The following is a 117,944-nucleotide window of genomic DNA, read 5'->3' as shown; positions in this document are numbered from 1 at the left end:
AAACTTCACAAAGAGAGAATCCAACTCCTCACACTAAACTTCAATCTGAATTTTCCCAAAAAAAATAGAGGGGAAAAAGATAAAATTAGGCACATAATGCAATAAAAAATTCTCGGAAAAAATTTAGGGGAAAAAAGGGATAAAATCAGGCACATGATGCACTTGAAATTCCAGAAAATCCAGTTTGCAACATTTACCAGAGACATCGTTTGATGTTGAAGGGAAGACGGCCTTGAAGATAACCGGTGAGTCAACCATCAGCGGTGAGGATGGGGGCGGCAAGTTAGCGAGGGAGCACTTCAGGCACTAGAGATCACAACCGGAGTGAGGCAATCGATGGAGGATCCTGTCTCATGCAGCCCTGGTCGATCGCGTTTGGGCCGAAGTGGCACCAAGCGGCTGCGCGTGGGCGAGGGCACGATGGTGCGGCGGCGGTGGCGATGGGCGAGGGCAGGAGGGTGCGGTGATGTTTGTTGGGTATAGGAGGGGAAAAAGGAGAAAGGTGAGGGGGTGGGCCTGGGATTCAAGGTGGGCGTGAAACTTATGGGATTTAGGTGGACGTAGGACTTATTAGAGACTTTTTAAGTAGTAGAGATAGAGATTTTTCTCTAAAATTAAGAGTTTGTTTTGAAAACTGTTTTTACATTGGTGTTCCTCATAATTAATACAACAAAACAAGTTCAAATATAAATATACTTTAAATTTTTCAAAAAATCAACAATTTGAATTTACTATTTCAAAAATTCAATAAACTATTTCAACAATTCACATGAAAAATGTTGTACACATCATCACAAATTGTTGAAATGGGTCTCGTTAAATGTTGAAATATGTCTCACAAATTGCTGAACCAAACTTTTAAACATGTTGAGGTCTTCATATTTGTTGAATTATGTTAAAAAAATTATTGAATTTTATTTTTAGAATTACTTAATGGTTGTGAAATATCAATATTATAAAATAAACCATAGATTTAAACTATACATGTAATAGAAAAATAAAAAATAAAAAAGACAACAACAAAACCAGAAAACCGTTTTGTGGGACTTACTAGGCTGACCAGCCTTATACATAGACTCGATCAACCGGCCTATAGGAGAACCCTAGAACTAGGCTTGGATGTCGAGCCACCTAGGTTTGTGAGCCAACTTTTTCATCAATTACAGACTTACAACCAATTCATGATGGGACAGGCAATCGATTTGCAATGGCGGCGACCAGCGAGGTGGCATGTGAGGAAAGGGCGTGGGTGCGAGTGTGATTTGGGGAGCTGTGGTGGTGACGACCGACCCGTAGCTAATTTGGGCAAGCTACAGTGGCAACGGCGGACGAGAAAGCGGGTGTAGTGAAGTGACGTTGCGATATCCCTAGTCGGCCAATCGCGAATGGGAGGAGGAACACACTTTCATTGGTCCTCCTATGGCTTGCTAGGCTGCGAGCAGCTTGCTACAAAAATGAACGAATCCAACAAGTCTTGCATCCATATTAAAGACAACGGTACCAATGACCCGCTGCCTATGTTCAGAATACAGTTTCTTTGAAGCTTCAGTAAAATACGCTTTCCTCCAAAATGGAGATGGAAGACAAATTGTTTATCAAACCCGGTCATTTCCTTTCCATTTGCATTGATGCATCTGCAAGAAGGGAAACTGCCAATAACAAATGTACAATTAATAACCGTTTTAAATCGAACTTGAAGAGGTAGAATAAAGTAAAGTGGCATACATTATTTTACTGGCAAATGAGAAACGTTTTTTGTATTGTGTCACAAGAGTAAATGCAGTCTCATTATTGTTGGGAATCGGGGTGGTCCTAATACCCACTAGGTTGAGGACCTAAGCTAGCCTAACTCATACGAGTCAGTTAGCCCCTTTTAATTTCTAATAACTTAGTGCACTGGGTCCTTTTGATGGCAGAACCATCTTCTCACTTTTGAGTGGCCGAGCCTATCTTTAGATGAAGCTGGCTTTCGGGTGGCACTGCCAGCCTTCAAATGAAGCCTAGACCCTTATGATCCCAGGTGGCAGAGCCATCCTTCAGATGGATCAGTGATCCCGGGTGACAGAGTCAACCTTCAGATAGATCACAACTTAATATGCACTATGTACTTAGAAACTAAGGGCCTAACTAGGAGGCTACTACTTACAAGAAGATACTCTTTATTACATGACCAAAAATATTGAATAGAGTACACAATACTCTTTGATTGATGGCTAACCTAGCACTCACCCTTCTCTCTTACTCTCCTAGCTCTCATTTACCATGCTCATACTTATGTGTATATCATGAAGTAGTGACACCCTCTGTATATAGGCATTCAAAGCCGTTGGATGACTGACACTTGGCAAGATTATAGCCATACCATGCTACAAATATCTAGTTTCTAGAAAGTTCATATAAAATATCCCCATCTAGATAATTCTAATTTTACCATGGAAAAAATAGTTCTAGAAGCTTCATAAAATATCTTGGATCATGAATACGTGAGAGAACTTTAGAATTTGCATACCTTGCTCTTTTTCAACAATTATCTTCAGTGATTTGACCGTATTCAGCCTTCAGCCAATCGCCATGTGGAACCTTAGCCACCATGAGGCTCATCACCCCGCTAACTTTAATCATGGTAGTATCATCTGTCTCAGTACCATTCGAGAAAAGAACTGATACCTTCTCATATTCGAACCGAGCAAAGAACGAATGCATAGATACAATGGTAAAATGATCATAGACGTGGACCACAAATACATTGCTATGCACGATCTGCTCTTCCTTGACTTGGGTGTTATCCTGGCATTCCTCCTTTTTCACCAAAGTTATCAATACTATAGAGCAAGAAACCTTCGCAAAGAGAGAATCCAACTCCTCACGCTAAACTTCAATCTGAATTTACGACAAAATTTAGAGGGGAAAAAGGATAAAATTAGGCACACAATGAAATCGAAAATTCTTAGAAAAGTTTTAGGGGAAAAAAGGGATAAAATCAGGCACATGATGCACTTGAAATTCCGGAAAATTCGGTTTGTGAGCCAACATTTTCATCAATTACAGACTTACAGCCAATTCATGATGGGACAGGCAATCGATTTGCAATGGCGGCGACCAGCGAGGTGGCATGTGAGGAAAGGGCGTGGGTGCGAGTGTGATTTGGGGAGCTGTGGTGGTGACGACCGACCCGTAGCTAATTTGGGCAAGCTACAGTGGCAACGGCGGACGAGAAAGCGGGTGTAGTGAAGTGACGTTGCAATATCCCTAGTCGGCCAATGGCGAATGGGAGGAGGAACACACTCTCATTGGTCCTCCTATGGCTTGCTAGGCTGCGAGCAGCTTGCTACCTAGCCGGTGCACTACACGAGTTCCATGGGTGTATGTCTGCCCGCTTGGCCACAAAGGAATGCGGATCGATCAGGATAGGAGTGCTCATCTTCGTTACTGGTTATGAAGTGCCATGGAGCTAATTAAATGGTTTGGTTGGTCCGTATTTTGGTCTTTGATTGGGTCAGTACCGTTCGCAATCAACAGTGCGGACTGTCAGTGGGTAAGTAATGGAATCATGCTCAACAGTGCGGACTGTAGATGTTGATTTGATAAATTTTACAGACCCACCAATACACATAAATTCTAACTTGCATGGGGTAACTACTCATCACAGTTTTGCTAGCTACAGGGAGCACAATGTAATAAGGACACGTCCTGGTGCATGTACGTACTCGCTGCTCGCCAAAAAAGTATTCGGCAGGTGTACATCACTGAAAGTTGGCGGAACAAAATGTCTTCGTGAACAAACACGATGAGAGCATATTCACACGAATGGCTTAAGACTAAAGAAGCAGTAGAGAGGAAGGAACATAAAATATATGGTTTGGTAGCCAGGGGCCTGTATTTATAGTATTATTCGGGGTATAAACATATAAGTATGCCCTTAAAGAGATAACGGTACAAGTTAGCACCATACTGCAGGGATTCAGGACCGATCGAACTTACACAGTCTGATCTCTAATAAAAATACTTTTACACCTACCTAGAATATATTATCTATTATGACAAATACAGTAGTGCAAGCAACCGTAAGGGTGCAATGTTGAGCCGGTCGTCAATTACGGCACGACGCCACACTGTCCCGGATATCAGGTGGCCTCCACTTGCACTAGAATATCAAGGTGACCCTCACTTGCATCAGCATTAACTGCCGGTCACTTCGTGTCAAATAACTATGTCTTTATTTGGTTTGATGATCTTCAATTTTGCATGAGCTTTATGTGATTTGAATTGATTTGGAATTTCATTTGAGCATATTGATTATGGACTAACTAGAATTGGAGTTAGAGATATGTGTTTGCTTCTACAGAACTAGAAGTAACACCCCAAAAATCTAGTCGATGAGGATGGAACCAAGGCATGTCTATAACCATGAACATGGCTATATATGTAGATTAAGACTCTGCGGAACATGTACATCTAGACCCACACGAAATGGCCCCAACGTCACCCAAGGGATCCTGGCAACTGGGAACCATAACAGAGAGACTCTCCGGCTAGAGGGAATTACTATACTGCCTAACAGGTCTGGACCATTCCGCCTGAATTCAGCTCTGGGACCCTATAGTAGTATTGGGTGACCACCCGACCCCCTCGCAAGGCAAAGGCTAGTGGATTCCCCTCCCAAAAGAACAATAACTCATCCTCTGTCACATCCCCGATCTCCAACAATATTCATACCCCCCCCCCGCCCTAATCAGTCAGATATGTAAGCCTCGCCATAGAGGGCGTGTCGTTAGTATGATAAGGCAAGGGAACATATACGACACAGACTTGGTCCTTAAGCGGCTGGAGCAAGCACCTTCAACCACCTCCACCCAAAACACACTCTATCTACCATAGATACTCCACTTGGGGATTTCCAGATCATCCCTTGGCATAGTACGCAAGGTACCTCCCGTCTCACCCCTGCCAACAGCTTTACCATTTTTCCCCACCCAACGCACACAACCAAGAGATACAAAACCATCACAGATACAAAGCATAAATGAAATGTGATGGTACATAAATGGAAGCAGTATCTCATGCAAGAAAGCTAAGCAGTTCTATAAGCATAAATAAATCCTAAGCATGAATATATACTAGGATCATATGCTAACAATGGTATAAACAGGGATTCAATCAATCAAGGCAGTGGCTCAATCAACAGGTCATGCAATCAAGGGCTTAATCAATCAACAACAGTAAATTAAAGTAAAGCAGGTGTGAATACTATTCATCTACGCAGAAATATTAGGATAAATATGGTCAAGGGATTAAAAGGGCATGCTTGATACTCTTCCTCACCTTCCTCAAACTTTGGCTGGTACTCCAGGTCTTCCTGATCTTCTTCAACCTAGTCTTGGTCTATGCATTACGATTTACGACAGAAATAAATAAACATATACTAAAGAGGAATTTAAATTCAAATACAAATTCAAATGGAAGACCAAAAAGAACTCCAAATGCAATTTAACATATTTTTATTGGTTAGAGTACAATTTTAGAAAATTAATGAAGTTGGTTTCACATTTTTAGAATTTAAATTTGAATTAGTTATGAATTTTCAAAGGTGTAAATGTTTTCTGAAATTATCAGGGAATATTCCCTGTCTTTTCTTTTTCTCTGATTGTTCTCGGGATTTTCTGGAATTAACCGGCTGACATGTGGGCCATGGCTGTCATTGACTATGCGACTGGATAAAGTTGTCACGTGGTGGACCTGGTCTACGATGCATGGACCAAAGGTGAGATGTCTCTGTGGTCCACCATAGACCGGCTTGCTGTGGACTAAAGGAAGAGATGAGACCGGGCAACTTGGTCAAAACAGAGGATGGCAGGTGGGGTCTGTGGGACCCACTCGGCCTCGACTCAGGCAGGGGCGGCAACTGTATCAACGGATCGGGTCCGAATCCACAGCTAGGACGATCTACATGAGTGGGAGATCCTCAGTCCAAGCCATCATGGCGGTGCGGTGGTTAACCGTCGCCAGGGTTGAGCAAAGCGGCGGCGCACGGTGAAGTCTAAACTTTAGGACACCAATCACACTGAGAGGTAACCCTTACGCGAGATGGATTGGTTGCTTCCAGAAGATTCTCGCACTAGGTGGCTCGACGTTGCTCTTAGGTCGTACGGAGGAGGCGCGGGTGTGGCAAAAGCAAGAGAGAAGAGAGACACAGGAACGGCTTGTCAGAGCGGGACACGAGCACGGCGTTGAGTGATGCCGTGCGCGCTGCGTTAGCTCCTGGCGGGAGGTGAGGGATGACGCAATAGTCCCCAGGCCAGCTCGTCAGCTAAAGAAGGAGAGAGAGAGAGTGATAGTGATTGGGCCGAAAAAGAAAGAACCAGAGAGAGGGACGAAAACATGGATGTCGGGCTCGGCATCGGGCTTTAGGTATGATTAGGTTTTGGTCCATAGCTTTAAGATTTAAACATTGTTTTGCTATTTATTTAAAAGAGCAAATTTGAATATGAACTTTAGGGTCAATTCAAATCAAAGGAAAAATTCAAATGACAAAACCAATTAAAAATCCAATAAAATCAAAATATGATATGTTACAAAATGGAATTTAAATCATGATTTTAATTTAAACATTAATCAAATTAACTTGAAATGGACGTTAGGTTTTTTTTAATTTAACCAAAATTCATAAAAGCTTTTTAAATTCATGATTTTCATTACATGATCAAGGATTTAACATGGAATGTTACAAGGATGGCTCACACGCACCTACAAATAAAGCATTAGCGTGTGTGGGCACCGATTTAAGCCCACACCTTCACCCCGGGCCACAGTGAATTGTGGTCCCCATGTGGCTCGATCGTCCGCATACATGTATGAGAAGTAGAAGTTCTCATACAACAACAGCTACCAATCCAATATTAAAATGTCACATTTCAATGCTCTCTATGGAAGGAGATGTCGAACACCATTGAATTGGTCTGAGTCTGCCAAAAGAGCTTTTCTGGGCCCAGATTTGATCAAAGAGGCAGAAGAACATGTCCTAACCATTCGCAAGTATCTTCTCACAGTTCAATCTCGTCAGAAGAGCTATGCCGATCGTCGTCGGCATGAGCTTGTATTCAAAATTAGAGACTTCATCTATCTCAAGATCTCTCCTCTCAGAGGAACGTAACGTTTTCAAATAAAAGGAAAGTTGACACCACGTTATGTTGGTCCTTTCTGAATTATTGCCCAGACGCGGCAAGGTTGCCTATTAATTGGGTTTACCTCCATCCCTCTCTATCGTGCATAATGTGTTACATGTCTCGCAATTGAAGAAATATCTTCGAGTCCCAACCGAAGCCATTGAAGTTGCAACTTAAGGCTTGTGATCGAATCTATCTTATTACGAGTGACCAATTCAGATTTTGGACGATACAGAACGTAAGACCAGATGCCAATCCATAAAATTTGTCAAAGTGCAATAGAGTAACCACACAGAAGATGAAACTACTTGAGAGTGTGAGGATCAAATCCGCTCCAATTACCCTAACCTATTTGGAACATTGTGAGTACCATCCTAAATCCCTCTTTACCTTCCCCTTGAAATAGTCGAATCTTGGGACGAGATTTTTTTTTTTAGGGAGGGAGGGTTGTTACATCCCAAAATCCTAATCTAGGTTAAGAGAGCATAATCACCTTAGTATTATGTTTTGTGCAAATTTCGTCGCATGTATAGTTGTACTTGTGAGCGAAAATGGTCTAGAGCTAGTTAGAAGTACCCCCTAGGCTTTGGAAAAGAAGAATAGAATGAGAAAGGGAAAAAAGCAAAAAAGGAGACTAGGTGTTCAGCACCAAACCACCCCTCGCGGTCTAAATGAGACCACCTGCGATCTGACCGCTAGGGCGCAAAAGGTTTTGAGCACAAGACCGCCCCTCGCAGTCTAACCGCCAGAGCGCAAAGGGTTTTCTACTTAAGTCATCAACCGACATTCTCTCTCTCTCTCTCTCTCTCTCTCTCTCTCTCTCTCGTGTTTATTTCTCTCTCACTCTCTTCCTCACTCAACCTTAGAGAGAGAAGGAGAGAATCATCCCTAACGTCCCTAACGACTGGAGATCGACGGAGAGGACTTCCCTGAGCTTCCCGAAGGCTTCCCCAAGCTCTTCCCCCTCTTCTCCCTCGCCAGAGATGTTTTCACGCGAGTTCTTCCACCTCGGGCTCAATCACCTCCCTGGAGCCCGACCTACAAATCGGAGCTTCCCTGGAGTTGTCTAATCCAATAGAAATCTTCCCAACGCCGAGGTGAGCCTTCCCCTACCTTTTTTTTGTTGATTCCGAGCTCTAGCCAATCGCCGTTTTGGTTTGAACCGAGAAACCCAAACTAAACCCGAGTTCTAGATATCATTCATGGAGTTTTTCGAGTTTGGCCCGTTGCATGTTGTCCAAACCACCCTAGAAACACTCATCTAGTCTCATGGAGAGTTTTGGTACCCTTCGTGGTCGAAGGCAATGTCAAAGCCTTCGCAGGCGACTTTGCCGAGTGGCGTCGGTAGGGTCCAGTGGTGAGTGGTCTGACCGCCATTAGGGCTGGTTGGGTTCATAATATCAGTCAAACTCCACAGTCAGGAGTCAGACCACCATTAGGGCTGGTCTGACCGCCAGCCACGGTCTGATCGCCAGACATTCGGTCTAACCGCCAGGCCTACTCAGTACCAAATTCTTCTCTACTCGATTCCTACGGTCTGACTGCCAGATCCCTGTTCTGACCGCTAGCCGTCTAGTACCTAGTGAACTTAGGATGAGGTTCAAACTTTTCATAGCTTGTGTCGTTGGTTTTCGTTTATGAATGCTTTCGAGACGTGACGCCTTCCATGTCGCTCACAATCATGCATCATAAACATTTTCCTCTTCCATCATTTGTTGGTTTATTTGGTGCATTCTTGATTGTTTAGAGAGTGACGCGCTGCAGTTCATGTGGTCGAAGCTGACACCAAACCAGAATTCATGAGCGAAGCACCGGAGCAATAAGGCAAGCATCTAAACATATTTTACCTTATACTTTGGATCATGTGGAATGTAAATTGATAAATTATCGCCTATGTATGTTATGCATGCTAGCGAGCCTATGTCGGGTATGTGGGTAGAACCTATGTTCACGCATTACTTCTACCTTGAATTGTTGCTGATCCCTATCCTTGTAGCCTTGCCATAACATTGTGGATGTCTAAATTAAAAGTATTCGAGTTGCTTAGCAATGCATAGGTTCTCGGTAGAAGTCGAGCGGTGGTTCAACCATCGTTCGCGAGCCTAGGGCTTATTGATGTTCACAAAGATAATGATGTTGCTGGAAGATATGAGATCGTGAGAATAAGGCGAGATTTGGACAGGCAATAGGTATGGCTCGAGAACGGAGTCTTGGATGCTATAGGTCCGCCTGAGTTGTTTAAGCAACGACCGTTGTTGTAGTTGGCCTTAGCACTTAAAGTACTACCACATATTCATATAATAGACAGATGAGTCGAGTATCGTACACCATGCTGATGCTTGCCTTGCGGCCTTATGACGCGTAAGGGAAAAATAATGGGAGAAGCAAGGTGGCAGGGAGCCGGAGGTGTCTGGGACACGCTCACAGTAACCCCGATGCTATAGAGGCACGTGCAAGTGGATAGTTCTGGGTACGAGAAAGGTTGTTTCGAAGGCCAAGAGGATGGACCCAAGTCGTGTGGGTAAAGATGTACCCCCTGGAGAGTGTTAGAACAATTCGAATTGCCGCGCTCTCAGTCATGAGCATGCTTATCCATTTGCAGCAGTCGTAGAGTCCGAAATGGGATGATGTATGGTATGTTGGGAATTGATTTGTGATGACTATTGATAAGATAAGATGGTTCTGTTATAGATATATTTATGTTATGAATTTTAGGATAGAAGGGTATATGTGGTTAAGTGTAGATGCTCACACTTTTGTGTCAAAATTGCTTTTGCATATGAATCTACTTAACCTTGTGGTCGATTCCTTGGTAACTCATCCAGATGCATAATCCTTGGAGTCAGGTTATTATATGTACTCATTATGAATTAAGTATTGCGAGTACATTCGTACCCACGCTGCTTTTACATGTACTATAGGTGAGGAGGAGCTTGTGTTTGGTTACTTCACGCCCGCCGATGTAGGTGACGGGTAGTAGTGCAAACTACTCAAGTGGTGAGGTTTTAGGGTGATACCTCAGGGCAAATGGCTTCACCCATCTTTTGTTATTCATAGACTTTTTATTACATTGCTTAGTATCTCTAAGCAGTTAGGAGGTTAAGTTGTGCTTTTGTCATCCTAGCATACATTTCTGTAAATGGACGAAAATCTGTAATAACCTAAAGACTTGTAATGCAATCTCATTACTCGCTCTTGTGATAGATCATGTTGTAAAGGCTTTTGTTTCGATCTTAAATATAAAACACTTGCCAAAACTACCAAGATGGAATTCTGGTTAATCATTGTGGTTGTGATTGTGTAAATGATCGCCCTAATGATTAATTAGAATACAATTTAGACAGTTACTCATAGGAAGGGTCCCCTCCTCCTCATCGGATGACAACGTAAGTGTGAGAGGCATGGCCGGAGAAGACGACAGTGGAGGCGGTGGTGGAGTCGACAGCGACGTTGGAGGGAGAGAGGGTGAGAGCGATCGATTGTGAGAGCTTGGGATCGAATGTGAAATATTTAAAAGTGCTCGAGAGAAGCCGAGGAGGTGAGCGTTTGAAAACGTATAGATTTTTTTATATCAGTACCGGTTATTAGAGACACGTTTATTTATGAACTAATATCACTGCCGGTTTTGGTTCGTGTAATAAACCAGCATGATAACTACTATCATTGTCGGTTCTTGTTGGCTCGGCTTTTTATATACACCTGAAACTTATGAATCGGTAGTAATATATTATCACTACCGGTTATTACTGAACTGGAAGTGAAAGAAGGACAGAGATGGCTCTTTCTATGGTAATGAATATTAATTGAACAGCAAGTAATGGAGCGATGCTTTGAAAAGGCAAGATACACCCATGCCCATGAGAAAAGATATCTTAGCTAAGGATGCTTCCAAATTCCGGTTTGACGTTTCAGGTTGGAGGGAATGCCACACACTTGGTAACTCCGTCTGAAATTATATCAGGCACTCCCTCTTTTGCTGAAAACAAACGATGTCTCTAAATCTGATTGGAAACATTCAAGATGCTTCTGGTAGCAGCTCTTGGATTGTAGAAGTGAAACGAAAACATATTGATGAGAGTAAACCAGATCAAAATTCAGAACTTGAAGCTATCAAGGAAACTCAGTTCGTTGGAGCAAACTGTTGAAATGATCAGTGAGCGCTCAGTAACAACTGATGCGTACAGCGTGGAAGAATCACAGTCACCATTTGATAGACTGGCGTCTGAGCAAATTGCTGCTGATTATTAAAATGTCCTGAAAAAGTTTGTGGAAATGCCTGAGAAAAGAGGCCATTCCTCTGCTTCCAGGGAGCAATCATCTTCGTATATGAAGGAGAAAGTTTTGCATCCTCAAACTTTTTGTCAGTCATCTCCTTCTGCGAGTGTTTTCAACTCAACTGAGTCATATGAGCCTTTGAGCTGCGCATACCCTCCTATGCACTCCTTTCCAGCAGTTGCTGCCACACAAGAGATGGTGAAACACATTTTACGTCTCAGACATTGTTACACACAGTTTAGTGCAACATGGTTACATTTGCTCGTGTACCAATCATTCTCTAATTGCATCTTTTGAGCTGTGAAGATTGAGGACTACTTTGCTTTTCAAATGTCAAACTCTTTTTTTACTGAGATGATAGCATTTATAAATGTTTTGACACGTCAATAATCCAGTGTTTCACTTTACGAAATAACTTGACAGCTCAAACTCTTCGGTCTTACAAAGTGCTTCCCCAACCTACTGCTCTAAACAAATGTTGCCTGATCAATGCATGAGCAATTTACACAATGTTTACGTCAAATTTATTTCGAATCAGAGAATTGCTTGGAATATAGCTAATTTGATTATAGTACTGTAGGACAAAAGTGTACCTGATTTCAATTATACTCTTGCCAGAAGTGGTGGTAATAAGTTAACATTCAGATTACCGTTCAGATCTGAGTTTCATAAGCCTAATAAAATTGAATTTTTTTCTCATGAAGAGGAAGCAACAAACATTCAATTTTTCTTTATCTTCATTTTTCAATAGTTAACTTCCTGTTTTTTTTTTATCTAGACCTTTGTAATAAACACACTACTTTGCAAGTATAAGACAATGGATATACTGTTATATTGTTCTCAAATTATCCAGATTGCCTTTCTCCATCAGAGGATGCTTACAGTTAGCTGCGATTGGAGTTCCATTTGACCAAGTTGATGTCCCAGTTGTCGAGCACGTTGTAGGGGTCCTGCAGCTCCGTCTTGATGGCCATCAGAGCCACCACTGCGGTACAACCACAGGCAAGCAGGGTTTAGCTCCAGCAAATTCTAATACTAGGAAACAGCCAAAACTCAACAAGCATGATACTTGGTAAGGAAACACAAGCACATCAACTGCATTTTCGTGTTCTTATCCAAAGTGAGATCTTTTACATGAACTTTAAACCTGCGATTGCAAAGAAAAGGGAGTCTTTTAATAATTTTCACAAAGTACTCTTGTGCCGGATTGATGAGGAGACAATTGAAAAGATTGGTCCTTTGTATAGATTTTGGAGAAAAAGATTAGGAGAGCACAGTATATACCTTCATAGTTGATGCCGGCCAGGGAGAGCGTCGCGGTAGACGATGGCAGGATCATGGCGAGCAGGCCAACAACCAGCACCGCATCCACATCACCCACATCGCCACAACCAGCAGATTGATTCGGCGAACAAGCACAGAAGAGGAACGGACTAGTCCATAGCTCCAAAGCACAATTCCGCCTCTGCAGCAGAGAAGAAGCGGAGCTCACGAACCTCCATTGGTCAAGAGTGAGAGGAAGAGTGTGGGGGTGGGTAGTGGGGGTAGGGTAGGGTAGGTTTTGGCCATCGACTGTCACTGTGACCAACCCTACTGCTATGCCACCCTGTCATATGTGCTACCCATCACTGACCATCTCCGCGCCACCTGTGCGGCACCTCAGTGCGGGAGCTGCCGCTTGCGCCGGCGAAGGGTTGATGCTCGCCATTACCCACGTCAGCTTGACCGTAGGCATCCCGCGTGGGAAAGCCACGGTTGGGGAAAGGGTGTGCGGTGGTGGAGTGGAGGGGACCTGTGCGGCAGCTCACAGAGACCAGAGGTCACAAGATCTTGTATCTCTGTCGGTTTAAACATGATTTTATCAAGTTCTCCCCTTTCGCTGGGAGACGAGGCATGGGTGGCTGACCGGACAGTGAGGAGGAAGTGCAGATGGTGGTAGCGCAAGGCAACGCTGCGGCCACGCGATTCGGGGACACAGGGGCGATGGGGGGAGCACGCTGCGGAGGAAGCAGTAGCGGTGCCGAGAGGGAGCTTTGGCGCAGCACACAAAGGAAGAGACGGCGGCACAGAGGTAGGTCGCGAGCCGGGGTTTGGATCGACGCAGATGGCGTTGGAGGTGGAGAGGGCCACGGGCGCGAGACACATGAAGGAGCAAGGGAGAGACGGGGAAGGGGAGAGGCAGAGTAGCAGCGAAGCCTTCGGGCGCAGGGATGAGAAGTCATTGTCGCGATGGGGGCTTCAGGCTCGAGGGAGAAGCCCAACGTCGGGGGGAGGATGACGACGAGAAGGAAGCTCCAAATTGTAATACCAGGAAACAGCTAAAACTCGACAAGCATGATGCTTGGTAAGGAAACACAAGCACAACAACTGCATTTTCGTGTTCTTATCCAAAGTGTGATCTTTTACATGAACTTTAAACCTATGATTGCAAAGAAAAGGGAGTCTTTTAATAATTTTCACAAAGTACTCTTGTGCCGGATTGATGAGGAGACAATTGAAAAGATTGGAACTTTGTATAGATTTTGGAGAAAAAGATTAGGAGAGCACAGTAGATACCTTCATAATTGATGTCGGCCGGGGAGAGCGTCGCGGTGGACAACAGCAGGATCATAGCGAGCAGGCCAACAACCAGCACCGCATCCACATCGCCACAACCAACAGATTAGATTTGGAGAACAAGCAAAGATGAGGAACGAACTAGTCCATAGCTCCAAAATACAATTCTACCACCGCAGTAGAGAAGAAGCAGAGCTCACGAACCTTTACCGGCCAAGAGAGCAAGAGGAAGAGTGTGAGGGTGGGTAGTGAGGGCAGGGCAGGGTAGGTTTCGGCCATTGACTGTCACTACAGCCGACCCTACTGCTATGCCATTGGCACCACCACGAAATCAGGAAGATTTGACGCACTATCATATGTGCTACCCATCGTTGGCCATCTCCGCGCCACCTGTGCGGCACCTCAGTGCTGGAGCTACCGCTTGCGTCGACAGAGGGTCAATACCCGCCATTACCCATGTTGGCTTGACCGTAGGCGTCCCACGTGAGCAAGCCACGGTTGGGGAAAGGGCGGTGCGGCGGTGGAGAGGAGGGGACGTAAAGTCTGGCGCGTAGGGCATCTGGGCTAGGCAGCGATCCAGAGTGAGGCCATGATGGAGGAGTACGCGGGACCTGTGCAGGCTTGCAGAGACTAGAGGTCACATGATCTTGTATATCTGTCAGTTTAAACGTGATTTTATCAAGTTCACCCCTTTTGCTGGGAGGTGAGGCATGGTGGGTTGATCGGATAGTGAGGAGAGGAGTTCGCGGAGTGGGGCAGCACCAGGTGGAGGAAGGGCGGATGGTTGTAGCGCAAGGCGACGCTGCGGCCGCGCAATTCGGGGACACAGAGGCGACGGGCGACGCACACTGGGGAGGAAGCGGCGATAGTGCCGAGAGGGAGCTTTGGCACAGCACACAAAGGAACAAACGGCGAGCCGGGGGTTGGATCGACGTAGACGGCGCTGGAGGTGGAGGGTGGCGCGACACATGAGGGAGCAAGGGAGAGATGGGGACAAGGAGAGGCGGCGTGGCAGCGGGGCTTTTGGGAGTGGGGAGAAGTCAGTATCGCGACGGGCGCTTCAGGCACGGGGGAGAAGGCAACGTCGGGAGGAGGACGACGACGAGGAAAAAAATCCAAATAAAATCCAGGAAAAAGGAATGCTGAAAAATCCAATTTTTTAGGCTGCTAGAGCAGCAGCAACTATTATGAAAAATTCAGAGATCATGATGGAGACATCATATATAGGCATTTTCAACAACTACATTCAGTCACATTGTATTACTTTGTAATTAACTGCTGAAGCAGTTGATTGACATCTCTAAAAAAGGACATTGAGGAATCAAATTGAACTGATCTAATCTATTTAAACCATATGACTTCAGCGACTGGCGGAACCCCAATATTTTCAGCACTGAAGGCAGTAAGAAAACACATAAATATATAATGAAATATTTCAAATAGGTGGAAGTTTGATTGTTTCGTTTGGAGCAAAGTTATACATACAGGAAAGCTAATAAAATCCCATATAAATTATTCATTGGGATCAAGTAGGACACAGTATACAGGTAAGAGATCATATCAAGAATAAAGTGACAATGCAACAAAGGGATATACCTGTATTGAACCATCTCCTATGGCACCCACAATTCGCATTGGTCTTGCTAGCTTAGGTTTGATGACCTATTTATAAAGTATAAACACCAAGCTTCAACTATCCAGAGTTCAAATGATAGAAGCTTTGTTTATTCCAATAGGAAAATGATGAACTCCAAGCAATCGCATACTAAAAGAAAGCAATTACAGTGCATTCTAGGGCCGCCTGATATTACTTCATAGAAACAACGCATTAATGTCTGACAAATAGACATAATAGATTAAACTACCTACTTTTGACTTTTAAACTCCGACACATCCCACCCACCACCTGTAAGCCCGCAAATGTGACCCTTTGTATTCTTCAGATCACGAATATACATATCACCCTTAACAAACTCGCCTAGTGTAAGCCCTTCCTGGTCATATATTTGATTTGAAGCTTAAATGTCAATAACAATTTTTGAAGCTTATTGGAAATTCTGTAAGATTACAAAAGTAGAATACCTTGGCCTGAGCTAAACCTGTAACACATAAGAATCGATCTGACGTTGGACTCGAACTTAGGCTATGAACTTGATGGCCCTCAAAGGGTTCTAATTGCCTGAATGATTGCAGCTTTGAATTCATACCTTGGAAATCATACATATGCACTGTATAGTCATAGCTACCAGAGAGCACTCTGGATCCTGCATGGTCAACAGCAAGGGCTGAGACAACCTGCAAAGAAAATAGCATGGTTATTAACCAGCAAAAATACATGTACTGTGGAGAGACTCAGATATTAATGCTAAGAAGCAATCACTTGCAGCTTGGAAAATGGTTTGTAGACCTAAGAATGAAGCTGCACTTGGTGTAATCAAGCTCAGTGTACAAAATGATGTCTTCTGCTTAAGATTTGGACAAATTTTTTAATAAGCATAAACTTCGTTGGATCAAACTCATTTGGGAAACTTATTATGCCAATGGCCAGCTTCCTGGAATGGGACAAAGGGGATCATTCTGGTGGAGAAGTATAATTCATCTATTAGATACTTTCAAAGGAATTGCAATAGTTCAAATAGGCAATGGAGAAACAATCCACAAACAATGTGGATTCCACATTATAATTTTGGATATTCTAGGATCCCGGCTTTTTTTCCAGCGAGGGAGCCCACGCGGAAACAATTCACGGGCCAGTTTCAGGACGTGTTTGCAAACCTATTGGATGGGTATCTGTGGCCCGACCCATGCCGTCCCCATGCGGATTTTTCGCCCCACCTCTGTAGGTCGGGGACTCCTCCCCGCAAGACGGGTCTCGCGGCGCTCACGACTCAGTCCGTCTCCACCTTAGCAACTTCCTGAAAAGACAATTCATTTTTGTTCACCAACTTTTGTCTACCTTATGAAGCCTACTGTTTTATTACCCTCTCCAGCCCAAGTTTTTCTTTGACCAGTTGGGTTTTGGCATGTAGGAGATAAGGCTCACGAGACTTTTACGAAAACTTTGCTGTTGACATCATTCGGCTGAGCAAAGCACTCAAACCGTACAACTATAACTTCCGGGTAGTATGTTATGAGCCATATTATACTCTACTATTCTCAGATGGAGTTTATAAGTAGACACTAATTTGTAAGTTGGAATTGATGAATCTTGTTTTTTAAATAAGATAGATACTGTATTGAGACAATGAGACTCAACTATATCGTTCTATACCTTCCAGATAGTTCACCAAACGGTCTATTTGCTATGAAACATGATGTTGTATCTTATCCTTCATATGAATCATTGTCTGTTCAATAGCTCACTGATTGATAATTAGGAATTATGCTATCACATTAAGACAATTGTCTGTTCAACTGTCTGTTTCAAATTTCTGCATCCTCAGACAATTGCTCTTGTCCTGTATTTTGTTTTCGGATTCATATTATCTATTTTGGCTAGAGTTTCCTCACTTGGAAGTTGAATATATAGGATGTTTTCTTCTAAATTGTCAGAGTACTAGCATAAGACCTTGTCCTCTAATGAACGTATTCAACTATTGACTTTTGTGAAAAGATTATTCTTGTTAGTACTTATTCGATCAAGAGCAATGGAATAAAGGAGAACAACTATATATTAGGATGATGTACGAGTTTCTTCCTAGCTGTTGCAAACAGGATGGAATAAAGGCTTTTGTTTTCCTTTTGCCTTTTCTGTTGAGCTATGAGTGTCAGGTTTCACAGATCGAACTAAACATGCTTCAGGCCAAATCCATTTCTGTCTTGATGACACAGATCGAACTAAACATGCTTCAGGCCAAATCCATTTCTGTCTTGATGTATAGCTGTGTTTGCCTTTAAAAATTATTAGGTTGCTTTGCTGGCTTCAGCTCATTATTCTGCTATTTTGTTTCGTCTGATTGCTTGAGGCAAAGCTTATTATTTCATATGAGAAAGTGTCAGTAGATTTAGCAATTAGCAAACTTTTTTCTTTTTAGAGTAATCGCCTATTTCAAATATTGTCCTTACTTAGTTTCAATCCTAGTCACAAATGATTCGATTTCAGATATTAAAACCTCTTATGCAGTTTCATGACAATGTTGGTCCAATTATTTGAATATTTATTAGGAATAGAAATAGCTTCACCATTATAATTCCATTCCAGCACTAGCAATTATTGTAATTTTCTTCGGATATATACCTTGCATGCCGAAAGAAAGAACTAGTTTGTCTACTTCAATAATTATTGGATCTGATAATGATGATAGTTTTTGTACATTTTCTCCTCATGATGCAGATCCAGCCCAGCTGTTCGGTGACGACACGCTAGATGATGGTTCTTAACTCATCAGTGTGTTCTCCATTCTGAAAAAGATGCAGTTTCCTATGCACAAGACACTAATCTGACTTGATGAATCTGGGGACTGGATGAATTGCCTCTGATCTTATATCTTGTGATGAATATGTATCATCACAACAATGTTTTCTGTATCTTGTGATGAATCTGAGGACTGGAATTATGTGCTTTTGAGGATCACCTGAGCCTTTTGAGGATTATGTGCTTTTGTGGTATACAACATTATGTGATTTTGTGGAATATAACCTTTGTGCTTGTTTTCACGATCTTGTGATGTCTGAGATAGATGCATAATGAGTTTCTCATATTATTGATTTTTTTTGAATTTTTTCTGATTTTTTAGATCATTTTTGTTCCCCGGGATTTCCATCCCCTTGGTTCCCAAACAGCCGCATGGGAAAAAAAGGAGAGCACCGGAGAGGCAGTCGGGCGAGCGGAGAAACGAGTGAGCGGGGGATTTTCTCAGTGGCCGGGCGAGCGGAGAAGTTTGTCGAAACCTCCGAAAGCCTGTGACATGGTGCGGGGTGAACAGACCATATCAGACGATCCTGATCTGCTGATGAAGTAATCCGACGGTTCACAATCAAAAACCGATATGGACATCACCAGGAGCGGCGAACGCGCCCGCGTTTAGATTGTTAGAGATAGGCACGCACATTTTATGTCTAGATGCTTGCCTCAACATGATGCAGCCTCCCCATTCAGAATGACAGCCTTATTACTTTGGTCAAATATGTGCTTTTCTTAAACAAAAGACATATATAACAGCAATATGAGATGTGAACATCACAAAATAGTAGGTCGATCTGCATGACTGAAATTCGAGACAACTCTTTCACAAAATATTTCATACACACCAAACATACTCGGTAGCTCAAATCACAATCATGTGCACAGATCAACTGATAAGTATGGCTTCGACTCTCATCGACAATCATGTGCGCAGAACAGTCAGAACCTCAGGGGTACCATATATATTTCATATATATATATATATATATATATTATATATATATATATGTGTGTGTGTGTGTGTGTGTGTGTGTGTGTGTGTGTGTGTGGTATTGCATGTACTAGAAGACCTCAAAATGCTCCACAAACAAAGAGAGGATGGTATCCCTGAGGTTCTGACTGTTCGAGAAATTGTCGTCCAAGTTGTAGAAGAACTCCATTGTTCTTGTGAGGTTGAATATCCTCTCCAGGAGCTGCTTTGGCGGTGCATTATCAGGATTCAGCCACTCGCCATTAAAATCTTTCCACGACTCCTCTTTCAATTCCTCTATCTTCTTGCGTGCCACTTCAATCGTGACATTGTGCTCTGTCATGTAGCTTTGGATGGTTGAAGCAACATGTGGCGTGAGTTGCTCTCGCTGCATGTACAAATTAGTTATGTAATTGAAAATTTATAATTATGCTAAAAACAAAGGTAGATGATAATGTATATGTCAAGCAATAATTGAACATTATTGCTAGAGCACAGAGCTATGTTTTTTGTTCGATGCAAAATTCGTGATTGAACGTGAAATTACATTTTGCGCTAATTTTTAGGCTTCAAAGATCAGAGGTTTCCTGAGGGATGAGAAATATTACCTCATATGATTGGAGATCATCCAGTAGTCTCAAAATTATGCAAAGTGCCTTTACCATTTTAGGCATGGTAGAAACCCAATCAAAAGAATCCTTTGTTGCTATATCGTCCATTCCAACGAAGGTTGTACATGAGACCACGTGACATCCGCTAGTCCATATTGAAAACTGTAGGTGCTCTTCAACTGATCTTGGAGTATAGCCTTCTTCACGCATTTTTACCTCCATGTTGAATGCTCTAACCATATCTACTGTCTGCAGATCTATGTCAATCAGTACACGGAGGAACTACACATATATATAAACATGCTTTTGCCACTACTATAGAAATATATTTATATATCGGTCTATCACTACCGGTTTTTTACAAGACGACAATGATATAATATAATATCGGTTTGTATTAAGGACTGGCACTAAACTATCATTCGAAAACAATCGGCAGTGAAAATCCACTATCACTGCTAGCTCTAGCCACGAACCGGTAATGATGCTCGATAGTGGATGATAATTTATTTTAAAAAATTCATATTTTTTCCATACGAAGTCGGATAGGAACAAACTTTATATCAAAACTGTAGCCCTCGACAAGATCTACAACTTTGTAGTTGAAAACTTTTTCATTTGATATCATTTAAATATTCAAATAATTATTTGAAATTTCAGACATAAGATATCGAAAAGGTTGCCTATGCTAGTGATATCACTAGTAATTCTATGATGAGATAGTAAGGACGTATCGTACGAGCTAAGAGGTTCCAGGTTTGAGTGCCATGAACTGCACGTGTGAAAAATTACGTGACTTGTGACTTGTGACTTACGATGGTGTGGCGGTTCCTCGAGTGCAAAAAATATGTTTTTTCAATTTTTCTAGCCACAAAAAGATTGATTCGACGTTCGACTATCATTGCCGGCTGAAACCTTCAACCGGCAGTGATAGTCGACTATCACTGCTGACTGAAGCCTTCAGTCGGCAGTGATAACCCCTTCACTGCCGGTCCCCAGGTCGACAGTAATAATCGAGGATTATCACTGTCTGTTGCTCACTGCCGGTTCCAAAACCGGCAGTGAAACTCCTTTATGGACCGACAGTGAAGGGTTATTTTTTTTATAGTGTCCGGATAGCATCAGCTTAACTACATGCAAGCACTACTACAAAAATTATTTTTAGAGGCGGGTGATAACTTGTTTTTACAGACGTTTAGTGCATTTGCCTGTGATCGAAGGCCTGTAGAAAGAAATGATTTTCACAGACGCAAAAGTGACCGCCTGTGGAAATTGATTTCCACAGGCGGTTCCTTAAGCGGACCACCTGTGATAGTCGCTCACTCAATCGATATTTTTTCTCACTCAATCGATATTTTTTGAACCGAAAAAAGCAAAAAAAAAATTTGGACCGACCAGGAACCCCACGCGGTCGCAACGTTTTTTCACGTGAAAAATGCACGCTACGCGGTTTTTGGCACTCGAACTCGAAACCTGTCGGGTCGCGCGATCCCTCCCCGCCATCACACCAGAGAACGACAACTGAGCATTGAGCATATGTAATTCTTTTGATATCTGCAATCCGAAACTTTAAATGATTCTTTGGGCGTCTAAATGACCTCAAATTAAAAACTTTTCAACTACAAAGTTGTAGATCTCGTCGAGGACTACAATTTTCATATAAACTTTATCCTCATCCGATTTCGTATGAAAAAGTTATGAATTTTTTAAAATAAGTTATTACCCATTTCCATAGGCGGTTCCTTAAACGGACCGCATGTGAAAATATATGACAGTTTATCTTCAAAAATTCATAATTTTTTCATACGAGGTTGGATAAAGATAACGTTTATATAAAAATTATAACCCTTGATGAGATCTACAACTTTGTAGTTGAAAAGTTTTTCATTTGAAGTCATTTAGATACCCAAATAATTATTTGAAACTTCTTCAAATAATTATTTAGATATCTAAATGACTTCAAATAAACAAACTTTCAACTACAAAGTTGTAGATCTCATCGAGAGCCACAATTTTCATATAGATTTTTTCCTCATCCGACTTCATGTACAAAAGTTATGAATTTTTTAATGGATGGTCATTTCCACAGGCGGTTCACATTTCCAGAGGCGGTTCACATAAGGAACCGCCTGTGGAAATGACCATTTTTACAGGTGGTTTCTTATGTGAACCGCATGTGATAATAGATTATTATCACAGGCGGTTCACATAAGGAATCGGCTGTGAAAATAGGTGGTCCGTAACTGCAGGAGGCCCTCGCCAATTGTTCAGGCGGTTTTTCAAATAAACCGCCTGTAGAAAATTATTTTAAGTGTTTTGAAAAATAGTTTTTGTAGTAGTGAAGTATACAGCTAACTAAATATACGTTATGGACAGTAACTACATAGTTTTCGATAATCAAAGATAAATTGATGAAATATGAAGATGGGAAAGGTAACTTACAAAGGCTTTTAGATAGGACATGCGATATTTCTCCTCATGTGCCAGCTCTTGTTCAATGGTTTGATAGCTATCCAAGATTTTCCCGAGCGCAAATTTCATGCACTCCGGGAGATCATGGGCTGCTTTTTTATCCCATCTGGACATTATTAATCATCAATAAACATATGAATTTATATTCCCATAACAATAGGAAAGTGTTATTAACTATGTAGATTTTTATATGATTTGAATCGTGTCTAGGAGTAATTATACATTCCACTGTCAATTTTTTTGATGAATATATAGACACTCAAAATTCATGTTCAAAGACTTTCTTTAGTACATACCATATAGAACATAGAATATTTTATAGTTTCATATACGAAATGGTCTATTATATATTCAACTAGATATAAATAAGTTTATATATATTCTAGTGGCACATATAAGATCTACATATATATATATATATATATATATATTTAATAACAGCATACCATCAGTTTTAATTTAGTGATTCATTTCGTAGTTTGTAGTAAAGATTAACATGATTTTTTGTTAAGTCGGGATATAAATAATCTTTCTTGTCATGTGGCAAGCCTGCACAAACCTTTCTAGACACTTGGTAAGTAACTCGCACTCTTCTAAAGTTCCATAGGAATCATACATATCATCAAGTATGGTAATAATGGCAATCACCATTGTCAACATTATTCGGCCTCGTGAATGACATGGTTCAAAGTATACTCCTAACATCCATAAATAGCACTCTACAATTCTATCTCGGACAAATGGGAACCTTGATTCAATCTCTAGATCCTTCCACCAGCTGTAAATTTAAGAAAAAAAAAATCTTTGGTAAAGTGTATCAAACCCAATGTGAAAACTCAATTAAAGAATACAAAATTAAATTATGGAAATCTATATTTGCCTCCCCATTAATTTTTCTTTTCTTTTATCATTAAGAGGTCCACATCCACACAGCAACAGAGGTGCTGAGCAAGCGCCTCCGGAGGCAACCGCTAGGGCTCGAACCCAGATCGGTTGCCTGAGGGCTGGCATAGGAACCATCAGGTTCACCAGTCCTCCATATTAATTAGTACTGATCATTCGTTCTTTGGAAAGGTTAATATGGAATGCAATTTCAAAAAACAATAGTACTTCACCTTGTAACGATTCTAAGCTCTTTCTGATGATGAAGTTGCATAATATTAGAGTTCAACTTTGCAAGTTGCAGTACTGATTCGTGCACCGTAGCCTCTTTCTCATATGTAGAGATATAATACTTTGACTCATAAATTCTAACCCTTCTAGGTAGGGGGATCTCCAGTGCACATTTTATTTCACGTGCTAATGATCCTTCCAGAGAGGGCAACAATGTTGTTTCTAAACACCTTCTGGTAAATAATATGGCTTCATCAAGTATCGTCTCTCCATGGGTCCTGAGATGCGCAGCATTGTAAAGACTCAATAGGTCCATCGGGTTGTTCGTGAAAAAACATCCCTCTTCATCTTTGAACCTCAGAAACACGTCTGAAATATGACATCAAAGTTATGAAAATATTTTTAAAAATATATATATAAATATAGGTACTCAAAAGATTATCTTCATGATAGAAAAGCTATTTAAGAAGTACCATTGCTAGAAAACATATATTGGTACTGGAATATTATAATTGATTAATATGAAAATATTGAAGAAAAAAGGAACACAAACACATGCCCAAGTTACCGTGCTTTTATCATTTCAGCATCTTCAGTTTGCAACTAGTAGCTGTGGGAACAACTCCCTCTTGTAAAAAAGAACTATTGTTCATTAACACAATTAATGCAACTTTACCAGTAATTTTGTTGCAATATATTGTGAAACATAAATAATTATAATATAATAAAAAATTGAGACAACTCTATCATGCCATTTTGAAATGGTGAATCACAATAAACAAAAATATACTTGTGGCAAAAGTTGTCATAGTTCAACTGCATGCAACCTAAAATTAGACTTCACTTTTTTGTGATGGGAGTCATAATTTTTTTCATCCATTCTACCCTCTAAGTTATTCTACAAAGGTTTATTGATTCGGGTGGCTTTTTGTCTCAGTTGACGATGGTTTTCTTCTACTTCGCTGTATTTACCTCGGCTGCACCAGTCTAATATCGACTTAGTATAGCATGAACCGTGGATAATGTTTGAAATTTTTGAAAGATCACAGTCATTTGAAATTCCATCTATCTTACCTGGTATAACTCTGTAGCCATATTTACGAAGCAGATAAAACCACATAGCTACCGTGTGAAGATCACAATCGCTGACATCGGCAGTCTTAATTTGAATCAATGCATCATTAATCTCTTCTTCGAACAGGTGATCCAAGCACAAACGTTCCAACACATGGATGAGTTGTAGCCTCTGATGAAGGCTACAAGTAACTGAACTTGCTATCATTTTTGCCACTTCTTCCTTCAGTTTATCAGCTCGTTCTGCCATCCATGTCTGCTGAAAACAGTACTTAAGCTGAGCATATTAACAAGTACGGAGTGATCTTAAACCTTGCTATGATTAGTGAATCATATGAAAATTATAGAACACTAGCAATTCCATCATTATTATCAATCAAAATCCTTAGCTTAATTACAAATCGGAAGAACAGCTGTTGGTAGGCGGAAATAACTCAACCTGCTGTTCCGAGGAAGCTGCTGGGTTGGAGTAGTGAAGGAAGAAATCTCCCCATATAGAAGGGTGAAAATTGCAAGGGTTTTTGCCTAAGCGATCATCAACCTTCTCATCACGATTATCATAATGTAATGTTTGTGCTGACTGTTGCTCCACTTGCGAGTACTTCAACATGGTGCACTGCTGCTGCTGCCGCCACCTCCAGAAAATACTTGGTCGTGGTGATGCAGCAGTTGCAAGAAGACCACTCCCATAGCACTGCCGTGGTTGCAGGGAGAAGGCTGTCATCATACTACTTTGTATCTTAAAACTTGCTAGGTACTATACAGATGTGCACTTACGCTTTCCTTATTATCATAATGCCATGGTTAATTTATATAGAGCACCCAGAGCACCATTTTTCGCATACGAGAAAAGCTTTATTAAATTATAAAATCCTTGTTAGTATTTTTATGAAATATTCTAGAGGGGCCCTTTACCACGTGAACCACGTGACTCTGTATCCAACAGAAATTGGACCCATCCAGGCCAACCTGTCCTCGCTTCCACGTACAGCTCCTGCTGGCCATAAAATCTCTGAGATATAACTATAATTTTTAAATTATGCGAACATCTTTTATACTACTATGTTTCCAAAACTTAATAATATCATTTTTACCAACGTATTTATATCTCAGAGATTTTATGATACCTAAACGAAATAAGATTTCTTTTTATACCGGAAATGTGGTGAATATTTGTAAAGGTTCTAACAGTACCATCATGAGTTTTAATTTGAACATAACTAATTTCAGCAATTTTAAGTGGAGGCTCATCACCAATCATAAGTTCACCACTACCAATAGGATCGTAACTAAAAACCACTCTTTATATTGACATATATAAAAGAGTGAAAGTCGAATCAATAATCAAGCAATTCGATTCCTCAAACTAGTAGTGCTGATCAGAGCCTCACCATTAGATTTATTTTTAACAAAACTAACTTTTTATTCAATTCCTCTCATGTGTCGTCTACTATACCTGATAGTTTTGCACACAATGCCTTACAAATACTAACTTCTCTGAGAACAGCATCCATCTGAACCTAGCATATGAGGAAACTGATATTATCATCAAACTTCTTGATATTAAATTTAAGGTATAACATATTGAAGAAAAAATTACAAATAAAAAATATGATAGATTCCGAAGGAAATAAGACTACTGGTAGGCTGTGGGTGCACACAAAAATTTCAGCTCAAAAACTATATGCGCTAACTTCTTCATACGCTAGCTAGGTGCATGTAGCAATAAAAGGGTGAAAGTTCAGAAAATAAATGACGTCATTGCCGACGTCAGCGATGAAGAAATCCCGTGAATAGTACGGAGAACAGTACCATTGATGACGTCAGCCATACGTATGAACAGTTGCCACTGATGTTGTCTGCCGTGACATCAGCAGGTCAAGGGGTCTTCTGTGGCCCGTCTCGATGTGGTCCATCTGTGGTTCTAGATCGGATCTGACCGACGGGTCAACTGTGGCGAGCGGCCAGGCAGCGGATCGCGAGGGTGCCGACGGCGCGCTGGGGCAGATCCGAGCGGCAGCGCGAGCGGCTTGCGGCGGCGAGTGGCAACACACGGATCTGCAGCGAGAAAGAATGTCAATGGCGAGTCGACGGCACACAACAGAGTGTTCAAACTGGAATAGAATATGTCGTACCTGGCGAAACTTTGTACCCATGGTTGGGAAGGAGATAGAACCATAGAGCCGCTGTATGAATGTCGGAGCCACTGACATCAGCATGGTTAATCCGAGTTAGCAAACCATCGTTCTCCTCTTCGAAAAGATGATCCAGGCAAAGACGCTGCAGCACATGGATGAGATGAAGCCTCTGAAGCAGGCTGCGAGTACTTGCGGCGTGTTCCATTGCCTGATCGAGCGCTCAGGCCAGGTCTCAATCGTGCAAAATCGTTTTGTGAGACTGGCTTAGGAAACGGATTTCCATCGCGTTTCTCGCGAGCCAAGCCGAGCGAGTGTAAGAGCTTGTGTACCATTTAACTCTCGATCTTATTAAATCATTTCACACAGGGAAATGCTTAGGACTAGGCTTTAAATAGGCAATATATTTATTTTTAATGTACTTTTTTCTCCACAATTTACTGCCGCAGCTTATTTTCATTTTCAAGTTTTCACCACCATTCACATAACAACTGATATTTAGCTTGCTGAGATTCTGGATTCCAAGATCACTTTTTTCTAGGACTACAAACTTTAGTCCACTTGACAAAATAATATCTTTTTTTTAATTGCCTTCTTGCCAAAAGAATTTCTTCCTAGTTTTGTCAAACTTAACATGAATAGTTTTGGGCAAGAGATACATGGACATGTGATAAATAAGAATGCTGCTCAGGCTGTAGTTGACCAGAGTTGTCTTGCCCCAAGGGTAAGGCAGCAGCTGCCTTGCCCATCATCCAGTCTCTTTGTAAGGGGCAACTACCTTGCCAGTCATTCAGTCTCTTTATAAGCTTCTCATCCAAAGATAACCAGTGTATCACCTGAAGTCTATTGCAAGTCATTGAAACTCCAATGTATTTAATAGGCCACTCACCAATGGCACAGTTGAACATTTCGACTTAAAAAAGTTTATTTTCCTCCTCTTGACCTATCATGAGAACTTCACTTTTTTGAAAGTTAATTTTGAGACCAGACATGGCTTCATAATTGTAAAGAAGCAATTTTAGGTTGATTACCATTTCTACATTGTCTTTCAAGAGCACAATTGTGTCATCTGCATATTGAAGAATGGCAATACCACTTTCAATATAATCAGGTATCAACCCTATAATAAGCTGATTTTGTTTTGCCATCGAAAACATTTTAGCAAGAGTATTAGTAGCAATATTAAACAGGAAGGAAGACAAAAGATCACCTTGTCTAACACCTTTTTTCTTTGAAAATAAGATCCAATTTTACCATTTATTTTGATACTGAGGGTACCTTGGATAACTACTTCTTTCACTCAATGACACTTTTTCTCATTGAACCCTCTTTGATCAAGACATGTGAAAAGAAACTCCCAATTGCTCAAGCTACTCGAGAAACTAGTCAGCAGCACTACTCGAGAAGTAAACCCTTTCTCAAGCTTCCTGCGAGATGATGCACCAATGTTTGTACCTATCGTTGCGTTAATCTACTTTTATTGGAGTGATGTGGGCTTATCGCCTTATCCCTGAATGGACGTTCGGCATGTTGATCCACGAGTGGAAAGGTGTGCTTATCGATTGGTTTTCCTAGTGCCACGGTACATACTACTATCAGTAGGCAGAGATTAACATTTTATTGTTCCTTTTAATTCCTCGTTTGAGAGAAGAAAAAATACTATTATATTCATCTGATTAGAAACTATCAAAACTAAACCAAATCAAAAGGATGATAAAAATCGAGGGGAGGGATTTGCTTAGATTTTATAAAAAAAAAAGCTAAAGAAACGAAAATAATCATGGAGCATATGATTTTGCTCCAAGAATCACAGCCCACAGCGCAGATCCACGACAACGACGCTGACATTGTTGGCAGAACTCGGCGCTCCGTCGGGCCAGCGCTAGCTTCACCAACAGCATGGCCGCGTCGGAGCACGCCTTGTCGGACTCCGCCTTGGTGATGCCCTTCACCGCCACGGATCCGTTACCCTTCATCGTGCATCCTGTCCTGGCACATCGTTGCAACCTATAGTAATAACACGAACCTGCGATCAGCATACAGAACTTTGCCCATAAATATAAATCTTGCTACTGTAGATATTAATCCTGACAAGTATGTTTTGGGTACTAAGCCCACGTGACCTTGTGTTGTGTAAGACATGTGTAATAAGAAGTCTGTAGAAAGGGCACGTATGTTTCCTGATCTGACTAAGCTAGTTATTTTATTAGCATTATATATATATATACTAGAGTCTTCTCCTCTAAACTGTAACTGAAGAAGCAAAGTATACAACCAGAAAAAAGTTTCCCCAAGTGTGTGTTAGCTTGCTTGATCGATCCTGAGCTTAGAAGCCAACAAGTGGTATTCAGAGCTTGGTAAAGAGGTGGCGACTAGTGTTGCATGCCCAAGTATCAACCGGCGGCAGGCAATATGTCCAAAGGTTCGGAGGTGAAGGAGAGATCCGTCATGCTTCAGTACCCGATGCTGACCAAGTGCAACTTCTCAGCATGGAGCATCAAGATGGAGGCATTCATGGATGCACTGGGTCTTTGGGATACTATAGAGCCCGCTGATTCGAAATGAGTTGTGTTGATCAGCGGAAGGACAAGATGGTGAGGGCTGCCATTGTTCAAGCTATCCCTGAAGACACCTTTTTCTTGCTGCAGAGAAGAAGACTGCAAAAGAAGTTTGGGAGGCCCTTAAAACCATGTTCCTTGGAGCCGACCGTGTCATGCAAGCTCAAATTCAAACGCTGAAAGATGAACTTGAAGCGCTGCATATGAAGAGTTGGGTGGATGAATTTGCTGGGAAGATGTGTACTCTGGCAGCAAGAATCAGAGAGTTGGGTGAAGCACTGAAGGATGATTATGTGGTGACAAGGATGCTGTGTTCACTACCAAACAAATTTCTCCCCATCGTGACTACAATCAAGCAATTTGCTGATCTGAAGGTCATATCGATGGAAGAATTAATTGGTCGTCTCCACACGTATGAGGAGCACTTGAGGAACGGTGATGATGGGGATGATGAACACCTTTTGCTCACCAAGGCTGAGTGGCAGTCTTGGATGAAGAAAGGTGGTGGTGATTCTTCTTTTGGTTCAAAGTCGCATGACGGCTTTCGTAGCCGTGGTCGCGGCAACTATCGTGGTAGAGGCCGTGGGCGTGGCCAGGGAGGTTGTGGAACCAGCAGTACACTACACCAAGAAAGTAACACCTCGCATGGATTTGGTGTTAACAAAGATAGAAGCAAGGATCAGTGTTATAACTGCGGAAAATTGGGGCACCATGCTAAAGATTGCCGCAGTAAGCATCACTGTGAGCAGTCTAATATCATTCATGCCCAAGAGGATGAACCAGCATTGCCATTGTCTGTGTACGAGGAGCAAGCACCAAAGATGGTAATGTTAAATGAGGAAAAGTTGGTTCCAAAGCTTCGCCTTGAAGAAGAAGATGTTCAGATTCAGCCTGAGGTATGATACCTCAACAATGGCACAATCAATCATATGACAAGACAACGAACCAAGTTCAAGGAGTTTGATGACGGAATTTGCGGCCAAGTGCGTTTTGGTGATGGTTCAGTAGTGCAGATCAAAGGAAAGGGCTCCATCCTGTTCGAATGTAAGAATGGTGAGCATCGCTTACTTCCTGATGAGTATTATATACCAAGCTTGTGCAACAATATTATTAGTCTTGGATAGTTGACTGAACAAGGCAGTAGGATAGTGTTAGAAGGATTGTTTTTGAGAATGTATGATAAAAACAAAAACCTCTTGATGAAAGTCAGACGATCTGCCAACCGGCTGTATAAATTACTGCTGCATACTTGTGATCCTATCTGTTTAATGGCAAGCTTGGATGATCCGGCATGGCTATGGCATGCACGGCTCAAACATCTGAATTTTCATGCACTTAAGTTCATGTCTGAGAAAGGATTGGTCTCTGGCCTACCAAGAATAGATCATCCCACTCAGCTTTGTGAGGGTTGTTTGGTCGCAAAGCATGCTAGAACTCCATTCCCTGCATTTGCAAGTTTCAGATCTCAGAGGAAGCTTGAATTGGTACATGCTGATATTTGTGGTCCGATCACTCCGAGCACATTAGCTGGTAACAAGTATTTCTTACTTCTAGTTGATGACTTTACTCGTATAATATGGGTGTATGTTATCAAGGCAAAAAGTGATGCATTTGAGGCCTTCAAGAAATTTAAAGCTCTAGCTGAAAATGAATGTGACCACAAGATCAAGGTGCTGAGAACTGATCTTGGAGGGGAGTTCTTATCCCATCAGTTCACGAAATTTTGTGAGAAAGAGGGAATTCAGCGACACCTCACAGCTCCATAGACACAACAGCAAAACGGTGTTGTGGAAAGAAGGAATCAGTCTGTATTGGAGATGGCAAGAAGCTTGCTCAAAACTATGAAGATTCCAGGAAAAATGTGGGGTGAGGCAATAAGACATGTTGTGTATATCCTTAACCGTGTGTCAACTAAAGCTCTCACTGGTATGACACCTTTTGAAACATGGACAAAAAGGAAGCCACATGTGGGGCATTTGAGGGTGTTTGGTTGTGTAGCGCATGTTAAAATTCCTAGCATTAGCGTATACACCAAGAAACTTGTTGCCCGGAGTATTGCTATGATATATCTTGGAGTAGAACCAGGGAGCAAGGCTTATCGTCTTTATGATCCTCAAAATCATAAAATCCATATTAGCAGGGATGTGGTATTTTAAGAAGGAAGACAATGGGATTAGAATAAACTGAATGCAGCTAACATTGACTATTATGTAGAATTTTCTATTATTGAAGATGCAAGTGATACAAATGTGGAAAACAACTCAGATGGTGCTGGGGTTCTAGAACCTAAACATATGAATTTCACTGAGGCCTCACCACAATCACAAGGTGTGGTGAGCTCAGTATCTCCAGCAAGTTCAGCAACTACATCGACAACAGTATCTACTCCCTCATCAAGTTATCCTGAAGATGAAGAATCAACAAAATTTGGCTCCCTTACTGAAATTTATGCAAGAACTCAAGAAGTAGAAACTAATGATGAATTATCTCTATTGGCAACTGAGGAACAAATATCATATCAAGAAGCTGCACGTGAAGAAAAGTGGCAAGATGCCATGAAACAAGAATTTGACGCTATAGAAAAGAACAAGACCTGGAAGTTGACTGAATTACCACCTGGACATAAACCCATTAATGTAAAGTGGGTCTACAGATTGAAGAAGGATCCTGATGGTAAAGTAATTAAACATAAAGAAAGGCTCGTGGCAAAGGGTTATGTGCAGCAAAAAGGGATTGATTATGAGGAGGTATTCGCTCCAATAACAAGGATTGAAATAGTGAGACTCTTCAATGGTCTCTTGGCATAACACGGATGGAAATTGCGTCATCTTGATGTCAAATTGGCTTTCTTGAATGGCAACCTGCAAGAAGAAGTATATGTCCAACAACCAGAAGGGTTTGTGAAAAAAGGACAAGAGGACAAGGTATACAAACTGTCGAAGGCACTCTATTGATTGCATCAGGCACCTAGGGCATGGAATGTTCGCCTTGACAAGAGTTTGACAAATATGGGTTTTGTGAAGTGTCCTCAAGAGCAAGCCATGTATAAGAGAAGCCATAGTGTAGAAACTCTTATTGTTGGTGTTTATGTAGATGATCTGCTAGTCACTAGAACAAGCAACAAAGAAATCAAAGAATTTAAGCTGCAGATGATGAAAGAGTTCGAAATGAGTGACTTAGGTCTGCTCTCTTACTATCTTGGCATTGAGGTGGAGCAATCAAAACATGGGATCAAACTCAAGCAGTCATCATATGCTAGAAAGATTTTGCAGCAAACAAGCATGGAGGAGTGCAATCCCACTAGTTACCCCATGGATGCAAATCTGAAACTCGGCAAGGATGAAGAAGGCAAACCAGTGAATGCAACAGGATATAGGTGCATAGTTGGATGCGTAAGATACTTGACAAATACACGACCAGATCTCGCTTATTCGGTTGGAGTGGTAAGCAGATTTATGCAAAGACCAAGAAGTTTACATCTACAAGTTGTAAGACAAATCCTTAGGTTTGTGAAAGGCACAATTGACTTTGGTTTGATGTATGCAAAAGTAGCAGCAAAAGAGGTGTTAACTGGGTATAAGTATAGTGATAGCTTTCTTGCTGGTGATATAGTTGACAGGAAGAACACTAGTGGGTAAGTGTTTTACTTCCTTGGAAATATAGTAGCATGGCCTTCACAGAAGCAAAGAAGTGTTGCTTTGTCATCATGTGAAGCAGAATTCATGGCAGCTACTGGAGCAGCATGTCAAGGCATTTGGCTCAGAAGGTTGTTAACTGAGTTGACTTGAGAAACATCAAAGCCAATCACACTATGCGTCGATAACAAGTCAGCCATTGAATTGATGAAAAATCCCAATATTTCATGGAAGAAGCAAACATATTGATACTCATTTCCATTTCATCTGTGAATGTGTTGAGAAAGGACTGATTATTGTCAAGCATGTTTGTACTGAAGACCAGAGAGCTGACATCCTCACAAAAGCACTTCCAAGAGTTGAGTTCCGCAAGATGTGTGATCTGTTGGGAGTGAAAAATTTCAACTAGACAGTGTTAGGATTAGAGGGGAGAGTGTAGATATTAATCATGACAGGTATGTTTTGTGTACTAAGCATATTGGTCCATGTGACCTTGTGTTGTGTAAGACATGTGTAATAGGAAGAAGTCTGTAGAAGGAGCACGTATGTTTCCTGAGCTGGCTAAACTTGATATTTTATTAGCATTATATATGTATACAAGAGTCTTCTCGTTTGAACTATAACTGAAGAAGCAGAGTATACAATGCGTTAGCTTGCTTGATCAATCGTGAGCATAGAAGCCAATAGCTACATGTCCATATATGAGTGTCACGTTTGCCGTATGTGTGAGCAGCCGTGGCTGTCAAAGACGTCGAAGAAGTGGTGCTTGCTGGTACTAGGCAGGAAGTCCGACCTGATGGAGATGGCGTCCTCCATCTCGCGGCGGCGGCTGCAGACGGAGGCGAACACGAACCTCGGCAACCTCTCCGGCGAGGCCAACTGCTCGGAGTCTGAGCCAGCATCAGGGCACGGACCGAACACCGTGCGTGCTAGCCTCTGCCGCTTGCCCACACGGAATGTCCTCCGCGACCGGTGGCTCGAGGTCACTCCCGATGCGGAATCACCTCATCTCCAACCTACGACGCCTCCTCTCTAGCATCGAGGAGGCGATGGCCACGGCGGCGACGGCCATGGCGGAGACTGCAACCGTGGTCGCGGCGGTGGCCGGCGTGGACTTGGCTTCCTCGCAACAGATCTCGGCCATTGGCAACAAGAGCAAGTAGCTGTCTCCCACGAAGGCATGGACGTAAAGGCGCGTCACGCAAGCCCAAGCCTCCCTAGATATTTTCTCTGGCCGCCCAGCACGTCGCCGTCGTCCACGGAAATTCGTGAGGTCTAAACGGTGAGCTGCGTGATCGACCGCTCTGATAGCATCATGAGGGCGGAGGAGGAGCTGTGTAGTGCGGTGTTCGTCATGATCACTGGCACCAAACCTCCTGTCACCCCCCGCCTGGCTAACAAGGCCATTGCCGCCTATTAGTATGTAATAATTAATCCTTGCATGTTCAATTTTGGGTCCGTTATGGTAGTAATGGGCGTGTCAGTAAAGAAGTTTTTAATTCAGCAATCAAGTAGTTCGGTTAGTGTTAGCATGGCAGGAGAAAACGGCCGTGTGGGATGGCACATGATCTTCCTTCATGCGTAGTTATTTCAGCCTTCATGGCATGTCTTTATTAGTATGTAATTTCCCTATAAATTGCTGTTCAATCAAAGGAAAAGCTGCACTATGTCGTAGCACAAAAATTCCTGGGGTTTTCCTGCTCGTGTGTGTGTTCTTGAGAAGGCTTTCCAACATTTGGTACCAAAGCCTGTGTTGTTGATTCAAGGGCAGCTAGGTTGTCGTGGGCTCCTAGGGGTGCGTAGTCGAGAACTCCTCCATGCTGAGGACGCCGCTTACCATCACCTCCTCCACACCGGCCACGGCACCGTGACGATGGTGGCCGCGAGGTGGTCGTGCAGCGCGTCGTCAAGGAGGCATCGGGTTCGGTGGTCTACCCCATGCTCACACAAACGAACTACATCGAGTGGGCGCTCCTGATGAGGGTGAACCTGCAGGCACAAGGCCTTTGGGAAGCAATCGAACCCGACGACGGTGACTACCGCAACAATAGGCTGGCGCTGTCCACCATTTTCTCTGCACCGTGCCGTCGGAGGTGTTGTCCACTCTTGCCATCAAGGACACCGCCAAGGACGCTTGGGATGCGATCAACACGAAGCTGCGATGCGAGCTTGGCGAGGTCGAGTTCAAGGATGGTGAGTCCATCGACGACTTTGCCATGAGGATCACAAGCCTCGCCAACAACCTTCGAGTACTGGGGGACAGAGTCATTGATGTTGAGGTGGTGAGAAAATTTCTGCAGGTCATTCCAGAATGTCTCCAGCAGGTCGCCATCTTCATCGATACCCTCCTTGATCTGAGCATGATCTCGATCGATGAGGTGACCGGTCGCTTGTGCGCTGTGGAGCAGAGGTACAAGCTCAGCTCTACGGGTGGTAATGGCAGGCAGAAGCTACTCCTCACTGAGGAGGACTAGCTAGCTCGCATGAAGAAGCGTGATGGCAAAGGAGGATCCAGTAGTAGCAGCAATGGAGGCTTCCATTGTCATCATGGCAAGAACCGTGGGAGTGGGCGCGACAATGGGCCACGCGATGGCAACGCCAACACGTCTGGACAAGGAGGTGGCCGGGACCAATGTTGGAACTGCGGCAAATATGGCCATTGAGCCAAGGATTGCCACAACAAGTCGAAGCGGGCCGAGGCCCACCTGACATAGGGCAACGACGATGAGCCCACGCTTTTGATTGCCAAGGCTTGTGTCGCATCACCCGGCACGTCCACTCCGCAGGTGGTCGAGGTGAAGGTATTCGCACAACTAGATCAAGAGGAGGACCACGACGATCGGATGTGGTACCTCGACACCAGTGCCACGAACCACTTGACCGGGTCACGCGCTGCCTTCTCCGAGATCGACTTCAGAATCCGAGGCACTGTCAAGTTCGGTGACGGCTCCATCATCAACATCGAGGGGCGCGGCACGATCTTGTTTGCCTGCAAGACCAGTGAGCACCGGACGCTCACATGGGTGTACTTCATTCCCCGGCTCACCACCAACATCATCAGCATCAGCCAGCTTGATGAGAACGGCTGCAAGGTGCTGGTCGACGGTGGCATCCTACAGATCTGGGACACGGATCGACGATTGCTAGCGAGGGTGAGGCGCTCCCCCAACAGGTTGTACATGCTCAGCCTTGACATTGCGCGACCGGTGTGTTTGTCGGCAAGAGGCTCAGAGGAGGCATGACACTGGCACGCAAAGTACGGGCACCTTAGCTTCCAGTCCCTGCGCATGCTCTCCAAGTAGGCCACGGTGTGAGGGCTGCCACGGATTGATCACATTGATCAAGTCTGCGATTGAAGCAGAGGCGAGCATCCTTCCCCAAGCTGGCGAAGTATTGTGCGGAGCACGTCCTCGACCTTGTGTACGGCGACCTCTGTGGGCCGATCATGCAAACGATACCTAGCGGCAACCGCTACTTCCTGCTGGTGGTGGATGACTTGAGCCGCTATATGTGGCTCAGTCTCCTCGCGAGCAAGGAACGAGATCCAGCGGCAATCAAGCGGTTCCAGGCCATGGTAGAGGTGGAGTCAGGAAGTAAGCTAAAGGTACTCCGCACCGACTGTGGCGGTGAGTTCACTTTGGTGGATTTTGGCGAATACTGCGCCGAGCACGGCGTGCAACGATAGCTCACAACTCCCTATTCTCCGCAACAAAACGGAGTCGTTGAGTGCCGTAATCAGACGGTGGTCGCCATGGCCCGAAGCATGCTGAAGGCAAAGGGTGTTCCAGGAACATTCTGGGGTGAGGCCGTCTCCACCACCATCTTCATCCTCAACTATGCATCAACTTGAAGCATCGATGGCAAGACTCCATACGAGGCATGGCATGGCGTGCGGCCAGCGGTGCACTTCCTTCGCACTTTTGGTTGCATCGCGCATGTCAAGAACATGAAGCCCCACCTGAAGAAACTGGACGACCGCAGTAGCCTGATGGTCTTCGTCGGCTACGAGAGTGGCTCCAAGGCATACCGGGTGTATGACCCCGTCAGCAAGCATGTGCATGTGACACGCGATGTCATCTTTGATGAGGCGGCATAGTGGGACTGGAGCAGCCATGGTGAGGTTGATGCGGTGAGCACAGGAGAGCCATTCACCATGGAGTACACTACGGTGTATGCACCAAGGGAAGCAGACATCGACGACATGCCTAGCCACCAGGAGTCTCCGCAGGCGCCAGGCAACGTGCGTGCAACAACACCAAGTGCGGTGAACACGGCAACACATGTGGCGCTGAGCGTAATGGAGTTTGCATCGCCACCGGCACACCCAGAGGAGTACCTCGACGTCGACCACGACAACGCTCCACTCCGGTTTTGCACCATTGACAACATCCTCGGGCCAGTCTCACCCCGTGGGCTCACGCCGCGTGAACTGCACTTCATCACAGCAGATGAGCCAGCCTCATTCTAGGAGGCTGAACAGGAGGAGTGTTGGCGAAAGGCAATGCTTGAAGAGATGAAATCAATCGAGGACAATGGCACATGGGAGCTTGTCGACCCTCCTGCTGGCCATCAACCGATCGGGCTCAAGTGGGTCTTCAAGGTCAAGCGTGATGAACACGGCGCCATCGTCAAGCACAAGGCACGACTTGTTGCCAAGGGGTACGTGTAGCGAGCTGGCATCGACTTTGCTGAAGTCTTCGCTCCAGTGGCGCGCATGGAGTCGATTCGTGCACTACTTGCTGTGGTGGTGCACAAGGGCTGGCAAGTTCATCACATGGACATAAAGAGAGCGTTCCTGAATGGAATCCTAACCGAGGAGATGTACGTGGCTCTGCCGCTTGGGTTCATCCTCGACAGCAGCGAGAACAAGGTGCTTCAACTCCACAAGGCACTGTACGGCCTGCGCTAGGAACCCAGGGCATGGAATGCCAAGCTCGATGCCACCCTTGTTGCTCTTGGGTTCTCCAGGAGCGCCTCCGAGCATGCGGTGTACACTCGCGGCAACGGCACGCGACGGGTGGTTGTCAGAGTGTACGTCGATGATCTCATCATCACAGGCACCGAGGTCGACAACATTCACGCGTTCAAGGCCGAGATGATGAACAAGTTCAAGATGAGAGACCTCAGGTTGTTGTCCTACTACCTCGACATTGAAGTGAAGCAAGAACCGAGCGGCATCTCACTGTGCCAATCGGCCTATGCACTCAAAGTGCTTGAGAAGAGCAGGATGACCGACTGCAATAGCTGCCTGATGCCCATGGAGGCTCGGTTGAAGCACAGCAAGTCAAGCTCAAGCCCGTTGGTGGACGCCACGTTCTACCAGAGCATCATCGGTAGTGTTCGCTACCTGGTAAACACGCGCTCGGACATTGCTTACACGGTGAGCTACACTAGCCGGTTCATGGAGGAACCGCATGAAGAACACCTGACTGCGGTAAAGCACATACTACAATATGTCACCAGGACACACAACTATGGCGTTCACTATGCAAAGAAGGGAGATGACAAGCTGGTACTGATCGGCTTCAGTGATAGTGACATGGCCGGCGACGTCGACAATAGGAGGAGCACCACAGGAGTGTTCTTCTTCCTTGGAGGCAACCCCATCACCTGGCAATCACAAAAATAGCGGGTGTTGGCACTGTCATCCTGCGAGGCAAAGTACATTGCTGCGGCTACCGTGGCATGTCAGGGTGTTTGGTTGGCGCGACTGCTGAGCAACCTCCTCGGCTCAGAGTCCGATGCCCTGATGCTCAAGGTGCACAGCATGTCTGCGATTACTTTGATCAAGAATCCCGTCTTCCATGACCGGAGCAAGGACATCGACACTCGATTTCACTTCATCCAAGAGTGCGTTGATGGAGGAAAAATCGTCCTCGGGCACACTCATACAGAGGATCAGCTCACGGATGTTCTCACGAAGCCACTCGGCCATGTCAAGTTCTTGGAACAGCGCACGAAGATCGGCGTCGTTGTGATTCCAGGTGAATCGGGCAAGTCTTAGGGGGGCATAATGACAAATAATTAATCCTTGCATGTTCAGTTTTGGGCCCGTTATGGTAGTAATGGGCGCGTCAGTAAAGGAGTTTTTAATTCAGCAATCAAGTAGTTCGGTTAGTGGCAGCATGGCAGAAGAAAACGGCCATGTGGGATGGCACACGATCTTCCTTCATGCATAGTTATTTCAGCCTTCATGGCATGTCTTTATTAGTATGTAATTTCCCTATAAATTGTTGTTCAATCAAAGGAAAAGCTGCACTGTGTCGTAGCACAAAAATTCCTGGGGTTTTCCTGCTCGTGTGTGTGTTCTTGAGCAGGCTTTCCAACACCGCCCACTTCAATGTTGCCAGCGACAGCCTCGCCATCAACCACTCGGCCCCGGAGGACTTCCTCCTCCTACTCCCCGATGAGGCTACGGCGCGCCAAGTCCTCAATGGCGGTCGACCTGTCTACACAGCCTTGTTCAGTGCGCTGATCAAAGCCATGGACGCGCCAAGCGCACGCCTCTGGTCGGTCCTTGCTCTACCACGTCAACATCTCCCTGAATGGAATCCCATTCCACGTGTGGTACTTAGGCATGGACTCTTAGCTGTTGCTCTCCGATCGGACTCAGTCCAGATCGTGCGCTATTGTAGAGAGTTGTTCACTCTTTGCAGTAGCCACTTAATTGCAGAGGATCCCAATCCCCAAGAAATTGGGAAGGAGACGACGAATGATAAGCACGAGCTTCTGTAGCACAGTGACCGTCAGATCCAGGCATCAACGATGGAGATCTTCATTGATGCAAGAACCTCTAGGGCTAGTTTGGATAAAGGAAAATAGGTGGGGGAGATAGTGATTGGGTTAGGAGTGAAAGGAAAATGAAGGATCGAGATATAAGAGGATAGAAGAATAAAAGGTTTAAATTTTCCATCTCGTTTTCCTATCCTGGTCCCTATTTCCCAATTGACAAACACCACCCTAGGGTTTACGTGCGATGGCCAGGAATTACTCCTGCCTGACCCACAGGCCCCGCCTTCACAGAATTTACTCGTTTCATCACTATGTTTATTAGTGAAGGGATTAAAATTTATGATTATCGGTTACATGTATTTACATATTTGTTGGTGGGTCAGTATGTTAATTATTCCATGGGAAACTGGGAGTTAGTAGGAGGAGAAGTCCTTGGTCTTCTCTTTATTCAGGATTTAGGGTCAAGGTGGGCCTGATGGTAAAGAGAGCCCGAGGTGGGTCCCAGGCATGTGCATGTGGGCGACATGTGTCAGGCCCTAGATTCGCTCACGCGGGCGGGGCGGGTTGGGGCCGTGTCGCATCTGGAGCTTCTATTCTTGGTGGAAAATTCTAGATAAGCCCTTGAAGGGACATTTTGCTATCTTTTCTATAAACGGAAGGTGACCGTGCGTGATCGATGTGCTGTTAAACCTTTAGAAAAGATCTGGATTAGATTCTTCAATCATAGTCATCATAGATCTTGGCAATTTTACCTCGATGATAGTATATGATATGTAAAAACTCATCGTGCCATGGTCCTCGTGTCATGGACATCTATGTACAATGTCTAGGCAATGGCCAATGAGCGATATGTCAAGGGAAGTGTTGGGCAGTCGGTAACTTGGACGGCTAGTTGGACTCTACTAACAAATCATGCTCTACCTGTCAGTACCATCTGAATCAAATATAGTCTTATAATAATATACTATAGGGGGACGACTAGACGAGCAACCCTAGTAGCAATGCGTTGCAGGATGGATGTGTCTAAGGAAAGCAGCCTAGATGATGAATCGGATTCGTTCAAGTTGACGTTTATCTGAGCCGAAGGCGAGCAACAACCAATACATGGACCTACATGGACTAGTCCTAGTTGATGTCATGGATGAACGCCGACACCCACGACACCGTGCTGGGCTTGAGGGCATCGTCGACATTGTGGACGCCGGCACGCTTGTTCCTTTACAGCTACCACCGGGAGGTCCGGCTCCTTGCTCGCCCCATCTGTGTCCTGATGCCCGCGCTCAAGGTCCGCGATGTGGGGCGCCACTGCGTGGTGTGCATGGAGGAGCCAGCTGCGTGCAGCTACAAAGCGTTGATCGATCACGGGTGTTTCTTCGCAAAGGAGCCATTCCACATTATCCATCAGCGTCACAGATGTTGGATTGAGGGCATGTTTGGTAGAACTCCCGGAGTGGAATCAGGGGAGCTCTGCCAAACAGCAATTTTTAGTTTTTAGCTCCCAGAGTGATTCTGTGGGAGTGATTTCCTAAAATGAACTAGATGATGAGAGCTAAAAAAATAGATTCCTCTGATTCACTTCCCACACATAATCATTTTCTGGATAGAGTTTACCCTAAAGAGTTACTAGAGAATCACTTTCAGCTACAAAATCATTTTCCTCAAAGAATCACTCCCTCAAGAGAATTTAGATAAGAGGGAGCACTACCAAACAAGCCCTGAACCACGGATGGGTACAAACTGTCCAATCTCACTTTTGTGATGTTTACATCCAAATACTTCAATAAGTATTGGATTACAAGTTCTTGCAATCAAGTCCTTCCCCGTTATATTTCACATCCCGTTCTCTTTTCCTTAGTTGCCCTCATCGATCCCCCGACATCTTGCAGAAGGGGTCACCATCCCATTTATGACGTGCGCCTCCTCCAGCGACCAACCACCACCTCTTTCCCATTAGTCGTCACCTCCTGCTGCCATCGTTTCCTCCCACCACTCTCCCCATCGCGATCTACAGAAGACACTGCACGCCTCCGTAGCAGCCATCGCCACCAGATCAAGGTCCCTCGTCACCGGGTCATTATCCTCTCCGGCTAGATCGAGCCCCAGGTGGCCAATCTTACCCGTGCTCGTGCAACTCCTCTTCCTCGACCTCGTGCAACTCTCGGCAGGGACCCTACTTATGTCGCCTGTGGACGAGGTGAGGTGACTCGACAAGGAGCCACTCGCGATGAGTGTGGTGGTGTCAGCTCACTGCCAACGTGAGCAGAGCAGAAGGAGGTGGCATGGGCCACTATAGCAACACGCTACTTCCTCTCCCCAAGCCGCTACAGAGTGAAGGAAAGGCTATGGCGACACGATGATTCAATGGGATGGAGGTAAAGGCAAGGCCAGTGGGAACGGGATGGATCGGAACGGAACAGTAGGCGCATGCCCGTGCGATCTGCACGCATTCGCCTCCTAGGCCCCTCACCTTCTCCTCCCTCCGCCTAGGTTGCTCGCCTCGGTCTGGCCGGGTGGAGGCCGGGAGGATAATGAAAGGAGGCAAGCGAGGCCCTACTCCGACACCGCCTCTGCACGCTGTCGCCTCTACCTCCCTCCTCACGCGCTGCAATGTCTTTCAACACGACTCCCATGCATGCCGCCTCACCCCCACACTTCCGTTGACATGCCATCTCTTCCAAGGTCCTGGACAGCGTTGCAGGACCATGGCACATTGAATGCTGGGCCTTCAGAACTGGCACAAATGTTCATTGCTCATTGGCGCTTAGCTGTTTAATCTTGTATTTTCAACAACAGTTAGCCGTGCAACATTGTGATCTTGGTGTGGTGGAGTGCTTAATGGCAGCAAGCCATGAATCACGCACATGTGATAGGCTGACAGCTTAAGAAATCATTCTTTTTGACAAACACCCCTCCCTGTTGCTGAAAAAGTTAGTCTTCTTTACCATCACAATCACACACACACACCCACCCCATGATATGTTGGTACAGAGCAATAATGTAGCTGTGGTGCTGCTAGCAAGATCACAAGACCATGCCATGTCATTACTGTAATACTATTGGAACAAAATTATTAAATATGCCATGGAATAATGGAGACAATTCTAATAATTGAACTCCTCACAATAACTACATTGTTTGCGTCCATAAGGGCTGGTCTCTATGATTTGTAGTCTTTGAAAGAAATTCTAATTACTTATGCCATATCCATTGCCTTTCAGTTCTCCAATACATTGTAAACAAAATAATAATGCTCCTCACTTATTAACAGCAATTGCACTACTGAAGTTCCTTTCTTGCAATACATCAGTACTAACGAACTTCCTTTCTTGTAATACAACAGTAGGCCTATGTTAATGATAACAAATCAAAGTAAAATGGTGTTATAAACTAGCGTATTGTTTAGTGATCATCAGAGATAAGCTAAACTATAGTTCAAGAAAAAAGAGTGAATTTACTAAAGGTGTATTTAAATAGAGTCAATTTAGGTTCACTAAAAGATAGTGCTAAATCAAAGCGATCTGCAAATCTGCAGTTATATTATTTTGATTCTACCTAACTTTTCCTTTTATTTATGTGTTTTAATCTTAACAAGTAGAAGATAAAAGTGCTTCAATCTAATCAGGAGCCTTTTAAGGAAATGGCATCATGCTTAACCTCAACTGTACATGTACGATGCAATTATCAACCATATATTAATATGTACTGATGCAACTTTAGACTTCAATTATAACAATTAAATTATCACAATACCTATGACCATGTCGTATGTTTGTATGAAACTTCATATGAGTACGTAGCCTACCGTTATATTTAAATATCAGACTCTGTTCAATTTAAATACTATGCATGATCCATATATGATTATGTCAAAATATTGTACAAAGACATGTAAATGTCTAGAGACGAGAGCTATCAGGTGCGGCAACACCATTTTAGCCCCAGAAATAAATGCAAATGCTGATATAGATAAAAGAAAAGGTAAACGTATATGCGCTTTATTTAAGCATCTCAGGTCAATCAATCTTATAAACTCCTCGAGATTACAACTGGGTTTGAGTGTTTAACAAACAACAGAGATTCCTAGAGTACCAAGACACATAGATTTGCAGCTCAGCCAATTCTTTCCATCAAGCTTTAATAATTGGATTTCAAGGACTGTAATTGCAAACCTCACACAGCTTACTCTAAGTCACTTGATTTACAAAAGCAAGCACATCAGCTACTAGTTTGGTCAAGCTATTTCATAACAAAAGCAATAGAAATGCGGCAATGGTGCGCATAATTTGTAGTTTGTTTTCAATAGGACAGATCAAAATGTGCAGTTTGTATTGCGCATGAGAGAATCCCCGTGAAGGAAAATTAGTGCAGCAAAACTGCTCAATATTCGTCTTAAATGCCCACTACAAGACCCTTGAAACTACCACTCTCTATACTTATGTAAGGAAGCCCTCATGAAAACCCATGCAGGTTTCCTCGGTAGTCAGTGCAATATGCATGACTTGGGTATACATGTCTATCAATCAACAATACAAAGTGGTTCAACCATCAAAGTGACAGATGCATATGGTCCGTCCCCCCTCCCCCCTCCAACAAAGAAAAAACAGGAGGAAGGCACCAAAAGGGACCCATGAAAGCCACCCATGCTTCCTCCTTGCAGTTCATGTTGCGCCCACAACCAAACATCTCAATCATCTAGCACTTCGCTTGCAGAGTAACAAGTCATGCACTGAAATATGCAGATGTATGCATATTGAACAATTCACATAATATGAAATATGTATGCCACAGGAACAACACTAGGACAATAATATGCAAAGAGGAGTTCCAGTTATTCCTCCAACCTTTGATGAGACAAATGTTGTTTTAACTCTTCGAACTGGGCCACCTTTTCTCAATGTAAGGTGCGATGTGGTCCTCCAAATTGAGAAAATAAACAAAAAAACACAAAACACAACAAAATGACTTATTTGGAACCAAACAATAAGAATTTTGTGGAATTGAATATTTTTCTTACTTTCAACTCTTTACCCTTTAGCCATTTATTCAGATTGGAAGACAATGCTTCTGATCTCGCAGCAAGCTTGACATCAAATGTATTCCTACAAAAATGAACGAATCCAACAAGTCTTGCATCCATATTAAAGACAACGGTACCAATGACCCGCTGCCTATGTTCAGAATACAGTTTCTTTGAAGCTTCAGTAAAATACGCTTTCCTCCAAAATGGAGATGGAAGACAAATTGTTTATCAAACCCGGTCATTTCCTTTCCATTTGCATTGATGCATCTGCAAGAAGGGAAACTGCCAATAACAAATGTACAATTAATAACCGTTTTAAATCGAACTTGAAGAGGTAGAATAAAGTAAAGTGGCATACATTATTTTACTGGCAAATGAGAAACGTTTTTTGTATTGTGTCACAAGAGTAAATGCAGTCTCATTATTGTTGGGAATCGGGGTGGTCCTAATACCCACTAGGTTGAGGACCTAAGCTAGCCTAACTCATACGAGTCAGTTAGCCCCTTTTAATTTCTAATAACTTAGTGCACTGGGTCCTTTTGACGGCAGAACCATCTTCTCACTTTTGAGTGGCCGAGCCTATCTTTAGATGAAGCTGGCTTTCGGGTGGCACTGCCAGCCTTCAAATGAAGCCTAGACCCTTATGATCCCAGGTGGCAGAGCCATCCTTCAGATGGATCAGTGATCCCGGGTGACAGAGTCAACCTTCAGATAGATCACAACTTAATATGCACTATGTACTTAGAAACTAAGGGCCTAACTAGGAGGCTACTACTTACAAGAAGATACTCTTTATTACATGACCAAAAATATTGAATAGAGTACACAATACTCTTTGATTGATGGCTAACCTAGCACTCACCCTTCTCTCTTACTCTCCTAGCTCTCATCTACCATGCTCATACTTATGTGTATATCATGAAGTAGTGACACCCTCTATATATAGGCATTCAAAGCCGTTGGATGACTGACACTTGGCAAGATTATAGCCATACCATGCTACAAATATCTAGTTTCTAGAAAGTTCATATAAAATATCCCCATCTAGATAATTCTAATTTTACCATGGAAAAAATAGTTCTAGAAGCTTCATAAAATATCTTGGATCATGAATACGTGAGAGAACTTTAGAATTTGCATACCTTGCTCTTTTTCAACAATTATCTTCAGTGATTTGACCGTATTCAGCCTTCAGCCAATCGCCATGTGGAACCTTAGCCACCATGAGGCTCATCACCCCGCTAACTTTAATCATGGTAGTATCATCTGTCTCAGTACCATTCGAGAAAAGAACTGATACCTTCTCATATTCGAACCGAGCAAAGAACGAATGCATAGATACAATGGTAAAATGATCATAGACATGGACCACAAATACATTGCCATGCACGATCTGCTCTTCCTTGACTTGGGTGTTATCCTGGCATTCCTCCTTTTTCACCAAAGTTATCAATACTATAGAGCGAGAAACCTTCGCAAAGAGAGAATCCAACTCCTCACGCTAAACTTCAATCTGAATTTACGACAAAATTTAGAGGGGAAAAAGGATAAAATTAGGCACACAATGAAATCGAAAATTCTTAGAAAAGTTTTAGGGGAAAAAAGGGATAAAATCAGGCACATGATGCACTTGAAATTCCGGAAAATTCGGTTTGTGAGCCAACATTTTCATCAATTACAGACTTACAGCCAATTCATGATGGGACAGGCAATCGATTTGCAATGGCGGCGACCAGCGAGGTGGCATGTGAGGAAAGGGCGTGGGTGCGAGTGTGATTTGGGGAGCTGTGGTGGTGACGACCGACCCGTAGCTAATTTGGGCAAGCTACAGTGGCAACGGCGGACGAGAAAGCGGGTGTAGTGAAGTGACGTTGCAATATCCCTAGTCGGCCAATGGCGAATGGGAGGAGGAACACACTCTCATTGGTCCTCCTATGGCTTGCTAGGCTGCGAGCAGCTTGCTACCTAGCCGGTGCACTACACGAGTTCCATGGGTGTATGTCTGCCCGCTTGGCCACAAAGGAATGCGGATCGATCAGGATAGGAGTGCTCATCTTCGTTACTGGTTATGAAGTGCCATGGAGCTAATTAAATGGTTTGGTTGGTCCGTATTTTGGTCTTTGATTGGGTCAGTACCGTTCGCAATCAACAGTGCGGACTGTCAGTGGGTAAGTAATGGAATCATGCTCAACAGTGCGGACTGTAGATGTTGATTTGATAAATTTTACAGACCCACCAATACACATAAATTCTAACTTGCATGGGGTAACTACTCATCACAGTTTTGCTAGCTACAGGGAGCACAATGTAATAAGGACACGTCCTGGTGCATGTACGTACTCGCTGCTCGCCAAAAAAGTATTCGGCAGGTGTACATCACTGAAAGTTGGCGGAACAAAATGTCTTCGTGAACAAACACGATGAGAGCATATTCACACGAATGGCTTAAGATTGGAGAAGCAGTAGAGAGGAAGGAACGTAAAATATATGGATCGTCAAAAAATTCATTGTCTGGTTTGGTAGCCAGGGGCCTGTATTTATAGTGTTATTCGGGGTATAAACATATAAGTATGCCCTTAAAGAGATAACGGTACAAGTTAGCACCATACTGCAGGGATTCAGGACCGATCGAACTTACACAGTCTGATCTCTAATAAAAATACTTTTACACCTACCTAGAAGATATTATCTATTATGACAAATACAGTAGTGCAAGCAACCTTAAGGGTGCAATGTTGAGCCGGTCATCAATTGTGGCACGACGCCACACTGTCCCGGATATCAGGTGGCCTCCACTTAGCACCATATTGCAGGGATTCAGGACCGGTCGAACTTACACAATCTGATCTCTAGTAAAAATACTTTTACCCCTACCTAGAAGATATTATCTATTATGATAAATACAGTAGTGCAAGCAACCGTAAGGGTGCGATGTTGAGCCGGTCGTCAATTACGGCACGACGCCACACTGTCCCGGATATCAGGTGGCCTCCACTTGCATGTTGAGCCGGTCGTCAATTACGGCACGACGCCACACTGTCCCGGATATCAGGTGGCCTCCACTTGCACTAGAATATCAGGGTGACCCTCACTTGCATCAGCATTAACTGCCGGTCACTTCGTGTCAAATAACTACAAGGGGTGTCTTTATTTGGTTTGATGATCTTCGGTTTTGCATGAGCTTTATGTGATTTGAATTGATTTGGAATTTCATTTGACCATATTGATTATGGACTAACTAGAATTGGAGTTGGAGATATGTGTTTGCTTCTACAGAACCAGAAGTAACACCCCAAAAATCTAGTCGATGAGGATGGAACCAAGGCATGTCTATAACCGTGGACATGGCTATATATGTAGATTAAGACTCTGCGGAACTTGTACATCTAGACCCACACGAAATGGCCCCAACGTCACCCAAGGGATCCTGGCAACTGGGAACCATAACAGAGAGACTCTCCGGCTAGGGGGGAGTACTATCCTGCCTAACAGGTCTGGACCATTCCGCCAGAATTCTAAGATTTAGCTCTGGGACCCTATAGTAGTATTGGGTGACCACCCGACCCCCTCGCAAGGCAAAGGCTAGTGGATTGCCCTCCCAAAAGAACAATAACTCATCCTTTGTCACTTCCCCGATCTCCAACAATATTCATACCCCCCCCCTAATCAGTCAGATATTTAAGCCTCGCCATAGAGGCTGTGTGCTTAGTACAATAAGGCAAGGGAACATATACGATGCAAACTCAGTCCTTAAGCGGCTGGGGCAAGCACCTTCAACCACCTCCACCCAAAACACACTCTATCTGCCATAGATACTCCACTTGGGGATTTCCAGATCATCCCTTGGCATAGTACGCAAGGTACCTCCCGTCTCACCCCTGCCAACAGCTTTACCATTTTTCCCCGCCCAACGCACACAACCAAGAGATACAAAGCCATCACAGATACAAAGCATAAATGAAATGTGATGGTACATAAATGGAAGCAGTATCTCATGCAAGCAAGCTAAGCAGTTCTATAAGCATAAATAAATCCTAAGCATGAATATATACTAGGATCATATGCTAACAATGGTACAAACAGGGACTCAATCAATCAAGGCAGTGGCTCAATCAACAGGTCATGCAATCAAGGGCTTAATCAATCAACAACAGTAAATTAAAGTAAAGCAGGTGTGAATACTATTCATCTACGCAGAAATATTAGGATAAATATGGTCAAGGGATTAAAAGGGCATGCTTGATACTCTTCCTCACCTTCCTCAAACTTTGGCTGGTACTCCAGGTCTTCCTGATCTTCTTCAACCTAGTCTTGGTCTATGCATTACGATTTACGACAGAAATAAATAAACATATACTAAAGAGGAATTTAAATTCAAATACAAATACAAATGGAAGACCCAAAAGAACTCCAAATGCAATTTAACATATTTTTATTGGTTAGAGTACAATTTTAGAAAATTAATGAAGTTGGTTTCACATTTTTAGAACTTCAATTTGAATTAGTTATGAATTTTCAAAGGTTTAAATGTTTTCTAAAATTATCAGGGAATATTCCCTGTCTTTTCTTTTTCTCTGATTTTTCTCGGGATTTTCTGGAATTAACCGGCTGACATGTGGGCCATGGCTGTCATTGACTATGCGACTGGATAAAGCTGTCACGTGGTGGACCTGGTCTACGGTGCATGGACCAAAGGTGAGATGTCTCTGTGGTCCACCATAGACCGGCTTGCTGTGGACTAAAGGAGGGTGAGACCGGGCGACGGATGGCAGGTGGGGTCTGTGGGACCCACTCAGCCTTGACTCAGGCAGGGGCGGCAGCTGCATCAACGGATCGGGTCTGAATCCACAGCTAGGACGATCTACATGAGTGGGAGATCCTCAGTCCAAGCCATCATGGTGGTGCGGCGGTTAACCGTCGCCAGAGTTGAGCAGAGCGGTGGCGCACGGTGAAGTCTAAACTTTAGGACTGAGAGGTAACCCTTATGCGAGATGGATTGGCTGCTTCCAGAAGATTCTCGCACTAGGTGGCTCGACGTCGCTCTCAGATCGTACGGAGGAGGCGCAGGTGCGGCAAAAGCAAGAGAGAAGAGAGACGCGGGAACGGCTTGTCAGAGCGGGACACGGGCACGGTGCTGAGCAATGCCGTGTGCGCTGCGTTAGCTCCTGGCGGGAGGTGAGGGATGACGCAATAGTCCCCAAGCCAGCTCGTCAGCGAAAGAAGGAGAGAGAGAGAGTGAGTGATTGGGCCGAAAGAGAAAGAACCAGTGAGAGAGAGAGAGAGAGGAAAAGATGGATGCCGGGCTTGGCATCGGGCTTTAGGTATGATTAGGTTTTGGTCCATAGCTTTAAGATTTAAACATTATTTTGCTATTTATTTAAAAGAGCAAATTTGAATATGAACTTTAGGGTCAATTCAAATCAAAGTAAAAATTCAAATGACAAAACCAATTAAAAATCCAATGCTCAGTAATGCAATACTCTAAAAGCCCCACCTATGAAATGACCATGAAACTTAGAACACTTCCGCTACTGCGGTTTGTGGTGTTGAATCCACGTCCTCTGATTTCACTCCGCCGTGAACCTTGGATCTGAGATGGACGGACAAGATTTGATGGTACAGTACTTCTCTTACCAATACTTTCTACATGCATTTGCATTGCTACATTACCGGGTGCAATTACTGTTCACCATCTCGCGGATTATTGTTCCCACTGTGACTTCACAGATGGTGCTATCATCATACCAACCCACGGTAGCACTACTACTAGAAAGATGGTGTGGCATTACCACGCCAAATAGCCCCATCGCTGATAATGGTTGATTATTAAACAAAGCCTTCATAAAGCTATTGGAATCGAACTCTTCCATAGCACCGCCTACCATCCTCAAACCAATGGTCAAATAGAAAGGGTAAATCAAATACTTGAAGACATGTTGTGAGCTTGTGCTCTCACGTATAGAAAGAAGTAGAAGTTCTCATACAACATCAGCTATCAATCCAATATTAAAATGTCACCTTTCAAAGCTCTCTATGGAAGAAGATGCCGAACACCGTTGAATTGGTCCGAGTCTGCCAAAAGAGCTTTTCTAGGCCCAGATTTGATCAAAGAGGTAGAAGAACATGTCCTAACCATTCACAAGTATCTTCTCACAGTTCAATCTCATTAGAAGAGCTATGCCGATCGTCATCGGCGTGAGCTTGTATTCAAAATTGGAGACTTCATCTATCTCAAGATCTCTCCTCTCAGAGAAACGTAACGTTTTCAAATAAAAGGAAAGTTGACGCCACGTTATGTTGGTCCTTTCTGAATTATTGCCCGACGAGGCAAGGTTGCCTATTAATTGGGTTTACCTCCATCCCTCTCTGTTGTGCATAATGTGTTACATGTCTTGCAATTGAATAAATGTCTTCGAGTCCCAACCGAAGCCATTGAAGTTGCAACTTAAGACTTGCGACTGAATCTATCTTATTGCGAGCGACCAATTCGAATTTTGGATGATTTAGAACGTAAGACCAGATGCCAATCCATAAAATTTGTCAAAGTGCAATAGAATAACCACACGGAGGATGAAACTACTTGAGAGCGTGAGGATCAAATCCGCTCCAATTACCCTAACCTATTTGGAACATTGTGAGTACCATCCCAAATCCCTCTTTACCTTCCCCTTGAAGTAGTCGAATCTTGGGACGAGATTCTTTTTAGGGAGGGAGGGTTGTCACATCCCAAAATCCTAATCTAGGTAAAGAGAGCATAATCACCTTAGTATTATGTTTTGCGCAAATTCCGTCGCATGTATAGTTGTACTTGTGAGCGAAAATGGTCTAGAGCTAGTTAGAAGTACCCCCTAGGCTTTGGAAAAGAATAATAGAATGAGAAAGGGAAAAAAGGAAAAAGGAGACCAGGTGTTCAGCACCAAACCACCCCTTGCAGTCTAACTGAGACCACCCGCGATCTGACCGCCAGGGCGCAAAAGGTTTTAAGCACAAGACCGCCCCTCGCAGTCTAACCGCCAAAGCGCAAAGGGTTTTCTACTTAAGTCATCAAGCGACATTCGCTCTCTCTCTCTCTCTCTCTCGTTTATTTCTCTCTCACTCTCTTCCTAACTCAACCTTAGAGAGAGAAGGAGAGAATCATCCCTAACGTCCTTGACGACCGGAGATCGACGGAGAGGACTTCCTTGAGCTTCCCGAAGGCTTGCCCAAGATCTTCCCCCTCTTCTCCCTCGCTGGAGATGTTTTCACGCGAGTTCTTCCACCTCGGGCAAAATCACCTCCCTGGAGCCCGACCTACAAATTGGAGCTTCCCTGGAGTTGTCTAATCCAATAGAAATCTTCCCAACGCCGAGGTGAGCCTTCCCCTACCTTTTTTCCATTGATTCCAAGCTCTAGCCAATCGCTGTTTTGGTTTGAATCGAGAAACCCAAGCTAGACCCGAGTTCTAGATCTCTTTAATGCAGTTCTTCGAGTTTGGCCCATAGCATGTCGTCCAAACCACCCTAGAAACACTCATCTAGTCTCATGGAGCGTTTTGGTACCCTTCGTGGTTGAAGGCAATGTCGAAGCCTTCGCAGGCAAGTTTGCCGAGTGGCGCCAGTAGGGCCTAGTGGTGAGTGGTCTGACCGCCACTAGGGCCGGATTGACCGCCAGTTGAGGCTAAGTCGGTTCAAAATATCAGTCAAACTCCACAGTCAGGAATCAGACCACCATTAGGGCTGGTCTGATCGCCAGCCACGGTCTGATCGCCAAACATCCGGTCCAACCGCCAGGCCTACTTAGTACCAAATTCTTCTCTACTCGATTCCTACGGTCCGACCACCATATCCCCGGTCCGACCGCCAGCTGTCTAGTACCTAGTGAACTTAGGATGTCTTAGATGAGGTTCAAACTTTTCATAGCTTGTGTCGTTGGTTTTTGTTTACGAATGCTTTCGAGACGTGACACCTTCCATGTCGCTCACAATCATGCATCATAAGCATTTTCCTCTTCCATCATTTGTTGGTTTATTTAGTGCATTCTTGATTGTTTAGAGAGTGACGCGCTGACAGTTCATGTGGTCGAAGCTGACACCAAACCAGAATTCATGAGCGAAGCACCAGAGCAATAAGGCAAGCATCTAAGCATATTCTACCTTATATTTTGGATCATGTGGAATGTAAATTGATAAATTATCGCCTATGTATGTTATGCATGCTAGCGAGCCTATGTTGGGTATGTGGGTAGAACCTATGTTCATGCATTACTTCTACCTTGAATTGTTGCTAATCCCTATCCTTGTTGCCTTGCCATAACACTGTGGTTGTCTAACTTAAAAGTTATTCGAGTTGCTTAGCAATGCATAGGTTCTCGGTAGAAGTCAAGGGGTGGTTCAACCATCGTTCGCAAGCCTAGGTCTTATTGATGTTCACAAAGATAATGATGTTGCTGGAAGATATGAGATCGTGAGAATGAGGCGAGATTTGGACAGGCAATAGGTATGGCTCGAGAACGGAGTCTTGGATGCTATAGGTCCGCCTGAGTCGTTTAAGAAATGACCATTGTTGTAGTTGGCCTTAACACTTTCCGTACTACCACATATTCATATAATAGACGGATGAGTCGAGTATCGTACACTGTGCTGATACTTTCCTTGCGGCCTTATGACGCGTAAGGGAAAAAGAATGGGAGAAGCAAGGTGGTGGGGAGCCGGAGGTGTCTGGGACACGCTCACAGTAACCCCTGTGCTATAGGGGTATGTGCAAGTGGATAGTTCTGGGTACAAGAAAGGTTGTTTCGAAGGCCAAGAGGATGGACCCAAGTCGTGTGGGTAAAGATGTACCCCTGCAGGGTGTTAGAACAATTCGAATTGCCACGCTCTCAGTCATGAGCATGCTTCTATCCATTTGCAGCAGTCATAGAGTCCAAAATGGGATGATGTATGGTATGTTGGGAATTAATTGGTGATGACTATTGATAAGATAAGATGGTTCTGTTACAGATATGTTTATGTTATGGATTTTTGGATAGAAGGGTATATGTGGTTAAGTGTAGATGCTCACACTTTTGTGTCAAAATTGCTTTTGCATGTGAATCTACCTAACCTTGTGGCCAATTCCTTGGTAACTCATCCAGATGCATAATCCTTGGAGTCGAGTTATTATATGTACCCATTACGAATTAAGTCTTGCAAGTACATTCGTACCCACGCTGCTTTTACATGTACTACAGGTTAGGAGGAGCTTGTGTTTGGTTACTTCACGCCCGCCGATGTAGGTGATGGCCAGTAGTGCAAACTACTCGAGTGGCGAGGTTTTAGGGTGATACCTCAGGGCAAATGGCTTCACCCATCTTTTATTGTTCATAGACTTGTTAGTCCACTGCGTAGTATCTCTAAGCAGTTAGGAGGTTAAGTTTTGCTTTTGTCATCCTAGCATACATTTCTGTAAATGGATGAAAATCTATAATAACCTAAAGACTTGTAATACAATCTCATTACTCGCTCTTTATTATACTTTGATGTGATGGATCCTGTTGTAAAGGCTCTTGTTCCGATCTTGAATATAAAACACTTGCCGAAACTACCAAGATTGAATTCTGGTTAATCATTGTGGTCGTGATTGTGTAAATGATTGTGTCCTAATGATTAATTAGAATACAATTTAAACAATTACTCATACGAAGGGTCTCCTCCTCCTCACCGGATGATGACGTAGGTGTGAGAGGCGTGGCCGGAGAAGACAACAGTGGAGGCGGTGGTGGAGTCGACAGCGGCGGTGACATTGGAGGGAGAGAGGGTGAGAGTGATCGATTGTGAGAGCTTGGGATCGAATGTGAAATATTTAAAAGTGCTCGAGAGAAGACGAGCAGGCGAGCGTGAGAAAACATATAGATTTTTTTATATCACTACCGGTTATTAAAGACACGTCTTTTGATGAACTAATATCACTGTCGGTTCTGGTTCATATAATAAACCAGCATGATAATCACTATCACTACCGGTTCTTGCTGGCTCGGCTTTTTATATACACTAAAACTTATGAATCGGTAGTAATATATTATCACTACCGGTTATTACTAAACCGAAAGTGAAAGAAGAGCAAAGATGACTCTTTCTGTGGTAATAAATATTAATTGAACAGCAAGTAATGCAGCATGATGCTTTGAAAAGGCAAGATACACCCATGCCCATGAGAAAAGATATATTAGCTAAGGATGCTTCCAAATTCCGGTTTGACATTTCAGGTTGGAGGGAATGCCACACACTTGGTAACTCCGTCTGAAATTATATCAGGCACTCCCTCTTTTGCTGAAAACAAACGATGTCTCTAAATCTGATTGGAAACATTCAAGATGCTTCTGGTAGCAGCTCTTGGATTGTAGAAGTGAAACGAAAACATATTGATGAGAGTAAACCAGATCAAAATTCAGAACTTTGAGGAGGACACGGGACCTGTGCGGCAGCTCGCAGAGACCAGAGGTCACAGGATCTTGTATCTCTGTCGGTTTAAACATGATTTTATCAAGTTCTCCCCTTTCACTGGGACATGAGGCATGGGTGGCTGACCGGACAGTGAGGAGCAAGGGCAGATGGTGGTAGCGCAAGGCAACACTGCGGCCGCGCGATTCGGGGACACAGGGGCGACGGGGGGCGCACGCTGCAGAGGAAGCGGTAGCGGTGCCGAGAGGGAGCTTTGGCGCAGCACACAAAGCAAGAGATGGCGGCACAGAGGTAGGCCGCGAGCCAGGGGTTGGATCGACGCAGACGACGTTGGAGGTGGAGGGGGCCACGGGTGCGAGACACATGAAGGAGCAAGGGAGAGACGAGGAAGGGGAGAGGCGGAGTAGCAGCAAAGCCTTCGGGCGCAGGGATGAGAAGTCATTGTCGCGATGGGGGCTTCAGGCTCGAGGGAGAAGCCCAACGTCGAGGGGAGGACGATGACGAGAAGGCAGCTCCAAATTGTAATACCAGGAAATAGCTAAAACTCGACAAGCATGATGCTTGGTAAGGAAACACAAGCACAACAACTACATTTTCGTGTTCTTATCCAAAGTGTGATCTTTTACATGAACTTTAAACCTATGATTGCAAAGAAAAGGGAGTCTTTTTATAATTTTCACAAAGTACTCTTGTGCCGGATTGATGAGGAGACAATTGAAAAGATTGGAACTTTGTATAGATTTTGGAGAAAAAGATTAGGAGAGAATAGTAGATACCTTCATAGTTGATGTCGGCCGGGGAGAGCGTCACGGTGGACAACAGCAGGATCACAGCGAGCAGGCCAACAACCAGCACCGCATCCACATCACCCACATCGCCACAACCAACAGATTAGATTCGACGAACAAGCAAAGATGAGGAACGAACTAGTCCATAGCTCCAAAGTACAATTCTGCCACCGTAGTAGAGAAGAAGCAGAGCTCACGAACCTCTACCGGCCAAGAAAGCAAGAGGAAGAGTGTGAGGGTGGGTAGTGAGGGCAGGGCAGGGCAGGTTTCAGCCATTGACTGTCACTACGGCCGACCCTACTGCTATGCCATTGGCACCACCACGAAATCAGGAAGACTTGACGCACTATCATATGTGCTACCCATCGTTGGCCATCTACGCGCCACCTGTGCGGCACCTCAGTGCTGGAGCTACCGCTTGCGTCGATAGAGGGTCAATGCCCGCCATTACCCATGTTGGCTTGACCGTAGGCGTCCCACGTGAGCAAGCCACGGTTGGGGAAAGGGCGGTGCGGCGGTGGAGAGGAGGGGACGTAGAGTCTGGCGCGTAGGGCGTCTGGGATAGGCAGCGATCCAGAGCGAGGCCACGACAGAGGAGTACGTGGGACCTGTGCGTCAGCTCGCAGAGACTAGAGGTCACATGATCTTGTATCTCTGTCAGTTTAAACATGATTTTATCAAGTTCTCCCCTTTCGCTGGGAGGCGAGGCATGGTGGGCTGATCGGACAGTGAGGAGAGGAGTTCGCAGAGTGGGGCAGTACCAGGTGGAGGAAGGGATAGTGGCAGCGCAAGGCGACGCTGCGGCCGCGCGATTCGGGGACACAGAGGCGACGGGCGACGCACACTGGGGAGGAAGCGGCGACAATGCCGAGAGGGAGCTTTGGCGCAGCACACAAAGGAACAGACGGTGAGCCGGGGGTTGGATCGACGTAGACAGCGTTGGAGGTGGAGGGTGGCGCGACACATGAGGGAGCAAGGGAGAGATGGGGACAAGGAGAGGTGGAGTGGCAGCGGGGCCCTCGGGAGCGGGGAGAAGTCAGTATCGCGACGGGGGCTTCAGGCATGGGGGAGAAGGCAACGTTGGGGGGAGGACGACAACGAGAAGGCAGCTCGGTGCACGGGTTCTTTCTTCATCTCTGTGACCAGGAGAGGTGAGGAGAGGAATATCGCTGTGGCGGCGGGTGCTCTAGAGGGTTCCAGGACGCACTATGGAGACCGGCCCATCACCGCCAGATCGTGATCCTACGGCCATAGATTTCTTGCCAACGTAGCTCAACCAAGGGCCGAGAATCCGAAGAGACTTAGATTGTAAAGACTAGAAAATAGCGCGCCATTGGCGCACTGTATGGCCCGTCGCTAAGGCAGGAATATGATTGGTCCAAATAGTGCAATGAGTTAGTTAGCAAAAGTAGTGCGATGAATGATAATGCGCTGCAAAAAGATGAAAGTGATTTGAAACAGAAACTAAACACCAAACCTATGCCTCCGTGGACTATTCATCTTCTTTTCCCTATACTCCTTGATGTCTTCTGCGGTCTAGCAAGCATATACCAATCAGCATGTACACATTTTATTCCTCAAGGATTCATTCACTATTTGGTCAAACTATGTACATGAGAAATGGAAAGTACCTGGTGATCATTCTGGTGGAGAAGTATAATTCATCTATTAGATACTTTCAAAGGAATTGCAACAGTTCAAATAGGCAATGGAGAAACAATCCACAAACAATGTGGATTCCACATTATAATTTTGGATATTCTACTGAACACAACCTTTGAAAGGATATGACAGCGATTCATAAGAATATGAGTACTGGAAGGCTAATTAGACATCTTACAGAGTAGCCAGAAACTAAGTTCAAGAAAATGCATGACATATATCAAGTTATTCATATAAAAAGAAGTTGCAGTCTATCCAATACTGGCACAATTAGAGAAAAAATTCATCAAGGTCTACTGCACGTAGCTTTTAGTACTATCATCAAGATATGTTTATAGCAACAATTGTCAATAAAGAAACAGCAGTGGAATAGAAGGACTATTGCATTTGAACAGAAATAGAATTAGAAAATTATGCCATGCGGTTAAAAAAATTAAACCTTATGAACATAGAGTAGACAGAACTCATTGAAAAACATGGAGTAGAAAGCAAAGCTTTTGAATCAGATACCTGTGTCACATTTAAGAGAGCCTGCCGGAAGTAGTCGGTGAAGTGGAACATTTTTTGTCATTCTTCGCACTGTATAGCTTATATGGTTTTTGATCCACCGTTTAATCAACAATGCTATGACCACAGGGTTTCGTCAATCCTTCTATCTTGTATGCATAAAGGTTTGAAACAGTTACATAATAGCTACTATTTTCAGGCTCCACATGGAGCAAATACCAGCCCGTCCAATCATGTCTACAATGCAAACATGGTGTTCTGGTGTTGGGATAATCCCAAATTTTTTTGACATAAGGTGGTAATACTTCCACCCTTTATCAATAAGTCCAGAGTGACTGCAAGCTGACAAAAGAGCAGTAAAAGTGTTTTTTATCTACCTGATGAAGTCTACTGTTTTATTACCCTCTCCAGCCAAAGTTTTTCTTTGACCAGTTGGGTTTTGCCATATAGGAGACAAGGCTCACAAGACTTTTAGGAAAACTTTGCTGTTGACATCATTCGGCTGAGCAAAGCACTCAAACCGTACAACTATAATTTCGGGGTAGTATGTTATGAGCCATATTATACTCTACTATTCTCAGATGGAGTTTATATGTAGACACTAATTTGTAAGTTGGAATTGATGAATCTTGTTTTTTAAATAAGATAGATACTGTATTGAGACAATGAGACTCAACTATAGCGTTCTATACCTACCAGATAGTTCACCAATCAGTCTATTTGCTATGAAACATGTAGGAACGAGAATGGCGACTAGAGGGGGGGTGAATAGGCGCCTCGACAAATTTCTTTCGAAATAGATGGCCTTTTCCTATTTCTCACCCAACGCACCTCGAAACGCTCAAGCGGAAGCAAAAGAATTAAAAAGACAAAGCAAGAAGACTACGTCCATGGCAACATGACTCCACAGATGGAATATAAACCATAGGTTCCATTCAGGATCATTCCATGTGTCTTTGTACACAAAAACTCGCAACTTCCAAAGAAACTAGATAAGATGGACACCGAACAAGGTTATCCTCCAAGATGATAGTCTAATGGCAAGGGGACTCAAGACCCGCTCAAATACATGAGTATATGAGTATTTAAGCCACTAGCATCAAGAAAAATAACCCTGCAAAGGTGAAATATTGCAGCTCAAAGAAAAAGATCACCGGGCAAGAAACCTCTCCAGGTTGATGATCTAGAGGTAAGGGTACTCAAGACCCATGAGCATACACTCGTATGTGAGTTTTTATGCCTCTAGCAACAAGAAGAATGATCTCACAAGGTGCTAAAATTTCAGCCCAAAAACCAAAACGAAAATCAAAACCAAAAATCGAAAAACTTGTAGTGCACTCCTACCTACCACCGAGGGTATTTTAGTCCATTTTCTTCTCCATTCATCGGACGGCCGCAGCGCCTTCACGACTTAGCTTCGCCTCGATGCAAGCTTCGCGATGGTGCCACATACTCCTCCAGTCCTCCCACGGTTTTGAGGCCAAACCGCCGAACCGCTTGCACGCTTCTCAAAGCATGACTCACCGTCTTGCTTACACCTTAAGCAAGCGCTTCGATGTCGACGCGTGTACTCTGTCATGCAATCCTGATCGCCGGCAAGTCTCTCCTGCTCCCGATCCTTCGGGCCGCCTTGTTACTTGCACCGGCTTCCCCTTCGCTTGACTTTGTCAACACGCCGTCTCCATCCGCCTTCAATGCTTTGCTTGACCTCCACGTGTTCAGCTAGGATCACCCTAGACTCCGCCCGGCCTCCTTGATCGTCTGGCACCAAGCACTCCGCTTGGCCCCGATCATCCCGCCGTCGACCGCCAAGTTGCATCCATCACCTACACACCATGAGACAAGTAAACACATATCTCCAACTCCAATTCCAATTAGTCCATAATCATTATGCTCAAATGAAATCTCAAATAAATTCAAATCACATCAAAGCTCATGCAAAACTGAAGATCATCAAACCAAATAAATTACAATGTCAATCACTCATCACAAGAAAACAAAGGCATATTTGAACTTGGTTTCTCAATCTCCCCCTTGATGAGTGCATTGACAACCCGCAAAGCACAAAGATTTTGGTTTGAAGAAATTACAACAAGATAAGCTCATCCAAGTGACCAAAAACTCGAGAAATAGCAAAATATGTCACTTGGCATAAGAAAGATTGCAAAAGCCCTAGGAGAGGTAAAGACAAGCCAAAAACCTCAAAAGAGCAAGAAAAACTCAAAAACCCAAAACACATCCCTTGTTGAATATTTGAGCATAATATCTTTTAGGCATATTTTCTCCCCCTTTGGCAATGCAAACATCAAGAATAACAGACTATGCAAAAGATGTGCAAATGAAATGCAAGCCTACAAAGCTTCACATATAGATCACAAAGCACTTACAAGAACTAGAGATGTCAAAGCACTATGATAAGTAAACAATATAACTCAAAGGCGCACAAAGTCTCGAAGTGAGTTCATGTCACAAGCACCGGGAGTGAAGCAAGTTTTGATCATGTTGTTCAATTATCCAAAAGATGTCACCACAAAAGCATCCACAGTTTCATGATCAGTGCAAAGATTAGAGAAACTAGTGTTATGTCAAGTTCAAACTAGGCAACCAAGTTCAACCCGACGGGCTATGCAAACACCCACATATCAATCCAAGCCTTAGTTTGACAACATGAAAAAGAACATTCTTAACACATTAAAAAAGCACAAGTTAACTTTCTCATTGATCATTTAACTATCCTCAAGTGAGTTTTAAGCAACCATGGGTTCACTTCTTTAGCAAACCACATGAAGCCTTAAGCCACTGTATTGGATTCAATTTTAGCTCAAAACTTGATCATTCATTTTATTAACTCAACATAGAATTTCAAGATGTGCAATTTTCACAAAGCCAAAACAAGTTGTGCCTTTGCGACACAAAAGAGCACATGCTCTCCCAAGGGTTAATCATGGGCTAAACATTTACATAGACAAAGGTCAAGGACCCCCAATCCGCTGAACTGAACAAAGCGGCCTAGCACAAGCTTTTCACAAAACTAGCCCTAATTTAAGCACTGATTAAGCTAAAGCAAATACTCAAGGGTGACAAGAGATCATGTTCATATTTCAAGTTTATTCTTTAGAAAAAAAACAAGCTTGCTCAACAGATGTTATGCCATGTTTCAGTAAGAGACTAAGTTTGCACAAATTGTTATACATCCACTACACCTAGCATAAATTCACAACTAGTACAAGAAAGTGCAAAGAATATATAAGTGAAGCTTGCTAACATGATTATATTACAAAATGCTATGCAATCCAAATGCAATTAAAGCAAGATAGAGTATGTACAAAGGCAACTCCCCCTCACACAATGCCATAGGGATGACACAAACCAAGCTCTCCCCTCAAAAAGGCAAACCTTGTTGCATCTAGAGGCTTGGTAAAGATATCGGCTAGCTGGTGTTGGGTATCTATGTAGCTCAACTCAATGTCTCCCTTCTCATTATGATCTCTCAGAAAGTGAAATCTCACATCTATGTGTTTGGTTCTGGAGTGTTGAACTGGGTTATTGGCTAAGCTTATAGCACTGGTATTGTCACACAAAAGTGGCACACTCTTAAAATCTAACCCAAAATCCCTCAAGGTAGCAACCATCCATAAAATCTGTGAGCAACAGCTAGTAGCAGCTACATATTGAGCTTCAACGGTAGACTGCGTAACGCTAGACTGCTTGCGAGAAGACCAACATACAAGAGAAGTACCCAAGAAATGACAAGTACCAGAGGTACTCTTCCTGTCAATTCTACAACCAGCAAAATCCGCATCCAAAAAACCTCGAAGAGAAAGCGAAGAGGAAGCAGAAAACCAAAGCCCAAACTCGAGAGTGTGCTTGAGATACCTCAGAATGCGCTTCACCTGTTGGCGGTGAGACGTCCTCGGTGAAGCCTGGAAGCGAGCACACAAGCAGACGGTGAAATGAATGTCGGGTCTTGTCGCCGTCAAGTACAGAAGAGAGCCGATCATGCTCCTGTACTCCCGCTGGTCTACCTCCTCACCATCTTCATCTGGATCAAGTACGGTCGAGGTAGCCATCGGTGACGCCAATGGCTTTGCATCGCTCATGTCGAACTTCTTCAGCAAATCCTCGGTGTACTTCGTCTGATGGACGAATGTACCTTGCTTACATTGCTTGATTTGCAACCCAAGGAAGAAGTTGAGCTCGCCCATCATCGACATCTCGAATTCCCTGCTCATAGTTTCTGCAAACTTGACCACAAGTGCATGAGAAGAGCCACCAAAAATGATATCATCCATATAAATCTGAACAAGTAAGAAATCATTGCCACGCCTAAGAGTGAACAAAGTTTTATCAGCTGACCCCATCACATACCCATGCCCTAGCAAGAAAGACCTAAGCCTATCATACCAAGCCCTAGGTGCCTGCTTAAGTCCATACAAAGCTTTCTGAAGCTTGTATACTCTATGTGGGTATTTGGGGTGCTCAAAGCCTGGGGGTTGCTTGACATAGACCTCTTCCTCTATAAAGCCATTTAGGAAAGCACTCTTAACATCCATTTGATACAACTTAAAACATCGGGATGCCGCAAATGCAAGAAGAATTCTAATGGCTTCTAGTCTAGCTACTGGTGCAAAGGTTTCTCCAAAGTCTATCCCCTCTACCTGAGTGAAACCCTGAGCCACTAGTCTAGCCTTGTTTCTCACTATAGACCCATCCTCCCCTTGTTTGTTTTTGAAAACCCATTTGGCGCCTATGGTGTGAACATTAGGGGGTGGCTCTACAAGGACCCAGACTTGATTTCTCTCAAAATTTTCAAGCTCTTCATGCATGGCATTGACCCAACTCGAATCAGATAAAGCATGTCTAACATCATGGGGCTCAAAAGAAGCAACGAATACAGAATCAGTAAAATGAGCATGAGAAGCGGACTTGGACCTCGTTACCCTCTTCTCAAGATCTCCGATCATCATGTGTGGAGGGTGTCGCCACTGAATGTGTTGAGGGGCCTCACGCCTAGAGGTGAACTCCCCCTCAACCTGTGCGGGTGCAGGCTCGAGAGCAGCCGAAATGGAAGTAAAGGCTGTAGGACCCTCTGCTGGAGTAGAAGAAGCAGGAGCAAGCCCTGGAGCTGGTGTGGTCGAGGGAAGTAGTGGATCATCCTCATCATCACCGAAAGCTGGAAGATCGCCATCTACAAAGATGCTCTCGCTCATCTCCTGATCACCTGCATACTCAAAGGCAGAACTAGCACAGGGGGTTGATTCATCAAAAGTCACATCACAGGATTCCATGATGGTGTTAGTGTCAAGATTATAAACCCTGTAAGAATGACCATGAAGAGAATACCCCAAGAAAATACCATCGGAAGAACACGACTCGAACTTGTCAAGATTGCCACGCTTTAGGATGAAGCAACGACAGCCGAAAACTCTCAAATGTGAAACCTTCGGCTTCCTCCCAAAGTGCAACTCATAAGAAGTCAAATTTAAGATCGAGCGCAAGAAAATCCGATTAGAGATGTAGCACGCTGTGCTAATGGCCTCAGCCCAAAACTTCCTAGGAGTCCTATGCTCATCAAGCATCGTCCTAGCCATCTCCACCAAAGTCCTGTTCTTTCTCTCAACCACGCCATTCTGTTGAGGAACGCGTGGGGCAGAAAATTGATGTTCAATGCCATGTTCAAGGCAGAAAGTATCAAAGAGATAGTTCTTGAACTCGGTGCCATTATCACTGCGAATTGCTTTCAATGCACCAGGAAGTTATGTGAACAATCTCAAAGCTAAGCTCCGAAAGTGTGGAAACACTTCATCCTTGCTCACAAGAAAGAAAACCCAAGAGTAACGAGAGAAATCATCAACAATGACAAGAACATACCACTTCCCACCCGCCGAACGAACACGAGAAGGACCAACAGTGTCCATATGGAGAAGTTCTCCCGGTCGTTCAGTCATCACCAGATTGACTGGTGGGTGAGGAGCGGCAACCATCTTGCCATGCCGACAAGGAGCACACACAAGGTTCTTCTCAAACTTGAGCTTGGGCAATCCTCGGATTAAGCCTAGGGCACTCAAACGAGTAAGCAAATTAAAGCTCATATGCCCTAGTCTCCTATGCCACATCCAAAGCTCAGAAGAAGTTTGAGCAAGTAAACATTGAGAAGAACTAGAAGACTTAGAAAAATCAGCTCCAAAAACTCTCCCAACTCGAGAAATCTTGCAAATCAAAGCGCCAAACGAATCAAGAACTCGAGAAGTATTGCGTTTGAAATGCACTTCCAAGTCCTCATCTAGCAACTGAGATACAGAGAGAAGATTGTATCCCAGATGCTCCACCAAAGCCACATCTTTGAGAGTGAAACTCTCATTCACCCTTATCATACCTTTGGCTTTCACCCTTCCTTTCCGATCATCCCCGAATGTGATGTACTCGTGTCGCTTCACGGGGGTGAGGCTGGAGAACCATGATGAATCTCTGGTCATGTGGCGCGAACAACCGGAGTCGATGAGCCACTTGTTCTCCAGGCCTCCGCCTGCCACCTACATATGAGAAGAATAGAAGGTGGATGGCTGAGTACTGGGGTTAGTCAAAAACCTCCTAGGAATCCAGTACTGGGTCATCCGCCCTGAAGCAGAAACAGTAGGTAACTCAACACCAACACGCTGGGGGCGAGTACCATGATGAGGAAAACGTGGTCCGTCAAAGCGCTGGGACTCAAAGCCTCTTATACGTGGACCAAAACCATATGAGTTATGGTAAAATCCACGCCGGGCAACACCTTTAGGAAAAGACTGAAAAGCGCTAGGAACTCGTGAGTGGAAGCGAGGAAAAGACTCATGTACACCAATAGAGGGGCGGTACATGTCCCGGGTGCTCCAATTCCACTCATGCCGCTCATCTCTCCTACGACGAAAGCAAAACCCAACCAAGTGACCATCTCTCTGGTAGTAGGTGCAGTGGTAGCGTCTCTCGGGAACTCGATTGTCGGTCACTCGGAGCTCTCTTACAGGCTCTCTCATCTTAGGTTGTGGAGCTCTCTTGGGTTGTGGTGCGGGCTTCTTCTTTGTGGGTTGTGGAATTGGTTTCTTGATGGGTTGTGGTGTGGTATTGATTTTGGAATTCTCAGCATCTAGGGTAGTAGGTGTGGTGAGCACAATCTTACTCTCCCTATTGTAAGCCACTCTCTCAAAACCCAACCCAAGAGCTAAACCCGCCTTGTCAGCACACATCTTGGTCTTGGCCAAGATCAAATTCATTTTCCCTTTGCCCTCTGAACACTTCTCCACTAGAGAAAGGAGATACTCATTCTCAGTCAGAAGCTTTTGAACTTGCCCTCTAACCCAGCTGAGTTTGTCCTGAAAGATGGTGCAGGTGGAACAATTCGGCTGCACATCCTTAGAACTCCCAGCACTCTCCAATCTAGACTCTAGCTCCTTCAGGCGCTTGTCTTTCAGATCAACGTCCTTTGCAAGCAAAGGGCAATATATACAAGCACCTAAGAGAGTAGACCTAGACTCCTCATCAAGGAGCTTCTTATCGGCACTCTCAAGCCGACTGGCGACTTGAGCATGCACATTACGAAGCTCGGCAAGTTCAGTCATGACAATCAGGCAACTCTCACACTCCTCAACATCCGGCCTAGACCTAAGTAATGCAAGTTCAACAGAGGCAGATTCATACTTACGCCTAAGATCCTTCAACTCACGCACTGCTTTCTTAAGTAACCTATCTTGGCTAACAAGAGTATCATTCAAGGTATCTACTTGGATGGAAAGCTGATCGTAGGAAGGCAATACCTCAGAGGGATCTAGCTCGGGGTCGCTGTCGTCATTGTGGTCGTCCGCCATGAAGCAGAGGCCGGTGAAGTCCTTGGCCTTCTTCTTGTTCTTTGCTTGCGGTTCATCCTCCTCCGAGCTATCCTCCTCGCTAGAAGAAGTGTCGATGTCGCTGAGAGCCACCACGAACACCCTAGAAGCCGCCTTGGCCGCCTTCTTGGCCATTTTGTCGCGGTTCTTCTTGAAGAAGGGCTTCTTGTTCTTCTTCTTGTGCTTGTTGTAGTCGTGGTCGCTGTCCTCCCTCTTCTTGAGCTTGGGGCAGTCCGCCTTGAAGTGGGTAGTGTCACCACACTCAAAGCAGGCATGAGAACCACCCCTCCTCCGGTCTCGGCGGTTGTTGTAGAAGCGGGTGAACTTCTTCACAATCAACGCAAGGTCCTCATCATCCAGCGCGTCCACCTGCTCCTCTGTAACAGAAACCAAGGAAGACAAAACAAATCCACTCAATGAAGTGTTATCACAAGAAAACCCAGCTGCAAACTGATTGCCACCACCAGATCCGGAAACCAACGCCATGTTCTGAGATAGGGGGTTTCCGAGACCAATTCGAGCCGCCTTGGCTATCTCGGTGGACTTGAGCTTGCTGAAGAGCTTATCACAAGTCAACGTGTCGTAACTTGGAGACTCTTCAATGCTCGAGATCTTTACTTCCCATATGCTACGGTCAAGAGCATAGAGAAGCTTGATTGCTCTCTCGTGGTCAGAATAGAGCAAAACACCAGTTGATCGAATATTGCTAACAATCCCATCAAAGCGAGCAAACATTGCATCCAAAGACTCTCCGGGGCCTTGCACAAACATTTGGTATTCTTGGTTGTATGTGCTTTGGCGTCTGGCCTTAATCTGATTAGTGCCTTCATGAAAGACACTCAGAGTAGACCAGATCTCCCGGGCTGTACGGAGGTGCTGAACCCTATCAAACTCATTCCGACTCAGGCTTGTGAACAAAATATTTCTGGCCTTATTGTTGGCCTCATACTGTTCGTTTTGAACCTGAGTCGTGCGAGCAGCAGGGATCTCATAGTTGGAATCAACTATTTTCCATATTGCACTTCCTTGGCTTAGAAGATAAGCCTCCATGCGCACCTTCCAGTACGAAAAATCACGGCCATCAAACAGGGAAATCTTCCCACTTCTCTCCATGTCGCCTACGGATCACAAAACCGGTTAAGATCAACAAGTGATCAAACCGGCTCTGATACCAATTGTAGGAACGAGAATGGCGACTAGAGGGGGGTGAATAGGCGCCTCGACAAATTTCTTTCGAAATAGATGGCCTTTTCCTATTTCTCACCCAACGCACCTCAAAACGCTCAAGCGGAAGCAAAAGAATTAAAAAGACAAAGCAAGAAGACTACGTCCATGGCAACATGACTCCACAGATAGAATATGAACCATAGGTTCCATTCAGGACCATTCCATGTGTCTTTGTGCACAAAAACTCGTAACTTCCAAAGAAACTATTTAAGATGGACACCGGACAAGGTTATCCTCCAAGATGATAGTCTAGTGGCAAGGGGACTCAAGACCCGCTCAAATACATGAGTATGTGAGTATTTAAGCCACTAGCATCAAGAAAAATAACCCTGCAAAGGTGAAATATTGCAGCTCAAAGAAAAAGATCACCGGGCAAGAAACCTCTCCAGGTTGATGATCTAGAGGTAAGGGTACTCAAGACCCATGAGCATACACTCGTATGTGAGTTTTTATGCCTCTAGCAACAAGAAGAATGATCTCACAAGCTGCTGAAATTTCAGCCCAAAAACCAAAACAAAAATCAAAATCAAAAATCGAAAAACTTGCAAACTTGCAGGGAAACCAATAGAGGGAAACTAGAAGGAGGGGAATTCAAGCATATGCAAAAACATAAACTTAATTACTCAAAGAGGTCAGTTCTATTTTAGGCGGATTACAAAGATTTATCTCTCAAAACTCTCACCTATTACATAGGCTAAGCACTCATCCTTCTCTCCTCTAAAAACCTAGCTCTAAGGCTCTCAAATGAGTGGTACAAGGGGGCTCAAGTGGCTGGTTCAAAGCTCTCTCTAGCCCTACCCCTCTATTTATAGACCTAGGAAACTTGGTCCTTAAGTTTCCTAGCTTTTCCCCAAAATACCCCTCTCTTGTAGTGCACTCCTACCTACCACCGAGGGCATTTTAGTCTATTTTCTCCTCCATTCATCGGACGGCCGCGGCGCCTTCATGACTTAGCTTCGCCTCGACGCAAGCTTCGCGATGGTGCCACATACTCCTCCAGTCCTCCCACGGTTTTGAGGCCAAACCGCGAAACCGCCTGCACGCTTCTCAAAGCGTGACTCACCGTCTTGCTTACACCTTAAGCAAGCGCTTCGATCTCGACGCGTGTACTCTGTCATGCGATAATGACCGCCGACAAGTCTCTCCTGCTCCCGATCCTTCGGGCCGCCTTGTTACTTGCACCGACTTCCCCTTCGCTTGACTTTGTCAACACGCCGTCTTCATCCACCTTCAATGCTTTGCTTGACCTCCACGTGTTTAGCTAGGATCACCCTTGACTCCGCCCGGCCTCCTTGATCATCTGGCACCAAGCACTCCGCTTGGCCCTGATCATCCCGCCGTCGACCGCCAAGTTGCATCCATCACCTACACACCATGAGACAAGCAAACACATATCTCCAACTCCAATTCCAATTAGTCCATAATCGTTATGCTCAAATGAAATCTCAAATAAATTCAAATCACATCAAAGCTCATGCAAAACCGAAGATCATCAAACCAAATAAATTACAATGTCAATCACTCATCACAAGAAAACAAAGGCACATTTGAACTTGGTTTCTCAAAACATGATGTTGTATCTTATCCTTCATATGAATCATTGTCTGTTCAATAGCTCATTGATTGATAATTAGGAATTATGCTGTCACATTAAGACAATTGTCTGTTCAACTGTCTGTTTCAAATTTCTGCATCCTCAGACAATTGCTCTTGTCCTGTATTTTGTTTTCGGATTCATATTATCTATTTTGGCTAGAGTTTCCTCACTTGGAAGTTGAATTTATAGGATGTTTTCTTCTAAATTGTCAGAGTACTAGCATAAGACCTTGTCCTCTAATGAACGTATTCAACTATTGGCTTTTGTGAAAAGATTATTCTTGTTAGGACTTATTCGATCAAGAGCAATGGAATAAAGGAGAACTACTGTATTAGGATGATGTACGAGTTTCTTCCTAGCTGTTGCAAACAGGATGGAATAAAGGCTTTTGTTTTCCTTTTGCCTTTTCTGTTGAGCTATGAGTGTCAGGTTTCACAGATCGAACTAAACATGCTTCAGGCCAAATCCATTTCTGTCTTGATGTATAGCTGTGTTTGCCTTTAAAAATTATTAGGTTGCTTTGCTGGTTTCAGCTCATTTCAGATATTAAAACCTCTTATTAGGAATAGAAATAGCTTCACCATTATAATTCCATTCCAGCACTAGCAATTATTGTAATTTTCTTCGGATATATGCCTTGCATGCCGAAAGAAAGAAGTAGTTTGTCTACTTCAATAATTATTGGATCCGATAATGATGATAGTTTTTGTACATTTTCTCCTCATGATGCAGATCCAGCCCAGCTGTTCGGTGACGACACGCTAGATGATGGTTCTTAACTCATCAGTGTGTTCTCCATTCTGAAAAAGATGCAGTTTCCTATGCACAAGACACTAATCTGACTTGATGAATCTGGGGACTGGATGAAAAGATTACCTATGCTAATGATATCACTAGTAATTCTATGATGGGATAGTAAGAACGTATCGTGCGAGCTAAAAGGTTCCAGGTTTGAGTGCCATAAACCGCACGTGCGAAAAATTGCTTGACTTGTGACTTGTGACTTGCGATGGCGTGGTGGTTTCAGCCGGCAGTGATAGTCGACTATCACTGCTGACTGAAGTCTTCAGCCGGCAGTGATAACCCCTTCACTGCCGGTCCCCGGGTCAACAGTAATAATCGAGGACTATCACTGTCTGTTGCTCACTGCCGGTTCCAAAACCGACAGTGAAACTCCTTTATGGGCCGACAGTGAAGGGTTATTTTTTTTAAGTAGTGTCCGGATAGCATCAGCTTAACTACATGCAAATATACAGATAACTAAATATACGTTATGGACAGTAACTACACAGTTTTCGATAATCAATGATAAATTGATGAAATATGAAGATGGGAAAGGTAACTTACAAAGGCTTTTAGATAGGGCATGCGATATTTCTCCTCATGTGCCAGCTCTTGTTCAATGGTTTGATAGCTATCCAAGATTTTCCCGAGCGCAAATTTCATGCACTCCGGGAGATCATGGGCTGCTTTTTTATCCCATCTGGACATTATTAATCATCAATAAACATATGAATTTATATTCCCATAACAATAGGAAAGTGTTATTAACTATGTAGATTTTTATATGATTTGAATTGTGTCTAGGAGTAATTATACATTCCACTGTCAAATTTTTTGATGAATATATAGACACTCAAAATTCATGTTCAAAGACTTTCTTTAGTACATACCATATAGAACATAGAATATTTTATAGTTTCATATACGAAATGGTCTATTATATATTCAACTAGATATAAATAAGTTTATATATATTCTAGTGGCACATATAAGATCTACATATATATATATATATATATATATATATATTTAATAACAGCATGTCATCAGTTTTAATTTAGTGATTCATTTCGTAGTTTGTAGTAAAGATTAACATGATTTTTTGTTAAGTCGGGATATAAATAATCTTTCTTGTCATGTGGCAAGCCTGCACAAACCTTTCTAGACACTTGGTAAGTAACTCGCACTCTTCTGAAGTTCCATAGGAATCATACATATCATCAAGTATGCCAATAATGGAAATCACCATTGTCAACATTATTCGGCCTCGTGAATGACATGGTTCAAAGTATACTCCTAACATCCATAAATAGCACTCTACAATTCTATCTCGGGCAAATGGGAACCTTGATTCAATCTCTAGATCCTTCCACCAGCTGTAAATTTAAGAAAAAAAATATATCTTTGGTAAAGTGTATCAAACCCAATGTGAAAACTCAATTAAAGAATACAAAATTAAATTATGGAAATCTATATTTGCCTCCCCATTAATTTTTCTTTTCTTTTTTCATTAAGAGGTCCACACCCACCCAGCAACAGAAGTGCTGAGCAAGCGCCTCCGGAGGCAACCGCTAGGGCTCGAACCCAGATCGGTTGCGAGGGCTGGCGTAGGAACCATCAGGTTCACCAGCCCTCCATATTAATTAGTACTGATCATTCGTTCTTTGGAAAGGTTAATATGGAATGCAATTTCAAAAAACAATAGTACTTCACCTTGTAACGATTCTAAGCTCTTTCTGATGATGAAGTTGCATAATATTAGAGTTCAACTTTGCAAGTTGCAGTACTGATTCGTGCACCGTAGCCTCTTTCTCATATGTAGAGATATAATACTTTGACTCATAAATTCTAACCCTTCTAGGTAGGGGGATCTCTAGTGCACATTTTATTTCACGTGCTAATGATCCTTCCAGAGAGGGCAATGTTGTTTTTAAACACCTTCTGGTAAATAATATGGCTTCATCAAGTATCGTCTCTCCATGGGTCCTGAGATGCGCAGCATTGTAAAGACTCAATAGGTCCATCGGGTTGTTCGTGAAAAAACATCCCTCTTCATCTTTGAACCTCAGAAACACGTCTGAAATATGACATCAAAGTTATGAAAATATTTTTAAAAATATATATATATAAATATAGGTACTCAAAAGATTATCTTCATGATAGAAAAGCTATTTAAGAAGTACCATTGCTAGAAAACATATATTGGTACTGGAATATTATAATTGATTAATATGAAAATATTGAAGAAAAAAGGAACACAAACACATGCCCAAGTTACCGTGCTTTTATCATTTCAGCATCTTCAGTTTGCAACTAGTAGCTGTGGGAACAACTCCCTCTTGTAAAAAAGAACTATTGTTCATTAACACAATTAATGCAACTTTACCAGTAATTTTGTTGCAATATATTGTGAAACATAAATAATTATAATATAATAAAAAATTGAGACAACTCTATCATGCCATTTTGAAATGGTGAATCACAATAAACAAAAATATACTTGTGGCAAAAGTTGTCATAGTTCAACTGCATGCAACCTAAAATTAGACTTCACTTTTTTGTGATGGGAGTCATAATTTTTTTCATCCATTCTACCCTCTAAGTTATTCTACAAAGGTTTATTGATTCGGGTGGCTTTTTGTCTCAGTTGACGATGGTTTTCTTCTACTTCGCTGTATTTACCTCGGCTGCACCAGTCTAATATCGACTTAGTATAGCATGAACCGTGGATAATGTTTGAAATTTTTGAAAGATCACAGTCATTTGAAATTCCATCTATCTTACCTGGTATAACTCTGTAGCCATATTTACGAAGCAGATAAAACCACATAGCTACCGTGTGAAGATCACAATCGCTGACATCGTTAGTCTTAATTTGAATCAATGCATCATTAATCTCTTCTTCGAACAGGTGATCCAAGCACAAACGTTCCAACACATGGATGAGTTGTAGCCTCTGATGAAGGCTACAAGTAACTGAACTTGCTATCATTTTTGCCACTTCTTCCTTCAGTTTATCAGCTCGTTCTGCCATCCATGTCTGCTGAAAACAGTACTTAAGCTGAGCATATTAACAAGTACGGAGTGATCTTAAACCTTGCTATGATTAGTGAATCATATGAAAATTATAGAACACTAGCAATTCCATCATTATTATCAATCAAAATCCTTAGCTTAATTACAAATCGGAAGAACAGCTGTTGGTAGGCGGAAATAACTCAACCTGCTGTTCCGAGGAAGCTGCTGGGTTGGAGTAGTGAAGGAAGAAATCTCCCCATATAGAAGGGTGAAAATTGCAAGGGTTTTTGCCTAAGCGATCATCAACCTTCTCATCACGATTATCATAATGTAATGTTTGTGCTGACTGTTGCTCCACTTGCGAGTACTGCTGCTGCTGCCGCCACCTCCAGAAGGGTGAAAATTGCACTGCTCCCCATATAGAAGGGTGAAAATTGCACTGCTGCTGCTGCCGCCACCTCCAGAAAATACTTGGTCGTGGTGATGCAGCAGTTGCAAGAAGACAACTCCCATAGCACTGCCGTGATTTCAGAGAGAAGGCTGTCATCATACTACTTTGTATCTTAAAACTTGCTACTTGGTATCTAAGGTACTATGCAGATATGCACTTGCGTTTTCCTTGTTATCATAATGCCATGGTTAATTTATATAGAGCACCCAGAGCACCATTTTTCGTTTACAAGAAAAGCTTTATTAAATTATAAAATCCTTGTTACTATTTTTATGGAAGGGATGTCCTAGGAGGCCCCTTTACCACGTGAACGACGTATCCAACAGAAATTGGACCCATCCAGGCCAACCTGTCCTCGTACAGCTCCCGCTGCCCGAGTCCTGCATTCCTTGTCTCTACTTAGTAACCGTGAGCACGACATGCACGAGTAATTATATAACTACAGTTTTTAAATTATGTGAACATCTTTTATACAACTATATTTCCAGAACTTAAGAATATCATTTTCACCAACGTATTTATACCTCAGAGATTCTATGAGGCCCAAAAAAAATAAGATTTCTTTTTATTCCGGAAATGTGGTGAATATTTGTAAAGGTTCTAACAATACCATCATGAGTTTTAATTTGAACATAACTAATTTTAGCAATTTTAAGTGGAGGCTTATCACCAACATAATTTCACCACTACCAATAGGATCATAAGTAAAAAACCACTCTTTATGTTGTCATATATAAAAGAGTGAAAGCCGAATCAATAATCCAAGCAATTCAATTCCTCAAACTAGTAGTGCTGATCAGAGCCTCACCATCAGATTTATTTTTATCAAAACTACCTTAGAAGATTTTTCTTTTTGAGATTTATTCATTTCTTCTTCTTTTTTCAACTTTATGTACCGAGAAATATCATGATTGTCTTCCTTACAATAACGGCAAAAAAAAATTGGATTTATGATTTCTTGATTTAGATCTGGACTTTGATCTAGAAGAAGTGCCTTTATGTGATGATATATCTCTAATAATTAACCCTCAATATTAACTTTGGAATGAGAATCAATATCAAATTTCTCCTTGATAACAAATTAGATATAACATTCTCAAAACTAAGGGTGTCATGATTGTCATAAAATATAATTTCCTTGAAAGGTAGCAGGCAAAGAGACCACCAGAAAAATAGCCTTATCATCATCATCAATTTTCATATCTAACTTCTCAATATCAATGATGAGCGAATTAAACTCATTAAAATGAGACTGAATAGATATACCTTTGGTCATGCGAATCGTGTAGAGACGTTCTTTGAGACACAACTTATTAGCAAGACTTTTCTTCATATATAACGTCTCTATCTATTCCACAATAAGACAACAATTGTTTTGTTAATGACTTCACACAAAACGACTATAGATAAATTGAGTTGTATGGCGGAGAGTGTTCTTTTGATCCAATTCCTCCCATGTGTGATCTGCCATGCCTGATAGTTTTGCACACAATGCCATTAGAAAAATTACAAATAAAAAATATGATAGATTCCGAAGGAAAAAGACTACTGGTAGGCTGTGGGTGCACACAAAAATTTCAGCTCAAAAACTATATGCGCAAACTTCCTCATGCGCTAGCTAGGTGCGTGTAGCAATAAAAGGGTGAAAGTTCAGAAAATAAATGACGTCATTGCCGACGTCAGCGATGAAGAAATCCCGTGAATAGTACGGAGAACAGTACCATTGATGACGTCAGCCGTACGTATGAACAGTTGCGGCTAATGCTATCTGCCGTGACATCAGCAGTCAAGGGATCTTCTGTGGCCCGATGTGGTCCATCTGTGGTTCTAGATCGGATCTGACCGAGCGGGCCTACTGTGGCGAGCGGCCAGGTAGCGGACGGTGAGCGTGCTGACGACGCGCTGGGGTGGATCCGAGCGGCGGCGCGAGCAGCTTGCGGCGGCGAGTGGCAACACACGGATCTGCAGCGAGAAAGAATGTTGATGGCGAGTCGGCAGCACACAACAGAGTGTTCAAACTGGAATAGAATATGTTGTATCCGGCGAAACTTTGTACCCATGATTGGGAAGGAGATAGAACCATAGAGCCCCTGTATGAATATTGGAGCCACTGACATCAGCATGGTTAATCCGAGTTAGCAAACCATCGATCTCCTCTTCGAAAAGATGATCCAGGCAAAGATGCTGCAGCACATGGATGAGATGAAGCCTCTGAAGCAGGCTGCGAGTACTTGCGGCGTGTTCCGTTGCCTGATCGAGCGCTCAGGCCAGGTCTCAATCGTGCAAAATCGTTTTGTGAGACTGGCTTAGGAAACGGATTTCCATCGCGTTTCTCGCGAATGTAATAGCTTTCTGCGAGATGATGCACCTATCGTTGCGTTAATCTACTTTTATTGGAGTGATGTGGGCTTATCCCTGAATGGACACGTTCGGGGAGCATATGATTTTGCTCCAAGAATCACAGCCCACGGCGCAGATCCACGACAACGACGCTGACGTTGTCGGCGGAACTCGGCGCTACACCGGGCCAGCGCCAGCTTCACCAACAGCATGGCCGCGTCGAGCACGCCTTGTCGGACTCCGCCTTGGTGATGCCCTTCACCGCCGCGGATCCGTTGTCGGCCTCCGCGTCGGACGGGGTTGGGGAGCGCGCCGTTCGGCTGGGCGACCGGCGCCGGCGGACCCGGACGACCTCGCACGCCATCTCGTTGGTCATGACGTCCCACAGGTCGTCGCTGGCCAGGATCAGGCACTCGTCGTCGTTGGTGCGCTCCGTCACCTCCGGCTCCGACGACACATACGGCTTAAGGTAGCCATCACTTGCGCGTCCAAACGCCACTAAGTCCGAATTCGGCGAGTGGCAAAAACGAACTTTTGATGAAGGCAATTTAAACTAGAGCTCACCTATGGCTCAAGACATGGCGAGGACGACGAGAACACGGGCGCCGTCCCAGTAGAAAACTGTATACGGACCTTGTGGTCGACGGAGAGAGGGACGGGGACGCCAGCACCGGAGAGGACGGCCCGGGAGTCGCCGGCGTTGGCGACGACGACGTGGGTGAGGTTGACAACGGCAATGACGGCGGTGGATCGCACTGCGAGGGCATCTGCTGCTTGCACCTACAGGCGGGCTCATCAAGGATGCGGCTGGTCGCCCAGTTCGCGGCCTGCTCGTCCAATCGCGCGAAGCTCCTCTCCATCACACTCTTCCATGCAGCCTCTTCGCCGGAGCCCGCCTTCTTATGCTCGTTGGCGACCACATCGTGCATCCTGTCCTGGCACATCGTTGGAACCTACAGTAATAACACGAACCTGCAATCAGTATATAGAACTTTGCCCATAAATAGAAATCTCGCTACTGTAGATATTAATCCTGACAAGTATATTTTGTGTACTAAGCATATTGGTTCACGTGACCTTGTGTTGTGTAAGACATGTGTAATAAGAAGAAGTTTGTAGAAGGGGCACGTATGTTTCCTGAGCTGGCTAAGCTACTTATTTTATTAGCATTATATATGTATACTAAAGTCTTCTCCTTTTATTAACTGAAGAAGCAGAGTATACAACCAGAAAAAGGTTTCCCCAAGCGTGTGTTAGCTTGTTTGATCGATCCTGAGCTTAGAAGCCAACAAGTGGTATTTAGAGCTTGGTAAAGAGGTGGCGACTAGCGTTGCATGCCCAAGTATCAACCGGCGGCAGGCAATATGTCCGACGGTTCGGCGGTGAAGGAGAGCTCCGTCATGCTTCAGTACCCGATGATGATGAAGACCAACTTCTCAGCATGGAGCATCAAGATGGAGGCACTCATGGATGCACAAGGCCTTTGGGATGCTATAGAGCCCGCTGATTCGAAAGGAGTTGTGTTGATCAGCGGAAGGACAAGATGGTGAGGGCTGCCAACGTTCAAGCTATCCCTGAAGACACCGTTTGGGAGGCCCTTAAAACCATGTTCCTTGGAGCCAACCGTGTCAAGCAAGCTCAAATTCAGACGCTGAAAGATGAACTGGAAGCACTACATATGAAGAATTCAGATAGCGTGGATGAACCCATCGTGACTACAATCAAGCAATTTGCTGATCTGAAGGTCATGTCGGTGGAAGAATTAATTGGTCGTCTCCGCACGTATGAGGAGCGCTTGCGGAACGGTGATGATGGGGATGATGAACACCTTTTGCTCACCAAGGCTGAGTGGTAGTCTCGGATGAAGAAAGGTGGTGGTGATTCTTCCTTTGGTTCAAAGTCGTGTGACACCTTTAGTAGCTGTGGTCGCGGCAACTATCGTGGCAGAGGCCGCGGGAGTGGCCGGGGAGGTCGTGGAACCAGCAGTAAACTACACCAAGAAAGTAACACCTCGCATGGATTTGGTGTTAACAGAGATAGAAGCAAGGATCAGTATTATAACTGCGGAAAATTGGGGCACCATGCTAAAGATTGCCGCAGTAAGCGTCGCTATGAGCAGTCTAATCTCATGCATGCCCAAGAGGATGAACCAGCATTGCCATTGTCTGTGTACGAGGAGCAAGCACCAAAGATGGTAATGTTAAATGAGGAAAAGTTGGTTCCAAAGCTTCGCACTAAAGAAGAAGATGTTCAAATTCAGCCTGAGGTATGGTACCTCGACAATGGCGCAATCAATCATATGACAGGACAACAAACCAAGTTCAAGGAGTTTGATGATGGAATTTGTGGCCAACTTCGTTTTGGTGATGGCTCAGTAGTGCAGATCAAAGGAAAGGGCTCCATCCTGTTCGAATGTAAGAATGGTGAGCATCGCTTACTTCTTGATGTGTATTATATACCAAGCTTGTGCAACAATATTATTAGTCTTGGACAGTTGACTGAATAAGGCAGCAGGATAGTGTTAGAAGGATTGTTTTTGAGAGTATATGATAAAAACGAAAACCTCTTGATGAAAGTCAGACGATCTACCAACTGGCTGTATAAATTACTGTTCAATACTTGTGATCCTATCTGTTTAATGGCAAGCTTGGATGATCCGGCGTGGCTATGGCATGCGTGGCTCAGACATCTGAATTTTCATGCACTTAAGTTCATGTCTGAGAAAGGGTTGGTCTCTGGCCTACCAAGAATAGATCATCCCACTTAGCTCTGTGAGGGTTGTTTAGTCATAAAGCATGCTAGAACTCCATTCCCTGCATTTGCAAGTTTCAGATCTCAGAGGAAGCTTGAATTGGTACATGCTGATATTTGTGGTCCGATCACTCCGAGCACATTAGCTGGTAACAAGTATTTCTTACTTCTAGTTGATGACTTTGCTCGTATGATGTGGGTGTATGTTATCAAGGTAAAAAGTGATGCATTTGAGGCCCTCAAGAAATTTAAAGCTCTAGCTGAAAATGATGTGACCACAAGATCAAGGTGCTGAGAACTGATCGTGGAGGGGAGTTCTTATCCCATCAGTTCACGAAATTTTGTGAGAAAGAGGGAATTCAGCGACACCTCATAGCTCCATAGACACCACAGCAAAACGGTGTTGTGGAAAGAAGGAATCGGTCTGTATTGGAGTTGGCAAGAAGCTTACTCAATACTATGAAGATTCCAGGAAAAATGTGGGGTGAGGCAGTAAGACATGCTGTGTATATTCTTAACCGTATGTCAACTAAAGCTCTCACTGATATGACACCTTTTGAAGCATGGACAGAAAGGAAGCCACATGTGGGGCATTTGAGGGTACTTGGTTGTGTAGCGCATGTTAAAATTCCTAGCGTATACACAAGAAACTTGATGACCGGAGTATTGCTATGATATATCTTGGAGTAGAACCAGGGAGCAAGGCTTATCATCTTTATGATCCTCAAAATCATAAAATCCATATTAGTAGGGATGTGGTATTTGAAGAAGGAAGACAATGGGATTAGAATAAACTGAATGCAGCTAACATTGACTATCATGTAGAATTTTCTATTATTGAAGATGCAAGTCATACAAATGTGGAAAACAACTCAGATGGTGTTGGGGTTCTAGAACCTGAACATATGACTTTCACTGAGGCCTCACCACAATCACATGGTGTGGTGAGCTTAGTATCTCCAACAAGTTCAGCGGCTACATCGACAATGGTATCTACTCTCTCATCAAGTTATCCTGAAGATGAAGAACCAACAAATTTGGCTCCCTTACTGAAATTTATGCAAGAACTTAAGAAGTAGAAACTAATGATGAATTATCTCTACTGGAAACTGAGGAGCCAATATCATATCAAGAAGCTGCACGTGAAGAAAAGTGGAAAGATGCCATGAAACAAGAATTTGACGCTATAGAAAAGAACAAGACCTGGAAGTTGACTGAATTACCACCTGGACATAAACCCATTGATGTAAAGTGGGTCTACAGATTGAAGAAGGATCCTTATGGTAAAGTAATTAAACATAAAGCAAGGCTCGTGGCGAAGGGTTATGTGCAGCAAAAAGGGATTGATTATGAGGAGGTATTCACTCCAGTAACAAGGATTGAAACAGTGAGACTCTTACTTGCTCTCTCGGCACAACGCGGATGGAAAGTGCGTCATCTTGATGTCAAATCGGCTTTGTTGAATGGTGACCTGCAAGAAGAAGTATATGTCCAACAACCAGAAGGGTTTGTGAAAAAAGGACAAGAGGACAAGGTATACAAACTGTCGAAGGCACTCTATGGATTGCATCAGGCACCTAGAGCATGGAATGTTTGCCTTGACAAGAGTTTGACAAATATGGGTTTTGTGAAGTGTCCTCAAGAGCAAGCCGTGTATAACAGAAGCCATGGTGTAGAAACTCTGATTGTTGGTGTTTATGTAGATGATCTGCTAGTCACCGGAACAAGCAACAAAGAAATCAAAGAATTTAAGCTGCAGATGATGAAAGAGTTCGAAATGAGTGACTTAGGTCTGCTCTCTTACTATCTTGGCATTGAGGTGGAGCAATCAGAACATGGGATCAAACTCAAGCAGTCATCATATGCTAGAAGGATTTTGTAGCAAACAGGCATGGAGGAGTGCAATCCCACTAGTTACCCCATGGATGCAAATCTGAAACTCGGCAAGGATGAAGAAGGCAAACCAATGAATGCAACAGAATATAGGCGCATAGTTGGAAGCCTAAGATACTTGACAAATACACGACCAAATCTCGCTTATTCGGTTGGAGTGGTATGTAGATTTATGCAAAGACCAACAAGTTTGCATCTACAAGTTGTAAGACAAATCCTTAGGTATGTGAAAGGCACAATTGACTTTGGTTTGATGTACGCAAAAGTAGTAGCAAAAGAGGTGTTAACTGGATATAGTGATAGCTTTCTTGTTGGTGATATAGTTGACAGGAAGAACACTAGTGGGTAAGTGTTTTACTTCCTTGGAAATATTGTAGCATGGGCTTCACAGAAGCAAAGAAGTGTTGCTTTGTCATCATGTGAAGAAAAATTCATGGCAGCTACTAGAGCAGCATGTCAAGGCATTTGGCTCAAAAGGTTGTTAACTAAGTTGACTGGAGAAACATCAAAGCCAATTACACTATGCGTCGATAACAAGTCAGTCATTGAATTGATGAAAAATCCCAGTATTTCATGGAAGAAGCAAACATATTGATACTCATTTCCATTTCATCCGTGAATGTGTTGAGAAAGGACTGATTATTGTCAAGCATGTTTGTACTGAAGACCAGAGAGCTGACATCCTCACAAAAGCACTTCCAAGAGTTGAGTTCCGCAAGATGTGTGATCTGTTGGGAGTGAAAAATTTCAACTAGACAATGTCAGGATTAGAGGGGAGAGTGTTTTTTGTACTAAGCATATTGGTTCACATGAACTTGTGTTGTGTAAGACATGTGTAATAGGAAGAAATCTATAGAAGGGGCATCGTATGTTTCTTGAGCTCGCTAAGCAAGTTATTTTATTAGCATTATATATGTATACTAGAGTCTTCTCCTCTGAACTATAACTGAAGAAACAGAGTATACAACCAGAAAAAGGTTTCACCAAGCGTGTGTTAGCTTGCTTGATCGATCCTGAGCGTAGAAGCCAACAGCTACATGTCCATATATGAGTGTCACGTTTGTCGTACGTGTGAGCAGCCGTGGCCGTCGAAGATGCCGAAGAAGTGGTGCTTGCTGGCACCGAGTAGGAAGTCCGGCCTGATGGAGACGGCGTCCTCCATCTTGCGACGGCGACCGCAGACGGAGGTGACCCCGAACCTCGGCAACCACTTCGGCGGGGCCAGCTGCTCGGAGTCCAAGCCAGCATCGGGGCATGAACCGGACACCGTGCACGCCAGCCTCTGCCTCTTGCCCGCACAGATGTCCTCCACAATTGGCGGCTCGAGGTCACTCCCGATGTGGAATCGCCTCATCTCCAACTTGCGTTGCCTCCTCTCCAGCGCTGAGGAGGCTATGGCCACGGCGGCGGCGGTCATGGCGGAGACTGTAGCCATGGTCGTGGCGGTGGCTGGCGTGGACTTGGCTTCCTCGCAACAGATCTTGGCCATTGGCAACAAGAGCAAGTAGCTGTCTCCCACGAAGGCACGTACATACAGGTGTGTCAAGCAAGCCCATTAGGAGTGAAAGGAAAATGAAGGATTAAGATATAAGAGGATAGAAGAATAAAAGGTTTAAATTTTCCATCTCGTTTTCCTATCCCAGTCCCTATTTTCCAATTGACAAACACCACCCTAGGGTTTACGGGCGATGGCCAGGAATTACTCCTGCCTGACCCACAGACCCCGCCTTCACAGAATTTACTCGTTTCTTCACTATATTTATTAGTGAAGGGATTAAAATTTAATATTATCAGTTACATATATTTACATATTTGTTGGTGGGTCAATATGTTAATTATTCCATGGGAAAATGGGAGTTAGTAGGAGGAGAAGTCCTTGGTCTTCTCTTTATTCAGGATTTAGGGTCAAGGTGGGCCTGACGGTAAAAGAGAGCCTGAGGTGGGTCCCAGGCATGTGCATGTGGGCGACACGTGTCAGGCCCTAGATTCGCTCATGCGGACGGGGCAGATTGGGGCCGCGCCGCATTTGGAGCTTCTATTCTTGGGTGGCAAATTCTAGAGAAGCCCTTGAAGGGACGTTTTGCTATCTTTCCTATAAACGGAAGGTGACCGTGCGTGATCGATGTGCTGTTAAACCTTGAGAAAAGATCTGGATTAGATTCTTTGATCATAGTCATCATAGATCTTGGCAATTTTACCTCGGTGATAGTATATGATATGTAAAAACTCACTGTGCCATGGTCCTCGTGTCATGGACATCTATGTACGGTGTCTAGACGATGGCCAATGAGCGATATGTCAAGGGAAGTGTTGGGCGGCCGGTAACTTAGACGGCTAGTTGGACTCTACTAACAAATCATGCTCTACCTGTCAGTACCATCTGAATCAAAATATAGTCTTATATAATATACTATAGGGGGATGACTAGACGAGCAACCCTAGTAGCATTGCATTGCAGGACGAATGTGTCTGAGGAAAGCAGCCTAGATGATGAATCTGATTCGTTCAAGTTGACATTTATCTGAGCCGAAGGCGAGCAACAACCAATACATGGACCTACATGGACCAGTCCTAGTTGATGTCATGGACGAACACCGACACCCACGACGCCGTGCTGGGCTTGAGGGCATCATCGACATTGTGGACGCCGGCATGCGTGTTCCTTCATAGCTGCCACCGGGAGGTCTGGCTCCTTGCTCGCCCCATCGGTGTCCTGATGCCCGCGGTCACGGTCCGCGATGCGGGGCGCCACCGCGTGGTGTGCATGGAGGAGCCGGCCGCGTGCAGCTACAAAGCGCAGATCGATCGTGAGCCTGATCCTGCTAAGCTGCAGCGCCCCGTCCGAGAGACATTGCTCGCATGACCTGATCTGTGTTCTATAGAGGGTGCTGGAGAGAGTATCTAGTGCTCCCAGCCCTTTAGGTGCTCCAAAGCTCGCTACCTAGGTGGCAGCGCACGTCTGCATGAAGAATGACGATTTGGGTATCAATGTAAGACGGATAAGAAAACGGGGATCAATTCCTAGACATACACATCTCTCCATTCCTAGAGTTAGAAAATGTAAATAAAGTAAATAAAAAGGAAACTAGAGTTAGATCACAAACTATAGGGCAAAAAGGAATGTAAATAAAAAAATCACAAACTAGAGTTAGAAAATAGGGAAGTGCAGCTCCAAATATCAACATGTATCAATACTAAAAATTACCCCTGCAAGTCAGAAGTGAACATTTCTATAAGCACATTTATAGGTTGGTTTCATGATCATTTTTCTTCAATTATGTTTAGGTAGCAGAACATGATAAACATACCATACACTCCATACATAAATTATGTCTTTCCTTTCTATCTTCTATGTGTCTGAAGACATAGTTGCAGTCTATGAGATCAAAAACATCAGCAAATATCAACATGTATCAATAAAGTAACATCGAAAACTAAATATTACCCCTGCAAGTCAGAAGTGAACATTTCTATAAGCACATTTATATGTTGGTTTCATGATCATTTTTCTTCAATTATGTTTAGGTAGCAGAACATGATAAACATACCATACACTCCATACATAAATTATGTCTTTCCTTTCTATCTTCTATGAGATCAAAAACATCAGCAAAACAATACAACCATATGCGAGAAACTATTGAGATGGAAACTATGCAGCGTAGATGAAATGCACAAGATTTTCTTCTCAATGGAGCTGGACGAATGCTTAACAATGCACTCGGACAGACCATGTCAAATTTTCCATGCAAGAATTATCCTGATTGATGTCAACCAATCTTTATATTACTAAAATGTAGGTGTTTCTTCACAAAGGAGCCATTCCACGTTATCCATCAGCGTCACAAATGTTGGATTGAGGGCATGTTTGGTAGAACTCCCGGAGTGGAATCAGGGGAGTTTTGCCAAACAACAATTTTCAGTTTTTAGCTCCCAGAGTGATTCCGTGGGAGTGATTTCCTGAAATGAACTAGATGATGGGAGTTAAAAAAGTAGATTCCCCTGATTCACTTCTCACACATAATTATTTCCTCCATAAAGTTTACCCTAAAGAATTACTAGAGAATCACTTTCAGCCACATAATCATTTTCCTCAGAGAATCACTCCCTCAAGAGAATTTAGATAAGAGGGAGCTCTACCAAATAGGCCCTGAACCACGAATGGGTACAAACCGTCCAATCTCACTTTTGTGATGTTTACATCCAGATACTTTGATAAGCATTGGATTGCAAGTTCTTGCAATCAGGTCCTTCCCCGTTATATTTCACATCCCGTTCTCTTTTCCTCAGTTGCGCTCATCGATCCCCCAACATCTTGCAGAAGGGGTCACCATCCCGTTTATGACGTGCGCCTCCTCCAGCAACCAACCACCACCTCTTTCCCATGAGTCGCCACCTCCTGCTGCCATCGTTTCCTCCCACCACTCTCCCCATCGCGATCTGCAGAAGACACTGCACGCCTCCGTAGCAGCCATTGCCACCAGATCAAGGTCCCTCGTCACCGGGTGCCCCAGGTGGCCAATCTTACCCGTGCTCATGCAACTCCTCTTCCTCGACCTCGTGCAACTCTCGGCAACGACTCTACTTATGTCGCCCGTGGACGAGGTGAGGTGACTCGACAAGGAGCCACTCGCGAGGAGCGTGGTGGCGTAGCTCACTACCAACATGAGCAGAGCGGAAGGAGGCGGCAGGGGTCACTATAGCAACACGCTACTTCCTCTCCCCACGCCGCTGCAGAGTGAAGGAAAGGCTATGGCGACGCGGTGATTCAATGGGATGGAGGCAAAGGCAAGGCCAATGGGAACGGGATGGATCGAAACAGTAGGCGCATGCCCGTGGGATCCGCGTGCATTCGCCTCCTCGGCCCCTCACCTTCTCCTCCCTCCACCTAGGTTGCTCACCTCGGTCTGGCTGGGTGGAGGCCGGGAGGATAACAAAAGGAGGCAAGCGAGGCCCTACTCCAATACCGCCTCTGCACGCTGCCACCTCTACCTCCCCCCTCACGTGCTGCAATGCCTTGCAACACGACTCCCATGCATGCCGCCTAACCCCCACACTTCCGTTGACATGCCATCTCTTCCAAGGTCCTGGACAGCGCTGCAGGACCATGGCACATTGAATGCTCGGCCTTCAGAACTGGCACAAATGTTCACTGCTCATTGGCACTTAGCTGTTTAATCTTGTATTTTCAACAACAGTCCGTGCAACATTGTGATCTTGGTGTCGTGGAGTGCTTAATGGCAGCAAGCCATGAATCATGCACATGTGATAGGCTGATAGCTTAAGAAATCATTATTTTCTTTTATCCATGATTCATTTGCGAAGAGCGATTATCATCATGAACATGCATATTTATTGTGATTGGTAGGTTCTTTTTCTTGTATATGTGATTTATTGCTTGCCTCCGATATCCAAATTCTCAAATAAGATCACTCTCTACTGATAGGTGAAATATTCCAATGAAGATCTTCATTAGCAATGTTGTTGCATGCAGATGCATAATTCCAGGACAGTGACCAATGCACATTGCACAGCAGAGCTTTCAAGTGCATATTGAACTTAAAACTGTGAATGATAGGGTCCCAGGAACTGGATTTTTCTAGGTGTAACTAGAGTCCAAATCCAATTGTACCAGAAAAGCTGCACAATCTTTTTCACAAGCGCCCCTCCCTGTTGCTGAAAACGTTAGTCTTCTTTACCATCACCACACACACCCACCCACCCCATGATATGTTGGTATAGAGCAATAATGCAGCTGTAGTGCTGCTAGCAAGATCACAAGACCAGGCCATGTCATTACTGTAATACTGTTGGAACAAAATTATTAAATATGCCATGGAATAATGGAGACAATCACTACTACAGAACAATACTATACAGGCGGGTGGAAATGCCTTTTCACAGGCGTTTGGCGCACCCGCCTGTGACAGAAGGCCCACAGGCGCAAAAGTGACCGCCTGTGGAAATGGATTTCCACAGGCGGTTGTCTTAACGAACCGCCTGAGGAATTTCGATTCCTCAGGCGGTTCGTTAAGACAACCGCCTGTGGAAATCCATTTCCACAGGCGGGGTCCACATTAGCTGCCGCCTGTGGTATGTAATTATTTCAAAAAAAAATAAATAGAATATATTTTTTTTAATCCAGATTTTACACAGTTTCAATAACAATATAAATAGCATCACATATTTCAACATTTAACACAAGTACAACAATATTTACAAAATAATATTTACAACATCACAAGCCTATATAGCTAAGAGTCGCTGTCCCACACACAAAGTCTCGGATGGCTAGCTAATTCGCCTTCGCGATCAAAGAATCTACCGTTCTTATGGATGACTTCATGCATAATAAACCGGCACATGTCACGTTGGACGTTTTGGATTTCTTTATCGGTGAGAGCTTGGTTCGCACATTGGATCATCCTTGCCTGGTTTGAAAACACACTAAAAGAGTTAAAACACTACTGACAACGGAAACATAACCAAATAAGAATGTGCAGGCGCAATGATGACTTACATCCTCAGGGTTCGTTGTGTACCTCCCGTTTATCCTAAAAAATTCACAAACATAGTATCCACAAAGAACGGTATTGAAACCTTGCTTGTGGCACTACAAATAAAAATGCAGCGTATTCGTTAGTTCAATAAAACTCTTCGTCATTAATAGTGGGATACAAGAATTAGAAGTTGTGTTATTACCGGAAAATGTGTACGGACCGTCATCGCATCCGGCTTGTCTGTATTGTGTATCCCACCTTTCGTTACGTACCACTTGTAGGCCCTATTCCAATACCAACAAGTAATTATCAATTCATAAATAATGTATAAGAATTTTAAGTATGGGGGATTTCCTTTACCTCTGTATAACGTCAATAAAATCTTGGTAGGATTTTTGTTGAAAATCAGCAGAGTCAAGGACCACGAGTCTGCTCGACTTCGGCATCAACATTATACAAATATAGTGATCGCTACATGAATACTTATGTTAGATTCTTGATCGATCAACTAAGTTGAACACTTATGTTAGATTCATAACGTATCACACTTACTTAAAGTTGTAGGGAGCGAAGATGCAGTCCTTGTCCTGCATTTTTAGCATAGCCCTTTCTATGTAGGTTGACATTTCGAGCATTTTTGTTTTGGTTGCTTCTTTTATGACCCGTGCTTTATCCTTTTTACTCTTTCCCTTAATCCTAGGGTCATCAGTCCTTATGTTCACGACCATGTTGGGCTGAGAAATTCGTTGCGGATCAATGAATCCGACAGGCCTCTTCAACTTATCCGCATCGTTAAATTGCATCCTACAGAACAAATCAATAGTCATTAGCTTCTATAGCATATATTGGTACATATATGAACGTAGGGATAGATTGTTGGCACTTACAGGCACCACACGCTTATGAGATTGACGTCAAGTTTGTCGAAGCGGAACAAAGCGTACATGTCCTTGAAATCCAACATGAGGTAGTTGTCTCCGCTTAGATAAACGATAGCGGGGACAGAAGCAGTGATTATGGAGAGCCCCACGCGACATGACCTCATGTACCATTCGTGGAATTTCCTCATCTCCCACGGACCTTCCTGGAGTTGAAATGATGGCAGAAATGGCTTGCCATGCTCATATTTTTCGGGAACATCCAGTGTAGGCACGAAATCTATCTGTGACGTACTTAATGCTTTGACGATCTCTTTCGTGAGATTCCCTTCGCTGGAGATTCCTGAGCGGATGATGCCTTTGGTTTTGACGAGGACAGAAGCCACCTCTTCATCGGATTAGGTAGCTCAATCTTCTCATATGGGGTAATCATTGTAGGAACTCTTCGATGCTCAGGTGATGGATGTGCCGGAGGCGGAGACTCCGGAGTCAGAGACACTGGAGGCGGAGGTGCCTGAGTTGTAGACGGTGAAGCACGATGTGAAGTTGCCTGCGGCGGAGATACCGGGAGAGGGGCGATGGTGCTTGAGGCGGAGAGGGTTGGCACGGGGGCTGAGGTGCCTGAGGCGGAGTGGGTTGGCACGGGGGCTGAGGTGCCTGAGGCGGAGTGGGTTGGCTCTGGGGCTGAGGTGCCTGAGGCGGAGTGGGTTGGCTCTGGGGCTGAGGTGCCTGAGGCAGAGATGCAGGGCCCTGGGACAGGCGGGATGCTGGCGATTGTGACTTCTGATAGCTTACTATGATATCCCGTCTGGGCCACAAAATGAAGTTTCCAACACCCTCATCAAGAATCTCAATACCCTCAGGTGCTGATTTCGAGCTTGTACTTCCTGAAAATCGGCTGCACTAGTCCACTTGTACCTTGGCGTAACCGGCCGGAATATCTTGACTGTGAAACACACGGCCTGGAATGGCCTGGCCAGTGGCAGCCTCGACAGCGAAGTCTCCCTTGCCGACCGGAACATGAAGAATACAAGGGGTAGCCTCTTTGATTTCATCCACAGGATATCTCTGGCTATCGAAATGTGTGGACCCGACGCTACTTCAAAATCCTGGGCTGGTTGGTTGCTCTATCAGCATTAATACCGCCCTTTCCTTCTCCTTTTCATTCCACATCTTCATGAATTCGACCTTAACCTATTCTTGTATCTGTTCCTCTAGGGTCTTCTTATATCTATTTCGTGTCTTGTACTGGCCCGCATCGTTTGGGAACCCATGCTTCCAGCCCACTTTCGATCCGATGCCTCGAGTGCGATCCGGGTGTTCTTTGTTCCCCAGGGCCTTGGTAAGCAGGTCATTCTCCCTGTCAGGCTCTAGAGACCCTTCCTTAGCAAGCCCTTGGATGGTCTAGGTCACCTCCATGGTCTCAGGGCTATCGAAGGCTAAGTCCCCAGACTCGGTTCGTTGTGACCGAGCATAGACCCAGTTCCTGCTTCGCTCGTCACAATTTTCTAAAGGGTTGGGTTTCCCAACCCGGGCAGCCTCTTCTTCTTGCCTCCTCCACTTAGGAATTTTGGGGGCGTACCCAGATGTGCCTAGGTGATGGTGGTGCTTATTCTTCTTCGCAAGTTGCTTGAACGATTCACCCAGTTTGATGGCATCAGGAGTGGTCTTCTGCCTAACAAACTCTGCCCATTGCTCTGGTGTAATTTTTCCGTATTTATTAAAGGGTACCAGATTCTTCTTCACGAATTCCTTGTTGAGCTCACTCTTCCAACCCCGGAAGCTTTTTCCCATAGTTTTCAATGCATTCTTTTTGGCTGCTTCCTCTGTTCCTGAGGGGAATCGGATGGTTCTCTGCAATGTTGCCCATAGGAAATCCTTCGTCTCATCCAACACCAATCACCAATCAGTTACAGTGATTGGGACGTACTCCTTGACAAGGAATCCGCAACCGTTGCGGAATTTGGCGCAGGCCTCACGAGGTGCAATAGGCTACCCTTCAACTCCGACCTGTGTTATTGTATAAATGTCGGACGGTAACTTGTTCCTGCTACGCTCGCCCCTTCTTCGTTTTAGCGTCGGCCCAGAGGGACCCGCAGTTTCGGGCACAGATGTAGCGGTGGGTTGTAGCGCAGAATGTTGTGGCGCAGATGATCGACGTGAAGATCTTGGCACCCTCACCCTCTAGAGAGAAAATAAATGAGAGTTGACATCAACAGAAGATATTCCTCCATTTAACAAGTATGAAATGCATTGACTCAACTAAATACCTCTTCGGTGGGATCGTACTCATTGTCACTTTCCCGACGCGGATCTCCCGCTCGCACGGAACAGGGCTCGGGCTGTGATACGAGCCCGAGCTTTTGCTGCTGTCGGAGGAGGACGGTTGGTGTGGGCTTGGGTCCCTATCCGACCTCTGTGCTGGGGAGGCCTCTATTGCGAGTGTCCTCTGTGCCGGGGAGACCTCTGTTGCAACATCCGACATCCTGCTTGCTTCTGGTTTCTTCGGGGTTACTGTCCTCTTCTGCCCCATAGTACTGAATCGACCGCTGGATTATTGTTGTCTAGAAAAAGCTAACAAGTATGCTAGTATGAAGAAAAAAAATGGGAATTTAGTAGTAGTGTAAATTGCAAAATGGAGTATCATAGAACACAAGAAAAGCATAGAAATTAGAGAGCAGAGAATGACAATATTGGATTATTCAAACGCCGCAATGTCAAAGTCTAGAAACCTAAAGTAAAGAATGAGGGTCTTCCTTCTGGTGATCACCATAGTGGTAGATTAAGCTTTTGAACAAGGATTTGCTCTATAACCCGGGAAAGGAAGCTTCTACGTGAAGTTTGCGACACGGGTGGTGCCATTTATAGAAAAGATTGGCTACAATAGCACTTTATGCACTTAACTTTTGGCTATTCTACATGGGCAACAACTAGCCTGGGAAATGGGCTACCGAACTTAATTTGGTCTCTCTCTGTTGATCAAAACAACCAATCCTTGCTTTTCCTTGGCAAAACTTTCAGTAACTAATTAAATCACTGTTATTCCGGGTCGCCTTATTTGTGTGAGAGCGAGTTTGGTCTATATATGATAGGATTTACTGTTGATGTAGTCCTTAATTTCCCTTGGTGTTAATTGTAATAGAACATATATAGCCTCCGTACGTACCTACTGTCAATAGTGGCAGTAATTTGCTGATCCCTGCTAGGGACTATATGTTAGGGACAAACGAAAGGCTAAAAATATTAGAAACACACACAATAGTGGTACAGGGTATTAACATGTTATTCGCATATGTACAAGGTTAAGTGTACTGAAAAATGCTGGGCAGTGATGCATTCAATAAAACTATACAGCCGATTTCAACATTTTGTATGTGATTTGTTAAGCCATCATATACAAATAGTTAACAAAGCATTACAAGCACAATAAAGACTAGTTTTAATTTAATCATGCTATATGCCTACAACTACTACAAGAAAAAAATACATCTAATTCAAATGCAATATGTCTCACCACTCCAATAAATCTTTGTACAAAATATTCAAAGAGGTGGTGTTTTATACATTTCGGTATTGCTCTTTCTTTCTAAAAAAATATGAATCTTATAGCAAAGTAGTTAATATTAGGTGGGGCAGTGATGCATTCAATAAAACTATATATATCTCCATGTTTGAATTATTATCATGCATTGCACGACCTATTGTACTATATATATCTCCATCCATGCTTGATGAAAATTTCTAAGATGACACCTTCCAATGATTGGCACACATAATATATTGCTACAACATATTAGTTCTGCCATTTTGGTTAGGTTCTAATACTCCCTTAGTTCTCAAATAGATGTAGTTTAGGATATGTGCAATCAAACTTCAGAAACTTTGATCTCTAATATATATGAAAGTATTAGGATTTTCACATGAAAATGGTATTAATGATTTTTCATTACAAAAATACTTCCAAATAACTATATTTTCAATAACATTCAATAACAATTTTTTAGAAAAAGTAATAGTCAAAGGCATATATTGGAGACTATATCCATGTTCAAAACAACAAGTAAAAAAGAATGAAGGTAATAGTAACTAACTAGCGTAGTAATTAACTCATCCTATTCATTAGTCCAATATATCCGTCTAGATGACATAAAGGAGATAAGCATGCATGGATTCAAGGTGCGTGTAATGTTTTTCAAGGAGGGAGATAATAGCTGCAACTAACAAAATAAAGATGATATTAGAACATGAAATAGGCAGATAACTGGGGGTGGTATGAACAAAAAGTTCAGAAAAATTCATTCATTCACATACATTGAAATTCCATGTTCTTTTCCTTGGGAATCTATGTGCGCACTTTCCTACTTTAGGCATCAGTATGCTATGCAACATATTCTATTACCTCATAAAGAAAAATGTAGCTCATTTGCATATTCTAGCATAACCTTCGACATGGTTTTCCTTCCACATGAACTCCAGTGTGTGTGTGAGAGAGAGAGTAGCTATTAGGTCGAATTAACTAACATGTTCGCAGCTAATCTCTTTTTTATTTTACCTCTAAACACAAACAGACTAGGGAATTTTCATGAGGGTGACCAATTTCCCCAAAAGCAAATCGCCAACAAAAAATAATTTTAGTGACAATGTCCCTAAACCACAAAGATGCAGCGAATTAGTTAGCATTACACATAAGCTAGATGGTGAATATCAATAAAGTCTATCAGAATCAATTGTTCATATTCGATTTCTTTCATATTCGATTTCTATAATGTATGGGTGGAACTAATTGATAAAAAAAATTAAGAGTTGCCAAAATAGAGCACAATAAATATTAATAAGTGGTAATCAATACTACCTCATGTGTGATTTGTCTGTCATGTAGGGCATCTTAAAGAATCTGGTGCACAAGTTTTACCATTACATTTTCTAATTAAGCATGTGTTATCATAGGTAAATAAAATTATAATAATGGCAATGGAGTATATATGATTGATGATGGATCTGTTGATTTTCATATTCAACCAAAAGTAAGTACTTTTTATTTACAGAATGGTTAAAGTTTTAAAATTTTGGCTGAAAGCGTTCTAGGAAGACACGCAAGAGATAGTACACATACAAAATCACTCTAGATATATAGGTTCATGCATGACACGAAAGATCGATGAAATATCTGACTCTAGATAGTATACTATACAGCCGATTTCAACATTTTGTATGTGATTTGTTAAGCCATCATATACAAATAGTTAACAAAGCATTACAAGCACAATAAAGACTAGTTTTAATTTAATCATGCTATATGCCTACAACTACTACAAGAAAAAAATATACAAATGCAATATGTCTCACCACTCCAATAAATCTTTGTACAAAATATTCAAAGAGGTGATGTTTTATACATTTCGGTATTGCTCTTTCTTTCTAAAAAATATGAATCTTATAGCAAAGTAGTTAATATTAGGTGGGGCAGTGATGCATTCAATAAAACTATACAGCCAATTTCAACATTTTGTATGTGATTTGTTAAGCCATCATATACAAATAGTTAATAAAGCATTACAAGCACAAGCCTATTAGGTGGGAAAGAGCTACCACTCCCATATAAGAAAATTTTTAGAAATGGAAATGTACAATGTCTTTGAAGCATCAAGTTTGACAACTTTGTAGTGGGTTCACCTCACCAATACAAGGAACAAATCTGCAGTACACGGCACCACGGCACGATGGCCGGCATCACAGAGAAGGGGGGGAACACGGCCGGCCGGAGAACCGACTACGACGGCTCGGCCGGGAGGGGGAAAAGGAGGTACTCACCGGTGGCACTGCACCAAGGCACAATGGCCGGCATCACAGAGAAGGGGGGGGACACACGGTCGGCCGGAGAACCGACTACGACGGCTCGGCCGAGAGGGCATGGAACTACTCACCGGCGGCGGCGGCTCCTCCTCGGCGCTGTAGACCTCGGCGACGGAGGCTCCTCCTCGGCGCTGTCGTACTCGGCAGCAGCGGTGGCAGCGACGGCTCCTCCTCGACGCAGTCGGCCCTCCACTGGCGACGGCAACAGCGGCTCCTCGTCGGCCCTGTCGACCTCGGCGGCTCCTCGGCGCGGTCACACTCGGCGGAAACAGAGAGCGCGGTAGGGGGACGGAAGGACAGCCTGACGGCGAGGTCGAAGTTTTCTGAAAGCACTACGGTTTTCGGGGCCGCGCGTGGTTATATAAATAGGAACGATTTCCACAGGCGGTTGACTTGAGAAACCGCCTGTGGAAATCATTTTCACAGGCAATTCCTTAGGTGAACCGTCTGTGAAAATCCATTTCCACAGGCGGTTTCTTAAGTCAACCGCCTGTGGAAACCTGTTGAATGTTTTTTTTTTTGCTAGTTTGGGAAATACTATTCTATTACATATTAAAGCATCTTAAATATTCTATTACGTACTAAAGCATCTTAAATAATCTAAGACATATTGAAGCATCTTAAATGCATACAAGTCCATAATACAAATTAAAGCTTATCCTAATTGTATACAAATTTCAGGGTTCTATCACATTAGAAAAATAATTCGCATAACATTGCACTATTTGCCTTGAACTGTTTTCCCTACACCATCCAGACGCATGTACGGCATCACAGATCTATCGAGGGTTGCTTCTACAAGTTTGATCTTTTCTGGATCTCCAAAAGGCGGCACATCATCGAACTGATTGTATTCTTCTGCATCCTCCACATTCTCGACTCCGACAATTCTTTGTTTTCCGGCAACAACTACGTGCTTCTTTTCATTTGCAGGGTCGATTATATAGAAAACTTGTGCGACGTGATCAGCGAGTACCCACGGGTCATCTTTGTGGCCTACAATGCTGAGGTCGACAATTGTGAAGCCGTAGTTATCCACCGCCACGCCATTTGGGTGTTTGACCCATTTGCACCGAAAGACGGGGATCTGCAGATTCACTCCATAGTCGAGTTCCCAGATTTCTTCTATGAACCCATAGTAGGTGACCTTTTCCCCTGTTGTGTCATAGGCTTCTGTTCGAACTCCGTTGTTTTGGTCGTGCTCTTCTTGTCTTTTGCTTTGGTATAAAACGTGTACCCATTAATGTCATACGCTTGCCATGACGTAACTAAACTTGATGGGCCACAAGCCAACATTTTAACAATTTTTTATCTAGAGATTCACCGTCCGGAAGGTTTTGGTTCTTGAACCATGTGGTGAAGCGACGCTTGTGCTCTTTCAAGATCCAATCATACGAGCGGCCTTGATTTTTTGTGTACAGCTCATTTAGGTGTTGCTCAACGTACGGCGCCACTAACTGGATCTGCTGCAATATGGTGAAATGTGCTTCTTCCACTGCTTTGTAATCATGATCGATGAATCTTTTCTTTCCTTTGGTCCCTCTCCCAGACAACCTCCCCTCATGTCGAGATACAAGTACACCAATGGGACTAGAATCTTTTATGTAATCGATGCAACACTCAACGACTTCCTTGGTACTGTAGCCCTCGATCATTGAACCCTCTGGGTGAGCACGATTCCGTACATAGCCCTTCAGAATACCCATGTACCGCTCAAACGCATACATCTGATGTAAGAATACAGGGCCCAGCGCAATTATCTCATTCACGATGTGAACCAAGAGGTGTACCATGATATCGAAAAAGGATGAAGGGAAGCACATCTCAAGTTGGCACAAAGTCTCTACCAACGAACTATGTAAAGCACCCAGTTTTTCAGCATCGATCACCTTCTGAGCAATTGCGTTGAAGAAGTGACACAACCGTGTGATGACCACCTTTATGTATCTCGGCTTGATACCCCTTATTGCAATAGGGAGCATCTGCGTCATCATCACATGACAATCGTGAGACTTCATGCCGATTAGCTTCAAATCTTTCATCGAGACTAGGTTCTTAATGTTGGATGAGTAGTCAGTCGGGACTCTCACCCCACGTAAGCACTTGCACAGTGCCTTTTTCTCCTCAGGTATCAGAGAGTAGCTAGCCGGCGGAAGATAATGTTTCCCATTTGGTCTGTCTTCAGGGTGTAGCTCTGGCCTAATTTCAAAATACACCAAGTCCTTACGTGACTTGATTCCATCCTTTGTCTTGCCTGGTATGTCCAGTAAGAGGCCAATGATGCTATCACACACATTCTTCTCAACGTGCATGACATCGATGCTGTGACGGACGTCCAAGTCCTTCCAGTAGGGCAAATACTTAAAGAAAATTGGCATCTTCTTCCACAGCGTGCTGGTCGGCGTCTCACTTTTCTTCTTCTTTGTACCCTTCGGCAGCTTCCCAAAAACAACCTTGATGCTATTGACCATTTCAAACACTCATGCCCCGCTGCGAGGTTTCGGGCCAGTATCTTCCTCAACCGTGTTGTCAAAATGTTTCTTCATATTGCGGTATCTGTGAGTTCTGAGTAAGAACCGTCGGTGGCGGGTGTACACTACCTTCTGTGAGTACGGAAGGTACACAGATGCGGTTTCATCCAAGCACACTGCACATCATTGCTTCCCTTTAACCTGTCCCGATAGGTTAAAAAGGGCGGGATAATCATTGATGGTAACGAAAATCATTGCTTTCAGTGTGAAGTACTGTCGTCGGAATTCATCCCACACCCGGACTCCCTCGTTCCACAGTTTTGCCATATCTTCCATCAATGGTTCCAGAAACACATCTATATCATTGTCTGGTTGTTTCGGTCCTTGGATAAGAGTGGACAGCATAAGGTACTTCCGCTTCATGCATAGCCATGGAGGAAGGTTGTAGATGGCCAGGACCACTGGCCAAGTGCTATGTGAGGTGCTCATGTCACCAAAAGGATTCATTCCATCCATACTCAACGCGAACCTTACATTCCTTGGTTCTTCAGCGAACTCTGGATACATGGCATCGAACTTTCTCCATTGCCTAGCATCTGCGGGGTGTCGAAGCTTAGTTCCATCCTTCTTGCGCTTATCGAAATGCCAACGCATCAATTCAGAGTCCCTAGGGTTCGAGTACAGGCGCTGCAAGCGGGGTATCACTGGTAGGTACCACATCACCATCGCAGAACTTCTTCTCTTCTTCTCCGTGTTGGAAGAAGTGTCTTCTTCGTCACGACCAGCATTACTTTTCTTCTTCTTCGTGTTGGCGGAAGCAACTTCGTCCTCACAATCATCATTCCTCTTGTACCGACTCGTATTGCACACTGGACATCTATCCAAGGCTTCGTACTCTTTACTGTACAGGATACAATGGTTCAGACACGCGTGTATTTTTTGCACATCCAATGACAACGGGCAGATAAGCTTCTTCGCCAGATAAGTGGTGGTGGGCAAGGAGTTAGGCTTTGGAAGCATGTTTGCCAAGAGACTCAACAGATCCGAGAAACTCTTATCGGACCATCCATTGCTGGCCTTCAACCTTAGAAGTTCAAGCACCGAATGCAACACCATGAACTCCTTATCACAGCCCTTCGATTCCTCATACAAAAGTTCCTTCGATCCTTTTTTAATGCCTCAAAATTATCTAAACCTCTCGTGTCCCTTAAAACATGCGGTTCAGCGTGGCGCAGCATTTCCTCCAGATCAAAGTCAGCATCATCATCCAGATCAAAATCGGGTTCATCATCCATCATAAAATCATTGTCGCCTTCGACTGCTCCCTCATCATCACCATCTACTTGATCAGCAGCGATGTCCTGGTTTGGTTTGCTTGTACGTTGTTCGCCGTGATTGGACCAACATTTGTAATTCTCAACAAAACCTCTCAAGATCAAGTGCGATTTGATTACACTTGATTTGTCCCACAATTTCTGGTTCTTGCAGTCAAAACATGAACAGTATATTTCCTTTGTCTTCTTAGTTAAAGCGTCCTACTCTGCGGCTTCAATAAAAACAGAGAGTCCTTTGATGTATATTTCTCCATATCTTGGCGCATTATACATCCATGCTCTGTCCATCTTTAACTTCAACCACAAAATTAGATACATTAATTAATTAAATAATTTATTTGAAAATTAGAATTAAAAAGATTATTATGATTATAATATGTCTACGCAATTGAATCTACATTAACGTAAATTTATGACTCAAAATAATGTGAATTCATTACTCTCTCTCTCCCTCTCCCTCTCCCTAGATCTAGATCTAGATCTAGAGAAAATATCCCCATTCATGATGAAACCTCCTAAGGCTAAACATCACATTCTAGCTACATTTTTAAAATATAATACTAGAATCATGTGAATCTACACAATTAAATCAATATTGCAACAAATTTGAGCTAATTTGATGATCAAAATAGCAAGAACCATGAGCATCTCTAGATCACATTGAAACTCTAATTTAGCCTTAAATCTAAATTTAAACTTCAAAAAAATGCAAGCTAGGGATGAGATATACATACCTTATTTGGATCCTCCAAGGAAATCAAAAACAAAACCTCCCCCCCCCCCCTATTTTCCAAATCGGCCGCCACAGTAAATGCATACTGTTTCGAACAGTAAGTCTGTCTGAATGGAGCTTGCCGAGAAGAAGCAGTATTTATGGAGTATTTTCACAGGCGGTCGACTTAATAAACCGCCTGTGAAAAGTAATTTCCACAGGCGGTTCCTTACGTGGACCGCCTGTGAAAATGGGCATTTCCACAGGCGGTCCACGTAAGGAACCGCCTGTGGAAATTACTTTTCACAGGCGGTCCTCGACCGCACGGGACCGTAGCCACTTTCTCAAGCGATTTTTCCTACGAACCGCCTGTACAAATCAATCCTAGGTGTCTCGAAAAATAGGTTTTGTAGTAGTGAATTCTAATAATTGAACTCCTCACAATAACTACATTGTTTGTGTCCATAAGGGCTGGACTCTATGATTTTTAGTCTTTGAAAGAAATTCTAATTACTTATGCCATATCCATTGCCTTTCAGTTCTCCAATATATTGTAAACAAAATAACAATGCTCCTCACTTATTAACATCAATTGCACTACTGAAGTTCCTTTCTTGCAATACATCAGTACTAACGAACTTCCTTTCTTGTAATACAGCAGTAGGCTTATGTTAGTGATAACAAATCAAAGTAAAATGGCTGTTATAAACTAGAGTATTGTTTAGTGACCATCAAAGATAAGCTAAACTATAATTCAAGAAAAAAGAGCAAATTTACTAAAGGTGTATTTAAATAGAGTCAATTTAGGTTCACTAAAAGATAGTGCTAAATCAAAGCGATCTGGAAATCTGCAGTTATATTATTTTGATTCTACCTAACTCACTGTGCCTCGTTTTCCTTTTATTTATGTGTTTTAATCTTAACAAGCAGAAGATAAAAGTGCTTCAATCTAATCAGGAGCCTTTAAAGGAAATGGCATCGTGCTTAACCTCAATCGTACATGCATGTACGATGCAATTATCAACCATATATTAATATGTACTGATGCAACTTTAGACTTTCATTGTAATAATTAAATTATCACAATACCTAACACCATGTCGTATTAACCATGTCGTATGTGTGTATGAAACTTCATATGAGTACGTAGCTTACCGTTATATTTATGTGTCGGACTCTGTTCAATTTAAATACTATGCATGATCCATATATGATTATGTCAAAATGTTGTACAAAGACATGTAAATGTCTAGTGACGAGAGCTACCAGGTGCGGTAACACCATTTTAGCCCCAGAAATAAATGCAAATGCTGATATAGATAAAAGAAAAGGTAAACGTAGATGCGCTTTAAGCATCTTAGGTCAATCAATCTTATAAACTCCTCGAGATTACAACTGGGCTTGAGTGTTTAACAAACAACAGAGATTCCTACAGTACCAAGACACATAGATTTGCAGCTCAGCCAATTCTTTCCATCAAGCTTTAATAATTGGATTTCAAGGACTATCATTGCAAACCTCGCACAGCTTACTCTAATTAAGTCACTTGATTTACAAAAGCAAGCACATCAGCTACTGGTTTGGTCAAGCTATTTCATTTGAGCATGTTAACCATAACAAAATGGGGGCCATCTAACATGTAACAAAAGCAACAGAAACGCGGCAATGGTGCGCGTAAATTGTAGTTTGTTTTCAATAGGACAGATCACAATGTGCAGTTTGCATTGCGCATGAGAGAATCCCCGTGAAGGAAAATTAGTGCTGCAAAACTGCTCAATACTCGTCTTAAATGCCACTACAATACCCTTGAAATTACCACTCTCTATACTAATATATGGAAGCCCTCATAAAAATCCATGCAGGTTTCCTCGGTAGTCAGTGCAATATGCATGACTTGGGTACACATGTCTATCAATCGACAATGCAAAGTGGTTCAGCTATCAAAGTGACAGATGCATATGGTCCATCCCCCCTCCCCTCCAACAAAGAAAAAAAAGGAGGAAGGCACCAAAAGGGGCCCATGAAAGCCACCCATGCTTCCTCCTTGCAGTTCATGTTGTGCCTACAACCAAACGTCTCAACCATCTAGCACTTCGCTTGCAGAGTTACAAGTCATGCACTGAAATATGCAAATGTATGCATACTGAACAGTTCACATAATATGAAATATGTATGCCACAGGAACAACACTAGGACAATAATATGCAAAGGGGAGTTCCAGTTATTCCTCCAACCTTTGATGAGACAAATGTTGTTTTAACTCTTCGAACTGGGCCACCTTTTCTTAATGTAAGGTGCGATGTGGTCCTCTAAATTGAGAAAATAAACAAAAAAACACAAAACACAACAAAATGACTTATTTGGAACCAAACAATAAGAATTTTGTGGAATTGAATATTTTTCTTACTTTCAACTCTTTACCCTTTAGCCATTTATTCAGATTGGAAGACAATACTTCTGATCTCACAGCAAGCTTGACATCAAATGTATTCCTACAAAAATGAACGAATCCAACAAGTCTTGCATCCATATTAAAGACAGGAGTACCAATGACCCGCTGCCTATGTTCAGAATACAGTTTCTTTGAAGCTTCAGTAAAACATGCTTTCCTCCAAAACGGAGATGGAAGGCAAATTGTTTATCAAACCCAGTCATTTTCTTTCTGTTTGCATTGATGCATTGCAAGTAGGGCAACTGCCAATAACAAATGTACAATTAATAACCGTTTTGAATCGAACTTGAAGAGGTAGAATAAAGTAAAATGGTATACATTATTTTATTGACAAATGAGAAACGTTTTTTGTATCGTGTCACAAGAGTAATTTGGGAATCGGGGTGGCCCTAATACTCACTAGGTTGAGGACCTAAGCTAGCACAACTCACGCGAGTCAGTCAGTCCTTTTTAATTTCTAATTACTTAGTGCATTGGGTCCTTTCGACGGTAGAATCATCTACTCACTTTTGGGTGGCCGAGCCTACCTTTGGATGAAGCTGGCTTCCGGGTGGCACTGCCAGCCTTCAGATGAAGCCCAGACCCTTATGATCCTGGGTGACAAAGCCAACCTTCAGATGGATCAGTGATCCCGGTTGACAGAGTCAACCTTCAGATAAATCACAACTTAATATGTACTATGTACTTAGAAACTAAAGACCTAACTGGGAGGCTACTACTTAAAAAAGATATTCTTTATTACAAAACCAAAAATATTGTACAGAGTACACAACACACTTTGATTGATGGCTAACCTAGCACTCACCCTTCTCTCTTACTCTCCTAGCTCTTACTCTCCTAGCTCTCATCTACCATGCTCCTACTTATGTGTATATCATGACAAGTACCTTATAGAGGCATTCAAAACCGTTGGATGAACTGACACTTGACAAGATCCTAGCCATACCATGCTACAAATATCTAGTTCCTAGAAAGTTCATGTAAAATATCTCCATCTAGATAATTATTCTAATTTACTATGGAAAATATAGTTTTAGAAGCTTCATAAAATATCTTGGATCATGTATACCGAGAGAACTCTAGAATTTGCCTCACTCTTTTTCAACAATTATCTTCAGTGATTTGGTTGTATTTAGCCTTCATCCAATCACCATGTGGAACCTTAGCCACGATGAGGCTCATCACCCCACTAACTTTAATCACGGTAGTATCATCTGTCTCAGTACCATTCGAGAAAAGAACTGATACCTTCTCATATTCGAACCGAGTAAAGAACGAATGCATAGATACAATGGTAAAATGATCATAGACGTGGACCACAAATACATTGCCATGCACGATCCACTCTTCCATGACGGTGTTATCCTGGCATTCCTCCTTTTTCGCCAAAGTTATCGATACTACAGAGCGAGAAACCTTCACAAAGAGAGAATCCAACTCCTCACACTAAACTTCAATCTGAATTTTCCAAAAAAAATAGAGGGGAAAAAAGATAAAATTAGGCACATAATGCAATAAAAAAATCTCGAAAAAAATTTAGGGGAAAAAAGGGATAAAATCAGGCACATGATGCACTTGAAATTCTAGAAAATGCAGTTCGCAATATTTACCAGAGACATCGTTTGATGTTGAAGGGAAGACGGCCTTGAAGATAACCGGTGAGTCAACCATCAACGGTGAGGATGGGGGCGGCAAGTAAGCGAGGGAGCACTTCAGGCACTAGAGATCACAACCGGAGTGAGGCAATCGATGGAGGATCCTGTCTCATGCAGCCCTGGTCGATCGCGTTTGGGCCGAAGTGGCACCAAGCGGCTGCGCGTGGGCGAGGGCACGATGGTGCGGCGGCGGTGGCGATGGGCGAGGGTAGGAGGGTGCGGTGATGTTTGTTGGGTATAGGAGGGGAAAAAGGAGAAAGGTGAGGGGGTGGGCATGGGATTCAAGGTGGGCGCGGAACTTATGGGATTTAGGGTGGACGTAGGACTTATTAGAGACTTTTTAAGCAGTAGAGATAGAGATTTTTCTCTAAAATTAAGAGTTTGTTTTGAAAACTATTTTTACATTGGTGTTCCTCATAATTAATACAACAAAACAAGTTCAAATATAAATATACTTTAAATTTTTCAAAAAATCAACAATTTGAATTTACTATTTCAAAAATTCAATTAACTATTTCAACAATTCACATGAAAAATGTTGTACACATCATCACAAATTGTTGAAATGGGTCTCGTTAAATGTTGAAATAGGTCTCACAAATTGCTGAACCAAACTTTTAAACATGTTGAGGTCTTCATATTTGTTGAATTATGTTCAAAAAATTATTGAATTTTATTTTTAGAATTACTTAATGCTTGTGAAATATCAAAATTATAAAATAAACCATAGATTTAAACTATACATGTAATAGAAAAATAAAAAATAAAAAAGACAACAACAAAACTAGAAAACCGTTTTGTGGGACTTACTTAGGCTGACCAGCCTTATACATAGACTCGATCAACCGGCCTATAGGAAAACCCTAGAACTAGGCTTCGATGTCGAGCCACCTAGGTTTGGCTCGATCTCGGCTCGACTTGATAAGAGCTCGAGCCAGCTTGTTAGGCTCGTGAGCCAACTTTTTCATCAATTACAGACTTACAGCCAATTCATGATGGGACAGGCAATCGATTTGCAGTGGCGGCGACCAGCGAGGTGGCATGTGAGGAAAGGGCGTGGGTGCGAGCTAATTTGGGGAGCTGTGGTGGTGATGACCGACGCGTAGCTAATTTGGGCAAGCTACAGTGGCAAAGGCGGACGAGAAAGCGGGTGTAGTGAAGTGACGTTGCGATATCCCTAGTCGGCCAATGGCGAATGGGAGGAGGAACACACTCTCTTTGGTGGGCTCCCGACCTCCCAACCCTGGCCCCATTGGAATGTTGCGTGTTAGACCGTTAGTCCTCCTACGGCTTGCTAGGCTGCGAGCAGCTTGCTAGCTAGCTCATTAAAAAAATGAGCCAAAACAAGTAGTTGAGCTGACCCGAGTAAAAAATGAGCTGAGGTCGCGAGCTTTGATCTTTTTGTACAGCTATAGCTAGAGCTGTGCCCTGACTGCACCCCAGGACGAAAGCACCAAACCAGCAACCTAAAATTCTGAAATTGTGGACAACAAGTTGTCATAATTTAGTCCTCTCTCTACTCAAGAAAATCAACAAAAGAATTCAGTCCTTTCCAAAGAAAAAATGATCATTAAAGAAAGAAATCAATACGTCGTGTTTGAAGCCATGTCCGAGGCGAAGACTAGGTACTCTTAGCTGGAGAAGCTGGTCTATGCAGTCGTGATGCCCTCCAGGCTCCGATCGATCGAGACGGATGGCTGGGAGGCGTGCTAGCCGGTGCACTACAGGAGTCTCAGAAGCAACTGAAACGCTTTTTTACAGTCGTTTGGCGCACCCGCCTGCGACAGAAGGTCTATGAAATCAACGGGCGCAAAATCGATTTCCACAGGCGGTTGTCTTAATAAACCGTCTGTAGAAATAATTTACCACAGGCGGTTCTTTACGTCAACCGCCTGTGGAAATCAATTTCCACAGGCGGTCCACATTAGTTGCCGCCTTAGATATAAAGATTTTCACAGGCGGTTCCATATGAGAACCGCCTGTGGTATGTATTTATTTCAAAAAAAATAATTAGAATATATTTTATTCCATTCAGATTTCACACAGTTTCAATAACAATATGAATAGCATCACATATTTCAACATTTAACACAAGTACAGCAATATTTAGCAAACAATATTTACAACATCACAAGCCTATATAGCTAAGAGTCGCTCTCCCACACACAAAGTCTCGGATGGCTAGCTAATTCGCCTCCGCGATCAAAGAATCTACCGTTCTTGTGGATGACTTCATGCATAATAAACCGGCACATGTCATGTTGGACGTTTTGGATTTCTTTGTCGGTGAGAGCTTGGTTGGCACATTGGATCATCCTTGCCTGGTTTGAAAACACAACTAAAAGAGTTAAAACACTACTGACAATGGAAACATAACCAAATAAGAATGTGCAGGCGCAATGATGACTTACATCCTCAGGGTTCGTTGTGTACCTCCCATTTATCCTAAGAAATTCGCAAACATAGTATCCACAAAGAACGGTATTGAAACCTTGCTTGTGGCACTACAAATAAAAATGCAGCGTATTCGTTAGTTCAATAAAACTCTTCGTCATTAATAGTGGGATACAAGAATTAGAAGTTGTGTTATTACCGAAAAATGTGTACGGACCGTCATCGCATCCGGCTTGTCTGTATTGTGTATCCCACCTTTCGTTACGTACCACTTGTAGGCCCTATTCGAATACCAATAAGTAATTATCAATTCATAAATAATGTATAAGAATTTTAAGTATGGGGGATTTCCTTTACCTCTGTATAACGTCAATGAAATCTTGGTAGGATTTTTGTTAAAAATCAGCAGAGTCAAGGACCACGAGTCTGCTCGACTTCGGCATCAACATTATACAAATATAGTGATCGCTACATGAATACTTATGTTAGATTCTTGATCGATCAACTAAGTTGAACACTTATGTTAGATTCATAACGTATCACACTTACTTAAAGTTGTAGGGAGCGAAGATGCAGTCCTTGTCCTGCATTTTTAGCATAGCCCTTTCTATGTAGGTTGACATTTCGAGCATTTTTGTTTTGGTTGCTTCTTTTATGACCCGTGCTTTATCCTTTTTACTCTTTCCCTTAATCCTAGGGTCATCAGTCCTTATGTTCACGACCATGTTGGGCTGAGAAATTCGTTGCGGATCAATGAATCCGACAGACCTCTTCAACTTATCCGCATCGTTAAATTGCATCCTACAGAACAAATCAATAGTCATTAGCTTCTATAGCATATATTGGTACATATATGAACGTAGGGATAGATTGTTGGCACTTACAGGCACCACACGCTTATGAGATTGACGTCAAGTTTGTCGAAGCGGAACAAAGCGTACATGTCCTTGAAATCCAACATGAGGTAGTTGTCTCCGCTTAGATAAACGATAGCGGGGACAGAAGCAGTGATTATGGAGAGCCCCACGCGACATGACCTCATGTACCATTCGTGAAATTTCCTCATCTCCCACGGACCTTCCTGGAGTTGAAATGATGGCAGAAATGGCTTGCCATGCTCATAAGGAACCTTATGTGAACCACGTAAGGAACCGCCTGTGGAAATTACTTTTCACAGGTGGTCCTCAGCCGCACGGGGCCGCAGCCACTTTCTCAGGCGGTTCTTCCTATGAACCGCCTGTAGAAATCAATCCTAGGTGTTTTGAAAAATAGGTTTTGTAGTAGTGTGGGTAAGTAATGGAATCATGCTCATGCTAGCTTCAAACTTCAGAAGTCTTCTGTTTGAAGGCGATCGAAAATATAAAGCTACGATGCATATACAGTTATACACTGTCCTGATATTATCGATCTGCATGAGCTGTCGTACGTTTACACTGTAGATGTTGATTTGATAAATTTTACAGACCCACCAATAGACATAAATTCTAACTTGCATGGAGTAACTACTCATCACAGTTTTGCTAGCTACAGGGAGCACAATGTAATAAGGACATGTCCTGGTGCATGTACGTACACGCTGCTCGCCAAAAAAGTATTCGGCAGGTGTACATCACTGAAAGTTGGCGGAACAAAATGTCTTCATGAACAAATACAACGAGAGCTTATTCACACAAATAGCTTAAGATTGGAGAAGAAGTAGAGAGGAAGGAACACTAAATACATTGATCGTCAAAAAATTCATCCTCTGATTTGGTAGCCAGGGGCCTACATTTATAGTGTCATTCGGGGTATAAACGTATAAGTATACCCTTAAAGAGATAACGGTACAAGTTAGCACCATACTGCAGGAACTCAGGACCGATTGAACTTACACAGCCTGATCCCTAGTAAAAATACTTTTACCCCTACCTAGAAGATATTATCTATTATGACAAATACAGTAGTGTAAGCAACCGTAAGGGTCCGATGTTGAGCCGGTCGTCAATTACGCCACGACGCCACACTGTCCCGGATATCATGTCGCCCCCACTTGCACTAGAATATCAGGGTGACCCTCACTTGCATCAGCATTAACTGCCAGTCACTTCATGTCAGATAACTACAGGGGGTGTCCTTCCTTTGCTAATATTTCCTCCGGAAGCTAGCTGCCTTCCCTGCCTGGAGAAGGAGCGGCCTGATGAGCGCTTACAGCCTCCGGAGGTTGTATTCTCTGTGGGGAGCCCGGAGCCTTAGGTCTCCGGAGTAGCACCAGATGGCGACTCCCTGGTAATGCCTGTGGGCTGGGGTATTTCCCCTAACAGAACCCCCTCATATGTTGGCCCCGAGGTTCGGAGGGATGAGCTAATGTTAGAAGGAATTAGATCCAGCGTAGCCTCAAAGTCAAGATCTCCTGAACAACCCCTCACTGTCGGGGAGTCTACCCGTAGTGACCATGACTGATGGTGGCGAGGCTCTGACGGAGATGATGTAGTCCGGAGAGAATTACTTGGTTCCCCCTAGGCTCTGGAGCCTATGTGGAGGCCAGAGGTGTGGCCGTCGTTGGAGCCGAAGGCCGTCAAGGTTGTAACGGAGGCACACGCTCTGCAACCCATGTGGGGGCTGGAGTGAGCCCTTCAACCCCCCTGATGGTGAGTCCTTTCGCCACTTGAATCGTCGCAGTAGAGATTGCGTGTGGAAGCAAGGCATTCTCCTTGTATTCTTGGCCCAAGTATTTTAAGGACATGAAGTGACAGGGGTGCAGCTGACAGGGTAATGTGTGAGTTTGCCGGGGGTCTCGTGCCCGTGGCCCTTGCACGCACCGAAAGGAGGCCGAAGCCATAAATGCGATGAGACGTGCGCGCAAAAAACCAGGGTGTCGCCGTAGGATGTTGCCACATGTACAGGGATCGACCAGGATGTAGCCAAGGGCCCCCAGGGGAGTAATGGGAAGTGTCGCAAAGTGACCCCCGTGGCTGTTCTGTTTCCTTCCCCGGGTGTGCGTGACTGATTGGTTTGGCTATAAAAGCCGGGGTTGGTCGAGAACGTGGTGCCCGTGGTCAGACCTGGTCGAGGCACTGGTCAAGAAGCATGACCAAATGCTTAGAGCTGGTCAAGGAGCATGACCACCTGCGCGGGCTAGTCGCGGATCTAATCGAGAAGCCGCTCGACTGCATTGACGCACATGACGTTTGATCGATCTACTCCAACTCTTCTTCCGCTGCACTACGCGTCTAGTGGTAACAACCCCTGATCCTCTACTCGCATGATTTCTTGGTTAAATGCGGTAGATAAATTTTGATTTGCGCTAGCGTGAGGTAGAGGATCATGGATCGTTACCACTAGAAGCGCAGTGCAGCGAAAGAAGAGTTGGAGTAGATTGATCTAACGTCGTGCGCATCAATGCAGCTGAGCAGCTTCTCGATCAGATCCGTGACCAGCCCCGCGCAAGTGGTCATGCTCCTCAACCAGGTCAGAGAAGGTGGCCGTGCTTCTCGACCAGTTCCGACCACGGGCACCATGTCCTCAACCAACTCCGTGACCACGTAGAGGAAGTAGTCCATCACGTCGACCACCTCATCGACCACGAATAGGATGCCTCGACCACGCCCTCGATCACGATGAGGAAGTAGTCAAACATGACCTAATATCCTTGTCGCCGATCAGCACCACAGCAATCGCAGCAGTGCCTCCACGATATCCACGTGTACATGGATGGAATGTTGTACGCCGATGTCCTAGCATCGTGCGCCCGACTAGGGTTTGGCAGGGAGTTTGCGAAGAGGTGGCGGCCAGGGTTTTGTGGCGGAATCAACTCTTGTGCCCGCGGCTCCTGCTGATGAGCAATGTTGGCCTGATCTTCCGATAGGTAGTGATAAGTCGGTGGGTGGAGAACTCGACATTGATGATCCAAAGGCTTCGACCCGAACAGATCGTCTCCCTTGCAATCACTACACCACAGCTCCGATGGTTATCAACCGTGTCACGCGATTGACCTCGCCAAGAAGGCTCAATCCCTGCAAGCGTACCGAGAACACAAGCAAGAACGTAGAAGATGCAATCTGAAATATTGCGAATTGAATTCAAGCACTCGAAGTCAGGGTTCCACAAACACTTGCGGCGGCCTAGTCGGTCCGGAACAAGAGCGAAAATCTCACAACTGTGTGTAGATCAATGTCTAAGCAAAACCCAACCCTAATTAGGGCGGTGTCTACTGTATATAAAAGACTAGGGTCGGCCAAGGACCCCTGGACGCGTCCCTATTGGACTCCAACACGATACACGGCCCAACGGCCCAAAAGATGGTGGCACAGCACCCTGACAGATTCTGTACGTCCACTTGTTTCGACGATTCCTGTTGACTCAGAAAAAATTTGGATATGGGACCAGTACCGTTGGAAAGCTTATCTCCTTAGCTTTCCAACCATGTATATAACGTCAAAAACGGAGTCCGTATGCGTCCTGGGCGACGATTTTAGTGTAGACTGGTCCTGGACTCCGAAACGGACTCGAACTGAATTGGGCCTCCACCTTGGCTTGGGCGCCCTTGCTGTTCTTCTCCCGTGTTCCTAAGTAACAATACATCATAATTATTCAGTAGCATCCCATCCTCATCAAAATATAAAGGAACACTAAGGAACGAGCTCACCTCATGATTTAGTTGACGTGCACGAGCTCGTGTCAATGGACCTATTGTTGGAGGAATACTCGGTGTGTGTGTATCCGAAAGAGTGATGTCCCCATCATCCTCCCCCTCTTGAATTGGAGTCGTCCTCGATGCAATGTCATCTTCTTCTCCCAAGTAAGGCTTTAAATCTGAAATGTTAAATGTGGGACTAACCCCATAATCTGCAGGCAACTCAAGCTTATATGCATTATCATTGATCTTTGCCACAATTTTAAAAGGACCATCAGCTCGAGGCAGCTATTTAGACTTTCTCAAATCAGGAAACCTATCTTTGCGCAAATGTAACCACACAAGATCACCAATTTCAAAAGTAATATGTTTCCGACCTTGGCTACCATAAGTTCTATACTTCTCATTCATCTTTTCAATATTTTTCTTAGTCAACTCATGCATTTTCAGAATCAAATCAGCATGTGTCTTAGCATCAAAATTCAATTTCTCGGATGTTGGTAAAGGAAGTAAATCAATAGGGGCACGGGGGTTAAAACCATACACTACCTGAAACGGACTTACCTTGGTGGTGGAGTGAACTGATCTGTTGTAAGCGAACTCAATATAGGGTAGACACTCTTCCCACATCCTCAAATTTTTCTTCAAAATAGCCCGCAACATGGTGGATAATGTGCGGTTCACAACCTCCGTTTGTCCATCGGTTTGAGGGTGACATGTCGTCGAAAACAGCAGCTTTGTCCCAAGTTTATTCCAAAGTGTCCTCCAAAAGTGGCTCAAAAATTTTGCATCACGATCCGAAACAATGGTGTTAGGCACTCCATGCAAGCGAATGATTTCCCTGAAAAATAAATTAGCTATGTTTGTAGCATCATCGCTCTTGTGACAAGGTATAAAATGTGCCATTTTTGAAAAATGATCCACAACGACAAATATACTATCCCTCCCCCTCTTGGTCCTAGGCAATCCTAAAACAAAATCCATAGAAATATCCTCCCAAGGCACACTAGGAACAGGAAGAGGCATATAAAGTCCATGTGGGTTCAAGCGAGACTTAGCTTTATTGCAAGTAGTGCAGCGTGCCACGTAGCGCTCGACGTCGCGCCTCATCTTAGGCCAAAAGAAGTGAGTAGCCAGTACATCCTCGGTCTTCTTCACTCCAAAATGTCCCATCAAACCACCTCCATGCGCTTCCTGCAAGAACAATAGGCGAATAGAGCTAGCTGGGATGCATAGCCTGTTAGCACGGTATAGTAATCCATCATTCATCACATATTTATTCCAAGTTCTTCCTTCTTTACAATGTGCGAAAGCATCTTTAAAGTTCAAATCAGTAGCATATAATCCTTTAATTGTTTCTAAACCAAAAATCTTATGATCGAGTTGGGACAACATGGTATAACGTCTAGATAACGCATCTGCAATGACATTATCTTTACCTTTCTTGTGTTTAATGATATAAGGAAAAGACTCTATAAATTCAACCCATTTAGCATGACGTTTGTTCAGTTTGGCTTGGCTTCTAATATGTTTCAAAGCTTCATGATCAGAATGAATAATAAACTCCTTAGGCCAAAGATAATGTTGCCATGTTTCTAAAACTCGCACTAAAGCATACAACTCCTTATCATAAGTCGAATAATTAAGAGATGGCCCATTCAATTTCTCACTAAAATAAGCAACGGGTTTACCTCCTTGTAGTAGCACTCCTCTAATTCCAATGCCGCTAGCATCACATTCTAACTCAAAAGTCTTACCAAAGTCCGGAAGTTGGAGTAGAGGTGCATGCGTAAGCTTATCTTTCAGCGTATTAAAAGCTTGTTCTTGTGCTGGCCCCCATTGGAACGGAACGCCCTTCTTTGTCAACTCATTGAGTGGGGCAGCAATGGTGCTGAAATCTCTCACAAAACGCCGATAGAACCCTGCAAGGCCATGAAAGCTTCTCACCTGTGTGATAGTCCCAGGGGTCGGCCAGCTCTTGATGGCTTCAATTTTAGTTTCATCCACTTCAATTCCCTGTGGAGTAACAACATAGCCAAGAAAAGCAACTCTATTCGTGCAAAAGGTGCACTTGTCAAGGTTAGCAAACAAACGTGCCTCTCTCAAAGCAGTAAAAACAGCACGTAGATGATCAATGTGTTCTTCATGTGACTTGCTATAGATCAAAATATCATCAAAGTACACCACCACAAATCTTCCTATGAAAGCACGTAAAACCTCATTCATCAATCTCATGAAAGTGCTAGGTGCATTAGTTAAACCAAAAGGCATCACTAACCACTCATATAGACCGAACTTAGTTTTGAAAGCAGTTTTCCATTCATCTCCCAATTTCATTCTTATTTGGTGGTAACCACTACGCAAGTCAATCTTTGTGAAAATAATAGAACCACTCAACTCATCAAGCATGTCGTCGAGCCTAGGAATAGGGTGACGATACCTTATTGTGATATTATTAATGGCTCTACAATCAACACACATGCGCCATGTACCATCTTTCTTAGGAACCAAAAGAACAGGAACAGCACAAGGACTAAGGCTCTCTCGTACGTACCCACGGTCCAAAAGGTCTTGGACTTGTCTCTGAATTTCCTTAGTCTCCTCCGGATTGGTCCTATATGCAGCGCGGTTTGGCAAAGTCGCTCCCGGGATCAAATCTATTTGGTGCTACATCCCTCTCAATGGTGGTAGCCCCGGGGGTATCTCAGCTGGAAAGACATCCTTATACTCCTGCAAAAGGTTAGTGACAGCAGCAGGCAAAGAGCTAGGTATATCATCAATTGAAAATAAAACCTCTTTGCATACGAAAGCATAGCACAAAGTATCATTATCTTGAATTTCAGCAAGATCAGATTTAGTAGCAAGCATAACACCACCCTTTAACTTAATGCCTTCGGACCTAGGTGTGTTCTTCTCTTTCTTAGGTGGAAAAACAGATTGAGCTACTTGCTGATTTTCAGATTCCAAAACACGTTCTTTCTTTTCTTTTGCAGCTAAAGCTTTATCACATTGCACAATTTCAGCAGGTGTCAAAGGAAGCAAAGAGATTTTCTTTCCCTTGTGCATGAGAGAGTATTTATTACTTCTACCATGGTGTGTAGCATCGGTATCAAATTCCCAAGGACGGCCTAACAAAAGTGAACATGCTTGCATAGGCACTACATCAAAATCAGCATAATCATGGTAGGAACCAATAGAAAAATGTACTCTCGCAGATTGTGTTACCTTAACCTTACCGCTATTATTGAACCACTGAATGTAGTATGGATGAGGATGTGCACGTGTTGGCAAGGAAAGATTCTTCACAAGATCGGAGCTCAAGAGGTTGTTGCAACTCCCGCCATCAATTATGGTACGAACACGTGCATCTTTGACAATGAGGAATGTCTGGAATAGATTATGGCGTTGTAGCTGCTCCGCTTGCCCCATTTGAGAACTGAAAACTCGCTTCACAATGAAGGTGTGTGCTGCATAACTCTCTGTGGTAGCGGTACCACTAATCTCCTCCCCCTCACTATCCATGTCATGATCGGCTGCAAGATTAGCTTCAAATGCATATTCTTCCTCGACATCACTATGACTAACATATCCACCATCTGCTGTTACGGAGTATGCTCGCTGGCTTGGGTAATCCTTCATGACGTGGCCAATTCCTTGGCAGCGACGGCACACAATGTCCGTTGTACGACCCGTGGTAGCTGCACCTGAAGAAGAGCGTGGCATTGGATCCTGCGAAACAGTAGATTTACTCACCTCACGTGATGGTTGTGGTGCTCCTGTTGAACGCGCCCGAGTGTTGGAGGAGGGGGCAGCAGATCGTGTAGATGTAGAAGGGAATGTTGTTGCTTGTCCCGGTGGTACTCATGAAGTAGATGTACTCCCAAAATTGTTCCGCAATTTCTGCACCTGTTGTCGACCCTGCAGTTCTTTTTCTGCCAAGATAGCAAAATGGAACAATCTATTGGTAGTATTGTAATCTTTGTAATCAACAAGGTCCTGAATTTCACGTCTTAACCCGGAGTAAAAGCGAATCATGGTATCCTCATCATCCTCTTGTATACTACAACGAAGCATAGCAATTTGAAGCTCTTGATAGTAATCATGCACAGATTTAGAACCTTGATTTAAGCGCTGCAATTTCTTTTTCAATTCACGTGTATAATCAGGAGGAATAAATCTATTGCGCATGGCACGCTTTAGTCTAGGCCATGATTCAGGTTCTAAGCCACTAGAAACTAGACCATTCCACCAAATAATAGCATAATTCGTGAACTCACAAGTGACTAGTCTAACTCTATGCATTTCAGGAACCATATGAGAACTATACTTTTGATCAACCGTCATTTCCCAATTCAAATAAGCATCAGCATCATATGCACCATCAAAAGGAGGCATTAAAAACTTAATCTTAGAATAAGGATCATCGCGACCGTTGTGATTAACATTATTACCTCCATTACCTTGACGACGTTGTTGTTGGCCACGACGTAATTGTTCAGCATGAGGACGTTGCTCAGCACGCGCATCTTGCCCAACAAAAACCTCACCATCTTCTTGGTCACCATCATTAGTACCATCATCATCATCATCATGTGAATGGTCATCATCCTGTGGTGGCTGTCGCAACTCAAGGTCGTTGACTCGCGTGACGAGGTTGGCAATGCTTGTTCTAATGTCTGTTAATAGCCTATTATGCTCCTGCAAGGCTTTGTTGAGTTCTTCCTCGGATACACAATCCTTAAAATCCGACGGAGAGCCATCACCTGACATGGTTAGTAGAAAACAAAGGACAACAAATATTATCCCTATCAACTACTAGGTTGTGGAAGGTAGAATCACACATACTCAAGCGTCTTACCACGCTCTTACAAATGTTCTTACCAACGCAGCAAGGAGGAACAACCGGTGACGAGTCTGGAAGCGTGGGATGATTGCAAGAGTGAACCTGTTCGGATCAAAGGAGGTGGAGCTTGGAAGGCACAATATGGTAGCAAGGGTTAGCAATAATTGTAATCAGAAGAGCAAAACTAAATAAGTGTCCAAAGTATGAATCACAGTTGCTGGTCTATCACGTGTCCCTAGTCCTAGCACAACAGCTGAAACAAAGCTAAAAAGGATGATCAGAGAAAGACACAGCAAACAGCACAATTATCTAGGTGTTCTCTATGTGCTCCTCTTTTTTGTCTTTTAGCACTAGTAGGAATCACGAATTTTTTTTTCGTATTTTTCTGATATTTTTTTCTGAACTAGGAGCACACAAGCAACAACCACAGAAATTTTCAGCTCAAACGGATGCAAGATGTGGCCTACAGAAAATCAAGCACGTTCTCTGAAAAGCGTGCGGAAACTTCGCGGCTCGAATACTCAATCTTCCAAGCCGAATTTGGGAAAAAAATTTCGGCGAAACCCGCAAAGCGGGGGAGCAACGGATGTAACTTTTTCTGTAGATGTCCGTGAAAAACAAATTTGCCTGATTCCGAGTCCGTATGAGAAAGTTATGGTCGTTTTACTGAACCCCTATCGAGTTAGGGTTTTTTTTTTCAAGCAACTCTTGCAGAAATTGACCTCTTTAAGGTATTGCAAGCAATAGGATTGCGAGATGAACAAGGATGGCAGCGGTGGCAGGGCAATTGATACAAGGCGGCTTGCGACCTATCTAGGGTTGGCGTGGCGGAAAGTAACACAAGGCGGCTCGCGGTGGCAAATCGAGTAATGTGGTGGCTCGACTTGTTGGTGGGGATGGTGGCGATGGGATAGCGGCGTGATCAAAGCAGCACGGAGCGTTGACTAAAGACCAAGAACACGACTCTAAAACCAGCAACAAGACTCGACCACAGGCACGAACTCAACAACGCGCAACTCAAAAATTGCAAAGGCACAAAGGGTTCTAGGGCAGCGGAAATTGACGGAATTTTTTTCGCTTTTTCTGGACTCTAGGTAATGAAAAACAGACTAATCTAAAGGGGAAGACGAAATTACCTAACGGGCAACCTGAAAATCTGATACCAGTTGATGAGCAATGTTGGCCTGATCTTCCAATAGGTAGTGATAAGTCGGTGGGTGGAGAACTCGACGTTGATGATCCAAAGGCTTCGACCCGAACAGATCGTCTCCCTTGCAATCACTACACCACAGCTCCGATGGTTATCAACCGTGTCGCGCGGTTGACCTCGCCAAGAAGGCTCAATCCCTGCAAGCGTACCGAGAACACAAGCAAGAACGTAGAAGATGCAATCTGAAATATTGCGAATTGAATTCAAGCACTCGAAGTCGGGGTTCCACAAACACTTGCGACGGCCTAGTCAGTCCGGAACAAGAGCGAAAATCTCACAAATGTGTGTAGATCAATGTATAAGCAAAACGCAACCCTAATTAGGGCGGCGGCTACTGTATATAAAAGACTAGGGTCGGCCAAGGACCCCTGGACGTGTCCCTATTGGACTCCAACACGATACAAGGCCCAACGGCCCAAAAGATGGTGGCACAGCACCCTGACAAATTATGGACGTCCACTTGTTTCGACGATTCCTGTTGACTCAGAAAGAATTTGGACATGGGACCAGTACCGTTGGAAAGCTTATCTCCTTAGCTTTCCAACCATGTATAGAATGTCAAAAACGGAGTCCGTATACGTCCTGGCGATGATTTTACTGCGGACTAGTCCTGGACTCCGAAACGGACTTGAACTGAATTGGGCCTCCACCTTGGCTTGGGCACCCTTGCTGTTCTTCTCCCGTGTTCCTAAGTAACAATACATCACAATTATTCAGTAGCATCCCATCCTCATCAAAATATAAAGGAACACTAAGGAACGAGCTCACCTCATGATTTAGTTGACGTGCACGAGCTCGTGTCAATGGACCTATTGTTGGAGGAATACTCGGTGTGTGTGTATCCGAAAGAGTGATGTCCTCATCACCTGCCTTCTCTTAAATAGAGCACACTAATGGGCCTTTAATCACATTAAAGCCTATCATGACTCTAAACCCTAATAGACCTTTAATCATATTAAATCCCACTCGCAGATCCAATCCACATATGTGATCGTCTCTAGAGCATATCACCTACAATCTCCCACTTGCACTAGAGTCTATTCATGCAAGTTCTTAAATTGCATCCCCTTAAGTGTGTGACCCATTAGGTTCATGTGTAAATGGCCGTGACCCGGAAACCCTTTTTGTATTGCAAATCAATAGCGGTACCTAGCACCACATATTGACTCCCGAGCACACATAAAGATCATATCAGCTGAACCTTGATATACTTATGCACCAATCTCTTTGCCACATGATACCAGTCAAGCTCAAAACAAAATACGTGATACCCTTGTGATAGCTCGACCATTCACTCGATCAAGTAGTGGATTCATCATGATTAACTCTTTAATCATATTGGCATGGCCATGCACTTTCTCAATCCAACTACCTTGAGGGGCCCAAAGATATCTCTCCCTTTAAGTAAGAGGGGCAAATTCCATCTTGACCGCTCACACCACACAACATGCTTCATCACATACCCTAAAGCATCCTTTATAACTACCTAGTTACGAAATAGCATTTGGAAGCCCCAAAGTATGCCACTACACATTCTAAGAATCAATGACGATCTCAAATCTAAGGATTTTGTAGGTACACCATTCGAGACTACAACTGATGGCACTTCACTTAACTATCCAAGCAGTGTCTCGAGGTGGGGCTGTCCAACACCGTATTCGCTAACATGTGTCCACATTATTGATTTGATATCTCCATATCTATGATCCATGAAACATGATCATCAATCAATACATGTGCTAGTTTGTGAATCACCATTGTTCTTCATGATGATAAGAAACCAGAAACCATTTTAGAATGACATCAAATAATGAGTCTCATGAGCAAGTCACATACTTGCTGATCAATGTCTATAATGGTCATTTAAGGAACAGAGTAACAAATTACTCGAGATAACATAAATATAGAAGTGATAATCATCTCCATGATTGCCTTTACGGCATGTCACCAAAACTTTCCTAATTGCACTAGAGCCAGTCACATAGGTATCCAATACCTATTGCTCGATAGTGAAACTTCTTTCGGGTTGTAGGATAAGGCAAGCTAACGGATCCAATCTGATAGGTATCCAATACCAATTGTATATATTTACATCACTTCTCCATTCAACTCAAATGATGTATCCATACCAAAGTACATACTCAAAATTATGGTGGTACCAATGCTCCCAGTGCTCGAGTAATAGGTCTACTATAGACTATAGAGATCCATTGGACTGAACACATTGCAAACCACACATAACTCAGAAACCAATTTTCTGATCCAAGCAATTTACAATGTGACTTCAAAAGCTGTGATGTACTTAGCATCGATGGTTCCTTTGTTGGAATCTAGCATCGATGTAACCATTTACAAAGACCTTTTTTCTTTCCTTCAAAAAACATGGTCACATCCTCGTTCTTCTCTAGTATGGATACATCATTTGAGTTGAATGGAGAGCGGCCGGAGCCCAGCACCCCTTCGCCACTTCCAACATCACCAGCATCAAACCCGACATGGGAGGTACGCCGGGGGCTCCAACCATTCTGGAGGCTCAGGCTGGATTCCCTACGGTGGAGACCTGTCGGGCTCTGTTATGGCTAGGGCCGTTTGCGCGACACAGTCCTCATCGCTGAGGTGCTGCACCGTCGGTAGCGGAGTCGGAGGCAGCAGAGCTAGCCGAGGGGGTTCTGTAAGGCCCGGCGATTCGCTTGGCAGCCTGTTGCAGGCCTACGATCCCTGGGTCACCCGTCGCCGGTTCTTTTCCCCGCCGGGAGCCCGCCTGCCTCTCGAGATACTCCTCTCAGAAGGTTACAAGGGTCCGACAATCTTCGGTATCGTGGGCACGTCCGGCCCCATGCAAGACGCACCAGTACCCCTCTTTCGGCTACCGACTGGGGCCGCGCTGCCGCTCGAGGAAGCGGCCAGAGCGCCCTTGGCAATGCCCTCTGGACCGGGATGCAGAGCCCCTTGCACATGGTCGATGTTGTGGACACCGTGTCGATGGCGTCGACGGGAACTGCGCGTACCGGAGTCTTT

General features: G+C 43.7%; 4 protein-coding genes, 1 long non-coding RNA gene and 1 pseudogene across 15 annotated transcripts; all 6 read right to left on the bottom strand.

Moving 5' to 3' along the window:
- Window positions 1-12,310: 12,310 nt before the first annotated feature.
- On the bottom strand, window positions 12,311-14,514 carry LOC133904087 (protein NSP-INTERACTING KINASE 1-like). 3 transcript variants are annotated; one of them, XR_009907391.1, is made up of 3 exons: window positions 12,723-14,514; window positions 12,508-12,585; window positions 12,311-12,423 (listed from the first exon to the last, which is right to left on the bottom strand). XR_009907391.1 is itself a non-coding variant. In XM_062345564.1 (3 exons), exons 1-3 carry the CDS (start codon window positions 13,998-14,000, stop codon window positions 12,323-12,325), a joined length of 288 nt encoding a protein of 95 aa, XP_062201548.1. In that variant the 5' UTR covers window positions 14,001-14,514; the 3' UTR covers window positions 12,311-12,322. The 3 variants fall into 3 exon arrangements, 1 of the variants encoding a protein (XP_062201548.1); XM_062345564.1 differs by lacking the exon at window positions 12,508-12,585 and having other exon boundaries at window positions 12,723-12,903; window positions 13,995-14,514; XR_009907392.1 differs by having other exon boundaries at window positions 12,508-14,514.
- Window positions 14,515-15,132: 618 nt separating this feature from the next.
- LOC133904086 (uncharacterized) lies at window positions 15,133-58,458 on the bottom strand. Of its 3 annotated transcripts, none has more exons than XM_062345563.1 (3): window positions 58,097-58,458; window positions 16,077-16,289; window positions 15,133-15,656 (listed from the first exon to the last, which is right to left on the bottom strand). In XM_062345563.1, exons 1-3 carry the CDS (start codon window positions 58,145-58,147, stop codon window positions 15,555-15,557), a joined length of 366 nt encoding a protein of 121 aa, XP_062201547.1. In that variant the 5' UTR covers window positions 58,148-58,458; the 3' UTR covers window positions 15,133-15,554. The 3 variants fall into 3 exon arrangements, with proteins under 3 accessions (XP_062201547.1, XP_062201546.1, XP_062201545.1); XM_062345562.1 differs by having other exon boundaries at window positions 15,134-15,988; window positions 58,026-58,458; XM_062345561.1 differs by having other exon boundaries at window positions 15,134-15,988.
- On the bottom strand, window positions 19,451-25,404 carry LOC133904082 (alpha-terpineol synthase, chloroplastic-like). Of its 4 annotated transcripts, none has more exons than XM_062345553.1 (7): window positions 25,079-25,404; window positions 24,640-24,898; window positions 23,568-23,934; window positions 23,012-23,230; window positions 22,423-22,558; window positions 19,978-20,229; window positions 19,451-19,757 (listed from the first exon to the last, which is right to left on the bottom strand). In XM_062345553.1, exons 1-7 carry the CDS (start codon window positions 25,364-25,366, stop codon window positions 19,461-19,463), a joined length of 1,818 nt encoding a protein of 605 aa, XP_062201537.1. In that variant the 5' UTR covers window positions 25,367-25,404; the 3' UTR covers window positions 19,451-19,460. The 4 variants fall into 4 exon arrangements, with proteins under 4 accessions (XP_062201537.1, XP_062201539.1, XP_062201538.1 ...); XM_062345555.1 differs by having other exon boundaries at window positions 23,201-23,230; XM_062345554.1 differs by having other exon boundaries at window positions 24,640-24,895.
- LOC133903020 (uncharacterized) lies at window positions 44,510-45,615 on the bottom strand. The gene is made up of 2 exons (XR_009907187.1): window positions 45,078-45,615; window positions 44,510-45,001 (listed from the first exon to the last, which is right to left on the bottom strand). It is a non-coding gene; the product is annotated as an uncharacterized LOC133903020 (long non-coding RNA).
- A 9,321-nt stretch (window positions 58,459-67,779) lies between the features above and the next one.
- On the bottom strand, window positions 67,780-74,145 carry LOC133904083 (alpha-terpineol synthase, chloroplastic-like). 4 transcript variants are annotated; one of them, XM_062345557.1, is made up of 5 exons: window positions 72,783-74,145; window positions 72,344-72,602; window positions 71,273-71,636; window positions 70,717-70,935; window positions 67,780-70,259 (listed from the first exon to the last, which is right to left on the bottom strand). In XM_062345557.1, exons 1-5 carry the CDS (start codon window positions 73,125-73,127, stop codon window positions 70,079-70,081), a joined length of 1,368 nt encoding a protein of 455 aa, XP_062201541.1. In that variant the 5' UTR covers window positions 73,128-74,145; the 3' UTR covers window positions 67,780-70,078. The 4 variants fall into 4 exon arrangements, with proteins under 4 accessions (XP_062201541.1, XP_062201543.1, XP_062201542.1 ...); XM_062345559.1 differs by having other exon boundaries at window positions 70,906-70,935; XM_062345558.1 differs by having other exon boundaries at window positions 72,344-72,599.
- LOC133904084 (probable protein phosphatase 2C 9) lies at window positions 72,962-81,501 on the bottom strand (annotated as a pseudogene).
- Window positions 81,502-117,944: the final 36,443 nt, after the last annotated feature.

Source organism: Phragmites australis, chromosome 21 (assembly GCF_958298935.1).
Source record: "Phragmites australis chromosome 21, lpPhrAust1.1, whole genome shotgun sequence".
Classification (NCBI taxonomy): domain Eukaryota; kingdom Viridiplantae; phylum Streptophyta; class Magnoliopsida; order Poales; family Poaceae; genus Phragmites; species Phragmites australis.
The sequence above is the reverse complement of the archived record's forward strand: the minus strand, read 5'-3'. Positions and strand labels throughout refer to the sequence as shown.

What these genes read in the sequence shown, in the direction of transcription:
- LOC133904087 (XM_062345564.1), bottom strand. An exon ending in GGCCGGCATCAACTATGAAG is followed by an intron (nt 12,424 to 12,722) that starts GTATATACTGTG and finishes GTTGTACCGCAG; the next exon opens with TGGTGGCTCTGATGGCCATC.
- LOC133904082 (XM_062345553.1), bottom strand. Translation starts at nt 25,366, where the DNA reads ATGATGACAGCCTTCTCCCTGCAACCACGGCAGTGCTATGGGAGTGGT. An exon ending in CAGCTTCCTCGGAACAGCAG is followed by an intron (nt 24,899 to 25,078) that starts GTTGAGTTATTT and finishes TACTGTTTTCAG; the next exon opens with CAGACATGGATGGCAGAACG. An exon ending in TGGCTACAGAGTTATACCAG is followed by an intron (nt 23,935 to 24,639) that starts GTAAGATAGATG and finishes GTCATATTTCAG; the next exon opens with ACGTGTTTCTGAGGTTCAAA.
- LOC133904086 (XM_062345561.1), bottom strand. Translation starts at nt 58,147, where the DNA reads ATGTTCCACTTCACCGACTACTTCCGGCAGGCTCTCTTAAATGTGACA. An exon ending in CTCTCTTAAATGTGACACAG is followed by an intron (nt 16,290 to 58,096) that starts GTATCTGATTCA and finishes TTTTCTTTGCAG; the next exon opens with GTTGTCTCAGCCCTTGCTGT. An exon ending in CAGGTTTAGCTCAGGCCAAG is followed by an intron (nt 15,989 to 16,076) that starts GTATTCTACTTT and finishes ATATATGACCAG; the next exon opens with GAAGGGCTTACACTAGGCGA.
- LOC133904083 (XM_062345557.1), bottom strand. Translation starts at nt 73,127, where the DNA reads ATGATGACAGCCTTCTCTCTGAAATCACGGCAGTGCTATGGGAGTTGT. An exon ending in CAGCTTCCTCGGAACAGCAG is followed by an intron (nt 72,603 to 72,782) that starts GTTGAGTTATTT and finishes TACTGTTTTCAG; the next exon opens with CAGACATGGATGGCAGAACG. An exon ending in TGGCTACAGAGTTATACCAG is followed by an intron (nt 71,637 to 72,343) that starts GTAAGATAGATG and finishes GTCATATTTCAG; the next exon opens with ACGTGTTTCTGAGGTTCAAA.